Here is a 144,179-nt window from a genome sequence, read left to right as displayed (position 1 = left end):
GAGAGGTGACATCTGGGCCAGAGAGGTAGATCTGAGTGTCATCAGCATATAGATGGTACTGGAAGCCATAGGACCTTAAGGGTATGTGCACACGTCCGGATTTCTTGCAGAAATTTCCTGAAGAAAACCGGAAATTTTCTGCAAGAAATCCGCAATTTTTTTTTGCGTTTTTTTAGCATTCTGCAAGCGTAATTAGCTTGCAGAATGCTAAAGTTTTCCAAACGATCTGTAGCATCGCTTGGAAAACTGACTGACAAGTTGGTCACACTTGTCAAACACACTGTTTGACAAGTGTGACCAACTTTTTACTATAGATGCTGCTTATGCAGCATCTATAGTAAAAGATAGAATGTTTAAAAATAATAAAAAAATGGTTATACTCACCCTCTGCAGACAGCCAATCTCCTCAGCGGCGTCCGTTCCTATAGATGCCGATGTGGTTCAGGACCTTCGATGACGTCGCGGCTTGTGATTGGTCGTGTGAGTCACATGAGCGGTCACGCGACCAATCACAAGACAGCGACGTCATCACAGGTCCTGAACCACACCATCTATAGGAACGGAAGAGAGAGCATGCACCGGAGAGGCGGAAACACTTCGGGGGCCATCAGAGGGTGAGTATATCACTTTTTTATTTTAATTCTTTTTTTTTTACCAATTATATGGTGCCCAGTCCGTGGAGGAGAGTCTCCTCTCCTCCACCCTGGGTACCAACCGCACATGATCCGCTTACTTCCTGCATGGTGTGCACAGCCCCGTGCGGGAAGTAAGCAGATCAATGCACTCCTAGGTGTGCGGAATCTCCGCAATTCCGCATTTTTAATGAACATGTTGCTTTTGTTTCCGCGATGCGATTTTTTCGCGGAAAAAAATGCAACATTTGCACAAAAAATGCGGAATACCCTGTATATAATAGGAGGCATATGTAAGCGTTTTTTTTCGCGTTTTTATCATGTTTTTACAGCGAAAAAACGCAAAAAAACCGCGAAAAATCCTGAACGTGTGCACATTGCCTAAGAGTTGTCCCAAGCCGAGTATATAGATTGGGAAGAGTAAGGGCCCAAGGACAGAGCCTTGAGGGACACCAACAGAGAGGGGGCGAGATGAAGAGGTAGTATGGGAGTAGGAAATGCTAAATGTGCGGTTGGTAAAGTATGAGGCGATCCAACATAGAGCAAGGTCTCACCAAAGGAAAAGAGGATCTGTAGTAGGAGGCAGTGGTCAACTGTGTCGAAGGCAGAGGACAGGTCTAGAAGGAGAAGTATAGAGAATTGTCTGTTAGTTTTGGCTCTAATTCGTTAGTAATTTTGGTCAGGGCAGTCTCCGTGGAATGGTGGGGACAGAAGCCAGATTGTAGGTTGTCAAAGAGAGAGTTAGATGCAAAGTGAGAGGAAAGTTCAGCATGGATGTGCTGCTCAAGGAGCTTGGAAGCAAATGGGAGTAAAGATATGGGGTGATAGCTAGGCATAGCGCTTGGGTCATGGATGGCTTTTTGAGGATAGGTGTGATTGTGGCATGTTTGAAAGCAGCGGGGAAGGTACCAGAAGTTAGTGATCGGTTGAAGAGATTGGTTAGGGATGAGATTAGTGTGGTGGTGAGGTTGGGGAGGAGATGGGATGGGGTCAAGTGCACAAGTGGTGAGGTGTGATTTGGAGAGAAGATGAGCAAGCTCCCCTTCAGTGATTTTGGAGAGGGAAGTTATGGGATTTGGGCATTGGTCTGGTATTCAAAGGGGTTGTGGTGGTGTGACAACAAAGACTTGCCTTGTTAGGTCTATCTTATTTTTGAAGTGCGTGGCAAAGTCCTCAGCAACGATTAGGGAACTCGGAGGGGGCAGTGGTGGGCGAAGGAGGGAGTTAAAAGTGTTGAACAACAGTTTGGGGTTGTGGGTAAGATACGAGGGTTGTGGGTAAGATACGAGGGTTGTGAAGTAGGCCTGTTTAGCAGAGGTCAGAGCTGAGTGATGCTTGCAGTTGCAGTTGCTGAATGCGAGTGTTGCTTGTTTGAGTGCAGTGAAATCATCTTGCAAATGCATATTCTTCCAATGCAGTTCTGCAATTCTGGATACTTGCCAAATCTTTTTAGTGATGTTATTGTGCCAGGGTCTATTGGTTCGTCGTACTCTGCTATGCATGACAGGTGTGACTGTGTTAATAGCTGATGCAAGAGTGGCATTGTAAAAATCAGTGGCAGATTAAAAGTAACTCGTAGCCTCTCCAACAAGTTTCGCCTAGACAGGCTTCATCAGGGGGCTGGGGCTATAATTATATATTCTTTTTTGATTGAGCAAAAAAAAAAGTCTTACTCTGGAAATAGTGCTGTGATTTACGCACTTGATCCGCTTATATCTTCTTCTTTGGTTGAGTAGTATGTAGTGATGAGCGAATGTACTCGTTGCGCGGGTTTTCCTGAGCACGCTCGGGTAACCTCCGAGTATTTATGACTGCTCGGAGATTTAGTTTTCATCCCGGCCTGATTGATTTACAGCTACTAGCCTGTTTAATTACATGTGGGGATTCCCTAGCAACCAGGCAACCCCCACATGTACTTAGGCTGGCTACTAGCTGTAAATCATTCAGCTACCGGGATGAAACACTGGTATTACATACCTGGTAATGTGTTATTTCATTAGACATGACGGCACCATGAGAGAGGGGATCCGCCCATCAAGGACAGGAAACCTTCAAGATAAAAGGGGCGGCTCCTCTCTCCACATCAGTTGTTTTACAGAGTACGAGAGGAACTCCGCTGGTTAGTGTACACATAAATAATACATCCTATACGGTTCTATTCACCGATACCCCAGGGAGTGTATAATACAAATAATGCTAATAATGCACCCAACTAATGACGTGATCAAAAGGGTGGGAATATAGGGGTGCCGTCATGTCTCATGAAAAAACACATTACCAGGTATGTAATACCCGTGTTTTTCCATCATACATGATGGAACCACGAGAGAGTTACAGAGATTTGTATTCTTTTTAGGGAGGGATCACTGCTTGTAACACTCTTCTCCCAAAAGTGAGATCAGAGGTAGCAGATAGGTCTAGCCTATAATGTTTAAAAAATGTAGACGGAGAGGACCAAGTGGCCGCCTTACAGATTTGGTCGATGGTAGCATCTGCTCTCTCCGCCCACGACGTCGCCATGGCCCTCGTGGAGTGGGCTTTCAGACCCTGTGGAACAACCCTGCCTGCACTACTATACGCTAGAATAATGGCCTCTCTCACCCATCTATTGATAGTTTGATTTGAGGCTTTAAGGCCCCGTCCTTGACCCCTGGAACGAAACAAATAAAGCCCTCTGTTTCCTCCAGGATTTTGTACTCTCTAAATACTGTAGGATACATCTCCTGACATCTAGGCAATGGAGTCTCTCCTCTTTCTTGTTACTAGGATTGGGACAGAAAGAGGGTAATCCTGAGCCCTATGGAACCTCGATACCACTTTGGGGAGATATGCCGGATCTAATTTTAATACAACCCTATCGTCCATAATTTGTGTGTAAGGGGGGTCAGCTGACAACGCGTGTAAATCCCCCACCCTACGGGCCGATGTAAGTGCCAGTAACAAAGCTGTCTAATGTCAGTACTTTATCTGATGTTGTATTTAACGGCTCAAAGGGGCTTTCTGTCAAAGCTGTTAGCACTAAATTTAGATCCCATGGTGGAGGAGTAGGGGATGGAACAGAGTCAGCTCTACTACAGGCTCAGATAAACCTCACCACCCACCTATTGCTTGCCAGGTCACAGTTGAATAAGGCTGCTAAGACTGAAATGTGTACTTTGAGGGTACTAACAGCTAACCCCAGATCTAAGCCCTTTTGCAGGAACTCCAGTATTGCCACTATCAGGACCTCCCCTTCCCGTATTGGCCCTGAGCTGTAGAGGAATTTCTTCCATATTCTCCCATAGATCTTGGTCATTACTGGTTTTCTGCTACTGAGCAAGGTGGGTATTAAACCAGCTGAGAACCCTTCTTTCTCTAATAACGACCGCTCAAATGCCAGGCAGTCAAATGTAGCCCGGAATTCTGCGGGTGGTTGAAGGGACCCTGTGTTAGAAGGTCCTGGTCTTCCGAGAGAACCCACGGGTCCGTCACTGACATCACTCTCAGCCAGTAAAACCATGGTCTTTTCGGCCAGAAGGGAGCTATTACAATTACCCTGGCCTTGTCCTCCCTGATCTTCTTCAGGACTGCTGGGATTAGACATATCGGTGGGAAGGCATACAGGAGTCCTGACCTCCATTCTATGCTGAAGGCGTCTACTGCCAACGGCCTGTCTGCTGGGTTCAGGGAGCAGAACTTTTGAACTTTTTTGTTGGCTTTTGAGGCAAAGAGGTCTATACTGGGTCTTCCCCACATGTGCACTATGCGGTGAAAAATTGACTTTTTTAGGGACCATGCCCCTTGCCTCAAGTGGTTCCTGCTTAAAAAGTCTGCCTTTATGTTGTCCACACCTCGAATATGCAGGGCCGATAATGAAAGGAAATGCCTTTCGGCTAGAGTAATAAGTGTTCTGGTTATGTGCATCAGTGACCGAGACCGGGTGCCCCCCTGGTGGTTCACGTATGCGACCGCTGTTCGGTTGTCCGATAGGACTCTCACGTGATGCCCTGCCAAGTGTGGGAGTAACCTCTTTAGCGCTTTTTCGATCGCTATGAGTTCCCACTCGTTTGAGGATAGATTTTTCTCCTCTTGAGCCCAGGGGTCTTGGACCCATAGTGTGTCTGAGTGAGCTCCCCATCCCCATGGACTGGCGTCCGTTGCGATTACCTTGGAGGCTGTGTATGTCCAGGGAACTCCTCTCGGAGATGACTCTTACCACCATCTGAGTGATTGGAGTACAGAGAGTGGGAGAATGAGCTTCTGCTCTAGCTGCCCCTGAAGTTCCAGGTCGTTCTGCAGCACACACCATTGCAGTTCTCTTGCATGGAACTGGGCCCATTTTACTGCCGGTATGCAGGAGGTTAGGGACCCTAACACCGACACGGCTCTTCTTTAAGACATCTCTGGTTTTGTTAATGTCAATAATTTGTTTGATTTTTTCCTCTTTTTCTTCTGGGAGGCGACACTCCTGCGTCACGGAGTCTACTGTTATCCCCAGGAAATTCTGGACCATTGCTGGCTCTAGTTTGGATTTTTTGAGGTTCAGTTGCCATCCTAGTGTCTGAAGAGTGTCCATCACTATTCTGACCTGCTCCTGACAGTGAGAAAAGTTTTTCCCCACTATCAGGAAGTCGTCTAAGTAGGGTATTATCAGTGTCTTTTTCTCTGAGATGTGCTGTGACCTCTGCAATCAGCTTTGTAAATACCCATGGGGCTGTTGCTATCCCAAAGGGCAGATCCCTGTACTGAAAGTGACGCAACTGGGACCCCATCTGAACTGCCACTCTGAGAAACTGACGATCTTGTTGTCTGATTGGGACTTGATAAGCGTCCTTGAGGTCTAGGACGGACATGTAACACTGGGGATATAGAAGTTTCACCGCTGATTTTATGTTTTCCATTTTGAATGATGGTATTATAAGAAATTTGTTGAGGCCTTTTAAATTTATTATTGTCCTCCAAGAATTGTCCGGTTTTTTTTATGAGAAAAAGGGGAATAAAATCCTTCCCTCCTTTCCTCTATAGGAACTTCTTCCAAGACGTGCTTGTCTAGGAGTGATGTTACCTCCCCCTCCAGACTGTCTTGTTTCTCTTGGGAGGACTGTACCCAAGTCTGCATATATCTTCTTGGAGGCCAGTGGTGGAATTTTAGTTTTAGGCCTGATCCTATGATCTGTCGGATCCATACGCTGAATGAGATCCTCTCCCAGGCTGGAAGGAAGTGAGAGAGCCTCCCTCCCACCTGAGAAGGACTGTCACTGGGAGGGTTTCTGCCGCTGCTCTCATGGTTGGTATTGCCTCTAGGAGAGTTTCTCTGGGAACTTTTTGTTCTACCTGTTCCTCCAGGTTGTCTATCCAGATTTTAAGGGATCTGGCTACATAAGTGGCCACGATAGCTGGCCTTAGTGCCCCTGCCGAGGCTTCCCATGCTGTTTTCAGGGAACTGTCCACCTTCCTATCCAGAGGTTCTTTTAGAGAACCTAGATCCTTGAATGGCAGGGAGGATTTTCTGGCAACTTTTGAAATTGCCACATCAATCTTCGGGGCTCTATCCCAAGATGAGGACGCCTCCTCTTCAAAAGGATATCTTCTCTTTAGGGAGGTGGTTATCTGCGACCTTTTTTCCGGTTTTTGCCACTCCCTTTTAATCAGTTCTTGTAGCTGTTCATTAATAGGGAATGACCTCCGTTTCCTCTTTTGCAGACCACTGAACATAAGTTCCTGTGCGGTCTTTTTTGCCTTATCGTCCTCCAGCCCCATGGTAGAGTGAACAGCTTTTATAAGCTTATCCGTAGCCTCTGCTGGAAATGTATCCTCCTCCTCTGAGCTACTATCTGAGCAGCGAGCTGTATCCGAGTCCCCCTCTGACTCCGAGGAATTTCTTTGGGATGCTGCTGAGGGGCTGGATCTGTCCCTAGATCTGGTATCTGTGTCAGCTGTCTGCAATGCTTTTACAGACCTACAGACCTCTGATTGGATCAGTGATCTTAGACTCTCTGTAAAGGAGGGTGTTTCCTCCGCTACCATCTTGTTAATGCAATCCTGACACAGATTTATTTATTCCAGGATGGTTTTAACGCTTTTCTGCATAAGGGACATTCCTTGTTTTTAGCCTTTAATTTACACTTCTTGGGGACCTCCTATACTCCACCCCCCCAAATGTATGTAAGAAAAGAGGGGAGAGACGGAGATAAGAGAAGAGAAAAGAACAGACATTAGCGTGCTGGACTTCCTCGCAGTTCACTCACTACTTGGACGCTTTCAAAGTACGGGTACCGGATCAAGAGGTTGGCTGGTTTTCTCCGTGTCTCCCAATGAGACTAGGGACCCCTCCTTGGTATGGCGATCCGTCCGTACGCTGTCCGAGCGGCTTCTGCTGCCATGGCGGATCTGGCTCTTCTCACTTGAGCGAGACCGCCTCTCCTGCATCTCTTGCTGTGGCATCAAATGTTCTGGTGAAAAGTTCTCCATCATACACACTACCACGTAACAAGAGTAGTCACCTTCAACCTGGCCTGGTTTAGTGACACAGGGCAGCACTTCCGGCTCGTTTAAATAGATTCACTTTTTTTTCTTTTTTAATGGATCACCTGGTTGATCCTGCCATTACTGGTCGCTTCAGTAGTCAGGTGCGTATGCGCACCTGTCATGATTGGATTACCTGGCTGATCGTGCCTGCACCACTTCCAGTGCTCATAGATGCAATCAATCACCTGGTTGATCCTGCATCTACCGGACGCTAGCGCAACGCCTGCGCTGTATAATTATGTCAGAGCGTGCACCCGGCAACCACTTCCGGTGCACGCCATTAAATCCACCATTCACCTGGTTGATCCTGCCTCTGCCCGAATTGCCGTCGGGTCCTGAGCGCGCACCCGCTTCTGGTGCGCGCTCCTTCAGCGCTCTACCTCCAGGCGCGCACCCAGCTTCCGGTGTGCGCCGAAGTTTTCGGCCCTCCTGCCTCTCTGCCTGCAACAAAACGTTCCGAGTGCTGCTGCCGGGTATTGTGCGCATGCGCGTACCATACCACTTCCTGAAGCATGGCGCCGGCTGTGCAGAAAGCTCCAATGTCCCGGGAATGTCCATGCCGTCTGGAACTCAGGGAGACAGCGTAACACTCACCCCAGTGCTGCCAGACATTGCTCCAAATCCCTCAGCTGCCTCAGGTATCGACCAGGGAGGAGGGGGGGGAGACCTGCTCTTAGTGCTCGACAGGGAGGGCCCCAAAACCTCTGAGGAGCTTACCTAGCCCGGGCACCGATGTGCCTTACGTGCTGCATGGCCTCCTTTTGGTCAACAGGGGGGGCACCATGTAGTGACCCCCGAGGACAGCAGGATTTTTAATCAACATGGGGGAAACGCCACCTGCGGCCCCCGTGGATAATCTTCACCCGGGCATTGCCTCACGGGTTGTGGCCATGCTTCGCTCAGGGGGGGCATGGAATACATGACCCCCGAGGCGACTACCGGTACCTGGTGACGGGTGCAGCAGACCAGCGCCTGCCCAAATCCACCCGACCCAGGCATCCTCTTCTGTCTTCATCAGAAGTCTTCTATCTTGAGGGTTCCCCATCAAGGACAGGAAACCAACTGATGTGGAGAGAGGAGCCGCCCCTTTTTTATCGGTCGTCCATGACAGCACTACGGAGAGAGGGGATCCGCCCTTCAGGAACAGGAAACCTACAGATACATAAGGGCGGCACCTCTCCCACGCATCAGTTGGTTTCCTGTTCCTGGAGGACAGGATTCCCTGCAGATACGACTTCGTTTCTCCTATCAATACCCAGGCCGGCTGTCCGACCCAGGTAGTGAGGGGGTCTCCTACCTCGGGCAGTGCGGGTCCCTGGAAGCGCCACGGTGGGTCCGGGTAGGGCTCCACGACAGTGAGCGGTGCAGTGTGGAGCGACGTCCGGAGGAGGTCCATCCTCAGTGGTCAGCGAGGTGAGTATGCCCCCTCGGGGTCCGCTCACCCTCCTGGGCCTCGGTCTTCCCCGCCTCTAGTCCCCGTCGGTGCGGTGCGGTGTGTGGCGGCGCCCTGTGTGCTCCTTTTTGGTCGGCAGGCCGGGGGTCGGGCGCTGGCTTCTGCCGCTTTCGCCGCTGTGCTGCGGCCACGGGCGGCGGTGGTATAGCGGCGGGCGGCTAGGGGGTCCGGCGACGCTGTCCCCAGCTTCCGGGTGCGTTCCTGAGCCCTCAGGCCGATACCGGAAGTGACGCACAGGGGGCGGGGCCAAAACCGGAAGTCGGACGCCGACCGTTTTTTTGCAAAAATCACCGCTATCCTGCATGCGGCGGGGGTGGGGGAGGTTGGAGGCGGTGGGGGGGGGGGCACGGATTTGCAGGTGGAGGAAAAGATTCTGGCCACACACCTGCACATGTTCCGGATTCGGGGGTGGGCTATATATAGCCGAGCATAACGCTGCAGGGCTGCTTGTGAGCCCATCTGCAGTTATGGATGAGCCGGAAGCTGCCGTCGGTCTGCTGGAGCAGGAGCAGGACAGATCCTCGGAAAAGTCCCATGCGAACCCCCAGCCGAAAGCCCGCGGACGCAGTAACCAGCCCGGTCGCAGATATAAACAGAAGGATCTGGACCGACCCCCCAGTAATCCGGTACCTACCGCTACTGCCTGGGTCTTCGTGAATGTACCCTGATGCAGTCTTTTCCTATGTTTATTTCCATAGGGGAAAAAAAGCGCTGGTAAAACAAAAAACAAGGAGTGCGCGCTATGCGCTTGCCCTTTGTCAGACGCCTACCCTAAAAGACTTTGTCAGTCATGTGTACGGCAGAAGGTAGGAAATAAATTGATGGGAACTCTGATAGCGGTAGCGCCAGATAAATTACATAGCCCTTTTTCTCCGCTCCCATAGGTGGCGGAAGAATCTCCTGATTTCACATCAAACCTTAGGGAGATTATCAGGAAGGAGGTGAAAGATTCCCTGAAATCCCTGTCCCGGGAGCCTTCCAAAAGAAGAAGGGAACCTAGCGCCTCAGATTCGGATTCATCCGCTGGCCCTAGTAGGGAGAATGAGTCAGATGCCTCTGTCTCCTCAGCGTCCTCTTCGGAAGAGGAGTCTAACCGGTTCTGTTTCCCATTGGACCAAATGGACAAACTAATTAAATCAGTTAGATCCACCATGGGGGTGGCTGATGAAAGGCCAGAACTCTCAGCACAGGACCTAATGTTTGGCGGTCTAGACCCTAAAAAACGTAGGTCTTCTCCGCTCAATGACAAGGTCCAGAACCTCATCAAAAGGGAATGGAAAAAACCAGAGAAGAAAGGCTCTTTTCCACCTGCCTTTAAGCGTAGATATCCCTTTGAGGATCCCATGGTGAACACATGGGATAAAGCGCCGAAATTAGACGCAGCGGTGTCTAAGGCGTCTAAAAAATCATCTATCCCCTTCGACGACATGGCTTCCCTAAAGCAGTGTTTTTCAACCAGTGTGCCGCGGCACACTAGTGTGCCGCGACACATGGTCGGGTGTGCCGCGGGGAACGGGAGTCAGCTGTTCTCTGTGCCGACTGTCAAGCTGACAGCCGGCACAGAGAAGCTGCAGCGCGCCGGCTCCCGAAGATCAATTGTACTCGCAGACATCTACCAGCTGCGAGTACAATTGAGGCTCTGACTGCCGGGTCAGAGCGACGCCAGCAGCGTGATCAAGTCATGTGATCACGCTGCTGACATCACTATCCGGCGCGCAGGAGAAAGAAGAGACTTGGTGGTAAGTGCTCCTGTGCTGTGGAGCTGAAGACACCGAAGATTCAGCGTGGGGTGGGTTTATGGGGAGTATGTGGGGGGGATTTATTCAGTGTGGGGGGGGGATTTATTCAGTGTGTGGGGGGATTTATTCAGTGTGTGTGGGGGATTTATTCAGTGTGTGTGGGGGATTTATTCAGTGTGTGTGGGGGATTTATTCAGTGTGTACGTGGGGGGGGCTGGAATTTATTTAGCATGTGTGGGGCAGGGTGCATTTATTCTGTGGAAGGGGATGGATTTATTCTATCGGAAGGGCAGTGGATATATTCTGTGGGGGTGAGTGGGGAGATGGGGGTGGACACAGTAGCGAGGGGAAAAATGTGTGCTGACAGTACTGGGAGCAACGGTGATGGGATGTGTGAGGACAGTATGGGGAGTCGGGGGAATGTGTGAGGGGGGAATGTGTGAGGAGGAAATATGGAGAGAGCAAAGGGGTATGTTAGCAGGGGGGGGGGATGTACAGGAGGAGGCTATTAGAAATGTGTGCAGACAGTATGGGGGGATGAAAGTGTGAGTGGACACATAATAGATACTGAGTAGTGTGAGGGTAACAGCCAGGAGGAGACAGTATGCCAAGTAGGAGGAGTGTAATGAAGGGGCACAGTAGAGAGACTGGGCTCTCTATGAGGGACACCGTATGAGAAGGCAGTGTGAAGTATGGAAAAGAGAGAGAGGGTAGTGTGGATGGCATGTACCATAAGAGGGACAGTGAGGGTCATATTATGTGCTGGGAATAAAGTGAGGGGCAATTATTTACTCAGAGGCTCAGCCTAGGGCAGATATTGTTATTCCGGAGCATTATAATAACACTGCTATCTTTAAGGGTGTTGTGTCGGGATGTGCTGCAGAAGACAGGAGAAGATGGAAGTCTGCAGAAACGAGCTCTGCCGGTGGATGAGAAGAGTCATCATGGCATCTGGACAAGGTGAAGATGAAAAGAAAGAGGCGACTCCACAAACAACGTCATCTATCAGGTACATGGATGTAAATGTGTTTTTTTTGTGATACTAATTCTCATTTTTATTTGTTAGGAACATTAAAGGGGATGTCCAAGGTTGTGATGAGTCTGCAGTCATACTATGTGACTGCAGACTTCTGAATTCTCACAGTGCACACTGCTATCATAATTCTCTGATGTTGGTGATTTACATACATGCGGTCACGTGCTGACTAGACATGTGTGGCCTCATTCAATGAAAATGAATTGACTGAGGCCGGACACGTCTAGTTAGAATGTGACCAGAAGTATCCAAATCACATACTTGTGCTGTCATGACCGTCCACTCTGGCCACCGGCAAGGGAGAATCCTGAAAGTGTGCAGTGCTTGCGCTGTGAGAATTCAGAAGCCTGCAGTCACATAGAATGACTGCAGACTTTCATCTCAAACCTGGACGCACCATTTTGTGCCATTTTGGTTGGTGGTGTGCCTCAGGATTTTTTAAGTATAAAAAGTGTGCCGCGGCTCAAAAAAGGTTGAAAATCACTGCCCTAAAGGATCCTCTCGATAAGAAGGCTGACTCATTCCTTAAAGGGACATGGGAGATGTCGGCGGGTGCCCTGAGATCTGCTGTAGCCGCGACATGTGCAGCCAGATCGATGATGGTCTGGCTAGATCAGCTAGGGTCTAAGTTGGAAGGGGGTGTTTCCAGAGATTCTATGTTGAAATTCCTGCCAACAATTCAGAATGCCGCTGCCTTTCTCGCGGATGCATCTGCGGATTCGGCAAGAATGGCGGCTAGGGCGGCCGGACTATCAAACGCAGCACGCAGGGCCCTATGGCTGAAATGTTGGCCGGGTGACCTTCAATCCAGATCCCGTCTGTGCTCTATCCCATGCGAAGGGGAATACCTGTTTGGTCCAGTCCTAGACGAACTGCTGGAGAAAGCTGGAGACGAGAAGAAGAAGTTTCCCAATCTTCCAACTACCTCTTACAGGCGTCCCTTCGCAGGGAAGAGATTCTTTCGGAGGAGACCAGCCAGAGACCAGAGCAGATGGGATGAGAAAAAGAAGAAAGGTACTGGATTTATGTTTGGAGGTGGAGGACGTCAGGAGCCATCCCGTGAGGTCAAAAAACCACCCCAATGACTAGTCGCCCCGGTGGGAGGTAGACTATCTGCCTTCTACCCGGCCTGGTCCAAAATCTCCAGTAGTGATTGGATTTTGGGGTTAATAGCTACGGGTCTGCGGCTAGAGTTCTCTTCTATCCCTCAGAACTTCTTCAGGATTACCCCACTCAGGTCCTCTCCAGCAGAACAGGTGGCCCTGGAAGCAGAAGTTCACGACCTGCTCAATAAGAATGTCCTGTCAGAGGTTCCGGAAGGAGAACAGGGTAGAGGATTCTACTCTCCTCTATTCCTAATAAGTAAACCTGACGGCTCCTTCAGAACAATTATTAACCTTAGGGCTCTTAATAATTTCCTGACCGTTCAATCATTTAAGATGGAAACTATTAACACCGCAATAAAGCTGCTGTTTAAAAACTGCTTTATGGTAGTATTGGATTTGAAGGACGCCTATTACCATATCCCTATTTATGCAGGTCACCAACGATACCTGAGGGTGGCGGTAAGGTTGGATGGGGTAATCAGACACTTCCAGTATAGGGCCCTCCCCTTTGGTATATCGGTCGCCCCTCGAGTGTTTACCAAAGTCATGGCGGAAGTTATGGCACACCTGCATGAGTCCAACATTCTAATAATCCCCTACCTGGACGATCTCCTTATCGTAGGTAAAACGGCGGATCACTGTCTGGAACAGTTACATAAAGTGATGTCTGCTCTGGAGCGTCTGCTAAATGTTAAAAAATCACGCTTACAGCCCATGACGGTGCAGCGATTTTTAGGCCTGACCCTGGATTCCCAGGTTCAGGAATGCCGTTTGCCTCAGGAGAAAATTGATCGCTTGCACTGTCAGGTGCTGAGTGCCTCTAAAAACCCCACCATGTCCCTTAGAAGAGCCATGTCTCTGTTGGGCTCTCTCTCGTCCTGTATTCTAGCGGTCCGATGGGCCCAGTATCATACGAGGATACTTCAGGGCGAGGTGCTGTTACAACAAAAAAGGTTGGGGGGATGTCTGGAGAGCCTGATGACCCTATCCCAAGATGCTATTATGTCCCTCGGATGGTGGCTAGACCAACAGAACCTGTCCACAGGGGTCCCCTGGGAATATAATGTAACTCGTATAGTCACCTCGGATGCTAGCCCTTCTGGGTGGGGGGCTCACATGGGGGATACGTTGGTCCAGGGGCTTTGGGATCGGGATCAGATAGAAATGTCTTCCAACCTAAAAGGAGTTAACGGCTGTGGAACAGGCAGTTAAATCACTCCTTGTCTATCTACAGGGCCACCACTTGCGGGTATTCTCAGACAATCGGGTCGCCGTGGCATACATAAATCACCAAGGCGGGACTCGTTCCAAATCCCTAATGTGCGTAGCAGATCATCTATTCCATCTAGCAGAGCAACATCTTCTCTCATTGACGGCTCTTCACATAAGAGGGGCAGAAAACACTACGGCGGATTTCTTAAGCCGCAACACATTGAGGCAGGGAGAGTGGTCCCTGAACGGCTCCATCTTCAACCTCATCGTGGAAAGATGGGGTTAACCAGAGGTAGACCTGTTTGCCACAAAAGAAAACAGGAAAGTGGCACAATTCTGCTCTCTCAACCCCAGAGAAAATCCTCTGTCAGTAGACGCCCTCCTCATAGACTGGAACTTCAGGCTAGCCTACGCCTTTCCTCCCGTCTCTACTTCCTCTGGTGGTGAGGAAAATCAGGAAGGACAAAGCCACAGTGATAATAGTTGCCCCCTTCTGGCCCAGAAGGACGTGGTTCCCATGCCTGAGGGCTATGTCGATATCCGACCCATGGGTCTTGCCAGACATCCCGGATCTCCTATCCCAGGGCCCAGTCTACCATCCTCGGGCGGTTGGCCTTCATCTGACGGCGTGGATTTTGAGCGGGTGCTGTTAAAGGATAGGGGGTTCTCTCCGGGCCTCATTAACACTCTGCTGAAGAGCAGAAAAAATAGAATTATTCTTACCGTTAATTCGGTTTCTAGGAACCTTCCACGACGGCATATGGAGGTTGTCTCTTTGCCCTAATGGGGAACAGGAAACACAGAGGTTAAAAGGACCTCCCACCTCCCACTTGCCAGTGACTTACAACTGAGACCATTGCACTGGTTTACCTTTAAAATCCCAGAACTAATCCAGGAATATATATATCGGGTGGGAAATTAGTGCCGTCGTGGAAGGTTCCTAGAAACCGAATTAACGGTAAGAATAATTCTATTTTCTCTAGTCACCTTCCACGACGGCATATGGAGGAATACCAACTAATTTTGGCACTAGGGAGGGACAACGGCCTGGAGTACTTTGCGGCCGAAGGCTAAGTCCTTGTTGGACAATACATCTAGTCTGTAATGTTTAGAGAAAGTATGGAGTGAAGACCACGTTGCTGCCCTGCAAATCTGCTCCGGAGATGCGCCTGCTCTTTCTGCCCAGGAAACCGATGTGGATCTTGTTGAATGGGCTTTGATACCTACTGGAGGTAACTTGTTTTGAGCGAGATAGGCTTCCGTAATAGCCTTCTTGATCCATGTAGCGATGGTACTTTTGGCTACCTTTTTCCCCTTGTTTTGTCCTGAGAGATGGATAAACAGGTTATGATCAATTCGGAATGTACTGGTGTGATCCAAGTATTGTAAAAGAATACGTCGAACATCCAAGGTGTTGAATCTTCTTTCTTCCGAGTTTGCTGGATTGTGGCAAAAGGTTGGTAGAAAAATCTCTTGAGAACGGTGGAAGTCAGAGATAACCTTCGGAAGAAAGGACGGATCAAGACGAAGCACAATTGAATCATCTCTTACCAGGAGATAAGGTTCTCGTGTAGACAAGGCCTGTAATTCACCAATTCTTCTGGCTGAAGTAATGGCAACCAAGAACACGGCTTTATAGGCTAGGTTTTGTGGAGAACAAGATGATAGTGGTTCAAAGGGTGGGCCTGTCAGACCCTGGAGAACTATATTGAGATCCCATGGGGGAACTATGACCTGTTTTCTAGGATTCATTCTAGTAGCCGATGTCATGAACCTTTTAATCCAGCGATGACTCGCTAAATCTTGATCAAAGACCGCGCTAAGTGCAGAGACCTGGACCTTGAGGGTACTAGGCCTGAGACCTATTTCCAAGCCTTTTTGCAAAAAGTCCAATATAACGGGTATATTAGGCTTGAGGGGGTCTGGAAGGTTAGGCAGACAGAATGAAGAGAACTTTTTCCAGATCTTGTTGTAGATGGCGTTGGTCACCGGTTTTCTCGATTTTTGTAGGGTAGCTATGACAGGAATTGATAGTCCTTTAGCTCTTAAAACCTGGGTTTCAGCAACCACGCCGCCAAGCTCCACTTCTGAGGGTCTGGGTGGAGAATGGGACCCTGAGAAAGAAGATCGTGTTTTATCGGCAACATTACTGGTCCATCCACTTGTAGTTGGGTAATTAGGTTGAACCAACTCCTTTTGGGCCACAATGGAGCTATCAGGATAGTTGGAGTCCTTTCTAGGCGTATCTTCCGTAGAACCCTGGCAAGGATGGGGATTGGCGGAAAAGCATAAGCTAGATGAAACGGCCAATCTTGGGTTAAAGCATCCAACCCCCTGGGATTGCCTCTCGGGTTCAGGGAAAAAAAGGTTTCGACCTTTGCGTTCTGGTGAGAGGCAAAGAGGTCGACGTCTGGATGACCCCATCTGTGAACCAGCATGCTGAATATTTGAGGATCCAGGCTCCACTCGCCAGGATGGATTTCCTGGCGGCTTAGGTAGTCTGCCTGAATATTTGTAGTTCCCTTGAGGTGGATTGCCGTCAGGGATAATAAGTGCTTTTCGGCCCAAGAAAAGATTCGAGCGGAGATTTTTATTAGACTGAGGGTTCTTGTACTGCCCTGGTGCCTGATATGGGCCACCGTGGTCATGTTGTCCGAGTATATCTGTACATGTTGACCCGAAATCTGATGACTTGCCGCTAGTAGAGTCTCTTCCACAGCCTTGAGCTCCCTGAAATTTGATGATTTCTCGGAAATCGATTGGCTCCACTGGCCCTGATAGGGGACATGGTTCACTATGGCTCCCCAGCCTCTCTTGCTGGCATCTGTTTTGATGGTGGTTAGAGGAGACTGAATCCAGCATACCCCTTTCAGAAGGTTCCTGGGCTTCATCCACCATGTTAAAGAAGCTTTCACTCTGCCCGGAGTGTGGATCCTCTTGGCAAGAGTGCCAGGTTGACCATCCCAATTGTGAAGAATGTGGGCTTGTAGAGTCCTTGAGTGAGCTTGAGCCCAAGCCACCGACTGTATGCAGGCTGTCATGGAACCCAACAGCGACATTCCCTCTCGCAGAGTAGGAGATCTCGTTTCTTTGAACTTCCTGACTTTTGTTAGTAGGGGAAGTCTGTGATCGTCTGGGAGGAAGGACATTTGTTTTGCTGAGTCCAGCATTACTCCCAGAAATCTCCTGGTTTTTGCAGGTTGAAGATGAGATTTTCGTAGGTTCGGAATCCAACCTAGAGATCTCAGAATGTCTAGAGTGGTAGAGACATGTGCTATCAGGGTTATCTCGGTGGAAGCTACTATCAGAAGATCGTCCAGATAGGGCACTATACAGACACCTTGCTTTCGGATAAATGACACTACTTCGGCCATCACCTTGGAGAACACCCTCGGTGCTGATGAAATGCCGAAGGGAAGGACTCCAAACTGATAGTGCTCCACCCGATGATTCCCCTGTATCGCAAACCTGAGATATTTTCTGTGTCTCGGGTGAATAGGGATGTGGAAATACGCATCCTTGAGATCGATGGTAGCCATAAAAGAGTGATGTTCTATCAGAGGAATCGCAGATCTTACGGACTCCATCTTGAACTTGCGATATTTCACGTGCTGGTTCAGACCCTTTAAGTTTATAATAATCCGGACGTCTCCTGAAGGTTTGGGAACCAGGAAGAGTCGGGAGTAGTGTCCTTTCCCCCACTCTGATTGTGGGACTGGGGAAATTACATTTGATCTGATAAGGTCTTTGAGACCTAAGGACAATAGACTGCGATCCCTTGATGATGGAAGGGAAGTGACTTTTAGACCCTGAGGTGGGGGAGAAATTAACTCTATTAACAGGCCGTCTCTGATGACATTGAGAACCCAGTGGGAGCTGGTAATATCCTCCCACTGAACCACATATTTCGAGAGTCTTCCCCCCACCGGGTCGGAGTCATTGTTTGTCCTGCTGGGATTGTTGCTGCTGCTGCTGTTGCGGGACAAAGATATTCTTTCCCCTGCCCTTTGCGTAGCTCCACCTGCCGGTTTTTCCTTTGCCTCTTGCTTGAGAGGGCTGAGGTTGTGGGCCACGAAAAAAACGTTTCCTAGGCTGTTTTTGCTCAGGGAGCGCCTTCTTTTTGTCGGTGGCTTTATCGAGAATATCGTCTAGGGCAGGACCAAAGACGTAGTCTCCTTTGAAAGGTATGGTGCAGAGCTTAGACTTAGAGGTGATATCCCCACTCCAGAGCTTAAGCCAGAGGGCTCTTCTGGCAGAGTTGGAAAGTACGAGGGATCTGGCGGCGACTCTTACAGACTCCAGAGAAGCGTCCGCCAAATACCCTGTAGCTTTATGCAGAATGGGTAGGGAATCCAATATCTCGCCTCTTGAGGTACCTTGAGATATGTGATTCTCTAATTTCTCAAGCCAGCAGGAGAGGGCTCTTGCCACACAGGTGGAGGCGACGTTAGCCTTAAGGACAGCTGCAGAAGTTTCCCATGATTTTCTGAGGAGACTTTCGATCTTTCTATCCATGGGATCCTTCAATTGAGAAGAATCCTCAAAGGGGAGTGCGGTTCTCTTGGCGACTCTAGCCACTTGCACATCGACCTTGGGAATATCTAATTTAAGGTCGTCCTCAAGCAGAAATCTGTGCTTCATTTCTGAAGGGGTACTAAGACGCCTCTCAGGTAGTTCCCATTCCTGATTAATCATATTAGTGATATTGGCATGAACTGGGAAGCCCACTCTCTTCTCCGATGAAAGACCACCGAACATCTGATCCTGTATGGACTGCGGTACAGGTTCCTCTTCTAGTCCCTATGGTATTACGGACAGCAGAGACTAGATCCTCAATATAGTCTGAGGAGAAAAGGTACTTCCTGACCTCAGCTTTAGGGGATACTGGATCCTCCCAGCCAACAGATGAGGCATGAGAGAGGTCCGAATCAGAGTCGGATTCCACAACCTGAATTTTCCTCTTCTTAGCCGGGGAATGAGGTTGTGGCTGCGGAGATGGAGGTGGGGGTGGAGGTGTAAAGGCTGCCAGAGAAGATTGTACCTCCTGTTTTACTAATGAGCGAATCTCATCCAATAGTGATGGCTGCTCAGCTCTTATTATCTTGTCCGTACATGACTGACAAAGTTTCTTGTCCCAGTTAGGAGGACATTTAGTGGAACAGATAGGGCACTTCTTTCTATAGGCACCTTTAGGGGCAGGTTTTTCTCCCTGAAATATATAAAGGGAGAGAGGGGTGAGGACTTCTAACCCCTGCTACACTCCTCCCGGATCCCATCCCTGCGAACACTTACAGAGGCAGGGGTGGCGCTGGGCTCCGCAGATACGGGGCATGAAGAACCTTCCATACTGAAGGAGATAGCCTTACCTCAGTGGTGGTTCAGCAGGCTTTTATGGACGCCGTCCAAGCAGCTGCTCCAGCGATTAATCCCCCTCCCCCTCCAGAATCCAGGTGAGGGAGCTGTGCGGTCCGACACGCCGGCCGGCGAAACCCGGAAGTACCGGCTTCTGGAGGAGGAGGAGGACGCCGGGCAGCTCCAGGAGGAGCCCGGTTAGGGAACCCCGGCCTGCTTTGCCCTCGTGGGGGCGCGGGAAGGCCGGGCGGGGGTCCCGAGGCCCTGCAAGCAGGAACGACGGGAGCAGCATGAGAAGGAGGCCAGAGGCGACCATCTGCTGCCCGGCTAAACAGGCAGCGCCTGCAAGGTACTGTAGCCACCGGCCACTACAGCACATGAGGAAACCTCTACCTGTCCCATGGGGAACAGGAAAGACACTGGCAAGTGGGAGGTGGGAGGTCCTTTTAACCTCTGTGTTTCCTGTTCCCCATTAGGGCAAAGAGACAACCTCCATATGCCGTCGTGGAAGGTGACTAGAGAAATAATCACTACAAAGATTTATGTCAGGATCTGGAAGAGGTTCCTTCAAAACTCGGGAGTAATAGCTGGTCAGTCAATACCAATAGACCAGATTTTAGAATTCTTACAGAAGGGGTTAGATATGGGGTTATCCCCAAATACACTTAAAGTGCAGGTATCAGCCTTAGGGGCTCTCTTTGGCTGCAACATTGCTGAGAATCACTGGGTCAGCAGATTCATCAGAGCGACAAAACGGTCTAGGCCAATGGTGAAGAATAGGGTCATGCCATGGGACCTGAACCTAGTCCTCTCAGCCATGACAGAGGCCCCATTTGAGCCAATTACATCTGCCTCTATTAAAAATTTATCCCTTAAAGTAGCCTTCCTGGTGGCCCTAACATCGGCGGGTAGGATAGGCGACATCCAAGCATTATCCAGGGTTCCCCCTTACATGCAGCTTAGGGATGATAGAGTGATACTATCCCCTGATCCAGCATATCTTCCTAAAGTAGTGTCCAGGTTCCACAGAACACAGGAAATAGTTCTTCCATCCTTCCTCCCCAATCCTACTAACGATAAGGAAAGGAAGCTACACACTTTAGATGTAAAAAGATGTATCCTGGAGTATCTAGCAGTAACTGATCCCTGGAAGATAGATAATGCCCTATTCGTGTCCTATCAGGGTAGTAGGAAGGGTCATAGAGCATCAAAATCTACTTTAGCTAGATGGATCAGGGAGGCTATCTCGCTGGCATACATCTCAAAGGGCAAACCGGCGCCTGAAGGTCTGAAAGCGCATTCCACTAGAGCTATGGCGGCTTCGTGGGCGGAAAGATTGGAGGTGTCGATCGACCAAATTTGTAAGGCTGCTACTTGGTCTTCCCCAAACACATTCTATAACCACGATAGATTGAACTTGGGTGCCTCTTCTGACCTCTCTTTTGGTGTAAGGGTGCTGCAAGCTGTAGTCCCTCCCTAGTTAGTTACTCTCTGTAATTCTCTCCGTAGTGCTGTCATGGACGACCGATAAAGTCTTAGTTACTCACCGGTTAACGGTGTTTTTCGGAGTCCATGACAGCACCTGTACATACCCTCCCGTCTTTTAAGTTCTGGGTGTACACCTCTTCCTTTATTCATATAATTCACGGGTAGTGAATAGTTAGTTATTGTATAATTGTTTATTATGTATGCTATTAACCTTGGTGGTCCTCTTGTGCTCTGTAAACCAACTGATGCGTGGGAGAGGTGCCGCCCTTATGTATCTGTAGGTTTCCTGTTCCTGAAGGGCGGATCCCCTCTCTCCGTAGTGCTGTCATGGACTCCGAAAAACACAGTTAACCGGTGAGTAACTAAGACTATCTTGAATGTTTCCTGTCCTTGATGGGCGGATCCCCTCTCTCGTGGTGCCGTCATGTATGATGGAAAAAACTAAATATCCGAGCAGTCAAATACTCGGAGGTCACCCCAGCGTGCTCGGGAAAACCCGAGCAATGAGTACACTCGCTCATCACTAGTATGGAGGTCATTGGGGTTTGTTTTGTTTTGTAAGCAAGTCTTTACTAAGAGACAGATTGGGCTAACTAACAGGAGTGGCTAGAAATAATTAAGCACATACGCATCTGGTCTGTGAAGAGACAAACAGCTTTATTAAATAAAAGGCAAACAGAAGATAACAGACTGAAAAAATAAACTTAAATATCAATATATATTTTTTTTACAGTATCTTAACTTTTGTATTACAAACTCCAGATTCGGTTCCAGCTACACATCCTCATCCTGTGTGTTTAGAGTCCATGGGGTAAAGTCCTACAGTGAGTGGTACAATAAGGACATATGTACATTAAAACAACACAGAGCAAAAGTCAACCTATATTTTATCTAATATGGAATGGAAGGCTGCTATATATCAAGCAAAGAAAAACGTGCAAAGGCCAAGTGCAACAAACAGATGCCTTGCTCATAGGACCAAGTAATGACCCTCGCTGAAAGGGTATTTCTCTTTCTGCTGATGAAGCGGAACACTGCTTACAATTATAAAGACCATTTAGCAGCCTGTTAATTGCCAGTACAGCAACTACAAAGAGTCTGAAGTTAATTTATGGGTCAAGCCCACTAGAATCAATCAGCAATATAACATACTAAAGTGCCATCGGCTAAATCTCGTGCAAAAAAAATATGAAGACCTACGAACATAGGGTAAGGACTTATAGCAGCATTAAGCAGAGCTTCCAGAGTGTATCCAGGCCAGGAAAATCATACGGAGTTTCGATGAGTTTTAAATATAAAACTATAGTTAGGGATATTAAAAACAAACTGTGGAGAGGCACTGAGACAAGCAGTGTAGGCACTACTTGCAAGTACTATCACATGTATGACTACTGACAGTTATAAATTATTTGGATGGGGTTATCCTTACAACAACAAAAAACACAATCTCAAAACTTGGAGCCATTTTATCTTATCAGTGAGAAATTGTATTATGACTAATTTCCCAATATTTTGATATTAGCAGAATTGCCTAATTACAGAATGCAGAAGTCATATACATGAATGGAGATCCTGCCATGGAAGCCTCTGAGACAAGCTGCATGAAATAAGATTTTCCCACACCCCTGCAGGTTTAGTAGAGGTTTGTGGGAATCGGTTTACAGGATCTGGCCCATCAGTCATGCCGGTAATCTAGCCGTGGCTTTTGATTAGCTGGCCTGGAGCAGCGCCATTGTTGTCACATGACAAACGCAATGTCACACTAGGCTGGATAAACAAAAGAAGAGTCGCAGATGCAGGAAGGTAGGACGCAACTTTCAGAGCTCCTGACCAGCGGACATTGATTACAGACTTGGCAAATAAAGCAGGTCCCGCAAATCAACTTTCACCAACTCCAAGGCTTAGTAGTAGATTTTCTTTTAAAATTTGTGAGATTAATGTATTCATAATACAGTATGCTTTATTGTAAAACTAGGAGCTTTTTATTGATATTCTATAGATATAATTAAGTTTAAAAACAAAACTAGACTGCAAGAAGTGGGCTCTGCTGTAAAATGAGCGATACTGCAGTCTCCAGCATTTTCTAACTTTAGCTAACCACACAGTATGCAGCCTTACATTAACATTAATAAACGTCATATTAGCAATGGAAACTACAGAAGATTGAATAGAACATAAATGCAAATGCCCAAAGCTATAACAAATAAAGTAAAATGGAACCTGGCATACAACTTTATTGTATTTACATCTTATTCCACTCATCATGTGATCGCTGAGATTTTTTGCAAGCATTGTCCATGACAGGAGAGGCACTCCAAAGTGCAGGGGTTTTTTTGTTTTCAGTCCATAAACACACATATTCTAAAAGTTTTTTCTTCAATGGTCCAAGTCAACAAGGGCCTAGGACAAGCCCCACTACTGTTCTGAATGTACAAGTAAGGCACAGTTATAAAAGCCACATCACACGCACGACAGGCAAGGGTTAACAAACAAGACGCAAGTCTCCTTAACAAGTGCTATAAGTGACCATCCAAAGAAAAAGGTAAGTGTTATACGTGACCATCCAAAGTGCCAAGCCCTGTTGGGTCTACTGCAGGAGATGGTCAATAAGTATGTAAAGAAGAGACAGTAATACTGGAATAAAGTTTGTGCCCAATAACCTCATTTGGTTGTTGGCTTCAGAATTAGGCATTCGTAGCACAATTTGGAAAATAGTGAGAGACCACCGCAATAAATGCACCAAATACGGGCAAGTACCAAAACATAAAAAATTGTACGGTGGTCGCCTCTAAAGTGACGAGTTTCTACAATTCAGTATTTCCCCTACACAGGGACTTTCCTAGACCCACAACTGCCCTAATCAAGTTTAACCAGATCTAAAACCCCAGAGATAACAACCCCAAGGTGTAAAATCCAGTAAGGTTTCTTCCGGCGAGATAGCTCAGCCTTGCGTGACGTGTGCATGCTGTGCAAAATGAAACATTGAGTTTTTACATGTTAAGAACACACAGAGGTGGGTTATATAGGATCTTCAAATCCAAGCTGAACCCACAGCTGGACCACCTTATGTAGCTGGAATCTGGCTGTCCCGAAGGACACAAAATGCAGAAATCAACACATATATATTGATGTTTTACATACATTTTCTTCATGACAGCATTAAGTACACTAGAAGATTGACAATAGAATATATGGATATATGTTTTATGACAATAGAGGAAGCAGAATATTACTGGCATGAAAGTACAACCATATCTAGACTGTTTTAAATACCACAGAGTCTCCTGGTTAATGTGTAAAGCCGCACAGCTTTCCTTTGAAACTGTGTCACTATGTGGAGGGTGCACGGTGGCTCCTGGCGGCCTGGGCCAGGCTCAGACAGTCTCCTACTTCTATGGATTTATGGTCATATTGGTCCTGGGTTACAATTGTTTTATTACCTTCTAGAAGCTCGGCCTGAGAAAAGGACGTGGGGGTTGGTTAGTAAGAGCTTTCTGTATGATCGGACCAAACCAACATCTTGTATTTAATACCCATAAGAGCTTTAAAAGGTTACATATAGGTGGTTTATGGAAAAAGATCAGAAAAAGTCCCTTATTGTACCTTCTCTTAAAGCTTATGCTCACCTTTGAACACCACTTGACAGTATGGTATATTCAGAATTCAAGGGTTATTCCTAGAGATGAGAAATTCAATTTGCGCTGCCCTGGCAAAGTGTGTCCACTCTGGTCCTCTGTGAATCGTCGATAGTCTTTCCATCTGCTGCTGGTATCTTTGGTGCCTCTGGCACTTACTAGGCTCTGCCAAGTCATGACATTCATAAGGCCTAAGTACATAGCAAGAGGTTTGCCAGCTTAGCACTGCTTTCCTCACAAACCTACCAGCACTTCTGTCCATAAGATGGCTGCTGGTGAAGGAACATGTGAGCGTCCAATTTATCAGAATCTTCCAATTGAAAAACATAACATATATGGGAAAGCTGCTTTTCTATTGGAGTAGGCTGATGGACAAGTGTGGTGACATGACCCTCCATCAGCAGCCATTTTATGAGCAGAAGTGCTGGTCAGTTGGCGAGAAAAGCTGCACTAGCAAAAAGAAAGTGGACAAGCCTTTTTAAAGCAAGTCACAAGAAAAATGCTGCAGAGGATGCCAGGTGCAGAAGTGAAGACTGGCTACCAGTGGAGGACTGGAAGCCGTACAATGGCAGCTCACAACCGAAGGCTCATCTCTAAATATTCCCAGTAATGCCCAAGACTGGAATATCGGTCTCCTTGAGCAAAGAAGGTCAGGCATCCATAAACAGCCTAGTAGGTTGCATAATGCCATTTCTGTAATTCCCATAGTGGCGACAGGGAATTACAGACAGCCATGTGAGCAGTGTTACGTGGTGTTTCCAATTCCCCGATATCCCACGGCTGGCTCAGACAGAAAGTCCAGTCTCAGCGATGACTGACGTAGACAGAAATAACCCTATATTCTACATAAAGATTGAGTAACTTGGTAAATACACTACATTACATATGTTGTACTAAAACCTGGTATCATCTAGATTGTAGTACAGAGCTGGCATCTCCCAGCATTTCTTCTATACCAAGTCAAAAAACGTAGACATGGTCTTCCAGTGGTTGGTTGACTGACTTTCTAGATGTTTTCTTCCAGGGTGGATTATGCTGGGTGAAAAGCATACATTCTCCAATGCACTGGTTGGCCAGTCTCGGTTCTTCAACCTCAATATCTATGTGCTTTTCACTATGGAAAGAGTTGGCCTTCACCCACACAGAATACACAACATGAGTAGTACAAAAACTATCCCGCTGCATTATAGGTACTCTGCTAAATGGTTATTTAGACATGTATCCATTAGGAGTTTGACTTTTTCTAATAAATATTCAACAGCATAAAAAATGCAATAGATTTACACATGTTACTCAAAGATGTCTGTACATTACATGTCAATAAAAACTGTAAAATAAAAGTTTAAAGGGAAACATAGGTTTTAAGAAATTTACCATGCAACCTACTCCTTAATAACATCAAAGATTGCACATTAATCGTAAAATATTTCATGCAAAACACAAACACTTTAGGTTAAATTCCGCAACATTCAGGACCTGTAGAGTAGTAATATCGAAATTCAGGACTGTCTGACCATGTCCAGGATGACAATAGTCAAATAGACAACCGTGTGATTTCAACCTAACCTGAGGCTTAACGTCCCTCTGTATCTTAACTGCCAGCGACATTTTTCTTATGTCAAGTATTGCTGCAGCGTACAGAGCAGTCCAGAGTTAGCAGCAAATGGCAGGTAACTATATCTGAATATATAGATTTATGTAAAACAAATCTATTTCCTTTGAAACAAAGTGCTTAACTGATCGTCACATAAATACTTACAAAATAAAGTGTCAATTCGAACAACCTAAAGCAGAAGGTCTCCTAAAACCGGCGCTCTACACAAGCTGGCAATAACACTGGCATGGCCACATAGAGGCAGGAGAATTGACGTGAAATGTATCCGGTAACAAAAAATGGGTGATGAAGATGGAGATAAAAGATTGGGGGTGCAAGGTTCTGGTTAAAAGACAACCCTTCTGTTATATAGGGAAATGACTACCCTTCTTTGTCCAGTAGCAAAAAAGCAAGGCCCAGTTTAGACTACTACTACAGAGTAAGTAAAATGCACAGAACTGCATAATTAATGCAAGTTTAGTCTCACACAAGTGCAAAATAGACCAATTTCACACGGTCGTCTTTTTCTGTCCCGTACTATGGCCTCCGGAACTGACAGGTTCATTAGTCCCCATGATCCAATCATTTCGGACACAGTCAAGAAAAAGCGTACATCACGGTAAAATACCACACTTTGTTTTTCTTCAACCTCAACACCTTGTTTACGCCTGCGTGAAATGAGCCCAAGTGTACTCTGTAGGTCTTGCACAAAGATTAAGGCTAGGGCTACACCTAAAATTTTGCTGAACAAGATAAATATGGTAATGTGGCATTACACCATCATATGCAATGATTGTGGATGCAATCACACTGCAGGGCCCATCAAAAGTCTGCAGCGAGACCCATGCAAACGAGCCTGCTGGATTTTTGGCCACAGGCTGCAGTTGAATACAACTGCCACTCAACTGAAACACGTCAATTGGCCGTTGTAAATCTTAACAGTGGACAAATCACAACAAAACAGCACCCAAACACAAATTTTACATTTTGTGGGTACCAAAAAGTCACTATGTAGCCCTAGCTATAAAGTGCTAAGTCTTGATATCTTTGTAGAGGCCCTACAGATGTAAGATTAAGAAGGTATCTAGCTTAGGCTCCATTCACATAAAGGTCTGAGGATCAGTTAGGAGGACCTGTCACAGACTTCCCCATTTTATAGGGAATAAATAGTGTAGCATATGCTGCACCATATACTCCGGTAAAATGATGGATGCCATAATGGTCATTGGAGTCCGTTGGGTGCCGATGACACCTGACACTACTGTTCTTTCTGTATCTCTACTCCTATAACAAAATATGGTAGTACTAGCACTGGAGTGAATGATCAAATGCTGTGACTGGTTCCTCAACATTATCTTTGGGCCTTGTGTCAAAATAATTTTCTAGAAACCACCAACTAGAATTATTTTTCTCTTAATTTCTTCTACAAATTCCCTACATCTTACACTAATCCAGAGAGAATGAATGAAAAAGTAAAATCATTTCCTGAAGGCCACACATACTAACCACAATACCTAGTATTACTGAGATTTTTGGGTTTCTTCTCCTTTGATGGATCAGAAAACAAGAAATGACAACTTAGATGTAAACTCGACCTAACCCATTCTATGAAAAGCAGAAATACGTCAAAAAAATCTCAAAGGCAATCACCAAAAAAACCCCTAAAAGCACAGCAAGTCATATCCACACCGTTTGTCATTCGTGAACTATACCAACCAATACAGATGGCCCCTCAAAGAGAAAACCAATGAAATACACATTCCAGTCCAACAGCCATCTAGAATACATTACATCCCACAAGTTTCTCAAGACATGAAATATGTGACACATCATACCGAGTAAGAAGAGCCACTAAATATTGAATTGTATTAGCGGGTTTCCTGAGTCGTTTGCGCTTTTGAGGACATCAGAGCAGGGTTATTGGTGTGGACACAAGCGTAGGTAGCAAGGTGTCAGATGGTTGGAGTGTTGTTTTCTTACGTAGCCCTGTATTTGTCAAAGTAGTTGGCAGATGCAAAAGCCAAAAAGTACAGGATTTGTGGAAGTGGTGATGTGTTTTCCGAAGTTTAGAGTTTACTATTGAAATGGCTTGGGGTGTTATTACAGCAGTAAAGGGCTGAAGTATACAGTACATTAAAATACCCTCTAGGTAAAGGGTTTTGGCATTATAATTGTGCGCTGCGCTGACAAACATCAGCTGATGGATGTCATTCTATACGCCCTCTGTGTCAAGAAGGATCAGAAAAAAGCCTGCAGAACACAACGGTGGAGAAGGAAGAATATCAAAGATAACATACTCAAAAATATCTATATTTCCATAGGGAAACCTTTCTCTTTGCTCCTCAAAAGCAGATCTTGAGGACGCAAACCAGGAAGCAACACCAGTGGGTTATAAGGCACTCCAAAAATTCCACCAAATTCCAGACACAATTACCAATAAAGTAAAAATAGAAATGTCATAAGGAAGGATCTGGCCTCCTATCGGACAACAAAGTGCAAAAAGAATAGGAGCACCTCCCAAAACATAGTTGGGAATTAATGTAGCAGCTACCAAAGAGGACTTCTTCAGTTTGTGGGCCAAGAGGCATACGTCTATTTTAACACGGAAAAGTTCAATCTGAGATCTGAAAATTGGTTGGGACTTTCAGTATTCGCCGTTTACATCAATGGAAAATGGAGTACGGAGTCTAGGAGAAGCAAAGTACTTAATTTCCTGACGATAAGCCATATTTCTACTAGGCAATCTACCAATTTTAATACATTTAAGTCAATATCTCCACTAAATCCAAATGGAGAGCAAAATTCACATCATGAAACATGTCTGGTTGGCTCTCCCTTAAGATTCAAAACAGACCAGTCTGTTCTTTAGTTCCGGACAATAACAGTGAATTAAAAGGAGTCTCCCAAACTACAAAGTGAAGCCGCCTCTTCTGATTAGTAGGCCTGGAACAACGTCATTTTTGCCACATGAAGCACACATGACATTGAGCTGGGCCTAATAATCATCAGAGTCACTGGGGATGCTGGCAGGTAGGAGGAGGTTCGCAGGTCTATGGTTCAGGCAACCACTGGCTACCGATGAGGCAGCTGCTGCAGACATGACATACGGTGCCTCTACCAGGCCACTCTTACCATCCTAGTTAGCAACACAGGATAGAAAACTGTATATATCTCTAACTTCCATCATTTGATGTATTATTTAAGTGTAAAAAAGTGGTTAAATGTTGTAAAACCCTGTGAGTCCACAGCTATAGTGTGACTAATAAACCACTAAATGGATCCAATTTATTAAAACTGAGGTTTCATATCCCAGTCTTCGTGCCAAAGGGGGGGGGGGGGGGGGGGTGGCGGGGGTGCAGGAATAAGATAAGATGTGCCAAATTCATTAAGAGAAGAAACGCCATTTAATGAATTTGGTGAATCTTATCAGTATTGAATAACCAGAAAAAACGTACTATCCTTTAAAACGATATTTTATTACTATTAACTTATCTAAAATTCCAATAAATAAAACTCAATTGTATGCAATCAACATCAGCCAACTGGGTTGGGTAGGCTAGAAAAATAGGGAGAAATTAGCAAATATGCCTGACACAGTCCCTGTAGGTGGCCCTAAAGTGTCTTAAACCTACCTACCAGCGGAGGTTGGCACCCTAGAATTCGATATGGCGCCCCCGCTCACCGTCGACTGTCCCTTCTCACCCTAGTAGGGTCCTACTTGCTACCCACACCCAGGTACCCACAGACATACACACACAAATTGACCAATAGGTCACACTAACCAAAAAACGTGAAAAAGTGAAAAAGTGAAAGAAAAATTCTAAAACCACTGCAGACATTGCTGCATAATTACACTAAATAGCATGTACCCCACAGTTACCTCAAAAAAGTTTTTCGAGAAACAAAGAAAAAAAAAAAAAAAAAATTTTTTTGGATAGTGCAGAGTTATGGGGTACAGCGGGGCACAGTTGGAGTGTGCTTAGTTAACTATTCAGAGGTCATGAGTAGTGAAGCCTCTAATAGATGTAACAGTAGGTCACTGTCTTAGTTAGTGATTGATGACCTGAAAATCATAGACAGACCAATAAGACTAATGTACAGAGTGGATCCCTAGGCAAGATAGCACCCCTCCGAAAAGGTTATCAGATATATGAGTACACTCAATGGATGTAAGTATTTTGTTGGGTGATATAGATAATACACCCTAGATTGTCCAAAAAATAAAGCAAAATATTCAACAAAGACAAAAAAAAAAAACCAACAAAATAGACCCAAATGAAAAAATTATCTGCCTTATAGGGTATCACATATAGTATTTCTCATTTAGTTTAAGGGCTAATGCACACCAGAATACAGAGATGACTGAGAACCATCCCTCATTACTCACTCTATATTAGATGATCTGATAAGCTTATATTGCTATAAGTAGCATATTTGTCTGCACTCTAGATGCCATACGAGTTCCGCATCTTATAACATAGAAAAAAATCAGCAAAACATTAAACAAAATCAAAAGAAAGAAAGAAACACAACACAAATTGGTATCACATATAGTGTCTCTCAATTGCGTTAGATTAGTGCATCTATAAGCCCAAAATATCTGAGGCCAATCCCTTATAGGATATCGCATATAGTATTTCTCATTTAGTTTAAGGGCTAATGCACATCAGAGTACAGAAACAGCTGAGAACCATCTCTCATTACCCTCTCTATAATAGATAGTCTGATACACTTTTATTGCTGTCAGTAACACATTAGTCTGCACTCTAGATGCCATACGAGTTCCGCATCTTATACCATAGAAAAACTTAGCAAAATATTAAACAAAGTCAGAAAAAAAGCAAAACAAATAGGTATCACAAAGTGTCTCTCAATAACGTTAGATTAGTGCATCTACAAGCCCAAAATGTCTAAGACCAATCCCTTATAGGATATCGCATATAGTATTTCTCATTTGGTTTAGGGGCTAATGCACATCAGAGTACAGAAACAACTGAGAACCATCTCTCATTACCCTCTCTATAGTGGATAATCTGATACACTTTTATTGCTGTCAGTGACACATTAGTCTGCACTCTAGATGCCGTACGAGTTCCGCATCTTATAGCAAAGAAAAAATTAACAAAATATTCAACTGAGCAATGAGGGATTGGCCTCAGACATTTTGGGCTTGTAGATGCACTAATCTAATGTTATTGAGAGACAATTCATGTGACACCAATTTGTTTTGTGTTTTTTCCTTTTTTCTGATTTTGTTGAATATTTTGTTAATTTTTTCTTTGCTATAAGATGCGGAACTCGTACGGCATCTAGAGTGCAGACTAATGTGTCACTGACAGCAATAAAAGTGTATCAGATTATCCACTATAGAGAGGGTAATGAGAGATGGTTCTCAGTTGTTTCTGTACTCTGATGTGCATTAGCCCCTAAACCAAATGAGAAATACTATATGCGATATCCTATAAGGGATTGGTCTTAGACATTTTGGGCTTGTAGATGCACTAATCTAACGTTATTGAGAGACACTTTGTGATACCTATTTGTTTTGCTTTTTTTCTGACTTTGTTTAATATTTTGCTAAGTTTTTCTATGGTATAAGATGCGGAACTCGTATGGCATCTAGAGTGCAGACTAATGTGTTACTGACAGCAATAAAAGTGTATCAGACTATCTATTATAGAGAGGGTAATGAGAGATGGTTCTCAGCTGTTTCTGTACTCTGATGTGCATTAGCCCTTAAACTAAATGAGAAATACTATATGCGATATCCTATAAGGGATTGGCCTCAGATATTTTGGGCTTATAGATGCACTAATCTAACGCAATTGAGAGACACTATATGTGATACCAATTTGTGTTGTGTTTCTTTCTTTCTTTTGATTTTGTTTAATGTTTTGCTGATTTTTTTCTATGTTATAAGATGCGGAACTCGTATGGCATCTAGAGTGCAGACAAATATGCTACTTATAGCAATATAAGCTTATCAGATCATCTAATATAGAGTGAGTAATGAGGGATGGTTCTCAGTCATCTCTGTATTCTGGTGTGCATTAGCCCTTAAACTAAATGAGAAATACTATATGTGATACCCTATAAGGCAGATAATTTTTTCATTTGGGTCTATTTTGTTGGTTTTTTTTTTTGTCTTTGTTGAATATTTTGCTTTATTTTTTGGACAATCTAGGGTGTATTATCTATATCACCCAACAAAATACTTACATCCATTGAGTGTACTCATATATCTGATAACCTTTTCGGAGGGGTGCTATCTTGCCTAGGGATCCACTCTGTACATTAGTCTTATTGGTCTGTCTATGATTTTCAGGTCATCAATCACTAACTAAGACAGTGACCTACTGTTACATCTATTAGAGGCTTCACTACTCATGACCTCTGAATAGTTAACTAAGCACACTCCAACTGTGCCCCGCTGTACCCCATAACTCTGCACTATCCAAAAAAATTTTTTTTTTTTTTTTTTTTTTTTTTTCTTTGTTTCTCGAAAAACTTTTTTGAGGTAACTGTGGGGTACATGCTATTTAGTGTAATTATGCAGCAATGTCTGCAGTGGTTTTAGAATTTTTCTTTCACTTTTTCACTTTTTCACGTTTTTTGGTTAGTGTGACCTATTGGTCAATTTGTGTGTGTATGTCTGTGGGTACCTGGGTGTGGGTAGCAAGTAGGACCCTACTAGGGTGAGAAGGGACAGTCGACGGTGAGCGGGGGCGCCATATCGAATTCTAGGGTGCCAACCTCCGCTGGTAGGTAGGTTTAAGACACTTTAGGGCCACCTACAGGGACTGTGTCAGGCATATTTGCTAATTTCTCCCTATTTTTCTAGCCTACCCAACCCAGTTGGCTGATGTTGATTGCATACAATTGAGTTTTATTTATTGGAATTTTAGATAAGTTAATAGTAATAAAATATCGTTTTAAAGGATAGTACGTTTTTTCTGGTTATTCAATTTAATATATCCTTTCAATATTCTAGCTGGTTTTCTGAATCTTATCAGTAGCATGGGCAAATATTTTGCAACCAAAAGGGTTATATGCCAGTTTTCTGCCGTAAACAAATTGTGTATTGGCTCCTATATATTCCCAAGCTCAGCATCTCCCACTCTATCCGGTTCTGCCATAAGGTAAGGTATTTGATGTTTGGCCTCTACTGAACCTATCGCATACGGTGTGGCTTCTGCACCGTAAATCATGGTATCTGTTTACAGCCACCTATTTGTGTTACCACCCTGTTAACATGCAGAAGAGATCGTTTTAATGCCCACTGCCTGCAATGGAACATGATTGTTTGCATTGATAATGTGCTGGAATTTTTTTTGTCATAAAGTATCTGGTACTTTAATCTTGTGCAACAATTATCTGCACAATATGAAAGTGCACAATGTCTCTAGTCGTGGTGAAATCTTCATCAAATCATAAGAACAACTGCATTGTGTCTGGCCAGCTCTCTACCCCATCTTACCAATGACAAACTCTTATCCTGCATCTAGCAAGCTTGTCGCATCCTTAAGGGTATACGTTGGAAATCTGTAGCACAGTATATCTCCAAAATAAACAGGCTTCATAAAGAAATACTTAAAAAAAACAAAGTGCAGTAGTTGTTGGTATCAATATGTTAGGCGATGTTAGCCATCATTGCTGTAGTAAACAGATAACATGGCAACATGATTGAGGTCTAAGTCATTTAACTGTATCCTTCCTCACTATAGGTACATAAAAACATACATGCAAGATCATCCTCTTGGTGAACCCCCTGGTCTAAGACCACCATTAATTTCCATAATGGAAAGAGTCTATGGCAACATACTGTCACCAATGTGGATGTCCATTTCTTTAAGTATAATAGTTCCAGAAGGATCATTCATTCCGGGAACCATTGGTGTGTCACACCTGTATCTAAAACATTCCGAAAATCATAAAATTGCTATGCTCTTTAAAAATGGATGTCCATATTGTATGCGTTCTGACCTATGCCTGCAAAACATGAACCTAGTTTAACGGCTTTGAACAGCGTTCTATTTTGAGTCTGTGTTATACACAGGGTTTCTAATACCCTCCTTTTTCTGAGGTCCAAACTTTTCAGAAAAAAAATATAAAACTGGAAATAAGGCTCTGTTTTAACCTAATAAACCAAGAAATACTCCTAATATTTAAGCCAAAAATGTTCTCAAAGTGGCCATACACCTTGGATTGCAGGCCAACTTCTAGAACGCTTTCCCCTTCCCCAATATACATGAATGCTCAACTGAGCATGAAGGTGTTCTTGATGGCGATATTGGAATAAGTCAATGCCAGATACGTATGGAAGCTTGATAACGGCCTTGAAATCAAAAGTAGGCATGCTGACAACAAACATGCCTAAATCATCTTTACCCTGAGATCTGCTATTTGGAGAAAGTTGTGGAATCCCATACTCAACAGATGGTTAGCCAGCTTTGGTTGAAATTGGTCTACTATGTATGGTCACCGTTAAATTCTTACTGGTGCCAAAACCGAGCCAATTACAGTAGATGTAAAGCTGACCATTCACGTGACTGCTCACGGTTGAGCACTTAATTGGCTGTCAGCCATCTCTACCTTTTCCCCCATAAACATGAACTTTCGGCTCAGCCAAGATGTTCAAATGCTTAAAAGGGGAGAGTGGAGAACGCTCATCTGAAGAAAAAAAAAAAAAAAAAAAAAAAAAAAAAATCAAGGGTTGAAATTCAAACTGCCCGACCCTTAGAATCAGGAGGCCTTCAAATACATCAATCTATAATCCTAAAATGCCAATATTAGCGGGTGTATTCAGTCTAATACTGGGGTCTTAAAAAGGAACTTCCACCAAATATTCCATGTTGTACTGAACACATGGTGTGTAAAAAAAAAAAAAAAAATTAAAAAAATAAAAATAAATATATATATATATATATATATATATATATATATATATATATATATATATATATATATATATATATATATATAATTTTTTTTTTTAATTTCATCCCTTTGTGGGAGTTATTAGCAATTAAAATATTTATTTGTTAAAATAAATTTAACAGATAGACTTAATCAAAAAGTTAAGTGGGTGTTATCAGACAGTTTTCACTGGGGGTGTGTACTTCTACCTCTATGAAGCTGTCCAATCACAGCAACACGCTCAAAAGGAAAGAACACCACACCCCGGCCAAAGATCAGAGCAGATTTCTCAGTGTGTGAGATGTATGATAGACAGCCCTGATCTCCTGGTCTAACCTCCTGCATGACTAGGAAGCACAGTTGACCAATACCTTTCAGATGAGATCCATGTCAGGGGAGGTGAAGTGCAGCTGAGTTTAGTGGCCTCACATTACAAACGTTTATCAGCTTTCCTGATTACGGAGTGTGTGAGATGCAATCGCACCCTGCTCAGATCTCACTACAGAGAGAGTAAAAGTTGAGCGTAACAGACATAAAAGTGTGATGCTGACTCTGTGAGCTCTCATCTCCAGACAGGCAGTACAGCAGAGTGCTATCAGAGCTGATAGAAGGGTATGTAATGTGAAACTGCCAAACTCAGCTGTGCTTCCCCTCCTCTCACAGGGACCTTTTCCTGAAAGGTGTTAGTCATCTGTATTTTCGAATCATCCAAGTGGTTAGACCATAAGATCAGGTCTGTCTGTGTGCTATGGTGGGAAGGTGTGGTCAGCATCATACAAAGAGAAGAAGTACATGCTCTCAGTGAAAACTGTCTGATAATGCATTAACACTCGGCCTTAAAAACGCTTAAGTGCCAAATACTTTGATTGCTAAAATCCCAGCACAGGAGAAACCAAGCAAAAAAATGTTTTATATATTTCTTTATTCCGATCTGCAGCCAATATTACATTGTGTGTCCAGTACTGCATGAAAAGAAATTGTGAAAGCTTCTCTTTTAAAGAGTAACAGACGTTTTAAAGATGTTCCCTTCTCATTCCCCATGTTCGGCCCTGTTAAAATAAGAAAGCTTATACTTGGCTACCGTGCAGGCGCCGTTCCAGCGGTGCCGGCACTCGCTCTCCCGGAACTCACGTGAGGTTGTTACATCAAGCGAGCCCTGTGCCCAATCAGCACCGGCTTCACGGTCCCTGCCTTCAGACGTGTATATATAATCAGCAGGAAGTTAGCGGCCAGCCGCAGCTCTCACTTCCTATTGAGTACTCATGTGTCCGAAAGAGGGAACAGTGAAGCTGCTGCTGATTGGGTACCGGGATCGCATAATGTAACAACCTCACATGAGCCCTAGTAGTGCGGACAAAACTGGAAAGGAGCCAACATGGGTGGGGAGTATAAGCTTTTTTATTTTCAGGGGGGCAAACACTCAGATTCAGAAGGAGCAGTCCTACTAGTGAACAACCCCTTTAAATTTTAATTTCATGAATAAATAGTACACAAAAATAATCAATTTTGTAAAATATTTTTAATACTTTGCCAAGACGGATAATGAACTCTCAAAATTCAGAATTCATGGGTATAATCTGTACTCAATGAACACAGATTTTTCCATTACCGAGATAGGAGATGAAATGCTATGTAGACAGGAGGTGGCGGGAGGAAGCAAGAGCTCGGCCTCTATCACCTCTCTCCATAGAATCTCATCAGTAGCAGCTGTCCTCCCATATCTCAGTAATGTAAATTGAGAATTTTAAAATAATAAAGATCAGTCCAAGAGGAGAGCGAAACAGATCTCTAATCAGATATATTATAAAGCCGCTTATTTTTATGTGCACTACTGATTCATGAAATAAAAATTATAGTGATAGTTACTCTAAGTTGTACATGAAAAACAGTATACCAAGATATGTGACATACATTCAGAGGGTGACTATACAATATAATTGTATATATCAAGGCTTTACGTCCCGCAAATATATCAGGAGGTTTCGCTGGAAGTCTTGTATAAAGAACCCAACACAGACCAAAAATATTGCTGTATAGAACAAAGACTCAAATCAAACTGATTAACCGTATGAGGTCTACCTGAGTGACGACAGACCTGACCCTACGCAGTTTGCTATGGCTATAAGGCTAATGTTCAGCAGCACAAACACGTTCACACTGACCAAAAAGCTCATTCTAGCACGGCTCAACTCCCAAACTCACCGTTTACTGTGCACAAACCAAAGCGATGGAACTACGACCAACAATGTACCCAATACTGAAGCCTAACCTACTGTACTGACACTAGTGCCGTCACATCATATACCATGCCTGCATTCTACATACCTGGTCTTCGTAAGGTAACTAAGAGTAAGGAAAATGTGACAAATACTTACGTATCACACAGACTGTTAGATAGTTAAGACTTCATTAAGACCACAAACAAAAATAAACCCCCAAATTTACAAAATATATAAGGCACATCTTAGGAAGCCATCTCGTTTTTTTGGCATTACAACTACCACAGTACCATAGGACATCATATAAATAAAAAAGCATAATCTGCAACATTCATCATTTCACTTTTATGGCATATACTTCAAGAATTTCTAAGAATAAATTGGAACTCAATGCAACAAGGCTATAGATACATGTGTCGGAAATGGAAACTCAAGCACTGCTTTTTGTGCTGAAGAGCAGAGATTGATCCAAGTGAAGAAATCCACTGATGAGCCAACAACAGACTGATCAGGACCGAGCCAGAACAGACATCCACTTCAACTCACTGACTTCAAAGGGTTTTTTTTAACAAAATTATTGAGCCATTTTCTTTACCAGGAAAGGAGTATCACTACACTCCATGCATCTGCAGAAATACTACATGCAGGATAAAATAAAAACATATTCATAAACATGAAATAAATTCAAGTCCCTAACATCCAAAGAAGCAGTTCCTGCAGTACTAATACAAAAATATAAAATCTATTTTTTTTATTCACTTTTTTTTTTTTTCTTATTTTTTAACATCATAAACCTTTTTTTAGCTTTCAGACATGCTCTGAAATGATCAAGAACATTAAGAAAAAAAAATATTGGCAAATATTACAATATTTAAATTTCTGTCCTTCTACCCTTCTGTCTGAAGATTAATATATTCAGGTGCATGTTACAATAGCAAAAATAGATATTTTTATATATATGTATATATATATTTATTTGTTTTACAATGCCAATGGGCCTACCAGTTTCATACCACCTTGCTAGGATGGGAAAGATTAGATTCTGGAAGTTGAACTAGATCAATGAAATGTAGCAGCTCCGCCTATCCTCCAAAAATCTGAAAATTCTACCAATAAAACAAAGAGGAAAAAAAAAAAACAACTAAAAAACAACTAGTCTTTGTTTATCTACAATGGGAAAAATCGGTCTCTTGAATGTAGACACAAGACTGTGAATGCACCCTCCAAATGTATATATTGATATTTGGAAAATTGGACCACTACAAAAAAGAAAATTCACAGTTTGTTAAATTCCCTAGCTATCCCAGAATTCTGCTGACCTCTGTTATATATATCTATATATAGTTATATTTTTTTGTCTTTACATTCATTACAGTATTTTATAAGCTGTGCAAATCTTTACTTTGACTGGCAGTCTGCCACCTCAATGTGTTTTTCTTTGGTACAAAACAAAAAGAAAACAATCAAAGTAATGTGCAATTTTTGTTTCTCTCTTTTCCAAGTTAAAAAGTACCAAAGAGAAGAAAAAGAACAAATAAGGAAAAATAGTGCGGCTTATAGTTCAAGAGCCACTTTTTTTTTTACTAACTTTTTTTTTAGTTTTTTTTTTTTTTTTTTTTTTACTTTTTATGTATCTATTACAATTCACAGACTCTGTGGCACATATCTACATTTTTAACATGTTCCTATGTACATTCGGGGAAAAAAAAAAGGAAGTCACAAGGATTTTGTTTTTAAACATTGAAGCTTAACCCGATAAATATGCACCAAACTATGCATCTTAGGCCACTACACTACAAGGTTTAAAAGATCTTATAATGTTTTAAAGCATACAAAAATCCTTAACGGCTTTAAGCTGTAGAAGAGTCTTTATCACTCCGCAAATAACAAGGCACAAAGATGAGTCTTTAAGATCAAAGTTCCACTTGCGACAAACTATCAGCCATCGCAATGTTATCTTATCCACAAATACACATTATATATAAAGCCACTTTTTGACGTTTGCACTGCTACCGCATCATTTAGTGCAGTCTACCTGTGCAAGTTCTGCGTTCAGAGCAGGAATCATGTCTTTACCTCCCATTTCAGATAGTGGCTTATTATCACTTGTGTCTGAAGCTTATTCCAGCTAATTTTGGCATTAGCTAAAAACTATGTGAATCTAAATATATATAAAAAAAAAGAAAAAAGAAATCGGTTTCTGACTCTAAGACAAACACTACAAATACATTATATGTTGCCTATTTGTTTTTTGCACATTTATATTGGATATATAAACTCCATGGCAATGATAGAATTGCTGCCAATAGTACTCTATGAACAAGTAGCCACGAACAACCAGACATTGTGATGACGCAGAGTTCCATGCAATGGGTATTCGCGCTTGTCAGCATGTCAGCTTGCTTATTCCACCCAACAAACCTGCTACATAGAACCATAACAGATTATGAGAGGATATACATGCAAAATTGAAGAAGTTCTTAGTGCAGACTTGGGAGAAGACACGAGATGATGACACATCAGCGCTGGCTGTGAAGAGATGGTCACACCTTTGAAGTTGGTATACGGAGTCCCACTAAGCCACCAGTGGGATCCCCATCTGAAGTTTTTTCCAAAACTTGATTTACAAACTCAGATGTCTGGCCTGCTACTGACGAACCTGAAAGAATCAAAAGAGAATAGGTTTATTAAAAAAATTAGGCTTAGAGTAAAATAAATGTGCTCCTAACCAGGGCTGTGGAGTCGGAGAGTAGGAGTCGGAGCCCATTTTCATGGAAATTGAGGAGTCGGAGGTTTGGCTTACCGACTCCACAGCCCTGCTCCTAACATCGCTGCTTAAAGGGAATAAGTCATCAGGAAAAGCCCTATTATAAAAACAGATTATGTTAAATATATTTAACCCCTTAAGTACCAAGCCACTTTGTAAATTAATGACCAGGCATTAATTTTGAAATCTGACCACTGTCAAGTTTATATGGTTATAACTCTGGAAGGCTTCAATGGATCCGGAGACTGTTTTTTTGTAACATATTGTACTTTATGATGGTGGTAAAATTTCTTCAAAATTACTTGTGTTTACTGGGGGGGGGGGAATGTAAAATCTGTCTACTTTACAATTTTTAAAACAATTTTCTTTTGTTAGGAAGTTATAAGGGATAAAAGTTGACCAGCGATTTCGCATTTTTCGAACAAAATTTACAAAACCTTTTTTTTATTTTTTAGGGACCACCTCACATTTGAAGTGACTTTGGGGGCCTATATGACAGAAAATACCCAAAAGTGACACCATTCTAAAAACTGCACCCCTCAAGGTGTTCAAAACCACATTCAAGAAGTTTATTAACCCTTCAGGTGCTTCACAAGTACTGAAGCAATTTGGAAGGAAAAAATATTTACTTTACTTTTCTTTTTTACAAAAATCTTACTTCAGACAATTTTTTTTGTTTTCTCAAGGGTATCAGGAGAAAATGGACCACAACATATGTTGTGCAAGTTCTCCCGATTACGCCAATACCCCATGTGTGGCGAAAGACCACTCTTTAGGTGCACGGCAGGGCTCAGAAGGGAAAGAGCACCATTTGAGGTTTTGAATGCAAAATTGGCAGGAATCGAGAGTGGACACCATGTCGCGTTTGGAAAGACCCTGATGTGCCTAAACAGTGGAAACCCCCCACAAGTGACACCATTTTGGAATCTACACCCCCCAAAGGACTTATCTAGATGTTTGTAGAGCACCCTGAACCTCCAAATGCTTCACATAAGTTTAAAACGTAGAGCCATAAAAATTAAAAATCAAATTTTTTTTCCCACAAAAAAATATTTTACCACCAATTTTTTTTATTTTAGCAAAGGTAGCAGGAGTTTATGAACCCCAAAAATTGTTGCACAATTTCTCCAAAATACCCCGATACTCCATGGGTGGAGGAAGACCACTGTTTGGGCGCACAGTAAGGCTTGGAATGGACGGAACACAGTTTCATGTTTTGAATGCAATATTGGCTGGAATCGAGAGCGGACGCCATGTCGTGTTTGGAGAGCCCCTGATGTGCCTACACAGTGGAAACCCCCCACAAGTGACCCCATTTTGGAAACTAGACCCCTCAAGGGACTTATCTAGATGTTTCGAGAGTGCCTTGATCCCCCAGGTGCTTCACATAAGTTCATAACGTTGATCCGTGAAAATTAAAAATCACATTTTTTCCACAAAAATCATCTTTTAGCACCAAATGGTGTATTTTAAACAAAGGTAATAGGAGAAAATGGACCCCAAAATGTGTTGTGTAATTTCTCCTGAGTGTGCCAATACCCCATGTGTGGGTGAGAACTACTTTTAAGGCAGTGCAAAGCTCAAAAGGGAAGGCGTGCCATATTACAGTGCAGATTTTACTATTATGGTTTGAGGGTGCTATGACTCACTGGGAGATCCCCTGAGGAGCCAGAACAGCTTAACTCCTCATAAGTGACCCCATTTTACAAACTACACCTCTTGTTGAATTAATCTAGGGGAGGTGCAGTGATCATTTGGACACCGTTGGGTCAAGGAATTTTATACTATTGGGCAGTGAAGAAAAATAATTACATTTTTACCACAAGTTTTGTTTTAGCCCCAGATTTTACATTTTCACACAAGAATTGGGTAAAATTGGCACCATAATTTGTCCCACAATTTCTGCTGACTATAGAAATACCCCATATGTGGCTGTACAGTACTGCTTAGCCATACGGAGAGTCTCGGTAGGGATGGAGCACTATTTGCCTCCTGGAGCACAGATTTTCTTAGAATAGTTTGCGGACTCCATATACACAGCCCCTAAATGCTAGAGAGCAGAATCCCCCCTCAAGTGACCCCATTTTGGAAATTATACCCATGCCAAATGTAAATGCTAAAGGTGGTTTATGCACACTGGGGCTCAGAAGGGTGGGGGGGGCATTTGGATTTTGCTTTTCCAGAACCTTTGTGCTACCACTAACATGGAAGCCTCCTATATTTCCATTAACAGATGACGGCCCTGAGTGGGGACTTGCTGTTTTTTGTGGACTGAGTTGAAGCTTTTATTGGGTAGATTTTTCATAACGTTCAGGATCACATTTATCTGGTACTCTACACTGAGCACTTAGATGGGGTTTTACATTAAATCCCAGAGGGAGCCAATCACTGTAATGAGGCAGCGTTGTCCTTCCTTTCAGAGGCGCACAAAACTATGGTGAACCGCTTTTTTATGCATGCCTAAAAAGATGGACACCGCCGGATCACAGGTCCTTTGGCATTCACAGTGCTTTCATCTGCCTCATTATAGGGAATCGTCTGCCGGCGGTTCTGTCTGAATCACATATTTCAGAGATTTACACGGAAACTCTGCTGTAAGTGCTCAGTGGAGAGCGCAAGATAAATGTGCGCTGAGCCTTAGGCTACTTCCACACTAGCGTCGTTAGATGGACGTCGCAATGCGTCGTTTAGGAGAAAAAACGCATCCTGCAAAGTTGTCTGCAAGACTTACATTAGTTGTCCATAGACTTACATTAGCGACGCATTGCAACGTATGGCCACACGTCGCATCCGTCGTGCGACGGATGCGTCGTGTTTTTGCGGACTGTCAGCACAAAAAAAAGTTACATGTAACGTTTTTTTGTGCGTCGTGTCCGCCATTTCCGACTGAGCATGCGCGGCCGGAACTCCGCCCCCTCCTCCCCGGACATTACAACGGGGCAGCGGATGCGTTGAAAAACTTAATCCACTGCCCCCGTTGTCATCGAGGGTCCTTCATGCTCTGCAATTCTTAGGTACGGAGGCAGACGCTTGCAGCGGTGACAGCCAGGCTTCTCGGAGGGGTGAGTATATACATATTTTTTATTTTTATTCTTTATTTTTAACATGAATATGGATCCCAGGGCCTGAAGGAGAGTCTCCTCTCCTTCAGACCCTGGGAACCACACGCCGTATAAGATGACTGGGCGTATAAGATGACCCCCGTCTTATACAGCGGGCATATCCCAAATTCCATATCTTATATGGAAAAGTTGTGGGGTCGTCTTATACGCCCAGTCGTCTTATACACCAGAAAATACGGTAGTTTATTTTAATGTTTTGGTGCTTTTACACAAAAACTTTTATAGAAAAACTGCTTTATTTTGAGAGCTATAACTTATTTTTCCGCTGATGGAGCTGTATGGCGGCTTGATTTTTTGCGGGACAAGATGGTATTTTCAGTAATATTTTTATCTACATTTGTCTTTTTGATCTTGTTTTTTTCCACTTTTTCATTTCCACTTTTTCCAAGCGGTATGATGATCAAGCATAGTTTGCTACTTTTTTTCGTGTGTTTTTTACAGCATTCACTGAAGGGCTTAACAAGCATGACACTTTTATAGATCAGATTGTTCCGGATGCGGCAATACCAAATGTGTACTTTTTTTTGCTTATTTAATTTTTTTTTTTTTTACATAAAAATGTGTATTTAGTTTATTTTTTATTATTATGTAATTGTTTTTAATTTTTTTTTTTTTTTTTTTTAAATGCTTCCTTTTTTACCTTGTCCCTTTATGGGAATTTCACTTTGCAGGTATAATGCATTGCAGTACACTAGCATTGCACTGCATTATACCTATACTGAAAGCTTCTGACACCATGCTGTGACCCGAAGGTCACCATGGCAATGATCGGGCCCCCGCGATGCCGTCGCGGGGACACCAATCTGATGGCAGAGGGAGCTCCCGTCTCTCAGCCTGCCTCCTGAATGCTGCGATCGCGCTTAATCACAGCATTTAGGGGTTTAACAGCCAGGGGCGGTGCGGACACCGCTCCTGGCTGTTAGTGCAGACGCTCGGCCACTGGCAGAGCTGTGCTGCTGCACTGATCGGGCAGGAAGTGCTGATATTTCAGCATCTCCCGTGCGATCATGCTGTGATCGGTCAGTCAGATTGATCGACCAATCACAGCGATCTGGGAGCGGGGACCGACAGCATGAGTGCCCGCATCTCTTCCCGTGCCTCTCAGCTGTCATAGACAGCCACCGGCACTGAACTGTCACTGCGTGTGAACACGCAGTGACAGTTTAAATGCATGACAGGTATAGCCCGTCCTGGTGTGGGAACTGACACTCGGCCATGACAGGCTATGCCAGTCATTGAACGTTAAGGGGTTAAACACCTTTGATATATTTATTTTCCATATCCCCATCTTTATTATTAAAACACACATCTTGCCATTCTCACACTGATCACTAGGCTTAATACATGGCTAGAGATTAGTGATGAGCGAACGTGCTCGCATTGTGTCTTATCCAGGCATGCTCATATATACATACATATATGTTCCAGTCCCTGCGGCTGCATGATTTGCGGCTGTTAAGCAGCCTGAACACATGCTGGGATTCCCTAACAAACAGGTAATCTCCACATGTATTTCAGACTGTCTAACAGCAGCAAATTATGCAGCCGCAGGGACTCTAACATAATGTACGAGCACGCCCAGATGCTAGGATAAGAAGTAATCCTAGCATGTTCACTCATCACTAGTAGAGATCACTTTTTTCAGCAGCCATTATAAGATTTTATTTCTTTATTATGCTTTGCTTATAAAGTGCTATCATATTCCACAGCGCTTTGCAGACATTATTGGCACTGTCCCCAATGGGGCACACAATCTAAATTCCCTATCAGTATGTCTTTGGAGTTTGGGAGGAAACCGGAGAATTCTGAGAAATCCCACGTAAACACGGGGAGAACATACATACATACATACATACATACATGCATGCATGTTGTCCTTGGTGGGGTTATAATATAGGAAGTCGGCCCTAGTTTAACAAGTGGCAGTCATCATGAATGTGCGAACTTTATACTAATGGATAGTGTTGAGCATTCCGATGCTGCAAGTATCGGGTATCGGCCGATACTTGCTGTATCGGAATTCCGATACCGGGATTCCGATACTCTTGTGGTATCGGGTATCGGAACAACATTAATGTTAAAATGTGTAAAATAGAGAATTAAAATAAAAAATATCGCTATACTCACCTGTCCGACGCAGCCGGGACCTCAGCGCAGGAACCGGCAGCGTTGTTTGTTTAAAATTCCCGCTTTTACATGGTTACGCGAAGTCCCGGCTTGTGATTGGTCAGGGCGGCCATGTTGCCGGGCCGCGGACCAATCACAGCAAGCCGTGACGAAAATACGTCACGGCTTGCTGTGATTGGTCCGCGTCCCGGCAACATGGCCGCCATTAACCAATCACAAGCCGTGACGTCACGGGAGGCTGGAAACGCGCTCATTTTAAAAAGGGCGCGTGTCCAGCCTCCCGTGACGTCACGGCTTGTGATTGGTTGCGTCGCGGTCAACCAATCACAAGCCGGGAGGCTGGACACGCGCCCATTTCAAAATGAGCGCGTCCAGCCTCCCGGCTTGTGATTGGTTGATCGCGGCGCAACCAATCACAAGCCGTGACGTCACGGGAGGCTGGACACGCGCCCATTTTAAAATGAGCGCGTGTCCAGCCTCCCGTGACGTCACGGCTTGTGATTGGTCAGGGCGGCCATATTGCCGGGACGCGGACCAATCACAGCAAGCCGTGACGTAATTTCGTCACGGCTTGCTGTGATTGGTCCGCGTCCCGGCAACATGGCCGACCTGACCAATCACAAGCCGGGAATTCACGTAACCAAGTAATAGCGCGAATTTTAAACAAACAACGCTGCCGGTTCCCTCGCTGAAGTCCCGGCTGCGTCGGACAGGTGAGTATAGCGATATTTTTTATTTTAATTCTTTCTTTTACACATTTATATGGTTCCCAGGGCCTGAAGGAGAGTTTCCTCTCCTTCAGACCCTGGGAACCATCAGGAATACCGTCCGATACTTGAGTCCCATTGACTTGTATTGGTATCGGGTATCGGATTGGATTCCGATACTGTGACGGTATCGGCCGATACTTTCCGATACCGATACTTTCCGATATCGGAAAGTATCGCTCAACACTACTAATGGACAATGGTTACTACAAATTGGTTGTCCCCGAGTCATTTGCATTATTGCCGGACGCATATCCTCATTTACACAAAGATATGCTGCCTTACATGCCCCTCCCGCCCCAAGTCTTCTCTCTCTCCCACCCTCTATTCATTATCACCTGCTCTACCCCACATTCAATACATCATTACTCTCCCCACCCTCAAAATTCATTGTTTTCCTCCTAGATCATCATTTGTTCTCCCCACCCCCACCTTCAATTCATCATTTGCTCTCCCCACCCCCTATTCATCATTTGCTCTCCCCACCCCCTATTCATCATTTGCTCTCCCCACCCCTATCTTCAATTCATCATTTGCGCTCCCCAACCCCAATTAAATTGATGTCCCCTGTCCCCCACACTGAATTCACCTTACTTCATCCATTGCAGTCTCCTTTCAACCCCTCACTTCATCTGCAGTGCCCCTTCATCATTTGCAGCCCCCTTCCATTTCATATGTGCAGTCTCCCCTCAGACACACTTCATCATGTGCAGTCCCATAAAATGCTGCACGTCCAAAACAGTGAGGAGCCGCAGTCACACGGAGCAGGAGCCTCCACAGGAACAGCTCTGATCTCACCCCACACTCTCCTCTCACAGATTTACCACAAGCACCAAAAACTCCACCAAACCCTCCTGTAATCTCACCCACAATTGAGGAACCAGAAATCTGCTGTTGGCTGATCCAGAGAACAAGAGCTGCACACAACCAGGACGGAGCTGAAGGACCTGTGGTGATGTCATCGTCATGTGATCAGGGGGCGGGGCTGATAAATGGTGAAGGATCTGTGATAGTGATGTCACCACAGGTCCTTCAGCTCTTCCTTTCTAACAGTTCAGGCCCAGCAGAGCAGCAGACACTTTGAGTCGCTCTCTGGTGTCGGCCGCTGTGGTGGCTGTACTGATGTGTGCGCCACAGTCCCGCAACGCACAGCACTTGGGGCCCAATGAGTAGAAGCACAGGAGCGGGGCCCCGGACTTGCGGGCCGACCCCCTTCTGTACTGTTGCTAACCAGGCCCCATACGGCAGTAAGCGCAGGAATGTCCCTGATGGCGGACCTAGCAAAAGAACACTGAACTCTAAGCACTTTTACAAGGATAATCATCAGAAACAGACATTCCTATTAAGGTTCATTCCACCGATCACCCCTAGGTGAAAAAGCCTTTAGAGACAAATGTCATCACAACACCCTCGCTGCTCAAAGTTTTCGCCTAATGTCAGAGAAAAATGTGAATCAGGTATCAGTTTAGTTATTGGAAAGGTACTAACGTCCTAGGTATACATGTCTGCTGATATGAAAATGCTATGTAGGTTGGAGTCTGGTAATCTTTATCAGTCATGAATCAAAGTGCAATTCATATCTGCAGAAGTTGAACTTATAAATGGAGATTGAACAATAATTACCGTGTACTCTACAATGCTCTGTTAACATTCTCATACAGGTTTCTATTTTCCAGCAGTCACACCTTTCTGAATTTCTATTTTCAGGTTTCCCAATCCCTCCCTCCCACAACCAGTGAGTGAGAAGGGCATATATTTCCTATTAAAAGGTTTGGTACAAAATGGCAGGAGGCCACTAAAGTGGACCATAATCACCAAAACATTTTGGATGGGACTAGTGATGAATGAACGTTCTCGGAGAAGGTGTTATCCGAGAATGCTCATGTGCTAACCGAGTGTCTTTGGCATGCTTGAAAAATAAGTTTGAGTCCCCGAGAGAACAGCGGTGAGACATGCAGGGGCTCCAATGTATTTTATGATCATGCCGAAGAGATTTGTTTAGCACAGGAGCATGCTCGGATATCACCTTATCAAGAGGACGTCCACTCATCACTAGATGGGACAATTCAAAACCAAAAACTGTGCTACCTCTGATGAGACTCCTGCTTCCGATACTAAAGGCCCCACACACATTGAATAACTGTTGGGCAAACAATTGCTTGGCTGGCAACCATGTCTCCTGACTCACCCATATACAAACATTTCTGTTCATTATGAAAGCACTGCTGCGTAAATCCTCTGGAGGTGGCTTAAGGTACCTTCACAATGAACAACTTTCCAACGAGAACAACAACGATCCGTGACGTTGCAGCGTCCTGGATAGCGATATCGTTGTGTTTGACACGCAGCAGCGATCTGGATCCCGCTGTGATATCGTTGGTCGGAGCTAGAAGGCCAGCACCTTATTTCGTCGTTGGATCACCCGCTGTCATCGCTGGATCGGTGTGTGTGACACCGATCCAGCGATGTGTTCGCTTGTAACCAGGGTAAACATCGGGTTACTAAGTGCAGGGCCGCGCTTAGTAACCCGATGTTTACCCTGGTTACCATTGTAAATGTAAAAAAAAAAACAAAAAAAAAAAAAAAAAAAAAAAACAGTACATACTTACATTCCGGTGTTTGTCGAGTCTCTCGCCGTCAGCTTCCCGCACTGACTGAGCGCCGGCCGTAAAGTAAAAGCAGAGCACAGCAGTAACGTCACCGCTGTGCTGTGCTTTACGGCCGGCACTGACACAGTCAGTGCGGGAAGCAGACGGCGAGGGACGTGACAGACACCGGAATGTAAGTATGTAGTGTTTTTGGTTTTTTTTACATTTACAATGGTAACCAGGGTAAACATCGGGTTACTAAGCGCAGCCCTGTGCTTAGTAACCCGATGTTTACCCTGGTTACCCGGGGACTTCGGCATCGTTGGTCGCTGGAGAGCTGTCTGTGTGACAGCTCTCCAGCGACCACACAACGACTTACCAACGATCACGGCCAGGTCGTATCGCTGGTCGTGATCGTTGGTAAATCGTTTAGTGTAACGGTACCTTTAGTCTCCAGGGAATAAAAGGATTGCCAGGGAAATTGAGCAGGCCAAATCCTTTGCTTCCCGAGCATTATCTGTACAGGGAGAGTCTGGAGGCTCCCATACACAACATGCAGGCTCGGCCAGCTTTAGTCTAGTCTGTATGGAAGCCTTTAGGGTGCGAGGATGCAGACAAAGGATGGCATTATCTACTGTAGTCTGAATGTAAAAACACACATACCTAGTGTATTCTTGATAAGATTATCCAGTTTTTGTTCCATGCTTGCTGACCACTCCTCCCATGGAATCTGCATGCGAGTCATGATCTCTTGCTTGATTGAATTGATCACAAACAGCAAATTATCTGTAAAAATATATGAAAATTATATACACATGATATACGGTACATACAGTTCTCAACACCAGCTGAGCGGTCATACAGAATGTCATCAGCAAATTTAATCAGTGTACCGTCAATTCCTTCATCTAAATCATTGATAAAGATGTTGAACAATACAGAGCCCAGGACAGAGCCCTGTGGAACCCCACTTGAGACATTCTTCCAACTGGATGTGCATCCCTTTACGACCACTCTTTGGGTCCGATCACTAAGCCAGTTATGAATCCACCTAACAGTTGCCTTGCCCATTCCATACTTAGTCATTGTTTCAATAAGAATGGTGTGAGATACTTTGTCAAATGCTTTGCTGAAGTCAAGATATACTATATCTACAGCATTTCCCTGTTCCACCCAGTCAGTGATTCTATCATAGAAGGAAATTAAGTTAGTCTGACATGACTTAGTTACAAACCCATGCTGACTCTGGTTAATCACTTCATTCTTATCCAGGTACTTACATACACGTTGAATAATTTGTTCAAAGATCTTTCCTGGTGTGGAAGTCAGACTCACCAGCCTATAGTCCCCTGGGACCACCTTCTTCCCCTTTTTCACTTATTAAGAACTTACCGTATTCTGTATTCAGGCCCCACAGCTTCACTTTATTAGCTTCGTATTGTGCCTTTTTCTTTAGCCGACAAGCTCTGCAATTGAAGGAATAGCAAAATCTGTCAAAAACATTCTGCAAACTTATGAATTAATTCAAGGGATGTTAAAGGTCAGAAAAGAATGCTCCACGCAGTGAGAACATTGTTTTATAGTGCAGACAATGGAAGCTGATCCTTACACCAGGCAGGTTTCATAAGTAGAGATGCATGTACACTGCCCGATTATTGGGAAATGAATGTTCACTTTCGATAATTGAGCAGTGTAAACAGGCTACCTATTACCAATCAAACAAGCAAAACACTCATTCGTTGCGTGAAATTACCTTTTGGTTTGCTTTGGAACTATACAGTTACACTTGGAACATCATTCTACAGTTTGTCTTATACCAATGCTGATTGACAGCCTGTATCACAGTCACAATACTGGTGGTTATCACTTGAAACAATCAACTACCTTGACAGGCCCACACCCTCAGCCGATCTCCCATATTACAGTGCAGCCATTTGGCCAGAGAACCCATCATCATGGCAAACATCTTCCTATTACAGCATGATGTCCAATCGTATACATATACTTTCACCCAGGTAATAACTTCAATGTGTCAAACAGCCTAAAAGGCCCTTCCTGATTTTGTGAAAGTACACAATGAATCACATGATCCCGCTTCACCAGTCAGCAGCTCTGAAAAAGACTGTGTGGCATAGTCCATTACCACCACTTTGTAAGGCCATAATTCATTTCATACATGTAAAGTCACCGTGATTAAGATTGGACTTATCTAAATAGGAGTAATCAGAGAAAACAATGCATCGACATAATAAAAATAAAAAAATGCTAAAAGATTTGTAGCTGTGGGGCCCGTAGAAATACACAGCTCAACATTGAAATTGATGACAGCAGAGATTGGTCTGGAAACCATGTGGGTAACGCCACAAGAGGCCTTCATGAAGGAATATGAAAGCGTCCCAGTAACCAGTTTTCACAATGACAACACTAGATGGCATGGTGCTTGTGACAGTGACAAGAAGGCCTATGTGGGCTAAATGTGTTTTCATGGCCTGCAGCCTCTCCAGACCTGTCCCCCATTATGCACATCTAGGCCCACATTGGTCGGCAATTACAAAGGGAGCTGCCAGCAGAGGATTTTGATGATTTGCGTGGTCAAGTGCACCCATCGTGGCAGAATGTTCCTCAGAAAAGCTTTAATAACCTCACTGATAGCATGCCAAGGCGTGTAAGTGTGTATTTCTGCACATGATGCTCAGTAAGAGGTTTTTAAAACTTAATTTTTCCCATTTTTTAGCACTTACATATCATTATGTCTATTGATCCTGTGATTTCCACAGCATGACTTTTCCATTTTGGTTGCAATTTCAATTTTGTGTGGGGAATAAATACATCTACAAGTCACGATCCACTGTTTTTACAAAAAGAATAGTATGGAGATTGAAATTCCCCATGCTCAAACATAAACGTGTTTCCACCTCTGATAATGACTACAGATCTTCCTTTTGGTCTTCAAAATTAATCGTTAGCATCTATATTGCCTTTACTGCTGGTTTATTATGCCTTCTTATATAATCAAAAGTAAGATCTTAGTCAGTCACCATATAATATGGGATAAGGTACCTGGAAGCCAGTTTGTTTTTTTCCTTTCGAGAGCGCGGCCTGGCCGTTACGGGAAGCTCAGATACAGGCGTCAGGTCACTGATCACCTTGTTCAGTTTACGCAACTCCCCTCCAATCTGTAGAAGCTTTTTTGGGTTGGGAGTCAAGTCTTCCACATCAGTTCTGCGAGACTTCTTTACGGTGTATTTGCCTGTCCGCAAAATATTTAAGGTGTAATTGTAGTAGTTCACTTGTCAGTGAATATATTACCATACAAATTGTCCATGTAATCTTTTAGCATATGTTCTCATTTACATACTCGGACACACCATCAATGTCTTATCAGTAAAATAAAGTGGAAACAGCAAAGTGACACCCAATCATCACTGCTCCTAATGCACCCACCACAAGTCTGAAGATCAGAAAATGGTATGCCACTTTGTTAGCATGGTTGGTTTCCTTCTACTGATAGGACATTTGTAGCATATCCTGTTGCACCACCAATGTTAGAATTAAATGGATTGTCCCATCCTATTAGTATCTATGCTACATATACTTCATGTACAAAGTTAAGAATAACTTTTTTTTAATTAATCGTAAAATACTTTTTGTAAATCACTTCCTGATAAGATCTCAAGCAATCCATCATTGGTAGCAAATTAAAAGAGCACAAGGCAACTAAACTAGATAAGAGGATTACAGGCACTACTGTCTGACCCATCGTACTACCTACCATGATGAAAGCCATTTTTCTGATACATGTTACTGGGCAGAGTGTCTTTGTTCCACTCAGATGGTCTCAGCATTGCTTCTTGGTCAGAAGGCATGAGCTGCTCACTGTATTCCCAAAAGTACCGCCGTTTTCCTCTTTTCCTTGATGACACAGCCGTTATCCCTTTTAAGTCGTCAACGGAATCATTTTCATAACCTAAAAGTAAAAAACCATGTTATGTTGTTATATTAAAGTCAGGGGTCTTGTAAAGGTCCATTAGGTCCGGCCGGTATCTTCAAGGCAAGGTTTCCTGAACAGCAGGTTCCTAGCAGAGGACTAACTTCTGGGCCCAATGCGGTCCGGTCATTGATAATACTGGTGTCTCCATATGTGGCAGAAGGGCCATTTGGCCTCATCAGGCAACAGTGTTTGATGTGACTGCTCCCTCTGCTTTCCTTTTAGCTACTCCCTTAGTTTCCAAGATATTTAATAGTAGGAAACAGGTTTTACTAATCATTAAATACACATTTTCTACGATGAAAATGTAATAAGTATAACCAAGTTGTTTCATTTAATATCTGAGACTTCAAGGCAATTAAGACTAAATCGTTATTAAGACGTAACTATCAATTTGCAGCTCTAGTTCTTGACACATCAAATAATAGTTATGATTAGTAAAGAACCAGTGTGGAGAGTGCTTAAACCTAAAAGGCAGGGACCCCGTGTCGTGCAGTGTAACCTACACGGGTGCCTTTTGGCTTTGGTCTGCTGGTCCATGGAAAATCAGAGTTAGAGGCGTACAGGCTCAAACACAGTATATGAGTCCATACACCGATCTACTCCAATCCCCAAGGCTAGCTGAGCTGATCATAGCCAAAGGGATATAGCCATTATCAATTACAACTTATGGCTTGTGAGTCTAGCATATTAATGCTCAGAATTAAATATAACAGATCATTTTATGTATTCAAACTATTACCTGGTTCAGAGAAGGTGTCACTAATATCATCTTTATCATCTTCAAAGTCTTCTTCCTCTTCTTCCTCCTCCTCCTCCTCCTCTTCCTCTTCGTTTTCAGACAGTTCATGCTCACTACCAAATCCCTCATCATGATCTTCTTCATCCAAATCAACCTCCTCATCTTCGTCTTCTTCGTCTCCTGGTCCTTCACTCTTGACCAACTCTGTAAGTCCCTCTGAGACAAAAAGTGAGTAGTTGTGCTCTTCCTTTTTCTGTGAGGGATCAGAAACAGAAGCAGATACAGTAACATTCCCTTCCACGGCGCCAATGGTCACCACATTCTGAGGTGGGCAAAATAGCTTTTGAGTCTCTCTAAAAGGCAAGATAGCACAGCTTTTCCGGCCTAATGAAGTCTCACCAATTGTCCTTTCCTGCTTTTTGGCCACTGCTCCACAAAAACAAGTGTTCTCCTTTGATGCATCTAGTGCAACCACTGTGCTTGTTGGTCGTGTAGGAAGTACCGTGCTGATCTTTACTTTTGCTTTCTTTACATAGTCCTTGCATTCCACATGAATGTTGATCTTCTCCTCACAAGAAATATTAGTCTTTGCTGCCATCTGTGGACTTGCAGCTGCCTTGACAGCTTTTAGAGAGCAATCAGATGATGGCATGTCAGTTGGAGAAGTCTTAGGTGCGCTAACTGGAGCAGTAACCCTTCCAGAAGACACTTTCTTTCCTGGAAGAAGTGTAGCTCTAGCTGCTAATAAGCCTTCTGTGTAACAAAGGGAGTCAACCACTGACTGTGAATCCTCGCTGTTAAGCTGAGCAAGTGTGGGGGTTTTACTGATGACCTCCTCATCTTGATAGGGACTTGAAAAGTCATCCAAGCCAAGATAGTCCACCTCCTTGGTTCCCCAAATATCACAACTTGTAAGCTTTGTATACTTTGTCAAATCCTCACAGTAAGTATCCCACTGTTCCCAGTGAGAAGATAGGGATGGACTATTTCCCAGGATGTCAGCCAAAGAGTCCAAGGATTCCAAATCTTTGCAGTCTTCCAGCATTAGAAAATTATCCGTTGGGCTCTGCTGGTAACCCAACTCTCGATCCTGATGAAACATTATACAAAAAACAAAACAAAACAAAAAAACAGTTGTAAGAATATGGCTTACCTAAGAGTGTATTTCTGTAATAAACACACAACTTGTGAGCCCACCTTTGGTTGACAAGGTGTTCAAAAAACTAAATCACAGTTCACCACCAACTATGCCTACATATGTGGTCCTCTCGGGGTTTAGAATTGTGTATGTGAAATCACTTTTGAGAAATTATATGTTAAACTGTGCATCTTTGCTGCAAGGATTCCAATTATGCGGACTCCCCCTATCAATCGGCAACTGGAAGACATGTTTCTACCTATGCATAGTAACAGAGAAATCTGCCAATCTACAGAAGGAGGAGAGCATGCATATAATGTATATCAATGGACTCTCTACTGCACAGTGAACATTCAAGTTCTGAAAAACTGCTTCACATTAATTCCTAGGTGAAAGAATGCTGAAATCAGCGTATCCGTCACTAATCCTAGCTGCAGGAACATGACAGACTTCCTTTCAACACCACATCTGAACAATTCTTCATCAGACCCAGCTCTGTACATCTAAAATGGCTTAACTACCCAACACATTTTAGCAATTTAAGGATTTTTAGTGACCGCGGCTTACCAATTCATACATGAAGTCTGGGTCAGAGCTGGTGGCCAGAAGTTCTGTGCTCATTAAAGTCTGCTCAGCAAATGCAGGGCTGTGAAAAGCGTCCCCAAAAGGAGGATCCATTCCACTTACACTTGGCTATGAGAGGAATATAAAGAATTTAAAACGAGTGTCAATGATACAAGAACAAAGAAAAAAAAAATTTAAGAGAAGATAGGGAGAAAAAACAGACAAGACTACAGCAGAATCAAACAAAGGAACAATCCACAATCGGAAGGAAAGAAATCCGATAGCAATTCTCTACTGCTTTGCCAAATCGCTTACTGACCTAGGGGTCTGTATATTAGCATGGAGTTTACGGTATAATGGGCAGATAATCTACCTTGTTCAATAAAGTCTAGCTAAACAAGGTTACTGATCTTAAACAACCCATAATAACTACAACCAGAGTAGACATGGAATTGAAATCTAGTCATTGACTTGAGGAAAAAAAAATAGGCATGAATTTTATCGAATATTTTACATTCACACTTTGATTTCTAAATCATTAAACTTTGATTTGGGGAAAATCAGTTTATTTCAATCAATAGATCTTGGAACAATAATTTCCACCATTAGATGTCTTTAAAAAAAATGTTCCCCTGCTGTGTACTATGTAATGGCCGTGTCTGACCGCACAGGGACATGGTCTGATCATACCACAGCTCCTGGGCAGAGAGAGAAGGAAAAGAGTATACAGACATTACAGCAGGGGCATCTCCATTCATTGTCTATGGGACAACCGGAAAAAGCCAAGTGCTGTACTCTGTTACAGAGCACCGACTTTCCATCACTGAAGACCCCAACGTCCGGACACCTAGCGATCAGGATTGATAGTGAATAACTTGATTTTTGGGAAGAACCTCTACAAGTATATACAGCAATACAAACTCACCTGAGGCATCTCAAAGCCAGGCTCTTCCAATTGTCCTGAATGGGTTTTCTTCCTCTCCAAAGACCTTCTAACCCGCCGCTTCTTTTTAGTATCAAGAAAAGTATACATACATTGAAGAGTAGCGATTCACAAGAGAGGACAAGGGAATCACAGGCGCTCCATCCAGAGCCTGCGTCACAAACAGAACCTGAGGAGAAATAAAAAATGACCTAGGTAAGTATACTGCGAGTGCATTCACATAGTTCTGGTGAGGAGTAACATCATGCCAGAAATAAATAATACTATCACAGCAAGGGTATACCCTAGAATTTATTCAGTTTCTTAAAGGGAACCCGACAGCTTCACCTTGTTTTTATTCCACTTTTTACAAAACTTTAAAACAAGTGCCATTTGGAGGCTTTTTTCTTAGTAAATTTCCCTAAATTCATTTTAGAATTTACTCAGGCATATTAGTGGATGACTAATCATGAGGGTGTTGTGTTCCCGTATTTTCTCACCCTCCCCCCATCCACGGAATAATCATCCCACTAATGTTATAATACCCCTGTCGGTGTGACGGACATGATTAGCAAGTGCAGCACAACCCCGACAACGTTCAGTAAGCCGTGTGGACGCACCAAGGCTTCATCAGCGCACTGCCCATGCCTAGGGAGGCAACAGTGACACAGGACTCAGCTAGCCGTTACTGCCGGCTCTGAAAATCTTGTGGCTCCCTGAGCAAGTGCTGTGCGCGGATGAAGCCACCCAGCTTATTGTGCATTGTCAGACTCACATTCACAAGATTAGTGGGAAGAATAGTGTGGAGGAACACAATGCCCCCATGACTAGTCATCCAGTAATTACAATATCACAGGCCAACTTCTAAAATCTATTTAAGCAAAATTTAAGCAAGAAGCCACCAAAAGGGCTTATTTGAATCTATATATGTATATATGAAAAGGAATAAAGACATGAGGCAGTTTGGTAGACATGGGGAAGCCATCAGGTTTCCTTGAAATAGTTTTAAAACTGTTTGCTAGCCATAGCGGCCAATCAGAACTCAGAATCCATTTTGGTAGATCAGTTTAAGAAATGAAAGCTAAGCTCTGATTGACAAAGACCCATATTTTTTGCAGTAAATCCCATTGTCTACACGGTAGTCACAGGGAATAGTTCAATGCCTTGTGAAAAGTGCATTCATCAGCTAACTGTACAGAATTAAACTTGGAGGAGAACACATGACCCCACCCTCACATGCCTAGTGATCTCCAGCAATCAGAAACCCGTAAGTGATATCTGAGCAATATTTTAAACTCCTATATATTGAACAGTTGTAGGTTCCTATGAAATAATGTTCCACTCCAATGATAGAAACAGGACAGGAGTGTCAACAAGACAGTGAGAGAAGCAGCCAGAAGACCAAAAACTACTGTGACATTGGGGAATCCTCTCCTACAAGGCTCCCACTAAAACAACTGTGACATTGGGGAATCCTCTCCTACAAGGCTCCCACTAAAAGAACTGTGACATTGGGGAATCCTCTCCTACAAGGCTCCCACTAAAAACAACTGTGACATTGGGGAATTCTCTCCTACAAGGTTCCCACTAAAACAACTGTGACATTGGGGAATCCTCTCCTACAAGGCTCCCACTAAAACAACTGTGACATTGGGGAATCCTCTCCTACAAGGCTCCCACTAAAACAACTGTGACATTGGGGAATCCTCTCCTACAAGGCTCCCACTAAAACAACTGTGACATTGGGGAATCCTCTCCTACAAGGCTCCCACTAAAACAACTGTGACATTGGGGAATCCTCTCCTACAAGGCTCCCACTAAAAACAACTGTGACATTGGGGAATTCTCTCCTACAAGGTTCCCACTAAAACAACTGTGACATTGGGGAATCCTCTCCTACAAGGTTCCCACTAAAAACAACTGTGACATTGGGGAATCCTCTCCTACAAGGCTCCCACTAAAAACAACTGTGACATTGGGGAATCCTCTCCTACAAGGTTCCCACTAAAAACAACTGTGACATTGGGGAATCCTCTCCTACAAGGCTCCCACTAAAACAACTGTGACATTGGGGAATCCTCTCCTACAAGGTTCCCACTAAAAACAACTGTGACATTGGGGAATCCTCTCCTACAAGGTTCCCACTAAAAACAACTGTGACATTGGGGAATCCTCTCCTACAAGGCTCCCACTAAAAGAACTGTGACATTGGGGAATCCTCTCCTACAAGGCTCCCACTAAAAGAACTGACATTGGGGAATCCTCTCATACAAGGCTCCCACTAAAACAACTGTGACATTGGGGAATCCTCTCCTACAAGGTTCCCACTATTCATCTCTCTGCTACTAGTATTCCATACAGAGCAGTTTGATGCACTATTTGTACCGGTAAAAATTGCAGAATTTGCAAGTGAGACACCTAAAAGAATTTCTACCACAGATGTGAACAGGAAAGTGTTTTAATGTTTTTCAAGATCTTCACTCTTCTTACCACAGGAGTGGAAAGTTTTTAATTTATTTTGGGTTTTTTTTAGTTACAGGGAACCTGTCAGCAGGATTGTGCACAGTAACCTATACACAGTGTCAGGTTGGTGCCGTTATACTGATTAAAATGATGCCTGTGTTGATGGAATCACGAGCATATCATTAACTAAAAAAAAGATTAAACAACAACAAGACGGATTTCATCAACCACGGTATAATTTTATTTAGTATAACGGCTCCGCCCTGACACTGTCTGTAGGTTACAGTGCACAATCCTGCTGACAGGTTCCCTTTAATAGGAGAAAGGGAGCAGTTGCACAACCACATGTAAATGGGCCAAATAAAAGACTTAAAAAAATAAACCAAAAGAAACACTGAAAACCATCCCATTGCCATTTTGTGAAATAAAAATAAATGAAAAGTATATTTAGTATTATCGCTTCCAAAAGTTCAAACTTTAACATACAGGTGCTTCTCACTAAATTAGAATATCATCAAAAAGTTAATTTCAGTTCTTCAATACAAAAAGTGAAACTCATTATATAGTCATTACAAACACAGTGATCTATTTCAACTGTTTACTTCCGTTAATGTTGATGATTATATCTTACAGCCAATGAAAGCCCAAAAGTCATTATCTCAGTAAATTAGAATAATTAACAAAAAACACCTGGAAAGGCTTCCTAAACGTTTAAAAAGGTCCCTTAGTCTGTTTCAGTAGGCTCCACAATCACGGGGAAGACTGCTGACTTGACAGATGTCCAGAATGCAGTCATTGACACACTCCACAAGGAGGGTAAGTCACAAAAGGCCATTGCTGAAGAAGCTGGCTGTTCAGAGTGTTGTAAACAAGCATATTAATGGAAAGTTGAGTGGAAGGAAAAAGTGTGGTAGAAAAAGGTGCACAAGCAAACGGGATAACCACAGCCTTGAAAGGATTTTTAAGAAAAGGCCATTCAAAAATTTGGAGGCGATTCACAAGGAGTTTTGGTCAGAAGCGTCTTACCTGGGCCAAGGAAAAAAAAAAAAAAGAACTGGACTGTTGCTCAGTGGTCCAAAGTGTTGTTTTCAGATGAAAGTAAATTTTGCATTTCATTTGGAAATCAAGGTCCCAGAGTCTGGAGGAAGAGTGGAGAGGCCACAATCCAAGCTGCTTGAGGTTCAGTGTGAAGTTTTCACAATCAGTGATGGTTTGGGGAGCCATGTCATCTGCTGGTGTGGGTCCACTGTGTTTTATCAAGACCAAAGTCAGTGCAGCCATCTACCAGGAAATTTTGGAGCACTTTATGCTTCCCTCTGCCGACAAGCTTTTTGGAGATGGAAATTTCATTCTCCAGTAGGACTTGGCACCTGTCCACACTGCCAAAAGTACCAATACCTGGTTTAAAATACCTGTGCTTGATTGGCCAGCAAACTCGCCTGACCTTAACCTGGGTTATTGTTAAGAGGAAGAGGAGAGACACCAGACCCAACAATACAGATGAGCTGAAGGCTGCTATAAAAGCAACCTAGGCTTCCATAACACCTCAGAAGCTCCACAGGCTGATCGCCTCCAGGCCACACCGCGTTAAGTAATTGATGCCAAAGGAGCCCAAACCAAGTATAGAGTGCATTTACTGAACATACATTTCAGTAGGCCAACATTTCGGATTTTAAAATCATTTTTCAAGCTGGTGTTATAAAGTATTCTAATTTACTGAGATAATGACTTTTGGGTTTTCATTGGCTGTAAGCCATAATCATCAACATTAACAGAAATAAACACTTGAAATAGATCACTCTGTTTGTAATGACTCATGAGAGTTTCACTTTTTGTATTGAAGAACTGAAATAAATTAACTTTTTGATGATATTCTAATTTAGTGAGAAGCACTTGTATCAATAAAAAGAGACCAAAAAGTTGTATACATGCCAATATTACATCACCTTACAAATTACCAGGTTTAAACACAGATCCATGTTTTTTAAGTAGTAAAACAAACAAAAAATTTAATAGAAATTTGGTATTGCTGTAATCGTACTGACCTGGATAATAAGACAATAACTTTATTTTTGCAGCTCAGTAAAAGCCACACAAGCAACTCTCAAAGAACAAACATGCCATTGCAGTTTTTTTTCCTTCATTCCACAGACAATTGTTTTGCTACTTAATAAATGTAATAGTTAATTGATTGGTGCTATTAAACGGTACATCTCGAGTCTGAAAATTGCCACGGCATGAAGGGATTAAATTCAGTTAGGTAAAAGATAGAAGTTTAATAGAAGTTTCACTACAGAAGTAGTGTTTAGAAACCAAGTCATTTTTGTAAATCGGTCAAGCATTGCAGAACCTGGCCTCTTGATCACACAACATTCAGAATCTATGAGGAAGACATTTAAGGCATAGCACATGTGTCATGGTCAGCGTAGCAGATTTCCCCCAGTGGAAAAAGTGTGCAGACATCAATGACAAACCGTTTCTTGAGTAATCGGCGCATATGCATACAAATACGGGAAAACAAGATAATTTGTACACAAAATACACATCTAGAATTTCCAAACGAAAACATTTTTACCTACCAAAATAAGACATGTTAACGAGGGCCTTAAAGGGAACCTACCACCCCGTTTTTTAAAAATGAGATAAAAATAGTGTGAAATAGGGGCAGAGCTGGGCTTTACATTAGGGCCTTTTCGGTGCCTTTACACCCCCGTTAGGCTGCCCAAATACCTTTGTGAAGTGGCCGTTTTCTGCTGTCACTCAAGTGGGTCAGGTCGGATGGGCGTGGTCACAGCGCTGTTTGTCCCCCAGGATCCTGCTCATCATTACGTTGGTGGCGTAGTGGTGTGCGCATGTCCAGCAGGCGAATCCACTGCCCAGGAGATGAATAACGGCGCGGTCTTCGCTATTCAGCCGTTTACCGGTGGGCGCGGCCATCTTTCCTGTGGCCGCGCCTGCGCAGATGGAGCGCTCTGCTGCCCGGGACTTCAGGAAAATGGACGCCGCGATCTCCATCTGCGCACGCGCGGAATCCCGCGGCCATTTTCCTGAAGTCCCGGGCAGCAGAGCGCTCCATCTGCGCAGGCGCGGCCACAGGAAAGATGGCCGCGCCCACCGGTAAACGGCTGAATAGCGAAGACCGCGCCGTTATTCATCTCCTGGGCAGTGGATTCGCCTGCTGGACATGCGCACACCACTACGCCACCAACGTAATGATGAGCAGGATCCTGGGGGACAAACAGCGCTGTGACCACGCCCATCCGACCTGACCCACTTGAGTGACAGCAGAAAACGGCCACTTCACAAAGGTATTTGGGCAGCCTAACGGGGGTGTAAAGGCACCGAAAAGGCCCTAATGTAAAGCCCAGCTCTGCCCCTATTTCACACTATTTTTATCTCATTTTTAAAAAACGGGGTGGTAGGTTCCTTTTAAATAAGTTTTCCAAGTCTACAGTTAATGACCTGTCCTCAGTTGGGGTCTGTCCTGGCTCCTACTACCGCAAGTGATCAGGTAATTGAAAAGGCCAAGATGCATTGGAAGGAACACAGCTCCGCATTTATAGTAGCTGTGAATCACTGTACTACAAGTTCTCATGATCCCCCACACAAGTAAATAAGAGAGGGCTTGCAGTGCCAATGAGGGCCACTACACAATGTATTGAGCTGTGTCAGTCCAAAAATAAAAAAAAAATGTTTTATTGCAAAGGTCACTTTTTGTTATGAATGAGCCAACTAAGCAGCCCATACAGCTTACGTGTCCCCCAATTATAGAGTTGAAACAAAGTTTCCATGCACTATATAAAAAGTCACATATGTATGTTTTTCTCAATATCCGAGATGAAATTAGAATAAACCTTTCCTGTTTTAGGTAAATTAGGATTACCATAACTATTAATATTGCCTAATGCCAGAATAATGAGAGAGAGAATGTTTTAAGACATTTTTATTACTTACTGCAAAGTCAAAAGTTTCCATACATTTCATTAGTATTTGGTACCATTGCCCTTAAACTGAACGACTTGGGTCAAACATTTGGGATATCCTTTCACAAGCTTCTCACAATAGTTGGTCGGAATTTGGGCCCATTCCTCCTGACAAAGGCTACGTTCACATTTGCGTTGTTGGGCGCAGCGTCGGCGACGCAACGCAAAACGCATGCACAATGCAGTGTTTTGTGACGCATATGTCCAACGTAAAAAAAAAAAAAAGTGAAGTGTCAATTTTTGTATCAAAAGACGCATGCGTCGAACAACGCAGGACGACGCAGGCACTTGCGCCCTATGCGTTTTCTATAGACACTAATGTTTTTTTGGCGAATTTACGACGCAAGCGTTTTTTAAAAAAATTAGGACGCAGGAAAACTGCAACATGTAGCGTCCCCTGCGCCCGGTCTTGTGCGTCTATATGACGCATGCGTCGTAAAACGCTAGAAAACGCATACCGACGCATGTCCATGCGCCCCCCATGTTAAAGATAGGGGCGCATGACGCATGCGTCGGTATGCGTCCCCGACGCTGCGCCCAACAACGCAAGTGTGAACGTAGCCAAAACTGGTATAATTGATCCATGATTGTAGGTTGCTCTCACCTGCCTTTTCAGCTTTGCCCATAAATTTTCAATAGGATTGAGATCAAGGCTTTGTGATGACCACTCCAAAATATTGACTTTGCAATCCTTAAGCCACTTTGCTACCATTTTGGCAGTATGCTTCTGGTCATTGTCCATTTGGAAGACCCATTTCCGCCCAAGCTTTAACTTCCTGGCTGATGTCTTGAGAGGTTACTTCAGTATTGCCACAATCTTCTTTTCTCATGATGCCATCTATTTTGTGAAGTGCACCAGTCCCTCCTGCAGCAAAACAACCCCACAACATGATGCTGCCACCCCCATGTATCACTGTTGGGATGTTGTTCTTACGCTTCCAAGCTTCTCCCTTTTTCCTCCAAACGTAACAATGGTCATTATGCCCATAAAGTTCAATTTTAGTTTCTGACCACACGACAGGTCTCCAAAAATTAAGGTCTTTCTGGCCTTTTTATGTTTCTTTTGGAGTAATGGCTTCTTCCAAAGCAGCGTGGCCTTTCAGCCCATGTTGATACAGTACTTGTTTCACTGTGGATATTGACACAATGTTATCAGCTTCCGTCATCATCTTCAAAAGATCTTTTGCTTTTGTCCTTGGGTTGATATGCACATGTTGGACCAAAGCATGTTCATCTCTGGGACACAGAACCTGTCTCCTTCCTGAGCAGAATGATTGGCTGGACATTCCCATCTAGTTAGTACTTGTGTATAATTGTTTGTACAGATGAACAGGGCACCTTCAGGTATCTTGAAATTGTACCCAAAGATGAGCCAGACTTGTGCAAGTCCACAGTTCTCTCCCTGATATCTTGGCTGATTTCTTGAGACTTTCCCATGATGCTACACAAAAAAGCAGTGTGTTTCAGGTCTGCATTAAAATACATCCACAGGTGTGTTTCTAATTAACTCAGATGTTGCCAAAAATCCTATCAGAAGCTTCCAATCACACGACATCATCACATGGGCGGTCAAGAATTGTTTAAAGCCATAGTAATCTTAGTGTATGTAAACGTGCCTTAAAACGTTATCTCTCATTATTCAACAGTGTATGCCACATATCCTGCCTAGTTTACAAATTCTATAGTAAATAGCTTGACAGCACTGCACATATATGGCCACCACTGCTTGACAGCAAAGATGGCTGATTATCTAGATAATTAAGCTATTAAAAAGAAAAAATGTTACACATGTCCTTGAGAGTCTGTCCCCAGTACCCTGAAACTTAAGTGTATCTTAAGTCATGTGACAAGGCTCGTTACAGAGTCGATAATGACTTTTAGGATTGCTTCCAACTGGTGGCACCAGAGTTCTAGTTCTCTTCCTCTCTGAAGAGACAATTTGCATATTCCTTGTGGAGAGTGACATGCCTGGCATGCCAGAGTAAGGAGACTTATAAGCCATGCAATACCCCTCTACGAAATTAAATGAGGCAATGTACATGTTTTGCTCTCGTAATCATACACAGCTCTGCAGTGAGATCAGAGCTAACAAACAGTACAGCAGAGATAAGAGTACAACAGAAGGGCACTTTGTCTCATTACACACATTGGCAGCAGTACTGGGCCTTTCATGGTGTGGTCACCTCTGCTGTAAAGCTGTGACTTTATATAACCAACACAGTATAGCAGAGTTGAACCTTGTTTCATAACAAACAATAGCAGTACTCCTTTCTATACACACGCACCCTGTGTAATGGAAGCCCAAACACAGAGGACACCTGCAAATGTGTTAGTACAGCCAAAGTGAACCATGTCTCATTGCAGACTAGTGTATGATTATGGGTGCAAAGTGTCATTCATTACATGCGTCACACTGGTAACGTTCTCGATCATATAAAGTAAGCTCTGGAGGCAGATTCTCAAGCAGATCTGTTTTCGCCCATAGCTCTTAACAGCTCATTTACGTATAAGAAAAATGTGTCTCTCTGGAATAAGACATCAGATCGTAGACATCAAGGTATTGTTTTATTCAGCTTCATATGACCTACGTACCCATATAGACTGCTTACTATGGACGATCCTACTGACAGATTCCCTTTAAACAGTAAACTGGAAAGTAGCTTGTTTTTTTACAAGCCATTTCAATGGATAAAATCTCCCATTGTCAAGTGATGGCCTGACAATATACATGCTAAACATCCTGTATTGCAGTGTATTATGTCTTATAGACATACATTAATGGACCTCGGGTGACTTGCCAACCCATCGGCTATATGCAAAGGCTTTGAGGGGTGCTCTATTAAATGTCATAGTTGCTATGCTAGCATTTCAGATTATTGAATGAGCAATTGGTGACTGGGACTCATTACCACAAGGACTAAGAAGTTATCCACTACTTGGACAACTTGTTCTCATACCCCTTGCTTTGCCCACAAACAACTATAAAGCTTATACTCACCTCCCGTGCTGGCGCCGTTCCTGCGGCGTTGGCACTTGTGGTCCCGGGCCTCCTTTGCTGTTGTTGTGACACATGATGCCGGCGTCACTGTCCCCACCTTCTAATTGAACAGGAAGAGGAAGTCCGAAATCAGCTGCAGCTCAGACTTCCACTTCATGTTAGATATGTCCGAAGGCGGGGACAGTGATGCCAGCGCTGACTGGGCGGAGCGGCACAACAACCGCAAGTGCCGACACCATGGGAACGGTGCTAGCATGGGAGCGAGTACAGGTTTTATTATTTTATGGGGGCCAAACATTTTGATCAAGACGGGGTTGTCCTAGTAATGGACAACCCCTTTAAAATTAGTTTTTTTATTATCCAGTTGGCACTGCAGTGTAAATATCATGTGCATACTAGAGAAGAGGTTTGACCAAGTAATTTTCTGCAGAAAATAGAAAAAACAGATAGCACCCACCGATCCTTAAAAATCTTTCTGAACAGCTGACATGTGTCCGCAATAGCGGCGGGTGGAATCGCGATTCACCATCCGTTATTAACAGCGGCATTTAAATGGCGCTTCTGGCCATCGGGCCGGAAACGAGCGCATCGCTGACCCCCGTCACATGATCGGGGGTCAGCCATGAGTCGGCATAACCAGGTCTCCTTGAGACCTCTATGGTTGTTGATGCCGGATTGCTCTGAGGGCCACCCTGTGGTCGCTCATAGCAATGCAGTAAATCTACTACATAGGACCGTATGCATCGCTCCTATGTAGCAGAGGCGATCGAGTTGTGCCAGCTTCTAGTCTCCCATGGAGACTATTGAAGCATGGCAAAAGTAAAAAAAAAAATGTTTTAAAAAAATATTAAAAAAATAAAAATATAAAAGTTGAACCCCTTAATCCCATATGACGTACTATCCCGTCAAGGTGACCTGGGACTTAATTACCAGTGACGGGATAGTACGTCATATGCGATCGCCCGCGCTCACGGGGGGAGCGCGGTCGATCGCGGCCGGGTGTCAGCTGACTATCGCAGCTGACATCCGGCACTATGTGCCAGGAGCGGTCACGGACCGCTCCCAGCACATTAACCCCTGGCACACTGCGATCAAACATGATCGCAGTGTTTCGGCGGTACAGGGAAGCATCGCGCAGGGAGAGGGCTCCCTGCGTGCTTCCCTGAGACGATCGGTACAAGGCGATGTGCTCACCTTGTACCGAGCGTCTCCTCCCTGCAGGCCCTGGATCCAAAATGGCCGCAGGGCTACTTCCAGGTCCTGCAGGGAGGTGGCTTACCAAGTGCCTGCTCAGAGCAGGCACTGGTAAGCCAGGAGCAGGGCACGTCAGATCAGATCGCTGATCTGACACAGCGCTCTGCAAAGTGTCAGATCAGCGATCTGTCACTATACAGTGATGTCCCCCCTGGGACAAAGTTAAAAAAAATAAAATAATAATAAATTCCTAAATAAAGAGAAAAAAAAAAATATATTGTTCCCATAAATACATTTCTTTAAATAAATAAATTAAAAAAAACAATAAAAATACACATATTTAGTATCGCCGCGTCCGTAATGACCCGACCTATAAAACTAGCCCACTAGTTAACCCCTGTGATCACCGTTTAAAAAAAAAAAAAAAAAAAAAAACGAGGCAAAACAACAACGCTTTATTATCATACCGCTGAACAAAAAGTGGGATAACACGCAATCAAAAAGACAGATATAAATAACCATGGTACCGCTGAAAACGTCATCTTGTCCCGCAAAACACGAGCCGCCATACAGCATCATCAGCAAAAAAAATAAAAATGTTATAGTCCTCAGAATAAAGCGATGCAAAAATAATTATTTTTTCTATAAAATAGTTTTTATCGTATAAAAGCGCCAAAACATAAAAACATGATATAAATGAGGTATCGCTGTAATCGTACTGACCCGAAGAATAAAACTGCTTTATCCATTTTACCAAACGTGGAACGGTTTAAACGTCTCCCCTCACAAAAATCGGAATAAAAAGCGATCAAAAATGTCACATGCCCAAAAATGATACCAATAAAAACGTAAACTCGTCCCGCAAAAAAACAAGACCTCACATGACTCTGTGGACCAAAATATGGAAAAATTATAGCTCTCAAAATGTGGTAATGCAAAAAATATTTTTTGCAACAAAAAGCGTCTTTTAGTGTGTGACAGCTGCCAATCATAAAAATCCGCTAAAAAACCCGCTATAAAAGTAAATCAAACCCTCCTTCTTCACCCCCTTAGTTAGGGAAACATAAAAAAAAATTTAAAATTTTTTTTATTTCCATTTTCCCCATTAGGGCTAGGGTTAGGGGTAAGGGTTAGGATTAGGATTACATTTACGGTTGGGATTAGGGTTAGGGGTGTGTCAGGGTTAGGGGTGTGTTTGGGATAGGGTTTCAGTTACAATTGGGGGTTTCCACTGTTCAGGCACATCAGAGCTCTGCAAACGCAACATGGAGTCCGATCTCAATTCCAGCCAATTCTGCGTTGAAAAAGTAAAATAGTGCTCCTTCCCTTCCGAGCTCTCCCGTGTGCCAAAACAGGGGTTTACCCCAACATATGGGTATCAGGGTACTCAGGACAAGTTGGACAACAACTTTTGGGGTCCATTTTCTCCTGTTACCCTTGGTAAAATAAAACAAATAGGAGCTGAAGTAAATTTTTTGTGTAAAAAAGTTAAATGTTCATTTTTTGTTTTTTTTTTGTTTTTTTAAACATTCCAAAAATTCCTGTAAAACACCTGAAGGGTTAATAAACTTCTTGAATGTGGTTTTGAGCACCTTGAGGGGTGCAGTTTTTAGAATGGTGTCACACTTGGGTATTTTCTATCATATAGACCCTTCAAAATGACTTCAAATGTGATGTGGTCCCTAAAAAAATATTGGTGTTGTAAAAATGAGAAATTGCTGGTCAACTTTTAACCCTTATAACTCCGTCACAAAAAAAAAATTTGGTTCCAAAATTGTGCTGATGTAAAGTAGACATGTGGGAAATGTTACTTATTAAGTAGTTTGTGTGACATATCTCTGTGATTTAAGGGCATAAAAATTCAAAGTTGGAAAATTGCTAAATTTTCGCAAAATTTCCGTTTTTTTCACAAATAAATGCAAGTTATATCGAAGAAATTTTACCACTATCATGAAGTACAATATGTCACGAGAAAACAGTGTCAGAATCGCCAATATCCGTTGAAGCGTTCCAGAGTTATAACCTCATAAAGGGACAGTGGTCAGAATTGTAAAAATTGGCCGGGTCATTAACGTGCAAACCACCCTTGGGGCTTAAGGGGTTAAATCACCCCCCTTTCGTCCCATTCAAAATAAAATAAAAAAAATCAAATATACACATATTTGGTATCGCCGCGTTCAGAATCGCCCAATCAATAAAAAAAGTATTAACCGGATCGCTAAACAGCGTAGCGACAACAAAAAATTAAAAACGCCAGAATTACGTTTTTTTTGTAGCTGCGACATTGCATTAAAATGCAATAACGAGCGATCAAAAGAACTTATCTGCACAAAAGTGGTATCACTAAAAACGTCAGCTCGGCACGCAAAACATAAGCCCTCACCTGACCCGAGATCCCGAAAAATGGAGATGCAACGGGTATCGGAAAATGGCACATTTTTTTTTTTTTTTTAGCAAAGTTTGGATTTTTTTTTCACCACTTACCGTATATACTCGAGTATAAGCCGAGATTTTCAGCCCAAATTTTTGGGCTGAAAGTGCCCCCCTCGGCTTATACTCGAGTCATGATCGGTGGTGGGGTCGGCGGGTGAGGACTGTCATATACTCACCTAGTTCCGGCGTTCCTGGCGCTCCCCCTGCCCGTCCCACGGTCTTCGGTGCCGCAGCTCTTCCCCTGAGCGGTCACATGGGACCGCTCATTAGAGAAATGAATAGGCTGCTCCACCTCCCATAGGGGCGGAGCCGCATATTCATTTCTCTAATGAAGCGGTGCCGATGACCGCTGATAGAGGAAGAGGCTGCGGCACCGAAGACCAGCTGTCTGGGGGAAGGAGCGGGACGCCGGGAGCAGGTAAGTATTAACTATTTACCTTCCCTCGTTCCACCCGCCGGGCGCCGCGCCATCTTCCCGGCGTCTCTCCGCACTGACTGTGCAGGTCAGAGGGCGCGATGACGCATATAGTGTGCGCGCCGCCCTCTGCCTGATCAGACAGTGCAGAGAGACGCCGGGACGGGACACCGAGGAACTGCAAGCAAGAGAGGTGAGTATGTGTTTTTTTTTTTTATTGCAGCAGCAGCAATGGCACAGATTTATGTGGAGTATCTATGGGGCAACGGTGCAGAGCATTATATATATATATGGCACAGCTATGGGGCAACGGTGCAGAGCACTATATGGCACAGCTATGGGGCAACGGTGCAGAGCACTATATGGCACAGCTATGGGGCAACAGTGCAGAGCACTATATGGCACAGCTATGGGGCAACGGTGCAGAGCATTATATATATATGGCACAGCTATGGGGCAACGGTGCAGAGCACTATATGGCACAGCTATGGGGCAACGGTGCAGAGCATTATATGGCACAGCTATGGGGCAACGGTGCAGAGCACTATATGGCACAGCTATGGGGCAACGGTGCAGAGCATTATACATATGGCACAGCTATGGGGCAACGGTGCAGAGCACTATATGGCACAGCTATGGGGCAATGGTGCAGAGCATTATACATATGGCACAGCTATGGGGCAATGGTGCAGAGCACTATATGGCACAGCTATGGGGCAATGGTGCAGAGCATTATATATATGGCACAGCTATGGGGCAACGGTGCAGAGCATTATATATATGGCACAGCTATCTATGGGGCAACGGTGCAGAGCATTGTATATGGCACAGCTTTATGTGCAGCATCTATGGGGCCATAATGAACGGTATGGAGTATCTATTTTTAATTTTGAAATTCACCGGTACCTGCTGCATTTTCCACCCTAGGCTTATACTCGAGTCAATAAGTTTTCCCAGTTTTTTGTGGCAAAATTAGGGGGGGTCGGCTTATACTCGAGTATATACGGTAGATAAAAAATAACCTAGACATGTTTGGTGTCTATGAACTTGTAATGACCTGGAGAATCATAATGGCAGGTCAGTTTTAGCATTTAGTGAACCTATCAAAAAAGCCAAACAAAAAAAAACAAGTGTGGCATTGCACTTTTTTTTGCAGTTTCACCACACTTGGAATTTTTTCCCCTGTTTTCTTGTACATGACATGGTAAAACCAATGGTGTCATTCAAAAGTACAACTCGTCCGGCAAAAAATAAGCCCTCACATGACCATATTGAAAATAAAAAAAGTTATTGCTCTGGGAAGGAGGAGAGGGAAAAAACGGAAAAAAAATAAATAATAATACCCAGGGTCATGAAAGAATTAAGCCAAGGACCAGGGCCGTGTTCTTCAAAGTTTCTGCAAAATTATTTTATGGGGTAAGCACACATTTACAAAAAACATCACTACATCTAACCAACTGATCTGCCCTATTAATAATAATTTTATTTATATAGCGCCAACATATTCCGCAGCGCTTTACAAATTATAGAGGGGACTTGTACAGACAATAGACATTACAGCGTAACAAAATCACAGTTCAAAATAGACACCAAGAGGAATGAGGGCCCTGCTCGCCAGCTTACAAACTATGAGGAAAAGGGGAGACACGAGAGGTGGATGGTAACAATTGCTTTCGTTGTTCGGACCAGCCATAGTGTAAGGATCGAGTGTTCATGTAAAGCTGCATGAACCAGTTCACTGCCTAAGTATGTAGCAGTACAGACACAGATGGCTAATTAACTGTATAAAGTGTATGAGAACATCATGCGAGGAACCTGATTTTGGTTTAAGTTTTGTGAATGGGCCATACAGGGATCGTTAGGTTAATGCGTTGAGACGGTAGGCCAATCTGAACAAATGAGTTTTTAGGGCACGCTTAAACCTGTGGGGATTGGGGATTAATCGTATTAACCTGGGTAGTGCATTCCAAAGAATCGGCGCAGCACGTGTAAAGTCTTGGAGACGGGAGTGGGAGGTTCCGATTATTGAGGATGCTAACCTGAGGTCATTAGCAGAACAGAGGGCACGGGTAGGGTGGTAGACTGAGACCAGAGAGGAGATGTAGGGTGATGCTGAGCCATGGAGAGCTTATTGATGGTGAATGGAGTATTTTGGTTAGCCTCAAACAGTAATGCAATGTTAAAGCTTCTCGTCACTATGGGCATGCATTGATCAGGAACTGTGAGGGCTCTGATCAAAAATGTATCACTTGTCACATAAATAGGTAATAAATAGTGCTGAGCGAAAGAGCTTGTTCTAGAGTTTGCCTAGGGTGCTAGAGTATGCGTTGAGTATGGCGTGTGCTCAAATGATATAATCAAGTCCCCACAGCCACGTTTTGCGCTTGTTAAAAACCCACAAAACGTGGGGATTGCCTGTGTTTGACTTTCTAGCAACCGCAAGACATACGAGAGCAGTTACTTGAACATGTCTCTCGAGCCCCCCGTTGATACTCTGTGCATACTCGAGCACCCTAGGCACAAATCAAGTAACGAGCAGTGGCATTCATCACTAGTCATTGACTAATGTGGGGAAAAAAAAAAATCTTAAAGTTGGACAAATTGCATGATTCAGAGCATGCCTCAGCTTACAGACTGGAAGGACTTAATGGATATGGACACTGTTGGGAGTTTTTACTTAGATGCATGTATATTGTGCTAAAGTGATGTTGCACCACATTTCATTAACAAATGGTTTCACAAAAAAAAAAAAAATCATGTAGTGGTTACCTTTTATATCATCTAGGAGTCAGTCAGCCCATTCAGATGGGAAAGCATTTGTCTGAGGGCCATATAGCATTAACCGTAGCATGAATCTGAAGTTTAACTACCAAGAAGTGACTTCCTGAAAGTCAGAGGGTTTCGGCTGGATCATTAGGAATGAACTGGAGAGGCTTTGCTTATTGGTAAATTGTTGTGCGGTTACTGCTACATCATGAGGTCATCAACAATAGGTAAGCTCTTTGCAATGAATTTCTAATGAGGAAGTGGCTCCTTAACTTCTGACACTCAACGTGTATTCCAAATGCTACGTGGTGCCTCAGCCTTAGGCAGTGTTCACACGTTTAGTATTTGGTCAGTAATTTTAAGCCAAAAACCAAGAGTGTGGGGGGGGGGGGGAATACAGAACGGATTGCAGCATGCGCTAGTTTGATATATGGGCAGCATGGTGCCTCAGTGGTTAGGACTGCAGCATTTGGGTCCTGGGTTAAAATCCCACCACGGACAACATCTGCAGGAGTTTGTATGTCCTCCCCGTGTTTGCGTCACACTCCAAACACATACTGATCGAGGATTTAGATTGTGAGCCCCAGTGGGGACAGTGATGATAATGTCTGTAAAGTGCTGGGGAATAAGATATTGCATTATAAGTGAGCATAATAAATATTTCGGATCAGATTAGTCCATTATATGTCAATGGGTGCGTAAAAATATACATTACAATTATAAAGATGAGATACTGGGTCTTATTTATTAAATTGTTCATGTAAAAAATGTCACAAAACACAGGCTATACAGGTCCTTCTCAAAAAATTAGCATATAGTGTTAAATTTCATTATTTACCATAATGTAATGATTACAATTAAACTTTCATATATTATAGATTCATTATCCACCAACTGAAATTTGTCAGGTCTTTTATTGTTTTAATACTGATGATTTTGGCATACAACTCCTGAAAACCCAAAAAACCTGTCTCAATAAATTAGCATATTTCACCCGTCCAATCAAATAAAAGTGTTTTTTAATAACAAACAAAAAAACCATCAAATAATAATGTTCAGTTATGCACTCAATACTTGGTCGGGAATCCTTTGGCAGAAATGACTGCTTCAATGCGGCGTGGCATGGAGGCAATCAGCCTGTGACACTGCTGAGATGTTATGGAGGCCCAGGATGCTTCAATAGCGGCCTTAAGCTCATCCAGAGTGTTGGGTCTTGCGTCTCTCAACTTTCTCTTCACAATATCCCACAGATTCTCTATGGGGTTCAGGTCAGGAGAGTTGGCAGGCCAATTGAGCACAGTAATACCATGGTCAGTAAACCATTTACCAGTGGTTTTGGCACTGTGAGCAGGTGCCAGGTCGTGCTGAAAAATGAAATCTTCATCTCCATAAAGCATTTCAGCCGATGGAAGCATGAAGTGCTCCAAAATCTCCTGATAGCTAGCTGCATTGACCCTGCCCTTGATGAAACACAGTGGACCAACACCAGCAGCTGACATGGCACCCCACACCATCACTGACTGTGGGTACTTGACACTGGACTTCAGGCATTTTGGCATTTCCTTCTCCCCAGTCTTCCTCCAGACTCTGGCACCTTGATTTCGGAATGACATGCAAAATTTGCTTTCATCAGAAAAAAGTACTTGGGACCACTTAGCAACAGTCCAGTGCTGCTTCTCTGTAGCCCAGGTCAGGCGCTTCTGCCGCTGTTTATGGTTCAAAAGTGGCTTTACCTGGGGAATGCGGCACCTGTAGCCCATTTCCTGCACACGCCTGTGCACGGTGGCTCTGGATGTTTCCACACCAGACTCAGTCCACTGCTTCCTCAGGTTCCCCAAGGTCTGGAATCGGTCCTTCTCCACAATCTTCCTCAGGGTCCGGTCACCTCTTCTCGTTGTACAGCGTTTTCTGCCACATTGTTTCCTTCCAACAGACTTACCATTGAGGTGCCTTGATACAGCACTCTGGGAACAGCCTATTTGTTGAGAAATTTCTTTCTGGGTCTTACCCTCTTGCTTGAGGGTGTCAATGATGGCCTTCTTGACATCTGTCAGGTCGCTAGTCTTACCCATGATGGGGGTTTTGAGTAATGAACCAGGCAGGGAGTTTTTAAAAGCTTCAGGTATCTTTTGCATGTGTTTAGAGTTAATTAGTTGATTCAGAAGATTAGGGTAATAGGTCGTTTAGAGAACCTTTTCTTGATATGCTAATTTATTGAGACAGGTTTTTTGGATTTTCAGGAGTTGTATGCCAAAATCATCAGTATTAAAACAATAAAAGACCTGACAAATTTCAGTTGGTGGATAATGAATCTATAATATATGAAAGTTTAATTGTAATCATTACATTATGGTAAATAATGAAATTTAACACTATATGCTAATTTTTTGAGAAGGACCTGTATATATTAGGGTGTTTCATTTTTCCGAAGTTATGATTTTCATATGACTTTGCTTGAATCCTTGGTCTAAGTCATCTAAAAGATCCATGTAAAAAAATTTAGCGAAATCAATTAATATTTAGAGGTTGCACACTTTGATCACTTATCTGAAAGTACCGAAATTCATGAAAATGTATCATCGACATCACACTAATGTGCATGTTGTGTTTCTATTATGTTTTGCGGGTAGTTTAACTGATAAAGAGTACTAGAAAGGGAATTTGGTTACTTGAAAAGGTGCATGGTGGTGAATTTTTGGGAGCTCAACTCCCTTCCAAGGAACACTTGCTTTTAGTTTTTATTTACCATCACAAGGAAATGAAAGAAACACTCTCGTGTGCTGCTAAATCCACAAGTATTAAACTAAAGGAAGTGTGGAAGAAAGCAAGTATCCCTGTCATGACAGAGGAGAATATCCGAACTCGTATACAGAAGTTATACAAGGAATATCATCATCTGGGTAAAGAGAAATCAAGAAACATTGACAAAGTAAATATGAAGCGGCAGATTTGGAAAGGTGATCTTGTTGACCTATTTGATATTGCCAGGCAAAATGTGATCTCCATGAATAGCGTACTAGAAGATGATAAAGCATTCCTTATGTCACAAAGAGAGGATTATATGAGTTTATCAATGAGTGGTGTACATAAGGTTCTTGCCTCACAAATTAAAAAGAAGAAAATAAATGCAGAAAAAAAAAAGGAGGCATACAAGGAGAAACATTATAAAGAAATCGCCAAAATGAGTGGAACACTCAGTCTCATCTCCATCATCATCAATTCACGAAGAGGACAAATTTTCTGCACCACCAGTGAAAAAATCTTGTGCAGGTCGTAGATTAAAACCTCTTGATCACACACTCACGGCTACATGGGATCGAGAACAACTCTCCATTCGACAAGCAAGTACTTCATTTATTGCAACTGCAAAAAGCCTTGGTCACAATGTTTCATGCATTTCCATATCTCCATCTACTGTTTTCCAAGCTCGGGCGATTAACAGAAGACAAATGGCTGAGAACATGGAAAAGTCACTGTTTGAAAATCCTCCTCATTTAATCTTACATTGGGATAGTGAATTGTTGCCTGAGGGAGTGTCAAAACTCTAGAAGATAGAGCTGCTGTTCTTGAAACTGGAAAAGATTTTGAGCATTTGCTTGGCGTACCTGTTGCCCAGAAAGGTACTGGTGAACTAATGGCTGAAGATGTTATTCAGGAGGTGGACCGATTCGCGCTATGTGACCTTATCATTAGTATATCTTTCGATACAACTGCATCTAATACAGGAATGATCCAAGGAGCATGTATCAGAATTGAAACTGAATTTGGGAGACCATTGTTGTGGTTGGCTTGCCGCCACCACACCCACGAATTAATCTTGAAAGGAGTGTTTGGTAACTGTTGTAACATCCCATCAAGTTGTCCTGACATCCAGATTTTCCGAAAGTTCCAAAATCAGTGGAATTCAGTTGATAAGAAGTCCTATTTCATGATGTTAGATGAAGAAAATCCCATTCAAGGTTTTCTAAAAGAACAACGTGTGAAAATAGTGGACTACCTCAACAATGTCTTGCAAGATGGCAGTCATCCAAGAGAAGATTACAAAGAGCTATTAGAACTATCATTTCTATATCTTGGAGGCTGAGATAAAAACTATTTCGAATTTAGGGTTCCAGGGGCTCTGACTGAAGCAAGGTGGATGGCAAAGGCCATATATGTACTCAAAATTGTGCTATTCACTAAACAATTGCATATTTCTAATACCGAATTGAAAGGAATACAAAAAGTAGTGCGTTTTGTCTGTCTAATATATGTCCGCTTTTGGCACGAGGCAGTTGTAAGTCGATGGGCTCCAAAGAATGATTTGGAGATGCTACAGCTTTTGTTAAGAGTTATCGAGTATCATAGAAAGCCGTCACCAAGCAAACAAAAGAAGGAGTTGCATCTTTCACAGCACATTAGTGTAAATCATTTAAGGCTGGGGTCACACATGCGAGTTTTACGGACGTAAGAGCGCAGAAACTACGTCCGTAAAACTCGCATAACATACGGCACAATTATTCTCTATGGGGCTGCTCCTATTAGCCGTATATTACGGTTCAGTATTATACGGCTTTCTACGGCCGTACAAAATCGCAGCATGCTGCGTTTGTCAGCGTACTGCGCAAATAATACGCCAATGAAAGTCTATGGGGGCGCGAAAAATACGGATTCCACACGGACCTGCAGTGTGACTTGCGAGAAATACGCAGCGCTGTTAGTGAAAAGTCGGTAATTCAATTGCCGGCTTTTCATTTCTCCTGCACAAACCCGACAGGATATGAGACATGGTTTACATACAGTAAACCATCTCATATCCCCTTTTTTGTTGCATATTCCACACTACTAATGTTAGTAGTGTGTATGTGCAAAATTTCAGCGCTGTAGCTGCTGAAATAAAGGGTTAAATGGCGGAAAAAATTGGCGTGGGCTCCCGCGCAATTTTCTCCGCCAGAGTGGTAAAGCCAGTGACTGAGGGCAGATATTAATAGCCAGGAGAGGGTCCATGGTTATTGGCCCCCCCGTGGCTAAAAACATCTGCCCCCAGCCACCCCAGAAAAGGCACATCTGGAAGATGCGCCAATTCTGGCACTTGGCCACTCTCTTCCCACTCCCTGTAGCGGTGGGATATGGGGTAATGAAGGGTTAATGCCACCTTGCTATTGTAAGGTGACATTAAGCCAGATTAATAATGGAGAGGCGTCAATTATGACACCTATCCATTATTAATCCAATTGTAGGAAAGGGTTAAAAAACACACACACACATGATTACAAAGTAGTTTAATGAAATAAACACAGCGGTTGTTGTAATAATTTATTGTTCTCCCATTCCATTTCCAGGACCTCGCTTGGCAACATAATAAACGCACAAGATACATACCTTCTGCTGTCAGATCTCGTCCCACGAAGTAATCCATCTGAAGGGGTTAACTAATATTACAGGCAGGAGCCCTGCAAATGCAGCTGTGCTCCCTGCCTGTAATCCCCAGCGAATGAATGAAATGTAGGTCATTGACCTACATTTCCTTCAGTCGCGGTGATGCGCCCCTGCTGGATGTTCTCATGAACTGCAGCCTGGGAACTTTTTCCCACGCTCCAGGTCATATGAGGACATCCACCAGGGGGCGCATCACCGCGACTGAAGGAAATGTAGGTCAATGACCTACATTTCATTCATTCCCCGGGGATTACAAGCACGGAGCACAGCTGCATTTGCAGGGCTCCTGCCTGTAATATTAGTTAACCCCTTCAGATGGATTACTTCGTGGGACGAGATCTGACAGCAGAAGGTATGTATCTTGTGCGTTTATTATGTTGCCAAGCGAGGTCCTGGAAATGGAATGGGAGAACAATAAATTATTACAACAACCGCTGTGTTTATTTCATTAAACTACTTTGTAATCATGTGTGTGTGTGTTTTTTAACCCTTTCCTACAATTGGATTAATAATGGATAGGTGTCATAATTGACGCCTCTCCATTATTAATCTGGCTTAATGTCACCTTACAATAGCAAGGTGGCATTAACCCTTCATTACCCCATATCCCACCACTACAGGGAGTGGGAAGAGAGTGGCCAAGTGCCAGAATAGGCGCATCTTCCAGATGTGCCTTTTCTGGGGTGGCTGGGGGCAGATATTTTTAGCCACGGGGGGGCCAATAACCATGGACCCTCTCCTGGCTATTAATATCTGCCCTCAGTCACTGGCTTTACCACTCTGGCGGAGAAAATTGCGCGGGAGCCCACGCCAATTTTTTCCGCCATTTAACCCTTTATTTCAGCAGCTACAGCGCTGAAATTTTGCACATACACACTACTAACATTAGTAATGTGGAATATGCAAAAAAAAAGGGGATATGAGATGGTTTACTGTATGTAAACCATGTCTCATATCCTGTCGGGTTTGGGAAGGAGAAATGAAAAGCCGGCAATTGAATTAGCGGCTGTTCACAGATATCGCGCTGAATGAAATCTAAATACAGAATATATATATATGTGTCTCAATGACATATATATATATATACTGTATATATGTTTTCCCTAACATTTGAGCACATAAATCCATTAGATGTCGGTTTTGCAAGCCTGCGCGAAAATCTCGCAGTACGGATGCCATACGGATTACATACGGAGGATGCCATGCGCAAAATACGCTGAAACACCCTGACTACGGATCAATATTTTGGGGACATTTCTCCGTATTACGGCCGTAGTACGGACGTATAATACGTGGCGTATTTTCTTACGCCATGTGTGACCCCAGCCTAATACGTATGATACTGCCTATCAATGTTACTGTTTATTGTCACTATTATTCTAAGTTTTTAATTGTTTGAATTTCTAATAAAAAATACTTAACATTGAAAATCTGTTTTTTTGCATGCTTTTATTAAACTGCTAAAAGTGTGCAACCTCTAAACATAGTTCGATCATCTTGAAAATTGGCATATATACTTTTTACATTAGTGAGACTCGGGGCGTAAGCAAAGTCTGCAAAAATTTGACATTTTAATTTTTACCATACAAAATGAATATATATATATATATATATATATATATATATATATATATATATATATATATATATATATATATATATATATATACACCGTATTTTCCGGCGTACAAGACGACTTTTTAACCCCTAAAAATCTTCTTAAAAGTCGGGGGTCGTCTTGTACGCCGGGAATCGCCTTGTACGCCGGGTGCATATGGTGGGTGGGGGAGTGGTCCTGATGACGACGAGGGGGCGTCTCACAGGAAAGTGAGTATCCCCCATTACCTTATCATAGCGCTGCAGCGTGGGGTCTCTGTGCTGGGAGCGGCGGCTGCTGTGCTGTGGTGTGGCGGCTCCTCTTCTGCAGTGTGGGGCCTCTGGTGCTGTGGGGCGGTGGCGGCGGCGTATCTTCATGCAGTCGGGGCTCCTCCGGCATCTCAAAGCCTGGAAGCCCCGCCGGCAACTCCATCGGTGTAATGCGGTGGCCTCCGGGAAAATGGCCGCTGCTTAGATTCAGATCTCGTGTCCCGAGATTTCGGGACGAGATCTGAATCTGAGCATGCGCAGCCCCCAGCGGCCATTTTCCCGGAGGCCACCGCATCGCACCTATTGAGCTGCCTCCGGGAAAATGGCCGCTGCTCAGATTCAGATCTCGTCTCCCGAGATCTCGGGACGAGATCTGAATCTGAGCAGCGGCCATTTTCCCGGAGGCCACCGCATTGTACCGATGGAGTTGCCGGCGGGGCCTCCAGGCTTTAATGAGATGCCGGAGGAGCCCCGACTGCATAAAGATACGCCGCCGCCGCCACCCCACAGCACAGAGGCCCCACACTGCAGAAGAGGAGCCGCCGCACCACAGCACAGCAGCCGCCGCTCCCAGCACAGAGACCCCACGCTGCAGCGCTATGATAAGGTAATGGGGGATACTCACTTTCCTGTGAGATGCCCCCTCGTCGTCATCAGGATCACTCCCCCCCCCCCCAAAAGGCACATATTCACCGGCCCTATAAGACGACATACGGTGTATAAGAAGACCCCCGACTTTTAAGAAGATTTTATTTTTTAACTGGTAAAGTTGGGGGGTCGTCTTATACGCCCAGTCGTCTTATACGCCGGAAAATACGGTACATACACATACATACATAAAAAATCATTTTTTTAAATATATACACACACGTGTGTGTGTGTGTGTGTGTGTGTGTGTGTGTGTGTGTGTGTGTGTGTGTGTGTGTATATATATATATATATATATATATTTTTTTTTTTTTTTTTCTGTTACCCTAAAATACATGCAGTTAACCCCATAGTGTCCGGGCCAAATTTTTCAAATCTGATCACTGTCACTTTATGTGGTAATAACTCTGGAACGCTTCAGCAGATCCAATTGATTTTCGTTGTAGTTTATGTTAATAGTACCATACTTTTCGGACTAGAAGACGAAAAACACGGTAAATTTATGTCGATATTTTCTGTGTTTATTTATAAAAATAACAGAAATTTGTCAAAAAATTCCAAAAATTAGCCATTTTCAAACTTGAAATGATCGTCCCTTTAATCCAAACAGTCATACCACATAAAATAGTTGTTAAATAACATTTCCCCTCATGTCTGCTTTACATCAGCACCATTTTTAAAATATCCTTTTATTTTGTTAGGATGTTAGAAGGTTTAAAACTGTAGCAGCAATTTTTCATTTTTTAAAGGAAATTTACAAAACTTACGTTTTTAGGGACCTATTAAGTTTTGATGCGACTTTGGTGGACCTATATGTCCTAAAATCCCCAAAAGTGAGACCACTTTAAAAACAGCACCCTTCAACATATTCAAAACTGCTCTCGGGTAATTTATTAACCATTTGGCTGCTTTTCAGGAATTAATACAAAGTGACATGACAGGAAGGAAAAATGTGATTTTTATCACCTAAATGTCGCTAACTTCTGAACAGGCTGCTATAGCTAGCCGGCAGACTCTAAAGCTGTTATTTGTCCAGGCAAACATTGCCATGGCAAACATCAGGACCACACAATCATTGCCATGGCAAACATCAGGACCACACAATCATGATCTCAGGGTGTCAATAGGGTTAAAGACGGAGCCCCCACACTCAACCATTTAGATGCCGTAGTCACTAGTGACAGCAGAATCTAAGGGGTTAAAAAGCCATGGTTGGTGCCAACACCAATCAAGGCTGATGCAGCAAGTTATCAGCTATAGTGTACAGTCAACAGCTTTTGCATTTTTACCCAGCAGGGGATGCCATTGTCGGATATGTGAGGTCAGTAAAAAGACGTATTGGTGGTCACTAAACGGGGTTAACTATTTTAAAACAAAAAAAAAAAAGTAGTTCCGAAGGTGTCCATATCCTTTAACGAGAGTATGATTCACCCAATTATACGTTTCTGTCTGATTACAATGCAATAAAAGCCTTTATGTAAACTTGCCAAGAGTCCGAACAATTGGCAGGTGGCCCCAGAACAGGAACCAGATCACTAGCGCTGATGCGGAATGGGCAGAGCTAGGCAGCACTTTGATCATTCACGCTTCCCTCTGACCCTGGGGTGGGAACAAACTGCACTTGTCTGTGTTCTCCTTATCGCTCTTTCATCAGATCGCTGGGACATTATAATTTATGTCAAATTCTCAACATGGTCATAGTATAGTCGTATTCAGCCTTTCCAATATTACAGTATTACCAACCCAACCTGTCACACAAACATTTATACAAAAAAGGGGGACGTGAGCTGCAGGGCGGCTTCACGGTTCCTGTGAGGCAGTGAATTCCAGACTGGACGCGGGTCTCCTGATCTGAACTTAAAAGCCTCAAACAGGCCTATAAAACTGCTGAATTTGGGTCAACATACCATACCCACAGTCGGTCTGGAAATCATGGCCTAAAGTTTTCAGACTGACAAATTTTGGTTTCAAAACATGCCTGAAATTAAGAAGAGAGTGGTTCAATTGCTGTGAACAAGGAAGTCAAGAAGGTCCAGGGAGTGCCAGGACAGTCTCCAGGATTCGGCTATGGGATCAGGTCAACACCAGAGCAGAGCTTGCAGTGGGCAGGTGCCGTAGGTCTACGTGCACAGTGAGGCAAAGGATTTTGGAGGCTGACCTGGTGTCAGTAAGGGCAGCAAGAAAGACTCTTCTCTCCAAGATAAATATCAAAAACAGACTGACATTCTGCAGAAAGTACAAGGTTTTGACTGCAGAGGGCTTGGGTAAAGTTATTTTCTCTGGAGAAGTCCCCTTCATATTGCTTGGAACTCCTGGAGAAAATATTATCTAGAGGGGAAAAGGGGAGCGCTACCATGAGTCCTGTGTCATGCCAACAGTAAAACTTCCCGAGACCTTTTGTGTGTGGGGTTGCTTTTCATTTTACCTAAGAAAACTCCCATGAATAAAGAAGGTAATCTAAATATCCCCCAAGACCAACTTCTCCCAATGATTCAGGGGTAATTTGGTGATTAACAAGGCTTTTTACAGCATGATGAAGCAACATGTAACTGGAAAAGTGATGTGTCTCCCTGAACAAAATATTGACATTTTGGGTCCATGGAGGTAAAGTACCTGATCTGAATCCCACGGAGAACCTGTGGTCAATTCTCAAAAAGCAGATGAACAACCAAAAACACTGTCACGACTCAGATGTCGGGTGACCGGGGACTCCTTCCCTGTACCTAACGATAGGGGGCATGCTAGACCACCCTGTTCTATGGGTTACTTCTGAAGGTGAAGATGCCGGGGCCACGTACCCTGCCTTATCTCATGAATCCGCACTCAGTCTGTTCCCGTCCCCCACCCAGGGAAGCAGCTGTGCACCACAGTACACTAACCTGATGAACAAGGCAACATGAACAGGGCAACGGAAAAATACCAGGCATACAAATATTCACTCACATATAACAGACAAATGCACCGAGGAGAGGATGGGGAAAAACCAAAGTAGGAGAAGGAAAGGGAATTATCACATTTACTAACCCAAGCAACGGTCACTTATAAATCCACCAAAAACACCTTCTCATATAACCAAACACCTATTCTCCAAGCCATGTAGCGCAAGCTAGCTCTGCCAATGTGTCTCAGTCAGGACCCAGATTATATAGGGGATAGGAGTGGCTAGCCATGCTCAGCTGAGAGCTCAAACTCCCAGAGCTCCCATCAAGGCCGATTAACCCATGTACTGCCAAAAGAAAGTTACACTCTTTAAAAAGAAGGTGAAGAGCTACTTTTCAGAGCAGGAGTAGAAGCAACCAGACGCTGCGGTCTTCTGGCTCCTCTCCTTCTCGGTAACCCTGTGACACACTAAGGGCTCATACCCATTTGTGAGAAAAAAAACGGTCTGTAATCTGGACCGAAAAAATTGGATGCAAACTATGCGAGTGTCATGCGAGTTCAATGCGATTTTTAATTGCACCATCCGTTTTACATCCCCTATGCAATGCATTTTTTTTTTTCTCAGCAACTATTTTTATACATTTACAGGACCATTTACAGTGTTCTATGCCACAGAATGGTAAGGTATCTGTAAAAAACAGACGGAAAACGGATGGTCCATATTCCGTGCGCTTTTTTCTCACACCCATTGACTTGCACTGGCGAGTCTCGTCCGAGACTCGCAGCAAATCGCAGCATGCTGTGATTTTTTTCTCAGTCCGATTTCACCTGAGGAAAAAAAAAAAAAAATCGAAAATGAGATGTCACCTATTGAATAACATTGGTCAGAGTGCAATCCGATTTTTTATCAGATTGCACTCGTCCGTTTTGCTCCCAAGTGAGTATGAGACCTTAATTGTGATGATAAGCTCCTAGCACTGATTAGACAAGAATGGGTTGTCACCAGTCAGGGTTTAGCCCGAAAACTAATATCCAGCATGTCATGGCAAATTGTAGAAGTCTTGAAAAAAAGTCAGCACTGTAAGTATTAGGCAGCAAATTTTGTGAAAACCAAAATTTGTGCCCGTTTCAAAACTTTTAGCCATGAGTGCACATGGGTGTGTGAAACTGGCTTTAGAAAAACACAAATTGTGAAGTTTCAGTTTGTAGATAAATATTTCAGCTAATACTATCCAATGGAATTATTGAACCTGGCACTGTAATGTAGACCGGATGTGTCTGCAAAATGGTTTAACTAGTGATGAGCGAGCACGCTCATGTCCTACGCGAGTATCTTTGGCGTGCTCGAAACAAATGCTCAAGTCGCCGCGGCTGTTTGATGGCCGCTACACATATAGGGATTCCCTAACAAACAGGCAATCCCCGCATGTGTTGCGACTGTCGAACAGCAGCGAGACATGCAGTGGAGGCGACTCGAGCATACTTTGAGCACGCCAAAATACTTCATTAGGACACAAGCATCCTCGCTCATCACTGTGTTACATCCGAAACTGCCACGGCCAGCCCTGGGCACACATCTGTGGTATATGGTCCAAGCTCGGATGCCAATACCTGGGCTGCCCGACAGCCTGATTTATGCAGGAGACTTGCCATGTGGGCCAGGTACTGTGATCCCGGCCTTAGTGGGTCTTCGATTTTACAGAGTCCATAGGTCTGAGATTGTAATTACAGGGGTCTGTACACACGGATCGGACAGGTGCATGCACGTACTGCCTGGCACCGCACATACATCCTATATAATGACTAGAAAACCATTCTTACCTGACTAGGATTACTGGGGCGTCACGTGTGCAATGTCCAGCACAATAACGCGCTGCAAGGTTGGCCCAAGAGGAGTAAAACATAAACTGGCCATTTATTACACAGGACTGGTATGTCATCACATCAGCCCACAGCACAGACATGACCACAGGCTGCCAGGTGACTGCCCAGAGGGGCACAGACCCCACAGCTCAGAAGTTTGGCACTGCAGAGTATGGAGTGCACAGGGGAGGGTCATGCCGGCACTCTGAGGGGGGAGAGGAGGCCAGTCTGCCAGCCATGCTGCACAGGGGCCACACACAACACGCAGCCCCGCATACACACCCCTTTCTGGTGTACACAGCCAACATGGCCACAGCTCCAGCAAGGACGCAACCTAACCAGCGTCACAGCCTAGGCAGCAGTGATTGGACAGCCGCTTTCCAGCGAGGGCTGTGATTGGACAGATGTAGTGTCACACAACTCGCTCCCGCCCCCTTCCTCCCAGCAAAGCTTCTGTGAGCGAACACATAAACAATCTCCTGCTCCATTCAATGCGAGGGGCGGGAGGGAGCCGAGAGCTGTGCCGCCGCCGCGCCTCCTCCCCCACCGCAACCTGGGCCAGGAACGGAGGGCTGCTTATGTAAAGCCGCGGCTCCTCCCTCCGCGCACACCCCCCGGCCATGCAGAGCCCTCTACCCAGCAACACTCCCCCTGCACTGCATGGAAACCTGCACTGCATGGAAACCTGCCCCGGCACAGTGCACCGGACCCACCGTGCGCAGGGGTCACTGTCCCGGGAGGACACGGTGTGTGACTGGGCACCACGCCCCCCTCACCTGCCTCCCCGCCCTGCACAGGTCCGACCCCGGGCCACACGAGCGCCGTGCCCTCCCCTCGCAGGGGCCCCAGGCTCTCACCCGTCCCCAGGCGTGCTCCGTGCGCCCTGTCAGCCGCCTCTCTGCTGCCGCCGTCGCCGCTCTTCCCCCCGGACGGTCTCCATGCTTTCTGCTTTGTTTTGTTTATTTCCTTCCTGACGGGTTCCCGGAAAGCGCGTGACTCCCCGCCCACGTGACTAGGTGGCCAGCCAATCCTCGCCGCTCGGTACCCAAGCCTGGCCAATCAGCGCTCTGCTGTCAGGGGTGGCAGTGGAGGGGGGAGGTGAAGAGGAGCAGTAGTGAGCAGGAAGAGAAGGCGGCAGAGCCCGGGGAAGCAGCCGTGCCCCACACGGTCCCCACCGGCCACCACTGCCGTCCCTGCACTGCCAGTGTGGCGGTGTACCGGGCAGCCTCCGTGTAACGTGCCCACCGCTGTGCCCGGCGGCCTCCCGCGGCGTGCTGGCGCTGTCATACGTCTTCTCGCTGTGTGTGGAGCGGGGAATCCCTGGGTGGGAGGGGTCTCCATTCATTCATTCATTACCACGGTGAGGAGGGGGCTACATGCCACACAGCTGAAGCGCTAGTATTGGACGCTGGCACGTCATCGCCCGGTCCTGCCATCCCTGGCACACACATATCTGCCCCCAGGTAGCGCCCATTCTTACCGTCACTGGGCACGCATACATCTACCCCCTGGATAGTGCCTATTTTTACCCTCCTGGGGCACGCATACATCTACCTCCAGGTAGTGCCCATTCTTACCCTCCTGGGGCACGCATACATCTGCCTCCAAGTAGTGCCCATTCTTACCCTCCTGGGGCACGCATACATCTGCCTCCAGGTAGTGCCCATTCTTACCCTCCTGGGGCACGCATGCATCTGCCTCCAGGTAGTGCCCATTCTTACCCTCCTGGGGCACGCATACATCTGCCTCCAGGTAGTGCCCATTCTTACCCTCCTGGGGCACGCATACATCTACCTCCAGGTAGTGCCCATTCTTACCCTCCTGGGGCACGCATACATCTACCTCCAGGTAGTGCCCATTCTTACCGTCACTGGGCATGCATACATCTGCCTCCAGGTAGTGCCCATTCTTACCCTCCTGGGGCACGCATACATCTACCTCCAGGTAGTGCCCATTCTTACCCTCCTGGGGCACACATACATCTGCCTCCAGGTAGTGCCCATTCTTACCCTCCCGGGGCACGCATACATCTACCTCCAGGTAGTGCCCATTCTTACCCTCCTGGGGCATGCATACATCTGCCTCCAGGTAGTGCCCATTCTTACCCTCCTGGGGCACGCATACATCTGCCTCCAGGTAGTGCCCATTCTTACCCTCCCGGGGCACGCATACATCTACCTCCAGGTAGTGCCCATTCTTACCCTCCCGGGGCACGCATACATCTACCTCCAGGTAGTGTCCATTCTTACCTTCCTGGGGCACGCATACATCTACCTCCAGGTAGTGTCCATTCTTACCTTCCTGGGGCACGCATACATCTACCTCCAGGTAGTGTCCATTCTTACCTTCCCGGGGCATGCATACATCTGCCTCCAGGTAGTGCCCATTCTTACCCTCCTGGGGCATGCATACATCTGCCTCCAGGTAGTGCCCATTCTTACCCTCCTGGGGCACGCATACATCTACCTCCAGGTAGTGCCCATTCTTACCCTCCTGGGGCACGCATACATCTACCTCCAGGTAGTGCCCATTCTTACCCTACTGGGGCACGCATACATCTGCCTCCAGGTAGTGCCCATTCTTACCTTCCCGGGGCACGCATACATCTACCTCCAGGTAGTGCCCATTCTTACCCTCCTGGGGCACGCATACATCTGCCTCCAGGTAGTGCCCATTCTTACCCTCCTGGGGCACGCATACATCTGCCTCCAGGTAGTGCCCATTCTTACCTTCCCGGGGCACGCATACATCTACCTCCAGGTAGTGCCCATTCTTACCCTCCTGGGGCACGCATACATCTGCCTCCAGGTAGTGCCCATTCTTACCTTCACTGGGAACGCATATATGTGCTCCCCCGATAATGGCCAACCTTAACCTCCCAGGGCGCCCATGCACTGCCCCCCCCCCCCCACCGGGTCATGTCCATTCTTGCTATATCTGGGCACACATACATATGCCCCTCAGATAGTGCCCATTCTTACCCTCCCGGGGCATGCATACATCTGCCCCCCAGGTAGTAGCCATTCTTACCTTCACTGGGCACGCATACATCTGCCCCCTGGATACTGCCCATTCGTATCCTCCCGGGGCACGCATACATCTACCAGCCGATGTAGTGCCCATTCCTAGCCTCCCGGGTCATACATTACACGAGGGGCGTTTCCATTTTTACCCTCACTGGGCACATGCATCTACCACTCTGGTCATGCCAATTCTTACCCTTACTGGGTCCACATGCATTTACCACCTGGGTCATGGGCACGCATACATCTGCCCCCCAGGTAGTGCCCATTCTTACCATCCCGCGGCACGCATCTGCCCCCCAGGTAGTGCCCATTCTTACCATCCCCGGGCACGCTTACATCTGCCCCTCAGTGCCCATTCTTACCCTCCCGGGGCATGCATACATCTGCCCCCCAGGTAGTGCCCATTCTTACCCTCCCGGGGCACACATACATCTGCCCCCCAAGTAGTGCTCATTCTTACCCTCCCAGGGCACGCATCTGTCCCCCAGGTAGTGCCCATTCTTACCTTCACTGGGCACGCATAAATCTACCCCCTGGATACTGCCCATTCGTATCCTCCCGGGGCACGCATACATCTACCCCCCCCAGGTAGTGCCCATTCCTAGCCTCCCGGGTCATTTACAAGGGGCGTTTCCATTTTTACCCTCACTGGGCACACATGCATCTACCACTCTGGTCATGCCAATTCTTACCCTTAGTGGGTACACATGCATTTACCACCTGGGTCATGGCTATTCTTACCCTCAGTGGGCTCACAGACATCTACCCGTTCTCTGGTAGTGCCCATTCTTAAAGAAAAATAGTGTTGTAAGGTGTCAATCAGTATGGAATCATATGGGAACCAAATATATTGAAATAAGTTTATTAAACACTTTAAAAACGTCATACACTGACAACATACATTATACAGAAGGTGAAAAATATATAAAACATCAATGGGATATCACATACAGGTGCTTCTCACAAAATTAGAATATCATCAAAAAGTTAATTTATTTCAGTTCTTCAATACAAAAAGTGAAACTCATATATTATATAGTCATTACAAACAGTGATCTATTTCAAGTGTTTATTTCTGTTAATGTTGATGATTATGGCTTACAGCTAATGAAAACCCAAAAGCCATTACCTCAGTAAATTAGAAATAACAAAAAACACCTGCAATGGCTTCCTAATCATTTAAAAAGCTCCCTTAGTCTTTCAGTAGGCTCCACAATCATGGGGAAGACTGCTGACTTGACAGATGCCCAGAATGCAGTCATTGACACACACACTCCACAAGAAAGGTAAGCCACAAAAGGTCATTGCTAAAGAAGCTGGCTGTTCACAGAGTGCTGTATCCAAGCATATTAATGGAAAGTTGAGTGGAAGGAAAAATTGTGGTAGAAAAAGGTGCACAAGCAACCGGGATAACCGCAGCCTTGAAAAGATTGTTTAAAAAGGCCATTCAAGAATTTTGGGGAGATTCACAAGGAGTGGACTGCTGCTGAAGTCATTGCTTCAAGAGTCACCATACACAGACGTATCCAGGACATGGGCTACAAGAGTCTCATTCCTTGTGTCAAGCCACTCATGATCAATAGACAAGGTCAGAAGCGTCTTACCTGGGCCAAGGAAAAAAAAGAACTGGAATGTTGCTCAGTGGTCCAAAGTGTTGTTTTCAGATGAAAGTAAATTTTGCATTTCATTTGGAAATCAAGGTCCCAGAGTCTGGAGGAAGAGTGGAGAGGCCACAATCCAAGCTGCTTGAGGTCTACTGTGAAGTTTCCACAATCAGTGATGGTTTGGGGAGCCATGTCATCTGCTGGTGTAGGTCCACAGTGTTTTATCAAGACCAAAGTCAGCGCTACTTTCTATCAGGAAATTTTAGAGCACTTCATGCTTCCCTCTGCCGACAGGCTTTTTGGAGATGGAAATTTCATTCTCCAGCAGGACTTGGCACCTGTCCACACTGCCAAAAGTACCAATACCTGGTTTAAAAACAACAGTATCACTGTGCTTGATTGGCCAGCAATGTCACCTGACCTTAACCCCATAGAGAATCAATGGGTTATTGTTAAGAGGAAGAGGAGAGACACCAGACCCAACAATGCAAACAAGCTGAAGGCTGCTATCAAAGCAACCTGGGCTTCCATAACACCTCAGCACTGCCACAGGCTGATCGCCTCCATGCCACGACATATTGATGCAGTAGTTGATGCAAAAGGAGCCCCAACCAAGTCTTTAGTGCATTTACTGAACATACATTTCAGTAGGCCAACATTTTAGATTTTAAAATAATTTTTCAAGCTAATGGTATTAAGTATTCTAATTTACTGAGATAATCACTTTTGGGTTTTCATTGGCTGTAAGCCATAATGTTGATGATTAACAGAAATAAATACTTGAAATAGATTATTCTCTTTGTAATGACTCTATATATTAAGATTTTCACTTTTTATATTGAAGAACTGAAATAAATTAAAATTTTGATGATATTCTAATTGTTAGAAGCACCTGTACATGTACCCTGATAGTCCCTAAATTAGTCTTGTGCTGAACCTCTGCCTTTCAGAAGAGGTTGACACCCTAGAAGGAGAACGTTGTAGCGCCCCTGCTCCTCAGCGGCTGTCCCTGGTGTACCCTACAGTGTGTCACCACAAATATATATTCAGGTAGCCACTTTCAGTAGACAGTCATTCCTGCAGCACTACGGGGATAATGGTACAACACCTACAGCTTTAAATCAGACAGGATATATACATGGTATCAACATCCCGCTTACCCCACTCTACTTACATCAATAGTAGATCACGCTACACACAGTGCACGTCAGACCTTGGCACAATGCCCGTACCGGTAGTGGCGTGCCGCCTACGCTGTGCGTCATGCTGAAGCGCTGGAACTCGTGGACCGGAACACTGTCTTATTTTGATGAACTGAAAACCCCCTTTAAAGGTGGTTTAAAAGATAAAAGTATTAAAACGTCCATGTGCTGTGTATATGCACAACTTATACCATACGGATAGCCCACTTACCAGTACAGGTCAATGTGATAGTTCACATGAATGCTTTTACACGCAGATGGTCCGCATGTGAAAAAAACATTGCAACAGAAATGACTAAGGCTACTTTCACACTAGCGTCGTACGACGCACGACCAATTGCGTCGTTGCGGCGCACCGACGCTAGCTGTTTTTCAACGCATCCGCTGCCCCATTGTGAGGTGCGGGGAGGAGGGGGCGGAGTTCCGGCCGCGCATGCGGAGACGACGCACCAAAAAACGGTACAAGCAACGTTTTTTGGTAGCGACGGTCCGACGCAACCGTCGCACGACGGTTGCGACGTGTGGCAATGCGTTGCACTGCGTCGCTAATAAAAGTCTATGGAGAAAAAACACATCCTGCAAGCACTTTTGCAGGATGCGTTTTTTCTGCAAAACGACGCCTAGCGACGTGCAGTGCACGACGTTAGTGTGAAAGAGGCCTTAGATCCTTATTCTGGATCAGACTCCCATTGTAAGCTATGGGTGCATAAAAAATGGATCATATGCCGGTTATCATGCGTATGCCGCCATACATTGCAATTATAAAGACCGGAAGCTAAACAATGAGATGTCAGAGGACGGCATTACGAAATTTCACTTACCAAATATTTCTTGTAAAAGTTTGGGTGCCAAATCTGCACTCAAGTGCATCAATGTGCAACAACAAAGCCCAAATGTGACAGTCTTAAGGCGCTACATATCTATATATATAATTGTCTAAGGGGTACTTCCGTTTGTCTGCAACTTCCGTCACGGAAATCCCGCGTCGCTGATTGGTCTCGCCAGCTGCCTGTCATGGCTGCCGCGAACAATCAGCGACGGCCACAGTCCGATTAGTCCCTCCCTACTCCCCTGCAGTCAGTGCCCGGCGCCCGCTCCATACTCCCCGCAGTCACCGCTCACACAGGGTTAATGTCAGCGGTAACGGGCCGCGGGTAACGCACTCCGTTACCGCTGCTATTAACCCTGTGTGTCCCCAACTTTTTACTATTGATGCTGCCTATGCAGCATCAATAGTAAAAAGATCTAATGTTAAAAATAATAAAAAAAACAGAAAACCTGCTATTCTCACCTTCCGTTGTACGACGATGCACTCGCGCCTGCCGCCATCTTCCGTTCCCAGAGATGCATTGTGAAATTACCCAGAAGACTTAGCGGTCTCGAGACCGCTAAGTCTTCTGGGTAATTGAGCAATGCATCCTGGGAACGGAAGATGGCGGCAGCCGCGCGCTTATCGCCAGAGCTTCGCTGGATCCCGGCGGGTGAGTATATAACTATTTTTTATTGTAATTATTTTTTTTTAACAGGGATATGGTGCCCACACTGCTATATACTGCGTGGGCTGTTTTATACCACGTGGCTGCTATATACTACATGGGCAGTGTTATATACTGCGTGGGCTGTTATATACTGCTTGAGCTGTGCTATATACTACGTGCCCTGTGTTATATACTGCGTGGCCTGTGTTATATATTGCGTGGGCTGTTTTATATAGTACGTGGGCTGTGTTATATACTGTTTGGGCTGTGTTATATACTGCGTGGCCAGTATTAACACATCGGGTATTCTACAATATTCTACAATCCTGACGAAGGAAAGCGATTTCCGAAACGCGCGTCGGGGTGCGCGGTGTCAGGACCTGGTGATTCTCCCGAGAGGTAATTTACAGACAGTGATTTGATTTTTTTATTTATTTGCACCTTGCACCTTGCACTTTGCTGGTGTGCTCACTTTGCTCTCAGCCGTGTACTACCTTCACTGTGGCTCTGCATCTATTGAGGAAATACTTATGGCACACTATATATTATAGCTGTGTGTTTATCATATAGTTGCACACTAACACATGTGGCACGTGGATAGATATATTTTTTTCTTTGCACTATATTTTAGTATATTGTTTGTGTGCTGCTACATTTTCCGTGTGGATATTTAGTTCACCTTTTGCATTTTATATATTATATTTTTTTATTATTTTTTTGTTTGCACATATGCACTTTATCCAGTGCCTTTTGAGTCAAAAATAGACTCGCATTTATGGTACACATATATTGTTACACAGTGTAGATTGTATTTCACAAACGGCATTTTTTTGGATAAACAATATAATCTTTGTGGTTTATCTTAAATATTATTTTTTTCATTTTACACATTTTATTTCTATAAATTGATATTATTACTAACAGCCCTTTGGGATCTTTTTAGTTTTTATATCTTCACTTTTTATACATTTTTTAGCGTCCTGTCTGTATTAACCAGTACTGTAGGTCACCATATATATTTATTATTAAAATTATATATTTTTGGCAAATTGTCCTGCTATAAAACCGCGTACTTGTTCTTTTATTTATTTTTTTAACATTTTTATGTACAACCTTGTTGCCATCTCACTATAATAAAGGCTATTTAACATTTATCTTCTGTGTGGATTCACTCCTTTTGGCGTTCCAGGTCTTGGTTATAGTGTTTGTTTTCATACTTTAGTGTTCACTCACTATTTCTTCACAGAGCACCGATATTATTGATCCTAGATTTATATTATTATTTATTTATATATTATTTTACGTTTTATTGGTGTGTCCGTCTGTGTACTTTTTAAAATATGTATGTATGTATATAGCAGCCACATAGTATATAGCACAGGCCACGTATTTGCTATATACTACATGGCTCCTATATACTACGTGGCCTGTGCTATATACTATGTGGCTGCTATATACATACATATTCTAGAATACCTGATGTGTTAGAATCAGGCCACCATCTAGTATATTATTATTATTATTATTATTTATTGTTATAGCGCCATTTATTCCATGGCGCTTTACATGTGAGGAGGGGGTATACATAATAAAAACAAGTACAATAATCTTAAACAATACAAGTCATAACTGGTACAGGAGGAGTGAGGACCCTGCCCGCGAAGGCTCACAATCTACAAGGGATGGGTGAGAATACAGTAGGTGAGGATAGAGCTGGTCATGCAGCGGTTTGGTTGATCGGTGGTTACTGCAGGTTGTAGGCTTGTCGGAAGAGGTGGGTCTTCAGGTTCTTTTTGAAGATTTCAATGGTAGGCGAGAGTCTGATGTGTTGTGGTAGAGGGTTCCAGAGTAGGGGTGATATGCGAGAGAAATCTTGTATGCGATTGTGGGAAGAGGAGATAAGAGGGGAGTACAGAAGGAGATCTTGTGAGGATCGGAGGTTGCGTGTAGGTAAGTATCGGGAGACGAGGTCACAGATGTATGGAGGAGACAGGTTGTGGATGGCTTTGTACGTCACGGTTAGGGTTTTGTACTGGAGTCTCTGGGCAATGGGGAGCCAGTGGAGGGATTGACAGAGGGGAGAGGCTGGGGAATAGCGGGGGGACAGGTGGATTAGTCGGGCAGCAGAGTTTAGAATAGATTGGAGGGGTGCGAGAGTGTTCGAGGGGAGGCCACAGAGCAGGAGGTTGCAGTAGTCAAGGCGAGAGATGATGAGGGCATGGACTAGGGTTTTTGCAGATTCTTGGTTGAGGAATGAACGGATTCGTGAAATATTTTTGAGTTGAAGTCAGCAGGAAGTGGAAAGGGCTTGGATATGTGGTTTGAAGGAGAGATCAGCGTCAAGGATTACCCCGAGGCAGCGAGCTTGTGGGACTGGGGAGAGTGGGCAGCCATTTACTGTAATGGTTAGGTTCGTTGGGGGGGTCGCGTGAGATGGGGGAAAGATGATGAATTCTGTTTTGTCCATGTTAAGTTTCAGAAATCTAGCGGAGAAGAAGGATGAAATACTAGCTGAAGAGCCCGGCGTTGCCTGGGCATAGTAAATATCTGTGGTTAGTTATAGCACCTCACTTCTCTTATTTTTCCATCACGCCTCTCATTTCCCCCCTCACATCTCTCATTTTCTCCCTTACACCTCTCATTTTCCCCCTCACTCCTCTCATTCCCCCCTAACACTTGTCATTTCGACATCACATCTGTCATTTTCCGATCACTCCACTATTTTCCCTCACTCCTCTCATTTTGCACTCACACCTTTTCATTTTCCCCTCAGTATATACGTTTGCCATCTCCCTTATATATAGCATACACCTGTATGTCATCTCCTGTATATAGTATACACCAGTTTGTCATCTCCCCTGTAAATAGTATATACCTGCTGTATGTCATCTCCTGTATATTGTATATACCTATGTGTCATCTCCTCCTGTATATACTATATACAGTGCCTACAAGTAGTATTCAACCCCCTGCAGATTTAGCAGGTTTACACATTTGGAATTAACTTGGCATTGTGACATTTGGACTGTAGATCAGCCTGGAAGTGTGAAATGCACTGCAGCAAAAAAGAATGTTATTTCTTTGTTTATTTTTTTTTAAATTGGGAAAAGTCTTTTCAGAGGGTCATTTATTATTCAACCCCTCAACCCACCAGAATTCTGTTTGGTTCCCCTAAAGTATTAAGAAGTAGTTCAGGCACAAAGAACAAGGAGCTTCACATGTTTGGATTAATTATCTCTTTTTCCAGCCTTTTCTGACTATTTAAGACCCTCCCCAAACTTGTGAACAGCACTCAAACATGGTCAACATGGGAAAGACAAAGGAGCATTCCAAGGCCATCAGAGACAAGATCGTGGAGGGTCACAAGGCTGGCAAGGGGTACAAAACCCTTTCCAAGGAGTTGGGCCTACCTGTCTCCACTGTTGGGAGCATCATCCGGAAGTGGAAGGCTTATGGAACTACTGTTAGCCTTCCACGGCCTGGACAGCCTTTGAAAGTTTCCTCCCGTGCCGAGGCCAGGCTTGTCCGTAGAGTCAAGGCTAACCCAAGGACAACAAGGAAGGAGCTCCGGGAAGATCTCATGGCAGTGGGGACATTGGTTTCAGTCAATACCATAAGTAACGTACTCCACCACAATGGTCTCCGTTCCAGACGAGCCCGTAAGGTACCTTTACTTTCAAAGCGTCATGTCAAGGCTCGTCTACAGTTTGCTCATGATCACTTGGAGGACTCTGAGACTGACTGGTTCAAGGTTCTCTGGTCTGATGAGACCAAGATCGAGATCTTTGGTGCCAACCACACACGTGACGTTTGGAGACTGGATGGCACTGCATACGACCCCAAGAATACCATCCCTACAGTCAAGCATGGTGGTGGCAGCATCATGCTGTGGGGCTGTTTCTCAGCCAAGGGGCCTGGCCATCTGGTCCGCATCCATGGGAAGATGCATAGCATGGCCTACCTGGAGATTTTGGCCAAGAACCTCCACTCCTCCATCAAGGATCTTAAGATGGGTCGTCATTTCATCTTCCAACAAGACAACGACCCAAAGCACACAGCCAAGAAAACCAAGGCCTGGTTCAAGAGGCAAAAAATCAAGGTGTTGCAGTGGCCTAGTCAGTCTCCTGACCTTAACCCAATTGAAAACTTGTGGAAGGAGCTCAAGATTAAAGTCCACATGAGACACCCAAAGAACCTAGATAACTTGGAGATCTGCATGGAGGAGTGGGCCAAGATAACTCCAGAGACCTGTGCCGGCCTGATCAGGTCTTATAAAAGACGATTATTAGCTGTAATTGCAAACAAAGGTTATTCCACAAAATATTAAACCTAGGGGTTGAATAATAATTGACCCACACTTATGTTTAAAATGTATAAAAATTTAACTGAGCAACAAAACTTTTTGGTTTGTAAGATTTATGCATCTGTTAATAAATCCTGCTCTTGTTTGAAGGCTCTAACTTATTTGCATCTTATTAAACCTGCTAAATCTGCAGGGGGTTGAATACTACTTTTAGGCACTGTACCTGTATGTCATCTTTTCTGTATATACTATATACCTGTATGTCATCTCCCCCTATATATAGTATATACCTGTATGTCATCTCCTGTATATAGTATATACCTGTATGTCATCTCCCCTGTATATAGTATATACCTGCTGTATGTCATCTCCTCCTCTATATACCTATGTGTCATCTCTTTTATATAGTACTAGATTGTGGCCCGATTCTAACGCATCGGGTATTCTAGAATATGCATGTCCCCTTAGTATATGGACAATGATGATTCCGACTGCCCGTCGCTGATTGGTCGAGGCAACCTTTTTGACATCATCGTCGCCATGGCAACCATTATGACTAGTGTTGAGCGATACCGTCCGATACTTGAAAGTATCAGTATCGGAAAGTATCGGCCGATACCGGCAAAGTATCGGATCTAATCCGATACCGATACCCGATACCAATACAAGTCAATGGGACTCATGTATCGGACGGTATTCCTGATGGTTCCCAGGGTCTGAAAGAGAGGAAACTCTCCTTCAGGCCCTGGGAACCATATTAATGTGTAAAATAAAGAATTAAAATAAAAAATATTGCTATACTCACCTCTCCGACGCAGCCTGGACTTCAGCGAGGGAACCGGCAGTGTTGTTTGCTTAAAATTCGCGCTTTAACTTCCTTACTTGAAGTCCCGGCTTGTGATTGGTCGCGCGCCGCCCATGTGACCGCGACGCGACCAATCACAGCAAGCCGTGACGTAATTTTAGGTCCTTCAGGATTTTAAAATTACGTTCCGGCGTTGTGATTGGTTGCGTCGCGGTCACATGGGCGACGCGACCAATCACAAGCCGTGACGTCACGGGAGGCAGGAGACGCGCACATTTTAAAATGCGCGCGTGTCCTGCCTCCCGTGACGTCACGGCTTGTGATTGGTCGCGTCGCCCATGTGAACGCGACGCAACCAATCACAACGCCGGAACGTAATTTTAAAATCCTGAAGGACCTAAAATTACGTCACGGCTTGCTGTGATTGGTCGCGTCGCGGTCACATGGGCGGCGCGCGACCAATCACAAGCCGGGACTTCAAGTAAGGAAGTTAAAGCGCGAATTTTAAGCAAACAACGCTGCCGGTTCCCTCGGTAAGGTGCAGGCTGCGTCGGAGAGGTGAGTATAGCAATATTTTTTATTTTAATTCTTTATTTTACACATTAATGTTGTTTCGATACCGATACCCGATACCACAAAAGTATCGGATCTCGGTATCGGAATTCCGATACAGCAAATATCGGCCGATACCCGATACTTGCGGTATCGGAATGCTCAACACTAATTATGACATCTACGTCGATACTGTGCCCGTCGCTGATTGGTCGAGGCCTGGCAGCCTCGACCAATCAGAGATGCGGGATTTCCGTTATGACATCATCGTCGCCATGCCGTGCCCGTCGCCAATTGGTCGACGCCTGGCGGCCTCGACCAATCAGAGACGCGGGATTTCTACGTCGATACTGTGCCCGGCGCTGATTGGTCGAGGCCCAGGCGGCCTCGACCAATCAGCGAATGAATAAACGGGACAGACAGACAGACAGAAAAACCCTTAGACAATTATATATATAGATATATCTGTGTCATCTCCTCCTGTATATAGTATATATGTGTGTCATCTCCTCCTGTATATAGTATATACCTGTAAGTCATCTCCTCCTGTATATAGTATATACCTGTGTGTCATCTGCTCCTGTATATAGTATATACCTGTGTCATCTCCTCCTGTATATAGTATATACCTGTGTGTCATCTTCCCTGTATATAGTATATATGTGTGTCATCTCCTGTATATAGTATATACCTCGGTCTCATCTCCTCCTGTATATAGTATATATCTGTGTCATATCCTCCTGTATATAGTATATATCTGTGTCACCTCCTCCTGTATTAGACCTCGTTCACACGTTATTTGGTCAGTATTTTTACCTCAGTATTTGTAAGCTAAATTGGCAGCCTGATAAATCCCCAGCCAACAGGAAGCCCTCCCCCCTGGCAGTATATATTAGCTCACACATACACATAATAGACAGGTCATGTGACTGACAGCTGCCGTATTTCCAATATGGTACATGTGTTGCTCTTGTAGTTTGTCTGCTTATTAATCCGATTTTTATTTTTGAAGGATAATACCAGACTTGTGTGTGTTTTAGGGCGAGTTTCATGTGTCAAGTTGTGTGTGTTGAGTTGCGTGTTGCGACATGCATGTAGCGACTTTTGTGAGATGAGTTTTGTGTGGCGACATGCGTGTAGCAACTTTGTGTCGAGTTGCATGTGACAGGTTAGTGTAGCAAGTTGTGTGCAGCAAGTTTTGCACATGGCGAGCTTTGCGCGTGGCGAGTTTTATGTGTGGTGTGTTTAGAGTATGTGCAAGTTTTGTGTGAGGCAACTTTTGCATGTGTTGCAACTTTTGTGCATGTGGCAATTTTTCCGCATGTGCAAGTTTTGCGTGTGGCGAGTTTTCCATGAGGTGAGTTTTGCACGTGTGGCAAGTTTTGCGTGAGCCTAGTTTTGCATGTGGCGAGTTTTTTGCGTGGCGAGTTTTGAGCGGTGACTTTTGTGTTTCGACTTTTATGTTTCGACTTTTATGTGGCGAGGTTGGTGTGTGTGTGGTGAAATGTGTGCTGAGGGTGATATATGTGTTCAAGCACGTGGTAGTGTGTGGCGCATTTTGTGTGTTCATATCCCCGTGTGTGGTGAGTATCCCATGTCGGGGCCCCACCTTAGCAACTGTATGGTATATACTCTTTGGCGCCATCGCTCTCATTCTTTTAAGTCCCCCTTGTTCACATCTGGCAGCTGTCAACTTGCCTCCAACACTTTTCCTTTCACTTTTTCCCCATTATGTAGATAGGGGCAAAATTGTTTGGAACGCGCGGGGTTAAAATTTTGCCTCACAACATAGCCTATGACGCTCGCGGGGTCCTGACGTGTGACTGTGCAAAATTTTGTGGCTGTAGCTGCGACGGTGCAGATGCCAATCCCGGACATACACACATACATACATACATACACATTCAGCTTTATATATTAGATATATATATATATATATATATATATATATATATATATATATATATATATATATATATATATATATATATAGTTATTAACTGTCCACATGGAGGTTTTAATGTGGATTTTACTCCAAAATCCAGATGAAAAAAAAATGCTTTAAATACCCTAAATAACTTCCTAGTAATTTCAATTGGAAATCATGATTACTGATGGTTTGGAGTTTTTTTTTACACATGGAAAAATAAGCAACATATCAATTATTGAGGTATTTCTGCTTGAAATAAAAATTCGCCAAATTTGACTACTCAAACTGATGCAGAAATAAACCTCTCCCTATGAACAAAAAATGTGCAAGAAAACTTTTCAAGCTTTTAATACGGATTTTTCAGCCTGAAATATTCACATAAACATTCTCGAAGTCTTATTTTTCTGTGGGTTTCAAGCTTTTTTTCAGATTTCTTTATTCTTTAGTGTAAAAGTACAATAGATTTAATTTTTATGTTTGGAATTATTACTTGTTATAAGTGTGCAATGGCATGGTCAAATTACAGTAGGTGGTCCTTAGAGGAAATCTGTCACAAGGTTTTTGTTTTGCAACCTCACCTGACAGTAGCATGATGTAGACAGAGACCCCGATTCCAGTCATGTCACTTACTAGGCTCCGTGAAGTTTTGATGCAATGACTGATTCATCAGCAGCAGATTAACAAGAGGACTAGTAAACCTGCTGCTAGGTAGTCCTCCATATTCATGAGCTCTGTATAACCCCGCCCACACCACTGATTGGCAGCTCCCTCTCTACACGGTACATGGGCAGAAAGCTGCCTATCAGTGGTGTGGGCGGGGTTATACAGAGCTCAGTATTCAGAGAACTGCTAAAACTATAATAAATAGGGATTTTGTCAAAATAACAGCAAGCAGGTCAGTAAGTTATACAGCGCTGGAATCCGGCTCTCTGCCCCTAAATCATTCTGCGTGCAGATTGGGTAGCGAATACCTAGTGACAATTCCCTTTAAGCACTTAAAGACATAGTCTGTCCAACATGACCATGTTCTAGTTTTGAGGGACACCATTAACTGTTCTGTAGATTAAAAAAAAAAAAAAACAATTCCAAGTGATAAGAAATGGGGAAAACAAATGCACAATCTTCCCAATGTTTTGTTCTTACAGCATTAAAGGGGCGGTAAAAATTACCTGGCATTAGTATTCTCCAGATCAATAATACAGCAATACTAAAGACGTAAAATTTTAGGCAGGGGGTAAAAAATGCTGCAAAGTAAGAATGCTTTCAAAGAACAAAGCGTCAATTTATTTTTGCCAATTAACAAAATGCGGAGAGAACTCTAAATCAAATCAGTATTTGGTGCGACCAACCGTTGCCTTCTAAACAGCCTCAATCCTTCTCGTTACACTGGCAGGCGCGGAGAGAATATGTCCCAAACATAGTGGAGAAGTAACCATAGGTCTTCTGATATAGTCTAGTGAAGTCCTTTGGGGTCTTCATGTGGTTCCAGGCAGACATGGTATGGAGATCAGGGCTCCGTGCAGCCAGATCATCACTTCCAGGACTCCTTGTTCTTTACACTGAAGGTAGTCCTGAATGACGTTGGCAGTACGGTACAGAAAAATGGCATTGGGTGCTCTGGACTGATGAGTCAAAAAGTGAAATATTTGGTGAAAGCAGTTTGTTCACTGAAGTGATGGAGAACGGTACAGTGACGAGTGTCTGCAGCCAACAGTGAAGCACAATGGACATTCATTGCAAGGTTGGAGATTTAGTCAGAACTAGTGGTGTCCTCAATGCTGTTAATTATAGGCAGATACCATCTGGCAGACATCACATTGGCTTCAAATTCATTCTGTAGCAGGACGGTGTAGTGTTTTTACTGACCCCCCCCCCCCCCCTTGTGTGGCACATACAGAGTTGAGATAGTCCCACAAAAAAAATGCAACAAGAAGCTAATAGTTTCCTAAACGCAAAAAAATTGTTCTTGCCATTCTTTTTTTCTTTAGGAAGTTTACTATTTAAGTTTTAATAAGAATAATAGATTTTGAAAGACCAAATTCTACGGACATACACTACCGTTACACTTTAGGGTCACCCAGACAATTTTGTGTTTTCCATACTTTTATTAATCCAATGAGTTGCCAAATGAATTGAAAATCTAGTCCAGACATTGACAAGGTTCGAAAAAAGATTTTTACTTGAAATAATTTTCTCCTTCAAACTTTGCTTTCGTTAGAGAATGCTCCCTTTACAGCAATTACAGCATTGCAGACCTTTGGCATTCTAGCAGTTAATTTGCTGAGGTAATCTGGAGAAATTTCACCCCATGGTTCCAGAAGCCCCTACCACAAGTTGGTTTGGCTTGATGGGCACTTTTTGCGCACCATACGGTCAAGCTGCTACCACAACAGCTCAATGGGGTTGAGATCTGGTGACTGCGCTGGCCACTCCATTACAGATAGGGAAGAAGCAGGCAGCTGGTATTCTAAGTAGTTCTTGCATAATTTGGAGGTATGCTTTGGGTCATTGTCCTGTTGTAGGATGAAATTGGCTCCAATCAAGCGCTGTCCACAGGGTATGGCATGGCGTTGCAAAACGGAGTGATAGCCTTCCTTATTTAAAATCACTTTTACCTTGTACAAATCTCCCACCTTACCAGCACCAAAGCAACCCCAGGCCATCACATTACCTCCACCATGCTTGACAGATGGCGTCAGGCACTCTTCCAGCATCTTTTCAGTTGTTCTGCGTCTCACAAATGTTCTTCTGTATGATCCAAACACTTCAAACTTGGATTCGTCTGTCCATAACACTTTTTTCCATTCTTCCTCTGTCCAATGTCTGTGTTCTTTTGCCCATATTAATCTTTTCCTTTTATTAGCCAATCTCAGATATGGCTTATTCTTTGCCACTGTGCCATGAAGAGCAGCATCCCGGAGTCGCCTCTTCACTGTACATGTTGACACTGGCGTTTTGCATGTACTATTTAATGACACTGCCAGTTGAGGACCTGTGAGGCATTGATTTCTCAAACTACAGACTCTAATGTACTTGTCTTGTTGCTCAGTTTTCCAGCGGGGCCTCCCACTTCTCTTTCTACTTTGATTAGAGCCTGTTTGTGTTCTCCTCTGAAGGGAGTAGTACACACCGTTGTAGGACATCTTCAGTTTCATGGCAATTTCTCGCATGGAATAGCCTTCATTTCTAAGAACAAGAATAGACTGTTGAGTTTCACATGAAAGTTCTTTTTTTCTGGCCATTTTGCGAGTTTAATGGAACCAAATGTAATGCTCCAGATTCTCAACTAGCTCAAAGGAAGGTCAGGTTTATAGGTTATCTAATCAGCCAAACTGTTTTTAGCTGTGCTAACATGCTTGCACAAGGCTTTTCAAGGGTATTCTAAGGGTATGGCTCTACGGTCCGGAGGGGCGGCGGTATCGCCGCAGCGGCGAAGCCGCTCGGCGCTAAGCCCCGCCCCCTTCCTGGGACGCGATCATGCCGGATGTGTTAACTCTTCACATCCGGGATGATCGCTCGCTCCCATAGGGCCCTGTGATATGCCTTGCGGGGACGCTGCGTCCCCGCAAGGTGTACGGACATGCTGCGATCTGAAAAGACGCGCAGCATGTCCGGAGTCGCAGGGCCGCCGCGTGCGGGTTTCCACGCAGAGTGGAGACGGGATTTCATACAATCCCCTCCACTATGCTGGAACATCTGGACGCTGCTTTTTTGACGCTGCAGCTCTGCGCAGCGTCAAAAAAGCAGCGTTTCCTGACCGTGGAAACATACCCTAACCATCCATTAGCCTTCTTAGGCTACGTTCACATTTGCGTTGTTGTGTGTTGCATCGGCAACGCAACGCAACGCATGCAAAACGTATTGTTTTGTGACGCATGCGTCCTTTTTTTGCTTGATTTTGGACGCACAAAAAATGCAACTTGCTGCGTCCTCTGCGCCCTGACGCGTGCGCTGCAGTGATGCATGCGTCACAAAAAAGCAAGTGCAACGCATGTCCATGCGCCCCCATGTTAAATATAGGGGCGCATGATGCATGCGTCGCCATAGCGGCGCCCGACGCTGCGTCGCACAACGCTAATGTGAACGTAGCCTTACACAGTTAGCAAACACAAAGTACCATAAGAACATTGGAGTGATGGTTGCTGGAAATGGGCCTCTATACACCTATGAAGATATAGCATTACATACCAGACGTTTGCAGCTAGAATAGTCATTTACCACATTAACAATGTATAGAGTGTATTTCTGAATCATTTAATGTTAGCTTCATTGGAAAAAAACTGTGCTTTTCTTTCAAAAATAAGGAAATTTCTAAGTGACCCTAAACTTTTGAACGGTAGTGTAGCTATAATGAATATGTATATTTTTATGCATTTACATTTTAATTTTGACTAGGGAAAAATTGAGTCGATTAGAATGTGTATTCTAATATTTTTTCAAATATTTTCACCATTTTTTGTCTCCATAGGTGACTTGAACGTGCAAGTATTTTATCGCTTGGTCTATATAATCAAATGCTACAGCACTGCAGTATATACAATAGTCTTAATCATGGTCTCCTAAGAAGCCCAGCCTGTGGCTTTAACAACATGGAGTAACAACATGGCAAGAAGGGGGCCCTTCAGTAGGCTCCTTGGTGCCATGCCAATGCATCTGCAGCCCACAATTTAGTCGTGGCAGGGTCGATGGGTGACGGATGAGATTTCACACCCCAAGTACTGCTGTCATTGATTCACAAGAGAATTCATGGGGTCAGCAGCAGTGATCTGAGCCAACTCCGCTTGCTGCTGTTTCAGGCATCTGCCAAGTGTGGAGCAGGCTCAACACCTATGCAAGCTGCACACATTCTGACCAGCTCCATGACCGACATGTCTGAGTGTAAAGAGGATAAGCTGTTAAAAAGAATGAGAGGAATTTATTATCCCCTCCATGCAAAAGCAAAAAAACAAAATCAGAAATTATGGTGTATGCTATATCTGTGCAGTAATTAGCGCCTTTACTCTTTCTTTCTTTTAATCCCACTAAATAAGTTGTTCCACTAGCTTGTATTGTAAGATTTAAAGGGGTTGTCCACTACGTGGACAACCCCTTCTTGATCTAAATGTTTGGCCACGGTTAAAAAAAAAAAAAAATACACTCACCTCCCATACTGGCACTGTTCCAGAGGTGTCAGCACTCACGGTCCCGGGGCTATCGTGTAGTTGTTGTTACATGTGACCTTGGCACCCAATCAGCGCAAGGCGTCACTGTTCCCGCCTTCGGACAAATCAAACTAAGAGTTAGTTTCATGTTCAATTCGACAGGAGGCGGGGACAGTGACATCAGCATTGATTGGGTGTCAAGGTCACAACAGCACAGGAGGGCCAATGCTGAAATGGTGCCAGCACAGGAGAGAAGTATAAGTTTTTTTTTATTTAAAATGGGGCCAAGCGTGGGGTATGAGAAGTTGTCCAAGTAGTCGACAACTTTTTAAAGCACATGGCTAAAGGAATGTGCATGGACCCACTACATAAGGGTGATATCTACAGTAGTGCTTAAATGTATACTCAGGGCAGCGTATATGGGAAAAAGATGTGATTTTATGTTATTTTACTATTGGCATTTAGCGTCTATCAACAGCATAAGTGCTTAAACCCCTTTGAGACGAAGTCTGTTTTCACCTTCATGACCAGCCCAATTTTTACAATTCTGACCACTGTCCCTTTATGAGGTAGTAACTCTGGAACGCTTCAACGGATCCTGGTGATTCTGCGTTTGTGAAAAAAAAAAAATGGAACTTTGGAGTAAATTTTGAATATTTCGCAATTTTCAAACTTTTCATTTTTATGCCCTTAAATCAGAGTCATGTCACACAAAATAGTTAATAAATAACATTTCCCACATGTATACTTTACATCAGCACAATTTTGGAAACACTTTTTTGTTAGGAAGTTATAAGGGATAAAAGTTGACCAGTGGTTTCTCATTTTTACAACAAAGTTTGCAAAACTATTCTTTTAGGGACCACCTCACATTTGAAGTGACTTTGAGGGGCCTATATGAGAGATCTATTTCGAGTGTTTATTTCTGTTAATGTTGATGATTATGGCTACAGCCAATGAAAACCCAAAAGTCATCTCAGTAAATTAGAATACTTTTTAACACAAGTTTGAAAAAATGATTTTAAAATTGGAAATATTGGCCTACTAAAATGTATGTTCAGTAAATGCACTCAATACTTGGTTGAGGCTCCTTCTGCATCAATTACTGTATCAATATGGCGTTGCATGGAGGCGATCAGCCTGTGGCACTGCTGAGGGGTTATGGAAGCTCAGGTCCCTTTGATAGCAGCCTTCAGCTCGTCTGCATTATTGGGTCTAGTGTCTCATCTTCCTCTTGGCAATACCACATAGATTCTCTATGGGGTTAAGGTCAGGCGAGTTGCTGACCAATCAAGCACAGTTATACTGTTGTTTTTAAACCAGGTATTAGTACTTTTGGCAGTGTGGACAGGTGCCAAGGCCTGCTGGAGAATGAAATTTCCATCTCCAAAAAGCTTGTCTGCAGAGGGAAGCATGAAGTGCTCTAAAATGCTGTCAGCCACAGTTTTGTGCACTTCTGAAAAAAAGGAAACCGTGGAACAGATGCCAGACTGAGTCCAGAGTAACTCTGCTGCCTTACAACAGTGATTGAATCCTTTGGGGGTTTCATCTGAATCAAATCTTGATAAAACACAGTTGACCTAAACCAGCAGATGACATGGCTTCTTAAACCATCACTGATTGTGGGTACTTCACACCAGACCTCAAGCAACTTGGATTGTGGCCTCTCCACTCTTCCTCCACACTCTGGGACCTTTATTTCCAAATGAAATGCAAAATGTACTTTCATCTGAAAACAAACCCTTGGACCACCGAGCAACAGTCCAGTTCTTTTTCTCCTTGGCCCAGGTAAGATGCTTCTGGAGTTGTCTATTGGTCATGAGTGGCTTGACACCAGGAATGTGACACTTGTAGCCCATGTCCTGAATACGTCTGTGTGTGGTGGCCCTTGAAGCAATGACTCCAGCAGCAGTCTTCTTCTTGTGAATCTCCCCTAAATTTCTGAATGGCCTTTTCTTAATCCTTTCAAGGCTGCAGCTATCCTTATTGCTTGTGCACCTTTTTGTACCACACTTTTTTCTTCTACTCAATATTCCATTAATATATTAATATGCTCAGATTCAGCACTCTGAACAGCCAGCTTTTTTAGCAATGACCTTTTGTGGCTTACCTTCTTTGTGGAGTGTGTTAATCTGTCAAGTCAGCAGTCTCTCCCATGATTGTGGAGCCTACTGAAACAGACTAAGGGGCCTTTTTATATGCTTAAGAAGCCTTTGCAGGTGTTTTGTTAATTATTCTAATTTACTTAGATAATGACTTTTGGGTTTTTATTAGCTGTAAGCCATAATCATCAACATTAACATAAATTGAAATAGATCATTCTATTTGTAATGACTATAATAAGAGTTTCACTTTTTATATTGAAGAACTGAAATAGAATATCCTTAAAAAGTTCATTTAATTTTGTGAGAAGCACCTGTATGTTTGGAATCGGTCACCGAATCTGAATTTGTCATATTCGTGCCATATTGGTACCTTAATCGTGCCAAATTTATGTTTGACAATCAATTTAGAACATATTAATTCATTTCAACTCTCATTGACTCCAATGACATTCGGCGAATATTGCAAAAACAATATTCGACCCTGATCTTAATCGGAACCAAATTTTTAAAAGTTTCCTCAACTCTAGATGACTAGTTGGAACGCCAGCAGTAAACCCTGTTTACTACCCATCATGCGGAGACGAGATTGTTGGTGTAAACTGCAGCTCCAGCATATGATGATTTTCCACTCCACAAAACTCAGAATTTAGGAAGGTATCAGATTACCCATTTAGCCAAATATCAAATTATACTTTACGTGTTGACAAAAACAAGTGTGATTTGATACCTAGTTAATTAGAGATTTGGCAGTGATATGCGATTTGTACAGCCTATGATCTATATGTCCAATCATTTTTCATGGCAAAGTCTGCCAACATTGATGGGATCAGTTAATAAAATATTGTCTAATGAAAGGCCATGAAATTCAACAAAAGCTTCCATTATCACCAATTTTATTGGAATTTTCATTTTGGTCTTTAAAGAATATTGTTCACCCAAACTTATTTTTAGAAAAGTCTGATTAGCAATGTAGGCCCGGATAAATAGCAGCTGCCAAGCATCACTTCTGTTCACTCCTATCATGGCAATTCAGCTGTATGTGAAATAACTGAGCGATTAGAGACGGTTTGCTATGTATACACTTACTTTAGCACTGTAGTATTTGTATATTAAAATCTAAAATATAGTAAATTTTTTCCTTGCGGCTCCAAATGTACTCATAAGAGTATAGCTGGATAGTGTTACTCTGTGATTTGCCAGAGTGCGAGAAGCATACCTATCATGTGCTCAGGAAAGCTTGGCGTTTGTGCTAGTGTCCAACCCAGGGCAGGCATATTGATGGCCTCTCAAAACGGCGAGTGAGAACTGGCTGTGTGGTGGTGAGCTTAGTTCATTGTCAGCCTATTGCGATAGGCAAGTGGAGCATTTGAAACATCAGTCGAGAGCAAGTGATGTTCGTGAAAAAATGGTGGCAGTGGTATTGATGTTCTTACAACAACTATATGCCTACTCGACCCACACTCTGAACGTAAACACAATTTAATTTTTGCATTTGATGTTTTCCAGGTTTCAATTCTTCAAAAAAGTTATTCCCAAAACTACAATGCGGTCTCAAGTTTTCAGTACATACAGAAATAGTGTGTGATAAATTCGATCTATTTTCGCATCTGCACTGATTTGCAGCCATCACCCCCATAACTATAACCCTTCTTTCACCCCACCCACCCCAAAAATAACTCCCTTGTCCCTCCATTGGCACTGTTCAGCCCTCCAGCAGTTTTAATGCCAACAGTCAAACATGCTCAGATCACCTAATGACCCCGTCTAATGCATCTAGGAGCTACGTCATGCTGAACATCTCACGGACAACAGCTGCATTTGCACCAAATGACCAGAGCTAATGGTCTAATTTATCAATAACACATGCACCTATGACAGTGTTTAATAGAACATCCCCCCAGACTTTCTCATAGCATCCTCATTGCCGTGACCGCTGTCATGTACCAAAGCTCACCTAATTCAATGCATGCAGGGTAGAGCATGGTCATGCACTGTACAACAGTGAGACATGGAGCCTATAAATAGTAATGAATATTAGTTACATAGTGGGTCTCAGGCACTCTATTCTTAATGATCACCTTAACCATAGAAATAAAAATGACCAGTGTTGAGATTGCTCTATTGGAAAGAAACAGAGAAGGGGGCCTGCAGCACTTAGAAGAAGCAATGTGCTGCTGAGAAATGTAGTTTTAACAGATAAAAATAGGACCACCCATCCAGTCTTATAGAGCTGGACGCACAGGAGGCAGAAATAGATGATAAAAAGACAAAGTGACTACAAAATACTTTGTCGGCATTGTAATATATATTCACAATTGTTATGCAAATGCAAAGATTGTGCTTTGTATAAAAAAATGCCATTGAGGGATTAACCTTTTAAATTGTCAATTTCAGATGGAGTACAAATATTTTTTCTCTCATTTCAGAAATCTTTCACATGAAAAACTACATTTAGGTTAGTACAAACTCATGGTTTCCATACAATTATTTTTTTTATTCTTCTAAAACAAATTCCAAGAGCCAGACTAAAAGGCACACAGTGAGTTGTGGCAATGATGAAAACCAGGAACAGAATGTACTTTGTTGGAAATATGAAGGAATTACATAAATAGGGCACACATATTTGGAGATCATTCAATACTGGAGAGAAAAAGACTGAACACTATTTTTCCTGCATTAGTGTCCAATGTATAAAATATATAAAATCCCTTACCCACTGAGTGCAATGGTTTGTTAGGGGATTTAGGAAGTCTAAAATTATTTGGTGATGTTGGAGGTTAAAGAGCGCTCTGGGACTTTAGCAATTTTAAACAACATTGGAAATGTCAGAAAATTAAACATATATTAATACATTTCCCCCTTCGCCTGTGCCTCCTTGTTGTATCCCATGGTGTTGTACACTCCCAGCATGCACTGACCAGTCACCCAATGTCTCCAGAAGTTCATGCATGTAATACTGAGCCAATGAGACAGCCACGTTACCATGAGATATTTCCACCTCATAACAAATCCGTCATGATGAACAAAGAAAAAATTGTGAGTTTCTACTTTTTTTTCCCAGTTACACGTGTCCCTAGTATTTGTTTAAAAGTTGTCAAGTCCCAAATAGACCCTTAATTAGAATCAGTAGGATCACAATTAAAAAAAAAAAAAAAAAAAAAATTAAAAAGACCCCACAACATAAAAAGGTTAATATTTAGAGGAGTGAAAAAGAGAAGCATAGTAGCCAAGATTTAGAAATGCATTAACTGTGAAAATTCAAGTAATACAGATATTAAGGCATTTAAGGTACTGGAAAACATTAAGGCAAATCTTCATCGAGTTCTTTTCCTGAAAAACAAAAGAGAACAACAGATAACTTACAGCAAGTCAATTGATACAACACAAAATGTAGATCATATGGAGAAAACATCCACACTATTCAGTTCTACCCATGTTCTTACTGGGCTCATTCTTACTCACAAGAACCCCAGGGATCCTGAGAGTCCCATCTTGAATGCATTGGTCGCACATGCTTAAGAGATGCTCCGTTCATTGTCTATGGGACTAGCCCGTAGAGTATACGTTCGTCTGTTTCCAGGAGTCCCACAGACAAAGGCGTAAAGATCAAGCATGCGTGCCTCAGCTTGGTTCAAAACAGAGCTCTGTATGTTCTCAGGATCCCTGAGGGTAATAGTGGCCAAAACCCCATCTATGAGTAAGTTATCATCTAACCCAAGAATAGGGGGTTAACTTTCAATTCTGTGGATACCTCTATAAAGCAGCTGTAAAGACACAGCATTGTATCTTAATTAACTAGACGACTATTGACTTGACTTTTGAATTTAAGTGTGGATTTCTGGTTGGTCAAGAAAACAGACTTGCTTGTGTAAACCTGTAATACTGACATGTAAGCTGACATTTGACATAACATATTATGCGCCTATCCTTGATGATTAGTGAGGTTTACCGATATGCTAATTATGCATTGTGTAGGCCAGACAGTTTGATGACTTCAAAAACAGAGGAGAGGGAGAGAGACTGAACCATGGATACTTTTGAAGAAAGCCAGGATTGTGACCCACCAGTCATCTTGCTCCATAGAGATGTTTAGAGAAGCCAGGTTGTGACCCTCTAGTCAACTGGCCTTGTATGTCAATGGACCAACATCTTCCTACGCTTCAAAAAAAAGATCAGGTACTTGGAAATTCACTCCATAGACCGCCATCAGCTAACAGCGAGTGCTTGGGTAAGCATTCTTGTGTTTTTAATGGGGAGAGGGGAGAAAACTGCAGCCAGTTATGTGTGACAGTGACTTATGTACCTATAGAACAGAAAGGTTCAGGTTTTTTAATTAAAACTGCCTAATCCTCATCTCTCCTGATCTCATGTCATATGAGAATCAGGAGTCCCACAAACACAGATTGTAGGACAGTCCTGTCGAAACCACTGGGTTCAGCCATCCTTAATCTGATGTATATTTGGGCTCTAAACAGTTTGCAAAGTCTAAGGGATGTTCAACTGTCCGATTTCATTCATATCAGCATTCATAGCATCAATAGGAACTAGAAGTAGTCTTGGGAACTACATCCTCCTGTATTACAAAGCTGTCCTGTGTACATATCCGTGCCCAATTACACATCTTACCTTGAAATGGTGAGCTGGTTTAAGGCCAATGGTTTTTCAGATAATAGATCACTTCAGAACTCAGCTGTGGTCCAAACAAAGGATTTAACTGGGACAGAATTGCAATGAGCCAGCTGTATGTGATAACATTCATAAAATGAGAACGTTAGATTCAATTGATCAAGACTAGAGATCAAGCAACCAAGTGTATAGTACTAACTATCATTTAATAAAGACTCAATGGGACAGGTCATGTTAGTATGCAAACGTATCATTGGTACCGTGCAAAAGTGGACAAAAAGTGTTTGCCCCCTTCCTGATTTCCTATTCTTTTGCATGGTTTGTCACTTAAATGTTTCAAGTCACCAAACAAATTTAAACTCAAAAAGATAACACAAAATGCAGTTTTTAAATGAAGGTCTTAATTATTAAGGGAATAATAAATCCAATCCTACATGGCCCTGTGTGAAAAAGTGATTGCCCCCTCCTTTCCCCTTAAAACATAAATTAACCGTGGTTTATCATATCTTTGGAAAGCGGAGTTCAAATTCCCCAGCCACACCGAGGCCTGATTACTGCCTCATCTGCTCTCAATCAAGAAATTATTTATTTAGGACTTGCCTGACAAAGCAAAGTAGATCAAAAGATTCTCAAAGCTAGACAAAATGCCACAATCCAAAGAAATTCTGGAACAAATGAGAAAAATTGAGATCTATCAGTCTGGAAATGGTTATAAAGCCATTTCTAGAGCTTTGAGACTCCAGCGAACCACAGTGAGCCATTATCCACAAATGGCAAAAACATGGAACAGTGGTGAACATTCCTAGGGGTGGTCGGCTGACCAAAATTACCCCAAGAGCACAGAGATGACTTAAGAAAGAGGTCACAAATGACCCCACAACAACATTCGAAGAACTGCAGGACCTCACTTGCCTCCGTTATGTTCAGTGTTCATGACTACCATAAAAAAAAGACTGGGCAAAAATGGCCTGTATGGCAGGGTTCCAAGACAAAAACCACTGCTGAGCAATTATAACACAAAGGCTCATCTCTGTTTTGCCACAAAACATCTTGATGATCCCCCTAGACTTTTGGGAGAATACTCCGTAGACTGATGAGACAAAGAGCTTCCAAAAAGTTCAACTTATGTCCCATTACATCTGGCATTGAAGTAACACAGCACTTTAGAAAAGAAAACGTCATAACAGTAACATATGGTAGTGTGATAGTCTGGGGCTGTTTTGCTGCTTCAGGACCTGGAAGACTTGGTAAATGGAACCATGAATGCTGCTGTCTACCAAAAAATCCTGAAGGAGAATGTCTGGCCACCTGTTCGTGACTAGTGATGAGCGAATATACTTGTTACTCGAGATTTCTTGAGCACGCTCGGGTGTCCTCAGAGTATTTTTTAGTGCTCGGAAATTTAGTTTTTATTGCCGCAGCTAAATTATTTACATCTGTTAGCCAGCATAAGTACACATGTGGGGGTTGCCTGGTTGCTAAGGAATCCCCACATGTACTTATGCTGGCTAACAGATGTAAATCATTCAGCTGCGGCGATAAAAACTAAATTTCCGAGCACTAAAAAATACTCGGAGGATACCCGAGCGTGCTCGGGAAATCTCGAGTAACGAGTAAACTCATTCATCACTATTCGTGACTTCAAGTCGAAGCAAACTTGGGTTATGCAGCAGGACATTGATCCAAAAGACACCAGCAAGTCCACCTCTGAATGGCTTAAAAAAAAAAAAAAAAAAAAAAAAAAAAAAAAAAGTAAAACTTTGGAGTGACCTCGTCAAAGTCATTGACCTTAAAGGGAACCTGTCACCCCCTCCAGCCGTTATAAACTAAAAGAGCCACCTTGTGCAGCAGTAAAGCTGCATTCTACCAAGGTGGCTCTTTTAGTTTTTGTTGCTGTTATTCCCCAAATAAAGGTATTTATAATTCTGCCCAAATACCTTTCTTTAGACCTGGAGGCAGGTCTGAACCCCCCCCTCTTTGAAGCGCCAAACTGCCGTCAGTCATATCTTCTGGGGCGCTTGTCGCCGCCCCCCCAACGCTGTTTTCCTCGGAAATCCGGCGCCTGCGCTGTGCTCTTCTGCCTTGGGCAGGCGCATTGAGCATTGGCCGTCTGACCTCACCTGCTGGGTTGCAGACTGCGCCTGTGCGGGCTGTGCGGCTACCCATCTACTGAATCCCCGCCCCGCAGTGTGTTATGCATTATGCACAGTGCAGGGCTGGAAGGCGGGGGACCGTCTGACAAGCGCAGTGCGCATGCCCAGGAATCCCAGCCCCGCACTGTGCATAATGCATAACACACTGCGGGGCGGGGATTCAGTAGCTGGGTGGCCGCACTGCCCGCACAGGCGCAGTCTGCAACCCAGCAGGTGAGGTCAGACGGCCAATGATCAATGCGTCTGCCCAAGGCAGAAGAGCACAGCGCAGGCGCCGGATTTCCGAGGAAAACAGCGCTGAGGGGGCGGCGACCAGCGCCCCAGAAGATATGACTGACGGCAGCTTGGCGCTTCAAGGAGGGGGGTTCAGACCTGCCTCCAGGTCTAAAGAAAGGTATTTGGGCAGAATTATAAATACCTTTATTTGGGGAATAACAGCAACAAAAACTAAAGAGCCACCTTGGTAGAATGCAGCTTTACTGCTGCACAAGGTGGCTCTTTTAGTTTAGGGGTGACAGTGTCCCTTTAATCCAATTGAGATGCTGTGGCATGACCTAAAAATGGAGGATCATGCTCTAAAACCCTCCAATGCGGCTTCATTACAACAATTCTTCAAAGATGAGTGGGACAAAATTCATCCAGAGCGTTGTAAAAGACTCCTTGCCAGTTATCGAAAATGCTTGATTGCAGTTATTGTTGCCAAGGGTGACCCAACCAGTTATTAGGTTTAGGGGGCAATCACTTTTCCACACAGGCCCTGTAGGTTTGGATTTCTTTTCCCCTTAATGATAAAGCCCTTCATTTAAAAACTGCATTTTGTGGTTTCTTGTGTTACCTTTGCCTAATTTTGAAATTTGTTTGGTAATCTGAAACATTTAAGTGTGACAAACATGCAAAAGAATAGAAAATCAGGAAGGAGGCAAACACTTTGACACAACTGTATAAAGAGCCTACAGGACAAATATAGATTTACAGAAAACTTATACTGAGGAGCAATAGTGATGGTTATAAGGCAAGTTTCAAAAGTATATATCTGCATTATAATTATGTGTAAGTGCAATTATATTGTCTGGAAGCCTATAGACTCACAATTATAATAATCTAGAACTAGCTTTGTAAATTAAGTATCGTAAGAGCAAAGCAATAAACTCGTAAGGCCATGGCAAATTTCCCACCATTGCTCAACAATCCATCAGCAAAAGACGACCACTGCTGATGGCAACCTGTAACTTGTTTCTTGAGCAGAAAAGAAAGCCCGACATATCAGCCCTAGTGATAGGTTAAAGAATTGCGTTTTTTTGCTAAACCCCTATAAGTGATGTATACACCAAATAGCCTAATATTGTGTAGGTTTGCCTTATACCTCCAAAAAATAGCTCTGACCTGTCGAGGCCTGGACTTCACAAGACCTCTGAAGGTGTCAGATGCCACCATGACCATAGCAGAACATCCTTTGTGAGGTGGGACCTCCATGGATCAGATCAGTGTTTTCAGCACATCCAACAAATGTTTTATTGAATGGAGATCTGGAGTGTTTTTGGAAGTCACATGAACATGTTGAACTCTTTAATCTTCTTCAAACCATGTCGGAGCAATTTTTAGTGAGAACAGATTCACCAGTTGACCTTCTTTGGACCTCTTGGTAGGTACTAACCACTACAGACTGGTACAACCCACAAGATTTTATTTTGTAGATGCTCTGGGAATCAAAGACTGAACAAGTGTGTAAACGATATTAAGTACTGTTCCTTAAGGGTACCGTCTCACAGTGGCACTTTTGTCGCTACGACGGTACGATCCGTGACGTTCCAGCGATATCCATACGATATCGCTGTGTCTGACACGCAGCAGCGATCAGGGACCCCGCTGAGAATCGTACGTCGTAGCAGATCGTTTGGAACTTTATTTTGTCGCTGGATCTCCCGCTGTCATCGCTGGATCGTTGTGTGTGACAGCGATCCAGCGATGCGTTCGCTTGTAACCAGGGTAAACATCGGGTTACTAAGCGCAGGGCCGCGCTTAGTAACCCGATGTTTACCCTGGTTACCAGCGTAAAAGTAAAAAAAAAAAAAAAAACCCGTACATACTCACAATCCAGTGTCCTTCAGGTCCCTTGCCGTCTGCTTCCCGCTCTGACTCCCGGCCGTAAGGCAGTACAGAGCACAGCGGTGACGTCACCGCTGTGCTCTGCTTTCAATTTACGGCGGCACTCAGTCAGAGCGGGAAGCAGACGGCAAGGGACCTGAAGGACACCGGAATGTGAGTATGTACGTTTTTTTTTTTTTTTTACTTTTACGCTGGTAACCAGGGTAAACATCGGGTTACTAAGCGCGGCCCTGCGCTTAGTAACCCGATGTTTACCCTGGTTACCCGGGGCCTTCGGCATCGTTGGTCGCTGGAGAGCGGTCTGTGTGACAGCTCTCCAGCGACCACACAACGACTTTCCAACGATCACGGCCAGGTCGTATCGCTGGTCGTGATCGTTGGAAAGTTGCAGAGTGTGACAGTACCCTAAAACTTGATCATTTTTCCTGCTTCCATCACATCAAATGAATTGACAGAGGAACTTATAAATCCAGTTATGCCAGTTTTCTGATATATTTGTGCAAATATTTTGTGACCTTTTGAGATTGCCGTTTTCAATTTGTAAAAATATGCTAATATGAAGCCTGAAAACTGGCATAAACTGTACCTGAAATATATGCCAGCTTATTAGTAGCTGGCATAGATTCCATTGTCTAGTGTGTGGTCAGCCCAAAGAGGCCGGTACCTTTTAATAAATTTGCAGCACCTTACTACAGTACGCTTATTGTTCAAGGGAGCTTTCTAAGAAACATCAAGCGTCCCATTGAAGAAAGTCATTCTGGCATGAGCCTCACATCAGATACATTTACGTGACCGCACGATGGTACGTGAAGCATATGGAGAAATCGTACTGAACAAACAGGAATCCACACTGTGCCGTTACTCTGCATCTAGAAAGTAAGCTGCGAATGTTGTCAGAGTGGCGTCCTCAGGAGGTTTATTCTCCTCACTTTCCAGCCTTGTTTTGTTGCATTGCAGGGTTTAAGGGAAAAAAAAAAAAAAAAAAAAAAAAAAAAACACAGCAAGCTAGGCAGAGATTGCAGAGCTCTTGGAAAGAGCGTGGTTATGTAACGCTGCCCCAGAAATTCCTGCAGCTACTTGAGATGGATCCCTTGGTTCAATTCACTGCTGAGGAATGATAAAGGCTTTTTTCCCCATTATGAACGAGCTTATAGAAAGGTGAAGGAAAACTACAGCAGCATCATGCCACAGTATACAGAGGATGAATGCGTCTGTAAGGCAGTGAGGAGATATGCTATCCAGTTCCAAGGCAACCTTATAGATATACCGCAGTTATATGGTTGCTAAGCTTCAATCGAGAGCTGGATCAGCCGTAAACGTTAACTTAAAAGGGAATGTGTCGTCAGGAAATGACCTTCAGTTTACATAAGGTTTCATTTTAAATTACATTTTACATTACATTTTTTATATCAATATTTACTATTATACACACCATATACCTTTACAGTGGCCACTAGGCCCAATATGAAATTCCTAATTCCTGTTCTTTCCAGCAGCAAGAGACTGTTTAGATGTCCACAAAGAGAGGAGCAGCGGCAAGAGAGCGGTGCTGAAGTAGGGGAAAATTATTAAATGGCGCCACTTATTCTTTTCACTTGGAGGTATTTATTTTACTGACCTATATAGCGCTATTAATTCCACAGCGTTTTACAGACATCATCGCTGTCCCCATTGGGCCTCACAATCTAATTCCCTATCAGTATGTCTTTGGAGTGTGGGAGGAAACCCATGCACCCAGAAAAAACCCACGCAAACATTGGGAGAACATACAAACTCCTAGGCAGATGTTGGCCTTGGTGGGATTTGAACCCAGGACCCTTGAGCTGCAAAGCTGCGGTTTTAACCACTGAGCCAATGTGCTGCTCTAACACATTCGCACAACAGCATGGAAAAACCCTTTGAACAATACGTAATTTTCTGAAGAGACATTTTTACAGACAACTGTTCCCTCAGGGGATTGTACCCAGTCACTGCCCTGTGTAAACCATGTAAGCAATCAAATTACAAAAGTGCTAATGAAGTCTGGTTGTTGTTGATCATATCATATATATATGAGGGCGTTGTCGTAACCCGGTGTTTGACACTCCGTTTATCATCCATTGTACAAGGACCACTATCAAATGAATATTAAAGGGAATGTGTCAGCACTTCCCTGCAGCTTTAGTGCTAGCTTACAGCTAAATAACATTCCACACACATATATGGAGTCTACTGGTGGGTTCACAGCTGCGGATGTCGCAGTATCTCACCTAGAGATGAGTGGGCATGTCTACAGCACATCAGTGTCTCTAAGCCCCCAGCACAACCCACCTGACCGGAAGTGAGGAGCTGAATGGAGACTAGAACTTCATTTGCCCCCTTCAGCTGATCATCCAGTTAAGCACCCACGTACGTTTCTAATGGTATTCTCCTGCAGACTGGCACTATTGCTGCAGGTAAATGCTGGCATTTTTTAGGACAAGCTTCCTTTAATCCTTGATACTTCCAAGAGGGAAGTGCATTTTAAGCAATTCCTTACATATCAGGAATGCTGATGCATGATGTGCAATTCCTCCAATATACACTTTCTAGCGGAACTATTGCTGCTCCAACAATGCAACTCACAATGTGGTCAAATAAAATCATGGCATTTTCCTTAGCGCTTGCTCACACTGGCGTATATTACAGAGGGGTGCAATGCTATACTATGACACAGAGCAGATCTGCAATTTTCTCCCACCGATTCAGCATGAGAAAACAATGGCAGCATGCCGTGATTGCATCAGAGAATCGGATCGCACTCACCCTAGAAGTCTATGGTGCATGTAACACATCGGACTGCGCGCAGATATCACTGAGTGCAGCGCAATCACCGTGGATGCCGGCAATGGAGGAGATGGAGAAATTACTTTCTCTGTCTTCTCCACACCTGTGCGGTGATGCTCTCATGCGAGAGGATCGGAGCACAGTAGCGTGACACTCGGCTCCAACTCACAGCAGAGCCGGAGCCAGGGTCACTAGCATGGCAGAGCTCCCATCGGATGCTGTATGCTAATTAGACCCCTGCCTTACTGTCATCTTACATATGGAGAGTTTCCCCCCATTACAAAAGATTATTTGCACTGGAGTCTCCATAGCGCATCCACAGTTCCAGGGATTTACTCAGAATAAGGAATTTAGTGCTGGAAATTAATTGTGTAGTTTCACATTTTAGTAAGGACACAAGTGCATGTGCCCCATTGCCACCACCACATTGGGACATCGGCTACCCAATTTCTATGTCGACAATGTATTCTACTAATCCAGCTGTAAAACATCTCACAATCAAATCAGGAGACAGGGATTGTCAACTGATGGCCGTTTTTATGGGTAGTATAATAGCACTGCTCCTCCCTAAGGTCTTGAATCATCTCTATTGAAACTTAAAGGGGCGCGGCTTCAGTCACCACTCAGTACATACAGAGCGTCAGCTGTATCCCAACACTTACTGACAAGCCGGCTGTCAGTCAGTGCCGGGGTTGGTTACAGCTGCCGCTCTGTATGCACTGAGTGGTGACTGAAGCCGCTCCTCTATGACTGACAGCAGGAAGCTGCCAGGAGGAAGAGAGTTTCATTTCCTCCCAGTAGTCGGGCTGTCAGTGCAGCAGCCGCACGGCTTTAGAACGATGTTCGCCTGCAGATTAACGCCACATCTGCAGGTTATTAGCATTTTTCTGACATGACAGGTTCCCTTTAAGAAAGATGCTTGCTCCAGTCTCCATAACTCACAAACTTCAGCAGACAACCTCATAAGCATGCCACCTGCCCTAAAAGTGGTCGAAAGAGGATCTGGGTCCAAGAGGATGATTGACTACAGCCAATAGTCATTCTTACATTATTATTTAACTGCATTTTCCCTTTAAATTGACCTGCAGAAAAAGAATTAGTGTTCGGTCATTCTAATTGATGCAAAGCCATATAGTTAGTCATCCATGAAAATATGCTCAGGTTATATGAGTAACCGTGGTAACTTACCATTACCTGGGAGTTTATAGTGCTCCTTTAAAGGGAGTGTTTCAGCATAAACTGGGCTGGGCAAACTAAGTACAGCTGCTTGATGCACCCTCCATGTGGCCAAACAGTTCAGTGTATCTATCCAACTACTTGCAGCCCTCCTGTGGCTCCTGTAAAGTCAGACCTGTCAATCACACCACAGCGGGCAGAGATACAAGAAAAATAAGTAGCTGGAAAGTTTCACTGAATGGCCCAGCCACGCCAAGGGTGCAGAGCGCCTGTGCTTGGTCTGAACAGTCACTTTAAGACTCCTTTTAAATACCTAGTAATGGTAGCGCTACATACTGACAGATGAGCTGCAACATTGTTGCATTATGACTCTTTATTATTAAGCCTTGTAACAACAAGAAATACTGTAATATAGAAGTGTCACTAAACAGCCAAGCACTTCGCTAACAGAGGTTTTACTAGTGATATGCCCATGCCGATTGGCTGTGCCCACGATAATGTGCCATAGATTGGCAGTGGATGTAATGCTGCGTGTTAAATGTGGTTTCAAGCTATATTAATCCAAGACAGATAATGTTCTGGAAATATTGTAACTTAGGGCACTTCTGTAAGGAAGACAGCCATGGTACCACTCAAACTATGCCTTAATCTGTAAGTACAAGACAATGCACAGCAACAGCAGAGGTTTGATTACTGAGGTATAAGATAGGAATGTGAAATTGGCTTATGGCTCCTCCTGACATGTATGTTACAAAGAACCTGCAGCAAAATCCTCAGCAAATGTTGAACATGTTCTTCTAAATGTAATAATAAATTACATAAATGGCTGTCACTAGGGAAAGGAGTACTAGAAATAAAAACCCCAGCTCACAGAAAAGTTCTAAAGATGTCCCGAATAAAGATCAGCCTTAAAGGTTTTATACAGAGGCTTGTTAGACAAGCAGGAGTTAATGTCACCCTTCAGCTAGAGCGTGTGCGTGGAAACTGGGAGCTGGCCAGGAGTCTGGACTAAACTCATCTCGAGACAACCTGCTGGCCTTCTCTCCGACAGGGCAGGCGCATTCCACCCACATCAGGAGCTGCGCGAGGACACCGTCACATTATACCGAAACCTTTATATAGATGTATAGATTAGATCCCTATGGAAGCGCCAATTACTCTACCAGACACAGGAAGAGTTCTGGGTAGAAAAAGCTGAAAAGTGTGTATTGGCACAGTCTTACCCTTACTCTAACACGCAATGAAAAAAATGTATGGTCAGTCCAGCGTGTGTATGTATGGGGGCATCTTGGAGACCCTATATATCTAAGCTGGTCCGTCTCTTAGCCTTTCGACCACCAGAAACAGAGCCGAGACTAAAGGGGCCACATACACGATAAATAGCTGTTGGCTGTATGATTGTTCCACAGATGGTTCAGCCGGCAGCTATCTCTTCTGATTCCTCCCAACACAGGAGTGATCTCTCTGCCGAGGGCTACTGTGTTCTCTATGTGAGGGCCGCTGCCAGACTCCTTTGGCAGCAGCTCATCTTACAGAGAACAGAAGTGTCGGCAGTCTGAGATTGGACATGCCGGATTCTTATCACCCCTGACATCATCTGTTAGGGGAGTCAGGAGGCCCCCCCATACCTGGTGGTCGATACCTGTGGCTTCAGCAGATATTGGTCTATGAGGTCTATAGTGCAGAGGTAAAGTCTGATAAACCTTTTCCTATGCAACATGTATCAGATGATGCAACAAAAGTAAAAAAAACACTCAAAATCTTAGGCAGGACACATTTAATGCAACCCTGCAAATTAGAGGACTTAAAAGTTTTCCGTTATAGACCTCTCCCAGCATGTAAGCAGTGCAGTTGTAAGAGTATAGATGGACAAGAGCTTGTACTGAGTGCAATAGATGGACAGCTGGTATAATTTTTTATATATACCTTTGAAGCTATATGTCTATTGGTGTTTGATATATTCAAAAACTTGTGTAATGAAGGCAACCCAAATCATATACTCTACTAGGACATATAAACATGTGGGGTGGGGGAGGGGTTTCCCTCCTGCTCGGCACCCTTTACCCTATGAACAGAACCACAGACCTCCTCTATATAAGGGTCTCTCTTGTTGGCTGACTCACATCATTCTTTTATGACATGGTATGCTATTCACCCTCAGGCAAAATATGTAGCTGCTTCCCCCGACAATCAGCTATTTGACAGGAGTAGGATCATTGTTTGCAGCTGTCAATACTTTAAAAAACAGATTGCTTTGAGAAGACGGATCTTAAATAGTGTGAATGCACCTTTAACGCTAATCAAATTTAGCTAGGACCCAAAATGCTTTATTTATGGATTTGCTGCTATCAAGGCGACAAGTAAAAAGGTTTTACACTTGAGGTGTACCCAGAAGTCCTTTCCCCAGGACTGTGTTTAGTAGACAGAAAGGAACATTATGGCTAGTCAGAAGAAGGGCAGATCAAAGTCATTGCACACGGACCCAAAATACAGCCGTTTATACTCACAACAAGTAGCAGCAGACCGCACACGTCACCAGCATTGTATTGATGACCCTGGAAAGAAGAGCAGGAATTAGAGGGCATCAGAAACTTGACATACAAGTCTACCCTCGCCTACTGTATCCTCACCCACCCCTTGTAGATTGTGAACCCTCCTGGGCAGGGTCCTCTCTCCTCCTGTACCAGTTATGACTTGTATTGTTTAAGAATATTGTACTTGTTTTTATTATGTATACCCCTCCTCACATGTAAAGCACCATGGAATAAATGGCGCAATAATAATAATATTATTATTATTATGATTAGAAAGTTGTCCAACAGTCTAATGTATACGGGGGGCCTCCAGGCTCTCCCCCAACAGATGATGTCATGGGTGAGGAGAATGAGGCACTTGGAATTTTAATCCCTATTCTGTCTGATAATGGCTTTGTTCTCTCTCCTTTATGAAAACACACCAATGCTCAGCCAAGCTGTGTGCTCATGTGTACAAGGGAGTCATGTGAGAAAGCTGCCATACAAATGTTCGGTTACAGCTCTCTCGTGTATAGCCAGCTATAGTCGTACTCAGGGCTGAGGAGTCGTTAAGCCAAACCACCGACTCCTCAATTTCCATTACTCCAACTCCACAGCCCTGCCTCACTTCTGAGCATCTACATAAAGTGCAGCACAGATTCATCTCCACAGCCCTGCCTCACTTCTGAGCATGTACATAAAGTGCAGCACAGATTCATCTCACCTCCAACCCCACGGCTCTGGTCACTACTAAGCATGTACATAAAGTGCAGCACAGATTCTTCTCAACTAAAAGCAGAGATCCTGAGATCAGGAACAGAACAGACATTTATAGGACATTTCATAACTTTCCCAGATTCTTATGAAAACATTTATAGCACACCCTGCACTGCACCCAACTTATTTAGGATTAGGCCCATTTTATACCAACTCTACGACTGACTTCACAGCCCTTGTCGTATTTCTACACCCAAGATCATCAGAAAATGTGACATCTATAGACTAGAAGGCTGGCAGAGCAAAAGTGAGGAAGTAGATCTGCAAAGATTGCCCATACACCCCAGTACTATTCAGCTTAAAGCCATCTTCCCCGATACCCCAATATCTATGCACACTGCATCCTAGCAACACACCACCAATCAACTGAATTACTAGTATAAAGTGCTGACCCAGGCATGTTTTCCTCATAAAAGACATCCACCACTTTCAGCCAATCTTCATTAGCCATAGTGGAGAGTAACTAAGGAAGCGTGGCTATACATCTGCCAGACAGCACCAGTCAACGTAGTACCGGCACATCAGGAAAATAGCCACTGCCCAGCTCTATCCATAGAGCTCTGTTCAGCGTTTATCGCACTCATAAAACAATATACAATGACACGCCAATATCTATATTGTATAGTGGAAAATATTCCATAGGAAGTCTGATCTGGATAAAGGGGGAGGCCTCCATAAAGAGGTCTCACTGTTTTAACCAAAAGAAAGCAGACTAAACAAAAGTATCAATAGAAAAACACGTTTCTAGCTTTTTTTTTTTTTTCCAGAAAGATAAAACAAAAAAAATTTCAATCCAGCTGCCATTGCAACTATTAAAAAAAAAAAAGAAGTAAAAATGAACCTATAGTTGTTGTAAATACTATAGTATGATACCGAAGAGCAGTGGCTCCTAACTTTCTGACCTTGCGAGGCATATTCAGCTCTGTTAGGCCTCGCCACACAGTAGTGACACCCAGATACCTCCATTACCAGGGTCCCACATCACCCCCCATCAAGCACTCCCACTGCACTATTGCATCCAGGTACAAGCACCTCTTCTGAAGGTAGCATCATCCGGTCTCAGCGTACCATACCTAAAGTATCTCTACACCCACAGGCCTCTATATGTGCATCCAGATCTGCTCTGCTGGGCAGGGCTACTCACAAACACCACCATCTGGAGACCTGCTTTTCATAGCCATTTGCTAGATCCGGTGCTAATGCACCCAGCGACAAGCCACCGAATGGGGACCCCTGCCTTAGGCCTCTTTCACACATCCGTTTTTTCGAATCAGTCAGATTCTGTCAAGTGTTGAAAAGACAGATCCTTTGCCGATTGTGAGAAACTGATGCACTGGGTCCGTTTTTTTTACGGATCCGTTGAAGCAACTGTAGCTGGGGGGAGAAGGGGGGGGGGAGAAGGGGGGGGAGAGATTCTTCCGGGCATGCTCTGTTTTAAAGAAAAAAAGGAATCCATGACTGGATTACGTCTTCTGACATCTTCTACGTCCTCCCTCAGCATCCCAGCACGCAACCAGCGCTCCAGGCAACAGAATGTACACAGTGTGGGCACATCGCATGCCCAAGCAGCTTATCCTGCTCACAGTCACGGTCTCCATTACTGCCTCTTAAATTTGCCTCCACATACAGTGGGGCAAAAAAGTATTTAGTCAGTCAGCAATAGTGCAAGTTCCACCACTTAAAAAGATGAGAGGCGTCTGTAATTTACATCATAGGTAGACCTCAACTATGGGAGACAAACTGAGAAAAACAAATCCAGAAAATCACATTGTCTGTTTTTTTTTCATTTTATTTGCATATTATGGTGGAAAATAAGTATTTGGTCAGAAACAAAATTTCATCTCAATACTTTGTAAAATATCCTTTGTTGGCAATGACAGAGGTCAAACGTTTTCTGTAAGTCTTCACAAGGTTGCCACACACTGTTGTTGGTATGTTGGCCCATTCCTCCATACAGATCTCCTCTAGAGCAGTGATGTTTTTGGCTTTTCGCTTGGCAACACGGACTTTCAACTCCCTCCAAAGGTTTTCTATAGGGTTGAGATCTGGAGACTGGCTAGGCCACTCCAGGACCTTGAAATGCTTCTTACGAAGCCACTCCTTCGTTGCCCTGGCGGTGTGCTTTGGATCATTGTCATGTTGAAAGACCCAGCCACGTTTCAACTTCAATGCCCTTGCTGATGGAAGGAGGTTTGCACTCAAAATCTCACGATACATGGCCCCATTCATTCTTTCATGTACCCGGATCAGTCGTCCTGGCCCCTTTGCAGAGAAACAGCCCCAAAGCATGATGTTTCCACCACCATGCTTTACAGTAGGTATGGTGTTTGATGGATGCAACTCAGTATTCTTTTTCCTCCAAACACGACAAGTTGTGTTTCTACCAAACAGTTCCAGTTTGGTTTCATCAGACCATAGGACATTCTCCCAAAACTCCTCTGGATCATCCAAATGCTCTCTAGCAAACTTCAGACGGGCCCGGACATGTACTGGCTTAAGCAGTGGGACACGTCTGGCACTGCAGGATCTGAGTCCATGGTGGCGTAGTGTGTTACTTATGGTAGGCCTTGTTACATTGGTCCCAGCTCTCTGCAGTTCATTCACTAGGTCCCCCCGCGTGGTTCTGGGATTTTTGCTCACCGTTCTTGTGATCATTCTGACCCCACGGGGTGGGATTTTGCGTGGAGCCCCAGATCGAGGGAGATTATCAGTGGTCTTGAATGTCTTCCATTTTCTAATTATTGCTCCCACTGTTGATTTCTTCACTCCAAGCTGGTTGGCCATTGCACATTCAGTCTTCCCAGCCTGGTGCAGGGCTACAATTTTGTTTCTGGTGTCCTTTGACAGCTCTTTGGTCTTCACCATAGTGGAGTTTGGAGTCAGACTGTTTGAGGGTGTGCACAGGTTTCTTTTTATACTGATAACAAGTTTAAACAGGTGCCATTACTACAGGTAATGAGTGGAGGAAAGAGGAGACTCTTAAAGAAGAAGTTACAGGTCTGTGAGAGCCAGAAATCTGGATTGTTTTTTTCTGACCAAATACTTATTTTCCACCATAATATGCAAATAAAATGATAAAAAAACAGACAATGATTTTCTGGATTTTTTTGTCTCAGTTTGTCTCCCATAGTTGAGGTCTACCTATGATGTAAATTACAGACGCCTCTCATCTTTTTAAGTGGTGGAACTTGCACTATTGCTGACTGACTAAATACTTTTTTGCCCCACTGTATATTGCCAGTATACTCATACCTCTGATTATAAGTCCAGATCCTACGCTCCAGTACAGTAGATAAACTTGCTCTGAGGAAGGTCCACAAAGGACCGAAAACGTTTAGCAAGAAACGAGCTACCGCTGATCTGTCTATCCAGATGTATAATAAATGACTTTATTTTCTACAAGCATTATTGAGTGCCAAGCTTTCTGATACATTGAATTACGTCTTCTGGCGGACAGCGATGGATCCTGCACCCATAGGCTTCTATTATAGCCAACGACGGACGGAGCAGGATCTGTCGCTGGCTGATTTTTCGACGTACAAAAAAAAAAAAAAACGTTCCTAGGTCCGTTGTCTCCTGCCGACGGACAACGACTTTACGACGGATGAAACGGAAGGCCATCAGTCACAATCCGTTGCTAATACAAGTCTATGGGGAAAAAAACGGATCCAGCAAATGTTGCTGTTTTTTCTAAAAAATAACAGATTGTGACCGATTCCTAAAAACGGATGTGTGAAAGAGGCCTTAGAGTATATTCCCAGGACAAACATGTGGCATTTGCAGTGTGCACATTGAGATTCAGGTAAACAAGTAAATAGAAATATATCTGTATCCTTTTGCAATCATAGGCAATTGTCATTCAAGAGGTCTCATTTGTGTAAGGTACGGTATATCCTGTAACCTGACCTGGCTTTTCCTGGGGATATCTACTCCTATCTGGTCTCAGGCATAAACACACCGAGTACAAGCTGCTTAAACAGGAATGGGCGGACCAAGGTTTACACTACAAACTAGCCGAGGAGGCCGCACAGTTAACAAGCCAACAGCGAAAGAGAACTGCAACTGGTACACGGGGTGAAGAAATCCCAGCATGGTGACCAGACATGCTGGAAGGAGGAACAGTAGGAAACGAGCTACGCGTTTCGATCTTAACAGATCTTTGTCAGAGCTACAAGTGAATGAACATTTGACTTCATATAGCCACCGTCAGCCATTAATCAGCTGACCCAAAATCACATGGTAGAGACAGGTCCTGCTAATATAAAAGGTGTGCACACATAAAAACAAAAAACAAAACATCATTACATTTATACAATTATACAAATATGAACATATTTAAAATAAACTTTATCCTCATGACACAGAAAATCCTAATAATGGTACATCAGCTCATTACGTTTATTGAGACCTGCAGGAAAGCGAGTGTTCAGGTGATAAATCCAGAACGCCTCCCGCATAAGAAGACAGCGTCTGGAATCACCTCCTCGCAAGGGTTTGTTAACTCTTTCAATACCATATGCACAAAAACCATCTGTGCTGCCTGCATGTTGAACATTGAAATGTCTAGACACTGCCGATATAGAACGACCTAGGTCTCCTGACCTCCCTATGTCCCGTAAATGCTCCGTAATTCGTACTCTTAGTTTACGAGAAGTACAGCCTACATAAGACAGATTGCATATGCTGCAATCTATCTTATAAACTACAAAGGCTGTATTACAATTGATATATTGTTTTATGTTAAAAGACTGAGAGGCCGTGGAATTTTTGTATGTCTTAGTAACTAATGCATGGGCACATGTTATACATCTGTTACCACCACATTTGTAGAAACCTGTGTAATTTAACCAGGTTCTATTTATATTTGTATGGGTACGAAACATACTTGGTGAAACCCTATTACCGATAGTCAAAGCTTTCCTGGATATTACATTAATTCCTGTGCTTAAAATCGTGGCCAAACTGACATCTTCATGGAGAATTGGTAGAAATTTATTAACTATATTTTTTACCCTGCTAAACTGTGAGCTGAACTGAAAACAAACATATGGTTTGCTATTTCTATCAACAAGCATGGGTGCTGGAGAAGTCACACTTTTGGGTGCGATTAAATTCTCACGTTTTTTTGAAGCTACTATTTTCTGAGCTCTGTCAAGCATCCAAGGTGGATAATTGCGACGTCTCAATTTACCCGAGGCTACATCAATTTCATTATTCAAGATATTTGCATTACTGCAATTACGTTTGATTCTAGTAAATTCCCCAACGGGGACAGATTGAATGGTATGTTCCGGATGGTTACTTTCTGCATGTAATATGGTATTACCACTAAGAGATTTATGGTAAGTTCTTGTCTCAATAGTTTGGCCATCATTACCCATTAAACTCAAATCCAAAAAATCAATTTGTTTTTGTTCACATCTGTACGTAAACCGTAAATTATATTCATTTGAATTGAGATAACTAATGAAATCCGGTATGACAGATACATCGGCAGCCCAAATGATGAGTAAATCGTCGATGTATCTGCCATACCAATTTATTTGGGAAAGAAAAGGATTGGAGGCTGAAAAAATATAATTATGCTCCCAAAAAGCCATAACCAGGTTAGCCAAAGAAGGTGAAAATTTCGCACCCATGGCTACACCTGACCGCTGTAAATAATAACGAGAATCAAACATGAAAAAATTATGTGTCATGAGAAAAAAAGTAACCTGTAAAACATATTGTATTAAATCTGCAGAATAATCACTATAATTTTCAAGATGAAACTGAAGGGCCCGCATGGCTAGGGTGTGGGGAATACTCGTATATAACGAGACCACATCACAACTCAGCCATGCGAACTCAATAGACCACTTCTTTTCTGCAAACACCCCCAGAATTTCTTTGGAGTCTTTGATGTAGCCTGGAATCCTACCCACAAGGGGCTGTAATAATGAATCAACCCATTCTCCGAGATGTTCATTTGCTGAACCAATCCCGGAGACTATCGGTCTTAACGGAGGAATAGCTTCTTTTTTATGTACCTTCGGCAATCCATGAAAAATGGGACATACTGGATCCTGAACTGTCAAATAATCAGATTGTTTTTTTGTCAAAATACCCAAATTATGTCCTTCCTCTATTAATTTGTCTACTTTATTTTTAAATTCATTAGACGGATTTGTCTTAAGTTCTATATATGTAGTCACATCTGATAACAATTCCATAATTTTAGAATAATAATCCGCAGTGTTTAGAACCACAACAATTCCTCCCTTGTCGGACATTTTTATTATTATGTCCTTATTATTTTGTAATTGTTGTAGAGCAATCCATTGTTTTTTGGAAAAATTGTTGTTTGACCCAACACTGCCAGATTTTATATCAATATCCAATTTTTTTAGTTCTCGTTCTACTACCTCCTGGAATCTATCCATGCAGTCTGATCTAGACTGAATGGGATAAAAAAACGGATTTTTAGTGGTAAATCTCTGGGATTGATCAGTTATTAACATATCTCTTGAATTTTCATTTCTCAGAGACTGTAACGTAACAAGTGAAACTTGATCTTGAAAGTCCATGCCTTGAAATTCATTTGTGAATGAAGGACTCTCATGATCCTGTTGTTGAATGTCCACCATTTCAGAGTTATTTAAGAAATGTTTTTTAACCGTTAAATTGCGAACAAACTTATTTACATCCAGAAGTGTGGTGAACAAGTCAAAATTTTGGCTGGGAACAAAATTCAATCCTAAGGACAACACTGAAAGCTGATCATGGGATAAGGGCTGAGATGATAAATTCAAAACATTGTCGTTAACCCTTATTTGAAAAGACGCTTCTTGTTGCGGGTAATAATTCCTTGATTTTCCCCGGTGTTTCCTGCCACCGCGTCTTTGGCGTTTTTTGAATGACGAAACACCTTTTTTCTTCCCATATAAACTGTGTCATTGGAAGAAACATCCGATACATTGGGATTATTATCCGAGGAGTCTGGATCAGATGAAGTGAAGTTCACGTGCGTTTTTACTGCTGCTGTGCGCCTGCGATGTATCTGATTACGCTTCAGAATGGATTTAGGAGTTCTATTCAAGTTCTCCCATTGCCCCCAATCATATATTTTATTAGTGGCATAGTCATTTAAATCCCTAGCGAACTTTCTTTTCTTTCTCTCCATGATATCTTCCTCCAGTATTGAAATATTTTCATGCATTTTATTAATGAGAGATTCAAAATGTGACGAGGACTTGAATTGTATCAGAGATGAATTCACATCTTCCATTTGTTTTTGTATTTCCTTGAGTTTGACATCTTCATATTTAACAATTAACTTCATTAAATTCAGAGAGCAATTGCTCAGAACATTGTTCCACTCCTCCATAAAGTCAGATGAGTAAGTAGTGGTAGGTAATTTTAAATGTTAAATATGAAGATGTCAAACTCAAGGAAATACAAAAACAAATGGAAGATGTGAATTCATCTCTGATACAATTCAAGTGACCTGCGATGGATGACGTCACTGCCATGTGATTAGGGCAATCACATGGCAGTGACGTCATTGCAGGTCCTACAGCTATTTGCTGTGCAGCAGATCCATCCTGGTGTTCTGTGGATGTCTTTTGTTCTCTGGTATCAGCCATTACATCAGACGGCCAGAGCTTACTGCGTCTGCGCAGGACACCAGTACACAGAGCAGGCGCCGGATTTGAAACAATAACAGCGCTGAGGGGGCGGCGCCGAAAGCGCAGGAAGATGTGAGTGACGGCAGAGGAGCTGGCCAAGCTGGGGAGTGAGGACCCGCCTACCTGGCTAGAGACAGGAATTGTGGCTAAGAAAAAAAACGTTTTATTTGGGGTATGCTTGAACCTAAAACTAAAAGAGCCACCTTGTTAGAATGCAGCATTACTGCTGCACAAGGTGGCTCTTTTAGTTTATAACGGCTGGAGGGGGGTGACAGTGGCCCTTTAAAAACAGCAGACATGACGCGCCTTTGAGGTGAGCTCACTGTCGGAGCCCACTTCAAAGCGGGGGATACTGCCAGCTGATGTACTATTCCATCAGCTGGCAGTAAGGGGTTAAGAAACAACAGTTTATAGTCTACATTATGACGTCCGTGACACTACATACATGTGCATCGATGTCATCAACAAAAGCAATGGTTCAAAAAAAGTGTGTTGCAGATGACTTTAGTTTATAATCTGTGTTTTTAGAATTATCACAGAATAATATGTTTCGTATAATTTCTCAAAAACCTTACGTGATAGGAAAAAATATGAAGTAATTTCTGAAATCAGCAAGAAAAAAAATCTATGAGGAACACTCAAAATTGTCCGAGGGACAAAACCTTTGTAACACAGTGTTATCTAATGAGTCAGTGGTATCCAGCCCATACACGCACACTGTTTCCCAGGTACCGTATATATAAAAACCACCAAGAGAGGCTTATTCCCCTCTACCCATTAACACCACATGTATGCATCAGGGGTTGGGAGGAATAGTTGTCAGATGAAGGGTCTGACCAAGTGGGCTTTCAGTAGTCAGGAGAAAGGGGGACCCCCGAGTCCAGTGTGTGCTCAGCTATATTCAGTCTCACCGACCGTAGAGGAGCAGGTTAATACATGCAAATGATGCTCCTTTCATAACGGGAAACTAGAGCTGACCGGCAGACAGACCAGCCGTGGGCCCTCCTAGGGCCCCTGACCGGCAGACAGACCAGCCGTGGGCCCTCCTAGGGCCCCTGACCGGCAGACAGACCAGCCGTGGGCCCTCCTAGGGCCCCTGACCGGCAGACAGACCAGCCGTGGGCCCTCCTAGGGCCCCTGACCGGCAGACAGACCAGCCGTGGGCCCTCCTAGGGCCCCTGACCGGCAGACAGACCAGCCGTGGGCCCTCCTAGGGCCCCTGACCGGCAGACAGACCAGCCGTGGGCCCTCCTAGGGCCCCTGACCGGCAGACAGACCAGCCGTGGGCCCTCCTAGGGCCCCTGACCGGCAGACAGACCAGCCGTGGGCCCTCCTAGGGCCCCTGACCGGCAGACAGACCAGCCGTGGGCCCTCCTAGGGCCCCTGACCGGCAGACAGACCAGCCGTGGGCCCTCCTAGGGCCCCTGACCGGCAGACAGACCAGCCGTGGGCCCTCCTAGGGCCCCTGACCGGCAGACAGACCAGCCGTGGGCCCTCCTAGGGCCCCTGACCGGCAGACAGACCAGCCGTGGGCCCTCCTAGGGCCCCTGACCGGCAGACAGACCAGCCGTGGGCCCTCCTAGGGCCCCTGACCGGCAGACAGACCAGCCGTGGGCCCTCCTAGGGCCCCTGACCGGCAGACAGACCAGCCGTGGGCCCTCCTAGGGCCCCTGACCGGCAGACAGACCAGCCGTGGGCCCTCCTAGGGCCCCTGACCGGCAGACAGACCAGCCGTGGGCCCTCCTAGGGCCCCTGACCGGCAGACAGACCAGCCGTGGGCCCTCCTAGGGCCCCTGACCGGCAGACAGACCAGCCGTGGGCCCTCCTAGGGCCCCTGACCGGCAGACAGACCAGCCGTGGGCCCTCCTAGGGCCCCTGACCGGCAGACAGACCAGCCGTGGGCCCTCCTAGGGCCCCTGACCGGCAGACAGACCAGCCGTGGGCCCTCCTAGGGCCCCTGACCGGCAGACAGACCAGCCGTGGGCCCTCCTAGGGCCCCTGACCGGCAGACAGACCAGCCGTGGGCCCTCCTAGGGCCCCTGACCGGCAGACAGACCAGCCGTGGGCCCTCCTAGGGCTCCTGACCGGCAGACAGACCAGCGGTAGGCCCTGCTAGGGCTCCATTAATAAAAGGGTTATTTGTGAAATAAGAGAACAATCCCTCTTTGCTGTTCCCTCTCTGATGCAGCCTGGGCCCCTTACAGGCACAGTGATTGGCTGCAGCGGTCATCAGAAGAGCAGGTAGCTGTCAGCCATTGCTCACCCGCCCTGACACCCGTGACTGACCCCCTCCCACACTCCTGCCCACGGCCAGACACACACTGGCGAGGCTCCTCTCCGAGTGGCACATGCTCGGCCATACACCCGGCCTACTAATGTCATATCTATAGAGAACCTGGCACATAGTACATGTCTCCGGCAGAGAAGCCGCACGAACATGGCGCTCACTTCAGCCCTCACACTCCGAGGAAGAGGAACTCACAAGTTTTTATACTCACCCTCGATTTGGTCCTTTGGGAATAAACCACGGCAGCACGGCGCCCACAATGCCCCAGAACACGGTCATGACGATGATGGGAACGAGGAGCCCGGGGTACGCCATGTTGTCACCTCACGGAGAGCAGCGACACAAGTCCGGGGCTCCGGATACTGCGCGAGCACTCTCACAGTCATGTGACTACACCTAGGGCGTCATGTGACAGGCAGCACTGGCTCCTCCCCTCCCGCCCCCACCTCGGAAATGTGAGAAGAGCAATGGAATGTGTGACCGCTAGAGGGCGGTATTCCATAGCCCTTATATAAAGGAATTAGCTACTAGCAGACTGCGGCTGCGCGGCTGGAGGTCACACGTCAGCGTGCGCTCGCCAGGGGGCTGCGGCCACATACTCGGCGGCCTGTATAGATGTCAGAGCCAAATATCATCTGTGATTGCTCTGTTGGGCCAAATTCCTCAAAATGGAGCATGTGGTTCTCTCATGAATATAGATAATTTTTACCGGTTTTTTTGTTATGTTTTAGCACCAAAAGTCCCAAATCCTTTAAAAAGTCGCCCAATTGTTCTAAAAAACCCCGCCATATATAAAACATGGGAAGCTTCTGCTCAGGAGGGTATCTGGCGCTGAGGTACGCGGGAAGCTGCTCTGGAAGGATCCGGGTTCTCACGTCCAGTCATCATCCCTCTCAGAGGGAAGAACACTGGGGGTCCGCGTTACGGAGCCGTTTTTCATAGACTTCAATGTTAAAAAATAAAGCAGATCCAATGCAATACGTTAGTTGGACAAAGACGTTTGGCACAACTATTTTTGTCCTGCTGGGTCCTGTTCACACTGTGTTTCCGCAGGGCGTCCTGGAGTTGTCGGAATCCCTCTAAAACCGTCCATAGCCATAGATTGCAGCAGGGGTGGATTAAGGGTAGCCAGGGCCTCGGGCTGTTCAGACACTGTGGGGCCCCCCCGGTCATGTGACGGGGGTCATGTGATACCTGAACCAGATTATTCCAGAAAAATGGCCGGGCCCTACTCTACTGTAACCTATTAAATATTTGTTAAAATCTGCAATACAATTTAGGTATATTTTGACCAATATCACATACAAGGAACAAATACCACTGCACCATGTCAAGACCACATATTACCACCACTTGGTGACCAAACAGCACATACAAGGGACAAATACCACAACACCATTTCCAGACCACATATTACCACCACATAGTGACTGAATACTACAATACTGATCAGTAATTAAAAAAACAACACAATACTATCACCATCAGTGCCATTATACACAGGAGATCTGTACTTAGTATGCAGTGTCTGTGTACAGGTAATACAGAGATCACTGGTGACATTATACACAGGACCGGTGTATATAGTATACAGTGTATAGTGTCAGTGTATAGGTAACACACTGACTCACCAGTGACGTCTCTAGGTGAAGTCCTTCATCTTTCATCCAGCACAGACCGCCATCACTTTTTCCAGCCAGGACTTGTCTCTGCAGGAAATAACACAGTTATCTCGAGCTCTGCTTGCAGAACACATTACTTAATTTTTCCCATCTTCTACATTACACCACATGGAGAAAAAGAGGTAACATAGTGTCACTCTGTACAGTAACAGGACCCCCCCCCCTATTTAAAACAGTATACTCAAAAAATAAAATAAATACATCACTGCAGTAATAATATCCCTTAATTAGCCCCTATGTCCAGCATTGCCCCCAGACAGTGTGTTCAACGATCTGCTCCAGTATGTCCAGCATATTGCCCCAGTGTGTCCAGCATTGCCCCCAGACAGTGTGTCCAGCAATCTGCCCCAGTGTGTCCAGCATATTACCGCCAGTGTGTCCAGCATATTACCCCAGTGTGTCCAGCAATCTGCCCCAGTATGTCCAGTAATCATCTGCCCCAGTGTGTCCTCCAGCAGTACCCCCAGTGTGTCCAGCATATTACCCCCAGTGTGTCCAGCATATTACCCCCAGTGTGTCCAGCATAATACCCCCAGTGTGTCCAGCATATTACCCCCTTTGTGTCCAGCAATCTGCCCCAGTATGTCCAGCATTGCCCCAGTGTCTCCAGCATTGCCCCAGTGTCTCCAGCAATCATCTGCCTCAGTGTGTCCTCCAGCATTGCCCCCTGTGTGTCCAGCAATCTGCCCCAGTGTCTCCAGCATTGCCCCAGTGTCTCTAGCATTGCCCCAGTGTGTCCAGCAATCATCTGCCCTAGTGTGTCCTCCAGCATTGCCCCAGTGTCTCCAGCATTGCCCCAGTGTCTCAAGCAATCATCTGCCCCAGTGTGTCCTCCAGCATTGCCCCCTAGTGTCTCCAGTAATCTGCCCCAGTGTCTCCAGCATTGCCCCCAGTGTCTCCAGCAATCTGCCCCAGTGTCTCCAGCATTGCCCCAGTGTCTCCAGCATTGCTCCAGTGTCTCCAGCATTGCCCCCAGTGTCCAGCAATCTGCCCCAGTGTCTCCAGCATTGCCCCCAGTGTCCATCAATCTGCCCCAGTGTCTCCAGCATTGCCCCAGTGTCTCCAGCATTGCCCCGTGTCCAGCAATCATCTGCCCCAGTGTGTCCTCCAGCATTGCCCCCAGTGTGTCCAGCAATCTGCCCCAGTGTCTCCAGCATTGCCCCAGTGTCTCCAGCATTGCCCCCAGTGTCTCCAGCAATCTGCCCCAGTGTCTCCAGCAATCTGCCCCAGTGTCTCCAGCATTGCCCCAGTGTCTCCAGAAATCTGCCCCAGTGTCTCCAGCATTGCCCCAGTGTCTCCAGCATTGCCCCAGTGTGTCCAGCAATCATCTGCCCCAGTGTGTCCTCCAGCATTGCCCCCAGTGTCTCCAGCATTGCCCCCAGTGTCTCCAGCATTGCCCACTGTGTCTCCAGCAATCATCTGCCCCAGTGTGTCCAGCATTGCCCCCAGTGTGTCCAGCATTGCCCCCAGTGTGTCCAGCATTGCCCTCAGTGTCTCCAGCATTGCCCCCAGTGTCTCCAGCAATCTGCCCCAGTGTCTCCAGCATTGCTCCAGTGTCTCCAGCATTGCCCCCAGTGTCCAGCAATCTGCCCCAGTGTCTCCAGCATTGCCCCCAGTGTCCAGCAATCTGCCCCAGTGTCTCCAGCATTGCCCCAGTGTCTTCAGCATTGCCCCGTGTCCAGCAATCATCTGCCCCAGTGTGTCCTCCAGCATTGCCCCCAGTGTGTCCAGCAATCTGCCCCAGTGTCTCCAGCATTGCCCCAGTGTCTCCAGCATTGCCCCAGTGTCTCCAGCATTGCCCCCAGTGTCTCCAGCAATCTGCCCCAGTGTCTCCAGTAATCTGCCCCAGTGTCTCCAGCAATCTGCCCCAGTGTCTCAAGCATTGCCCCAGTGTCTTCAGCATTGCCCCAGTGTGTCCAGCAATCATCTGCCCCAGTGTGTCCTCCAGCATTGCCCCCAGTGTCTCCAGCATTGCCCCCAGTGTCTCCAGCATTGCCCCCTGTGTCTCCAGCAATCATCTGCCCCAGTGTGTCCAGCATTGCCCCCAGTGTGTCCAGCATTGCCCCCAGTGTGTCCAGCAATCACCTGCCCCAGTGTGTCCTCCAGCATTGCCCCCAGTGTGTCCAGCATATTACCCCCAGTGTGTCCAGCATATTACCCCCAGTGTGTCCTCCAGCAATCTGCCCCAGTGTCTCCAGCATATTGCCCCGGGCCCCCCGGTTTGCCGTTCGCAAAAAAAACAAAAAAACGAGTTCTCCTCACCTGACAGGTGCTCCAGTGGCGAGCTCCCTCCAGCAGCGCACACTCGCCGGCAACTGACCATGACGTCAGACGCCGGCGACGTGTGAGCTGCGCCTGCGGCTGACTTCAGCTGCCAGCCTCCAATTGGCTGGCAGCTGTTGTTAACTATTGACGTGCGGGCGTGCGCCCGCACGTCAATAGGAAACCGCCGCAGCGCCGGTATGGGCCCGGTGAGCTAATGAGACGGGGCCCGATGCGGGCCCCCTCTCTCTGCCCACCGGGCCCATAAATGATTCGCCAGTCAGGGCACGGGCACTAATGCCCTGATGGCGGTGGGCAATCTGTGCGGGTAGCCCAGGGCCCCCCCACACCACTGGGCCCTGGGCTACCGCCCAGATTGACCCTCTTATAATCCGCCCCTGAAGTGCAGTGAGGCAGAGTTCACGTCAACTACTACCTTAGTGTTCCCTCATTGAACATGTCCATTAGATGAGAGGATACATTTCTGTGCCCTTCTGAACAAATGGGTACTTTTAGAGATAAAATAGAGTTTATGCAGGGGCGGATTATAAGAGGGTCAATCTGGGCGGTAGCCCAGGGCCCAGTGGTGTGTTTATGTGAGCGCCATTCGTGTCATTGCCGTCTTTTGGATCCATCAGCGGTTTCACACGGCTCCTCGGACTCACTTCAGAAACACAGTGTGAACAGCGCCTATAATAACTGACTGCTGACGGATCCGTTTGAAACAGATGTTTACTGGACATGTGAACTAAGCCCAACAAGATAGAAAACCACGGCTCTCAGGAGCTGCAAGGTAAGTATTTTTTTATTGGAAAAGCAGCATTAGGCAGGAATCCATTGTCATTAATGGCCAATGTTTCGGTTGATCCCTAGGCTTTTGTTAAGAGCCGAAACGTTGGCCGCCAATGACACTGCGGATTCTTACCATATGCTGATCTCCCAATAAGATGGGACTTTGTTGTGTATCCGCTTTTTGGGCTCCCCTGGTGGTTGCTGGTGGTACTGGTGACTTGTTTGCACTTTGCTTCTTCTGTTCACCTGCTTCCATCAGTGTTTGGGAGTTTCCTATTTAGCCTTGCTCTCCAGTCATTTCCTTGCCGGTCATCATTGTAACCAGAGCCTTCGGTTGCATGTTCCTGCTACTAGTCTGCTGATCAGCTAAGTGGACTTTGTCCTTTTGTTTTGTACCTTTTGTCCAGTTTGCAGTTTTTGTAATTCTCTGTAGCTGGAAGCTCTTGCGGGCTGAAATTGCCACTCCTGTGTCATGAGTTGACACAGGAGTCTTAAAGTAATTTCAGGATGTTTTTTGAAAGGGTTTTCAGTTGACCGTGAAGTCCTCTTTTGTATCCTTCTGCTATCTAGTAAGTGGACCTCTCTTTGCTAAATCTACTTTCATACTGTGTATGTCTTTTCCTCTTAATTCACCGTTATTACATGTGGGGGGCTGCTATCATCTTTTGGGGTATTTCCCTAGAGGTAAGCCAGGTCTGTTTCTTCCTCTACCAGGCGTAGTTAGTCCTCCGGCTGGCGCGTGGCATATAGGAAGCCGTAGGTATGCTCCCTGGCTACTGTTAGTTGTGTGGTAGATTTAGCTCACGGTCAACTCGAGTTTCCATCACCCGAGAGCTCGTTCGTTACTTATATGTTTCTTACGTTCCCTTGCCATTGGGAACCATGACAGTATGACCGGCCATGTGTTAAACTTATTGGCAGAAGAAAGGAGAGAAAAAAGAAGTCTGTAAATTTTTTATTTTTTTTTCCCTTTTTCCTCTATGCTTGCTCCATAGTTGGATCTGTTGTATTTCAGCTTTAATTACGGCCTTTGCCTTTCTCTCCTTATAATCCTTGAATGGCTCTGAGCTCACCTGTTTAAAGATGGATCCTCAGAGTTTGGCTGCAGGTTTAAAATCTTGCTACGAAGGTTCAAAATTTACAAGATTTTGTTATACATGCTCCTATTTCTGAACCTAAAATCCCTACACCAGAGGTGTTTTCCGGAGATAGATCTCGGTTTTTGAATTTCAAATATAATTGTAAATTATTCCTTTCTCTCAGACCTCACTCCTCAGGAGATCCTGTCCAGCAGGTTAAGATTGTAATCTCTTTGCTGCGAGGTGACCCTCAAAATTGGGCATTTTCATTGGCACCAGGGGATCCTGCGTTGCTCAATGTGGATGCGTTTTTCCTGGCGTTAGGGTTGCTTTATGAGGAACCTAATTTGGAGATTCAAGCTGAAAAAGCTTTGATAGCCCTATCTCAAGGGCAAGATGAAGCGGAGATATACTGCCAAAAATTTCATAGGTGGTCTGTGCTTACTCAGTGGAATGAGTGCGCCTTAGCGGCAAATTTCAGAGAGGGCCTTTCTGATGCCGTTAAAGATGTTATGGTTGGGTTCCCTGCGCCTACAGGTCTGAATGAGTCCATGACAATGGCAATTCAGATTGATCGGCGTTTGCGGGAGCGCAAACCCGTGCACCATTTGGCGGTATCTTCTGAAGAGACGCCAGAGAAAATGCAATGTGACAGAGTTATGTCCAGAAGCGAGCGGCAGAATTATAGGCGTAAAAATGGGTTATGCTTCTATTGTGGTGATTCTGCTCATGTTATATCGGCATGCTCTAAGCGTACTAGGAAGGTTGACAAGTCCATTTCAATTGGCACTTTACAGTCCAAATTTATTTTGTCTGTAACCTTGATTTGTTCATTATCAGTTATTACCGTGGATGCCTATGTGGACTCTGGCGCCGCTCTGAGTCTTATGGACTGGTCCTTTGCCAGGCGCTGTAGGTTTGATTTAGAGCCTCTGGAAGTCCCTATACCTCTGAAGGGTATTGATTCTACACCTTTGGCTTGTAATAAACCACAGTTCTGGACGCAAGTGACTATGCGTATGACTCCAGACCATCAGGAGGTGATTCGCTTCCTTGTGTTGTACAATTTACATGATGTTTTGGTGCTTGGATTACCATGGTTACAGTCTCATAACCCAGTCCTTGACTGGAAGGCTATGTCTGTGTTAAGCTGGGGATGTCGGGGGGCTCATGGGGACACTCCTATGGTGTCCATTTCGTCATCTATTCCATCTGAGATTCCGGCATTTTTGTCTGATTATCGTGATATTTTTGAAGAGCCTAAGATTGGTTCACTCCCTCCTCACAGGGATTGTGATTGCGCCATAGATCTGATTCCTGGCAGTAAATTTCCAAAGGGTCGTTTGTTTAACCTATCTGTACCTGAACATGCTGCTATGCGCGAGTATATTAAGGAGTCCCTGGAAAAGGGACATATTCGTCCTTCTTCATCACCTTTAGGAGCCGGTTTTTTCTTTGTCTCTAAAAAGGATGGCTCTCTGAGGCCTTGTATTGATTATCGTCTCCTGAATAAAATTACAGTCAAATATCAGTATCCGTTGCCTTTGCTGACTGATTTGTTTGCTCGCATAAGGGGGGCTAAGTGGTTCTCTAAGATTGATCTTCGTGGGGCGTATAATTTGGTGCGAATTAAGCAGGGGGATGAGTGGAAGACCGCATTTAATACGCCTGAGGGCCATTTTGAGTATTTGGTAATGCCTTTCGGCCTTTCTAATGCACCTTCTGTCTTTCAGTCCTTAATGCATGATATTTTCCGTGAATATTTGGATAAATTTATGATTGTGTACTTGGATGATATTTTGATTTTTTCTGATGACTGGGAGTCTCATGTTCAGCAGGTCAGGAGGGTTTTTCAGGTTTTGCGGGAGAATTCTTTGTGTGTAAAGGGTTCAAAGTATGTTTTTGGGGTTCAAAAAATTTCATTTTTGGGGTATATTTTTTCCCCTTCTTCTATTGAGATGGACCCTGTCAAGGTTCGGGCTATTTACGACTGGACGCAGCCTACTTCTCTGAAGAGTCTCCAGAAATTCTTGGGCTTTGCTAATTTTTATCGTCGATTTATAGCTGGTTTTTCTGGCGTTGCTAAACCTCTGACGGATTTGACTAAAAAGGGTGCTGATGTTGCCAATTGGTCCCCTGCTGCCGTGGAGGCCTTTCGGGAGCTTAAGCGCCGCTTTTTGTCTGCCCCTGTGTTGCGCCAGCCTGATGTTTCTCTTCCCTTTCAGGTTGAGGTCGATGCTTCCGAGATCGGAGCGGGGGCGGTTTTGTCGCAGAAAAGTTCCGACTGCTCAGTGATGAGACCTTGTGCGTTCTTTTCGCGAAAATTTTCGGCCGCCGAGCGAAACTATGATGTTGGTAATTGGGAGCTTTTGGCCATGAAGTGGGCATTTGAGGAGTGGCGTCATTGGCTTGAGGGTGCCAGACATCAGGTGGTAGTTTTGACTGATCACAAGAATTTAATTTATTTGGAGTCTGCCAGGCGCCTGAATCCTAGACAGGCACGTTGGTCGTTGTTCTTTTCCCGGTTTAATTTTGTGGTCTCGTACTTACCGGGTTCTAGGAATGTGAAAGCAGATGCTCTTTCTAGGAGTTTTGAGCCTGACTCTCCTGGGAATTCTGAACCTGCTGGTGTCCTTAAGGATGGAGTGGTTTTGTCTGCTGTCTCTCCAGATTTGCGACGTGCTTTGCAAGAATTTCAGGCGGATAGACCTGATCGTTGTCCGTCTGGTAGACTGTTTGTTCCTGACGAGTGGACCACTAGAGTTATCTCGGAAGTGCATTCTTCTACTCTGGCAGGTCATCCGGGAATTTTTGGCACCAGAGATTTGGTGGCTAGATCCTTCTGGTGGCCTTCCCTGTCTCGAGATGTGCGTGTTTTTGTGCAGTCTTGCGATGTGTGTGCTCGGGCCAAGCCTTGTTGTTCTAGGGCTAGTGGGTTGTTGTTGCCCTTGCCTATTCCGAAGAGGCCTTGGACGCACATCTCTATGGACTTTATCTCGGATCTCCCGGTTTCTCAGAAGATGTCTGTCATCTGGGTGGTGTGTGACCGTTTTTCTAAAATGGTTCATTTGGTGCCATTGCCTAAGTTGCCTTCCTCATCTGAGTTGGTCCCTCTGTTTTTTCAAAATGTGGTTCGCTTGCATGGTATTCCGGAAAACATCGTTTCTGACAGGGGTACCCAGTTCGTGTCTAGATTTTGGCGGGCAGTCTGTGCCAGGTTGGGCATTGGTTTGTCCTTTTCGTCTGCATTCCATCCTCAGACCAATGGCCAGACGGAGCGAACTAATCAAACTTTGGAGACTTATTTGAGGTGTTTTGTGTCTGCGGATCAGGATGATTGGGTTGCCTTTCTGCCGTTGGCGGAGTTTGCTCTTAATAATCGGGCTAGTTCGGCCACTTTGGTTTCTCCTTTCTTTTGCAATTCAGGGTTTCATCCGCGTTTTTCATCTGGTCAGGTTGAATCTTCGGATTGTCCTGGAGTGGATGCGGTGGTGGATCGGTTGCATCGGATTTGGGGACAAGTGGTGGATAATTTGGAATTGTCCCAGGAGAGGACTCAGCAGTTTGCTAACCGTCGTCGTCGTGTTGGTCCCCATCTTCGCGTTGGGGACTTGGTGTTGTTGTCTTCCCGTTTTGTCCCTATGAGGGTTTCTTCTCCCAAATTTAAGCCTCGGTTCATCGGTCCTTATAGGATTTTGGAGATTCTTAACCCTGTTTCCTTTCGTTTGGACCTCCCGGCATCTTTCGCTATCCATAATGTGTTCCATCGGTCATTGTTGCGGAGATATGAGGTACCGGTGGTTCCTTCTACTGAACCTCCTGCTCCTGTGCTGGTGGAGGGTGAATTGGAGTACGTCGTAGAGAAGATCTTGGACTCCCGTATTTCCAGACGGAGACTTCAATATCTGGTTAAATGGAAAGGCTATGGTCAGGAAGATAATTCTTGGGTAACTGCCTCTGATGTTCATGCCTCGGATTTGGTTCGTGCCTTTCATAGGGCTCATCCAGATCGCCCTGGCGGTTCTTGTGAGGGTTCGGTGCCCCCTCCTTAAGGGGAGGGTACTGTTGTGTATCCGCTTTTTGGGCTCCCCTGGTGGTTGCTGGTGGTACTGGTGACTTGTTTGCACTTTGCTTCTTCTGTTCACCTGCTTCCATCAGTGTTTGGGAGTTTCCTATTTAGCCTTGCTCTCCAGTCATTTCCTTGCCGGTCATCATTGTAACCAGAGCCTTCGGTTGCATGTTCCTGCTACTAGTCTGCTGATCAGCTAAGTGGACTTTGTCCTTTTGTTTTGTACCTTTTGTCCAGTTTGCAGTTTTTGTAATTCTCTGTAGCTGGAAGCTCTTGCGGGCTGAAATTGCCACTCCTGTGTCATGAGTTGACACAGGAGTCTTAAAGTAATTTCAGGATGGTTTCTGAAAGGGTTTTCAGTTGACCGTGAAGTCCTCTTTTGTATCCTTCTGCTATCTAGTAAGTGGACCTCTCTTTGCTAAATCTACTTTCATACTGTGTATGTCTTTTCCTCTTAATTCACCGTTATTACATGTGGGGGGCTGCTATCATCTTTTGGGGTATTTCCCTAGAGGTAAGCCAGGTCTGTTTCTTCCTCTACCAGGCGTAGTTAGTCCTCCGGCTGGCGCGTGGCATATAGGAAGCTGTAGGTATGCCCCCTGGCTACTGTTAGTTGTGTGGTAGATTTAGCTCACGGTCAACTCGAGTTTCCATCACCCGAGAGCTCGTTCGTTACTTATATGTTTCTTACGTTCCCTTGCCATTGGGAACCATGACAGGACTTACTCTGCATTACCTCTGGGGCTGTGGTTTTCTCTTGTATTTAAGAACCTTACTCCAGGCAGGGACTGAGCCACAAAAAAGTGCGACATTTGGTAAAGGTCAAATTTCATGAATCTGTCTAAAACATCTGGATAGGCAAAGTTTCAAAGACAACTTAAAAAGTGGCTCCTAGCCTATAGAGCATAAGACGAAAATACTAAGGTCGCTGTGACAAAGTCACTAGTAAAGTGCTGGAGGGGAGATATGTGTCACTACGCTTAATGGCGTCAGTGATGTGAAGCCCAGAGTATTTTCCTCAAGCACTAAGTGCAGTGAGTGGTTAAGCTAATTTTCATAATGGGCTGGCTTTTGTGTGGACATCCATAGAGCAGGTGGGAGGATGTCCACCTTATCTCCACCCCAGGGTGTGGTTTGGGGCTTTTAATAGCTGGGCTCCAGAGGCAGTCTTGGTTCAGCAGGGCTGGAGATAGGATCTGCAGTGGTTTGTGGCCTGAGGAAAGACTGAACCTGTGTTGTTTCAGCTCCCTGCAAACGCATGGACTCTTTTACAGCATTTTGTTTTCTTTGTTGTTTTTTTTGCCTGAAGGACTGTGTTTACTTTCCCCTTCTTGTTGGTTTCTGCCGCCATATAATAAACCAACTGAAGATTTAAAGAGACAGTGTTCCTGTCTCCATGTACCGCTGAGTGAATTACCACACCACTAAAAAGGAGAAACAAGAATGATGAGTCAGGGTCTGTGTTCCCCATGGTTAATGGCAGATAACCGTCCAACAA

At 44.3% G+C, this 144,179-nt stretch overlaps 2 protein-coding genes across 3 annotated transcripts; both read right to left on the bottom strand.

Moving 5' to 3' along the window:
- Positions 1 to 38,488: 38,488 nt before the first annotated feature.
- Positions 38,489 to 85,533, bottom strand: CREBRF (CREB3 regulatory factor). Of its 2 annotated transcripts, none has more exons than XM_077265795.1 (9): positions 85,399 to 85,533; positions 55,618 to 55,804; positions 54,696 to 54,821; positions 52,991 to 54,080; positions 52,033 to 52,227; positions 51,321 to 51,510; positions 49,653 to 49,726; positions 48,924 to 49,046; positions 38,489 to 39,548 (listed from the first exon to the last, which is right to left on the bottom strand). In XM_077265795.1, the coding sequence occupies exons 2-9, from the start codon at positions 55,723 to 55,725 to the stop codon at positions 39,433 to 39,435; spliced, it is 2,022 nt and encodes a 673-aa protein (XP_077121910.1). In that variant the 5' UTR covers positions 55,726 to 55,804; positions 85,399 to 85,533; the 3' UTR covers positions 38,489 to 39,432. The 2 variants fall into 2 exon arrangements, with proteins under 2 accessions (XP_077121910.1, XP_077121911.1); XM_077265796.1 differs by lacking the exon at positions 85,399 to 85,533 and adding an exon at positions 84,500 to 84,870.
- Positions 85,534 to 108,007: 22,474 nt separating this feature from the next.
- ATP6V0E1 (ATPase H+ transporting V0 subunit e1) lies at positions 108,008 to 133,282 on the bottom strand. The gene is made up of 4 exons (XM_077265794.1): positions 133,009 to 133,282; positions 122,061 to 122,108; positions 111,314 to 111,426; positions 108,008 to 110,017 (listed from the first exon to the last, which is right to left on the bottom strand). The coding sequence occupies exons 1-3, from the start codon at positions 133,110 to 133,112 to the stop codon at positions 111,333 to 111,335; spliced, it is 246 nt and encodes an 81-aa protein (XP_077121909.1). The 5' UTR covers positions 133,113 to 133,282; the 3' UTR covers positions 108,008 to 110,017; positions 111,314 to 111,332.
- Positions 133,283 to 144,179: the final 10,897 nt, after the last annotated feature.

This window comes from Ranitomeya variabilis, chromosome 5 (genome assembly GCF_051348905.1).
Source record: "Ranitomeya variabilis isolate aRanVar5 chromosome 5, aRanVar5.hap1, whole genome shotgun sequence".
NCBI lineage: Eukaryota > Metazoa > Chordata > Amphibia > Anura > Dendrobatidae > Ranitomeya > Ranitomeya variabilis.
The sequence above is the reverse complement of the archived record's forward strand: the minus strand, read 5'-3'. Positions and strand labels throughout refer to the sequence as shown.

Excerpts from the sequence above, each read along its gene's own strand:
- ATP6V0E1 (XM_077265794.1), bottom strand. The coding sequence starts at position 133,112 with ATGGCGTACCCCGGGCTCCTCGTTCCCATCATCGTCATGACCGTGTTC. Across the intron at positions 122,109-133,008 it reads CCCAAAGGACCAAATCGAGG|GGTCATCAATACAATGCTGG; the intron begins GTGAGTATAAAA and ends TCTTCTTTCCAG. Across the intron at positions 111,427-122,060 it reads GCGGTCTGCTGCTACTTGTT|CTGGCTCATTGCAATTCTGT; the intron begins GTGAGTATAAAC and ends TATCACATACAG.
- CREBRF (XM_077265795.1), bottom strand. The coding sequence starts at position 55,725 with ATGTATACTTTTCTTGATACTAAAAAGAAGCGGCGGGTTAGAAGGTCT. Across the intron at positions 49,047-49,652 it reads GGGCCTGAATACAGAATACG|ATAATTTGCTGTTTGTGATC; the intron begins GTAAGTTCTTAA and ends ATATTTTTACAG. Across the intron at positions 39,549-48,923 it reads TCTTATCAAGAATACACTAG|GTTCGTCAGTAGCAGGCCAG; the intron begins GTATGTGTGTTT and ends TGATTCTTTCAG.